This window comes from Halichoerus grypus, chromosome 1, assembly GCF_964656455.1.
Source record: "Halichoerus grypus chromosome 1, mHalGry1.hap1.1, whole genome shotgun sequence".
Lineage (NCBI taxonomy): Eukaryota > Metazoa > Chordata > Mammalia > Carnivora > Phocidae > Halichoerus > Halichoerus grypus.
The window spans coordinates 121,517,868-121,661,261 of NC_135712.1; the positions used below are offsets into that span (position 1 = coordinate 121,517,868).

Below are 143,394 nucleotides of genomic sequence, written 5' to 3' on the forward strand. Positions count from 1 at the left end.
GACCACAGGAAGAGAGGAATTCCCCCAAATCTCCAGGTATTGTAGGTGAGTCTATGGCACGTATTTGGCTTGGCTTCTGGCCTTGAGAGGCTATTAAAAGTTCAATGTGAAATTCCTAGTAAAAAGTTCCAGCAAAAGCAGATTTTTTAAAAAAACCCATATGGTCAATCATTATTCTTGCTGTAAATTAATTAGGCCAAATTTGTTAAAAATGGACTTTTTTTTTTTCAAATGAATTAGTTTTAATTTGGCTATCTTTGACAGAAATGAGGGTGCTTTTAGGGAGAAAAATTAAATTGCAACAGCACACCATTGTAGATGTTAGATTCTAGTTCTGATTAATTGACTTCAAATGTTTGTTGTGTGCCTATAAAATTGGGCCAGATCCTGAGTCCTTCTGGTTTCCTCAAATACCTGGCTATGACTCTCCAAAGAAGGTTTTTAAGTTTCTCCCATTCTCTTGACTTGGAAACCCTGAGAACCAAAAATGTCCGTTTCCCTGAAGCCCTGCAAACTGAAGCTAGACAACCTGGGGCAAACTTCAGAAAACTTTCTACCATAGCTCATGTAGTGATGTTCTCCATGCCTGTTGCTTTCTGGGCCACTCAAAAGGATGAATGATTATTTTCCTGTTTTGAATCGTCCTCAGATTCCTCAGATAAACCCTAGTGAATGCATTTTTCTTTTTACTATTACTGTACTTGATTTGATCCTATTTTTTTTTTTTGAGGATTTAAAAAAATCTAATCTTAGTTCTTTTTACTATTACTGTACTTGATTTGATCCTATTTTTTTTTTTTTTTTGAGGATATCCTCAGGGTGATATTCATGGCTCATTTTCTTGTGTGCCATCTTTATCAGGTGTTGTGAGTGTATTTTTGTAATGAGTTGTGTTGCTTTAAAGGAGCGGGCCAGGAGAGAGACGTAGACATGCTGAAGGAGCTCCAGCATTCCCTGTTGGTCATCCTGTTGCTTGTCTGTGTCTTCTTCTACCAGCTGAATGTGAAGTCCCGCTGTCTCTTCTCCTGCCTTCCTCCCCAAAAGTCCCAGCAGGACCTGGAAACCCTCCTGGGCCATGGGCGCGGCATTGTGTTCATAGAGACCTCAGAGAGAATGGAGCCAACTCCGCTGGTCTCTTGTGCTGTGGAGTCTGCTGCCAAGATTTACCCTGGGCAACCCGTGGCGTTCTTCATGAAGGGTCTCTACAATACCACACAGCTGCCCTCAAACACTACTTACCCAGGCTTTTCCCTCCTCTCAGCAATAGACAATGTTTTCTTCTTCCCTTTGGATATGAAAAGGCTGTTTGAAGACACACCGTTGCTTTCATGGTACACTCGCGTAAGTATTCGGAGAATCTTAGGAGGTCAGCGTTGGGAGGGACCGCAGAAAAGGGGTCCCATCTGCTCATTTTGTGGATAGGTAAACTGAACACAAGGACTCAGTGTCAGAGATGGGACTAGAACCCAGATCCTGGTCTTCTTTCTACAGCGTTGAGTCCTGATTCAAATAAACAGGAGAGACTTAAGTTAGGTTCATCTCGAGCCTTGTGTCTTACGCCTCCAGCTTTATTTCTTAGAATAAGGTTTCTTTTGAGACTATTCTTAACTGAATGAGTTTCTAGATCCTTTCTGGGGGTATAACCACTTATTTTTCATTTATTTAAACCCACCTATGTTAATTTTTTTTGCATCTGAGTGGGAACCTAGGCAATATTTAATTTGAAAATGATATGAATAGAAAATTCGTGAAGGATCAGGAGGAGAGTGCTGCTATATGAGATCGGATTATATTAAGATATGACCAAGAAACTCCTGGAGCTCTTGAGAATTTTGTAATCTTCATCTTAGTAACATAGCATAATAAGGAAATAATATTTCAATTAAATATTTCTCTCACAGAAGACCCACGATTGGATAATTCTTAAGGAAATTACAGTAGAACCACTCAATAACTTCACTATGAAGGCGTTAGCTGTGACATCTTATGAAGACTACAATGCAATATGGAATAAATACACTTACGTTATAATGTTAACTGTAATTGTTTTAGCTATGTACCCCCCCCCAATCTACGTGGAAGAAAACAACCTGAAGAAAATAACACAACACACGGTAATAGTAGGTGTTTTTGTGTGATTGGATTAGGAGTGCATTTAGTGATGAGAATATGTTCATTTTATAAAGAAAATTATTTTAAAAACTCCAAAATAATTTAAAAATCGACATCCAAATAATACCATTTGCTGGCCATGTAAAATCCTTTCTAAGTTCTAAGCGTAGGCTAGACCAAAAGGCAGCAAGCATTTTCTCTGTAAAGAGCCAGATTGTAAATCCTTTAGGCTTTGCAGGCCAAGAGACAATAGTGAGGCCACTGTGCACCTTCTTGTGTTAGTTCCCTGTGGCTCCTGCAACAGAGGACTAACACACCGGGTGACCTAAATGGCAGACATTGGTTCTCTTACGGTTATGGAGGCCACAAGGCCCAAATCCATTTCCCTGGGTGGATGTCACGGTGCTGGCAGGGGCCCAGTTCCCAGGGAGGCGCTAGGGAAGAATCCTTCCTGTGAAGATCTGCACATCCCCTTTTCCTGTGTGTGTGTGTGTGTGTGTGTGTGTGTGTGTGTGAACTTTCCCTCTACATCTGTCTTTAAACGATACTTGTGATAGCATTTAGGGCTCATCAGGACAACCTGGAATAATCTCCCCATCTCAAGATCCTTAATGTAATCACATCTGCAAAGACCCCTTTTCCACATGTGGTGACATTTATACGTTCCAGGCTTTCGGGCCTGAGGTCTTTGAGTGGCCATTACTCCGTCTACGGTCCTGCAGGGAGGACACACTAGCACCTAGGTTCTGCCAGCTAGAGGCATTTCTGGACTAAGTGACAGGCCTGAGGGGGCGGTGGCTAGTTGTACTCTTGGCCCCATGGGACTTCTAGATCCTAGTGTGCCCATCTCTTCTCCTGAAGAGCCTGGAGTTCTCAAATTGAGGCTCATCAGGAGGTAATGGATCAGCTCACCATACTGAGATTTCACCTGCAGCTGCCCGCACAGAGTCCCCAACAAATAGGCAGCGACCAGCACGAGCCCCTGGGAGGCAGTAGGGCAGGCCACGGGCCAGGGATGCAGGCCTGGAGGGGACACGCTGGAGAGGTCCCTGTCACTCTCAGGGCTAGCCTGCTAGAGGGTTCCAGGAGGACTAAACAAGCAGTGTGTTGGCCTGCTTTCCCCACACCTGGGCTAGTGAACATTAGCTTAACTGTGCTTTGCTCCTTGGACAAATAAATCTCTGCTCCGATTGTCTTGGAAGATGCTGCAGATTACACACCACCCCCCCTTTTTTCCCCTCGCAGACTAATCATGTACATGAGGAGATGAAAGTTTCTGTAGTTTTGAACTAAAGAAACGTTAATTTTATTCAACCCAGCATTTTCCAAACTTATTTGAGCATGGACGCCTCTTTCGGTAAGACATAAATGTTTTCTTGGAGCTAATGTCCCATAGGACATAGGTCCTCTGAGCTGTATGTCAATTTTACAGTGTTGAGTTTTAGGAACAAGGTGGGCCCTGGGACACATCTGACCACTTCAACAGCCTTTCCTAACTTGCCTCTGTGCTTCTGCCCTTGCCACCTCCCAAGTGCCGTCCCTGTCGGTTCTCCACATAGCAGCCAGCATGACCTTTTTAAGACTAAGTCAGATCACATCACTCCTTTCTTCCAAACCTTCCAAATAATTTCAGTCTTCACCCCAGCCTATGTGATCTGCCCTCCCTCTCCACCCATCCCTCTCTGTCCTCATCTCCTATCCCTCTCCTTCACTACTCTGCTTTGGCCACACTGCTTCCTTTCTGTTCCTGCACACGGAGAGTGTGCTCGTAGCTCAGGGCCCTTGCACTTGCTGTCCTTCTACCTGGAACCCCCTTCTCTTGAGATATCGGCATGGTTCAGTCATCAACTTCATTCAGGTTTCTATTGGAAGCCAAGATAAGATAGGGCTCCATTCTGCCCCCTTCACAGTCCCCTTATCCAGCTTTTTTTCCTTTGCAGTCCTTATGAACACCCAACATATTATACATTGATGTGTTTATTGTCTATCTCCAACCAGTAGGGATTTTTATCTGTTTACTGCTATCTCCTTAGCAACTATAACAGAGCTTGGCACATAGAAAGTAAGCCTTCCATGAATATTATCAAAGGAATTAACTAGTGAAAGAAGACATACATGCATTTTAAGAGTCTTCTACCAATTTCTCAAAGAGCATACATATTGATCTATTTACAGTTTCCTAGTGTATCTTTTCTTTATCAGTTTTTAGCATTTTTAGGACTCAAGAAATTCTTCACAGTTTCGTATTTATGGTTAATGTACACCCTGCTGAAGATGACTCAAAGGGTTTATTGTGAAATCCCTGCTGGGTTTCTTCTTTACCATTCCACTGCTTCAATTTTTTTTTTAAAAGCAAATTCACAAAATCCTTAAAAGCTGCTAAAATCTTCCTGTTGTCACTGATTGCTATAAACTTTTCACTTGAAGGCAAATTTTTGGGTGGAGGTAAGTTTGGTGAATTTGCAAAATTGGGCTTTTGTGCAGTAGATTTTTGAGAAGCTGGCTTGCTTCCTTCTCCTCAGCCGCCCTGGGCTGGCCTCCCTTTGGGACACCTCGCCCTTTCCTGCTGCTACTGTGGCTGATCTGCTCCTGTTCTTGCAGATCAACGCCAGCATGGAGAGCAACTGGCTTCACGTCAGCTCAGATGCGTCCCGCCTGGCCATCATCTGGAAGTATGGCGGCATCTACATGGATACTGATGTCATCTCCATCAGGCCCATCCCCGAGGAGAACTTTCTGGCTGCACAGTCTTCTCGCTACTCTAGTAACGGGGTGTTTGGGTTCCTCCCCCACCACCCCTTCCTGTGGGAGTGCATGGAAAACTTTGTTGAACACTACAGTTCAGAAATTTGGGGCAATCAGGGTCCTGATTTGATGACGAGGATGTTGAGACTGTGGTGCAAACTTGGAGACTTCCAGGAAGTGAGTGACCTCAGGTGTTTGAACTTGTCCTTCCTACACCCCCAGAGATTTTACCCCATCTCCTACCCGGAGTGGAGGCGCTACTATGAAGTCTGGGACAGAGACCTGGGCTTCAATGACTCCTACGCCCTGCATCTGTGGAACTACATGAACAAGGAAGGAAGGACTGTGGTCAGAGGAAGCAACACGCTGGTGGAGAACCTCTGCCGTAAGCACTGTCCTAGGACTTACAGGGACCTGATTCAAGGCCCAGAGGGCTCGGGGACTGGGCCGCTGGGTCCAGGTAACAAATAGAGCCAGCACTGGGTTGCTGCTGCTGTGTCGTAGGACTGGACGCTTCCTGGAGTGGCAGCTTTCGGTTCATGCCCACGTTGCCTGGAGGGTGGGGGCTTACCCGCATATCAGTAAGGATCAGCTTTCTCTGTCTGTAGTAGAAAAACCCCAAAGACCATCGGTGTGTAAAATAGAGAAGCTTCTTTCTCTCTCATGTAAAAGAAGTCTGAAGGTAGGTGATTCGGCGGTGGTGGGGGTGGGTATGGTCACTGCGGTCATCGGGGACCTAGGTTTCTTGCATCTTTTTGTTTGTCATTTGCCATCCTTAGTGTCCATAGCCCACGGTCTATATGGTTGCTTGATCTCCAGCCCATTATGTCTGCATTTCTGGCAGCAGGAGGAAGGAAGGAGGAAGGTGTACCTCCTTTATTTTATGGAGACTTCCTACAAGGCCCTTATAAGGCTTGCCCCTACATCTCACTGGTCAGAGTGTACCTGCAAGAGAGGCTGAAAAATTTAAGGAGGAAGAGAAAATGGGTGTTAGGAGAGGCAGCTAACAGTTTTGCTACTTGTTAAATTTACTTCTGTAAGATTAATTTTAGGACCTGTTAGAGAATTGACTGGGGAAAAAGAGACTTGATTTCTGGTCCTGATTTTGATGTTCATTAATGCATTCAGTCAGTGAGCATTAACTGAGTGCCTTTGGTGTGCCGAGCACTGATTTAGCTGCTGAAGATACAGCTGGATCAAGCAGACAATGTTCCGTCTTGGTCAATCTGGGCTGCAGTCGCCAAGTATCATAGACTGGGTGGCATATAAACAACAGAAATTTACTTCTCACAGTTCTGGAGGCTGGTAGTCTAAGATTAGGGTGAAGATCCTCTTCCGGTGGCAGAGGGCACTTTTCTTGTTGAATCTTCATATAGTGGAAAGGGTCAAGGGAGAACTCTGGGGTCTCTTTTATAGAGGAACTGATCCCCCTCATGAGGGCTTCACCCTCATGACCTAATTACCTCCCAAAGGCCCCACCTCCTAATATCATCACATTGAGGGGTAGGATTTCAACATATGAATTTTGGGGAGACATGAACATTCAGCCCATTATAGGTCCCTCGTACTTATCCTATGACTGGCCACATCCCCCTCTGATACCCTCTTGCTTTTCCCAGGGTGTTCTGCTGTTCCCTATCCTACCTCAATTGGCTCATAAAAGCAAATCACAAATTCTAATTTTTACAAACCACTTCCCCTTTAACGGTCACATAAAAATTTACCTCCTCTTTCCAGGAAGTGTGAGAATCAATATTTCTTCTACAAATATTCATCAACCAAGATTTTCTAGTACTTTCCTTTTGATAGTTGGCTTTACGGGAAAAATAGTTTCTATTTTTTCCAAATATAAAAATACGATGATTTTTCAAACTACATTCTCCAACCCCCCATCCCCTTTCATTTTGATATTTCCCCCTTTGGGAATCACTGCTCTGACAGTCTTATTAAAAATACTCACAAGTCATGTCTCCTGCCCAGCTTCATTTATGCCTGGCTACTTGCTCTGGATTCTTAGTTATCTGATACCATGGTCAGATTTTGGGGCCTGCTGTTCCTCCTCACAGCTGAACCCCTGCTGGTTTTCAGCTCTCCTGATTGTCCCCACAGGGGAGGATTTTCAGGGCCAGCCCTTTCAGGGAGGAAAGTCACACACATTGGATCTCATTTCTACATCTGGATAATACATGATAGATGGTTCTCCAACTAACATTGCCAAAGGTTTTGAAGGGATAGGAATAGCTTTAATATTTCTTTCCTTTTCTTTTTTTTAGAGAGAGAGAGAGAGAGTGCATGCGTACCCGTGAGAGCAGGATGGGGGTGGGAGGCAGAGGGAGAGGGAGAGGGAGAGAGAATCTTAAGCAGGCTCCATGCCCAGCGCAAGCCAGAGGTGGGGCTCAAACTCACCGCCCTGAGATCATGACCTGAGCTGAAATCAAGAGTCCAATGCTTAACCGACTGAGTCACCCAGGCGCCCCAGGAACAGTTTTAATGTTTCAAAAATATATGAGTTGTTTCATGATGGGACCAAATAGGTCAATCTGAATGTCATATATTTTTATTTTATGTGGGGCTATGATTATATGAATTCATTGTGTTAATGTTGATAATTTGATGTTTATAGGGAGATTTACCTGACAGTAAAATGTCTCTGTTTAATAAAATGTGGGAAATAAATTAATAATGTATTGCTTAAGAAGTACAGTTTGTTTCATAGAAAAGGGTAGTGAGGGGGGTGGAGCAAAGGGTTAAAGCTGTGCGTAGTAAGAAGTGTGGGATTTCTGGGGCTCCAGATGGCGCTGGATTCCTTCTGGCCTTTTCTGTTAGTCTGTGCCACAATTATGTCACGATAGACTTTGGAAATAGGCCATGCTGGTGGCTTCTCTATATTAATTTTTTTTCCTCCAAATTCCACATTCATTCGTAGAATTTCAAACAACAAGATTGTATAGAGCAAAGGGTGAAAATGCCTCTTGTACCATGTCAAGTTTGGTATGTCTCTCTCTCTTTTTCTCTGCGTGTATAGCGTGCTATCGGTAAGAAGCTTTGGTCACAAGCCTTCCAAGTATTTCCAGCTAGCACCTTGTCTGCCCTAGCTCTTCCCTCCAGCACCCCCACAATGCAGTCAGTAAAGGGTTAAGACTGGCCCCAGCAGGCTGTCTAGTTTCCTGCTCTAGGGCTAGTGCCTGTGCAAGTCTAGTAGTTAAATATTTGAATATCACCCCTGAATTTCTCATATGAGTTTTTATTTTTTATTTTCTTTATTTTATTTTTTTAAAGATTTTATTTATTTATTTGACAGAGATAGAGACAGTGAGAGAGGGAACACAAGCAGGGGGAGTGGGAGAGGGAGAAGCAGGCTTCCTGCTGAGCAGGGAGCCCGATGCGGGGCTCGATCCCAGGACCCTGGGATCATGACCTGAACTGAAGGGAGATGCTTAACCCACTGAGTCACCCAGGTGCCCCCTTATATGAGTTTTTAAAAAACATACTATTATGTCAGTTGTTTTTCACTTTAACAATATGTATTTTGGATACCTTTTTTCATTAGCACAACTTATTCTTCATAATGGTTGCAGAATGTTTCATTTTAGGATATATATCATAATCTATTTAATGAATACCCAACTGGTGGACATTTAAGTTGATTCTAATTCTAATAGTGCATGTAAAAGCTCTGATTCCTGCATTTTTGAGGACTTTACATTTTCATATGTGGTGCCAAATTATTTAAAAAAAAAAAGCTGTTTGAAATTGCCCATTTTCCCATCCTTCACCAATGCCAAAAATCTATCTATTTATTTATTTTTATTTTTTTAAATTTTTATTAACATATAATGTATTATTTGTTTCAGGGGTACAAGTCTGTGATTCTTGAGTCTTACACAATTCACAGCATTCACCATTGCACATACCCTCCCCAGTGTCCAACACCCAGCCACCCCATCCCTCCCACCCCTCTCCACTCCAGCAACCCTTAGTTTGTTTCCTGAGATTAAGATCTCTTATGGTCCGTCTCCCTCTCTGGTTTCGTCTTGTTTCATTATTTCCTCTCTTCCCCTATTATCCTCTGTCTTGTTTCTCAAATTCCACATATCAATGAGATCATATGATAATTATCTTTCTCTGATTGACTTATTTTGCTTAGCATAATACCCTCTAGTTCCATCCACGTCATTGCAAATGGCAAGATTTCATTTTTTTGATGGCTGCATAATGTTCCATTGTAAATATATACCACATCTTCTTTATCCATTCATTTGTCGATGGACATCTAGGCTCTTTCCATAGTTTGGCTATTGTGGACATTGCTGCTATAAACATTGGGGTGCACATGCCTCTTCGGATCACTACCTTTGTATCTTTGGAGTAAATACCCAGTAGTGCAATTGCTGGGTCGTAGGGTAGCTCTATTTTCAACTTTTTGAGGAACCTCCATATTGTTTTCCAGAGTGGCTGCACCAGCTTGCATTCCCACCAACAGTGTAAGAGGGTTCCCCTTTCTCCGCATCCTCGCCAACATCTGTCGTTTCCTGACTTGTTAATTTTAGCCATTCTGACTGGTGTGAGGTAGTATCTCATTGTGGTTTTGATTTGTATTTCCCTGATGCCAAGTGATGACAGGCACTTTTTCATATGTCTGTTGGCCATTTGGATGTCTTCTTTGGAGAAACCAGAGACAAAGAATCTGTACTCAAAAAACTATAGAATACTCATGAAAGAAATCAAGGAAGACACAAAGAAATGGAAAAATGTTCCATGCTCATGGATTGGAAGAACAAATATTGTGAAGATGTCAATGCTACCTAGAGCAATCTACACATTTAATGCAATCCCTATCAAAATACCATCCACTTTTTTCAAAGAAATGGAACAAATAATCCTAAAATTTGTATGGAACCAGAAAGGACCCAGAACAGCCAGAGAAATGTTGAAAAAGAAGAACAAAGCTGGTGACATCACAATTCCGGACCTCAAGCTCTATTACAAAGCTGTCATCATCAAGGCAGTATGGTACTGGCACAAAAACAGACACATAGATCAATGGAACAGAATAGAGAGCCCAGAAATGGACTGTCAACTCTGTGGTCAACTCATCTTCGACAAAGCAGGAAAGAATGTCCAATGGAAAAAAGACAATCTCTTCAACAAATGGTGTTGGGAAAATTGGACAGCCACATGCAGAAGAATGAAACTGGACCATTTCCTTACACCACACACAAAAATAGACTCAAAATGGATGAAAGACCTAAATGTGAGGCAGGAATCCATTAAAATCCTTGTGGAAAACACAGGTAGCAACCTCCTCAACTTCAGCCGCAGCAAATTCTTCCTAAAAACATCGCCAAAGGCAAGGGAAGCAAGGGCAAAAATGAACTATTGGGACTTCATCAAGATAAAAAGCTTTTGCACAGCAAAGGAAACAGTCAACAAAACCAAAAGACAGCCAACAGAATGGGAGAAGATATTTGCAAATGACATATCAGATAAAGGGCTAGGATCCAAAATCTGTAAAGAACTTATCAAACTCAACACCCAAAGAACAAATAATCTGATCAAGAAATGGGCAGAAGACAAAAATCTATTTAATTTTAACCAATACAATAGTTTAAAAAATGTATTTAATTGTCACATTAATTTTGGTGAGGCTTAGTGTTGCACATGCTTAATAATATATATTCTCTTAATCTGTGAATTACCTAATATATTTCGTCCTCTTTTCTATTGGGTTGTTTTTCTATTTCTTATTGACTTGTAACCACCCTTTGTATATCAAGGTCACAAACATTTTTAATATTTTAGTTGCAGGTTTTTTTTCAGTTTGTCCCAGTCTGCCATGCCTTGGGTTTATTTCTAGACTCAGAGAGTGGGTCCTGGCTAGGCTGACTGTGCATTTTTCATTTTGCAGAAGAGAAAATCTTTTTCCTGAGAAAGGAGATCTCTTCTTAAGTGCATCAGTGTCCTTCAAAGAGATGTTTTCAGGGAATGGGCTAGAGTGTAGATTGTGCCTAGGGAAGAGGTCCGCCCTCGGCATCAGCCAATTCTTGACATGTGAGAGTGCAGGCCTCTTGTCGCCAGATCCTTAGATTTTTCAAGAGAAATCAGCAAACCAGATTTTTATGTAAAATCTCCCTTTGACTATATACCTGTCTATACATCAGCACTGTGAAAACCCAACAATATACTTTTGACCTAAAATTACCTCATTTACCATGCATGGCCAGCATCTGGGAGATGCTGGGAGATCTGCCCCATACACCTCAGATGTCCTTCCGGAAGCTGGAGCTGGCTTCTGAGCTGTGATGCCAACAGCTGACGGCAGAGAGCACTCCTCTTGTGGGCCGCCTAGGCTCTACAGTCCACCTTCAGTCAGCAGTCTGTCCCACTGTCTCCTGACACATCCCTAAGTGTAGGAAGGAGACACACTGTGATGGTGTGTGTGCTGAGTCAGGGACTGGGTGTCTGTCACTGGCTGAGGAAGGGGTGAGAGGCTACGGGGCCAGATGAAAACCATAGGTATTGAGAACCCACCCTTTTCTCCTCCCATCCAATAGTTATGGCCCAGCTGCTCATGGTGACAGTGATGTTCCCTGGACTAGCCATTTAGGGTCAGTCTCCTTCGGCATGTTCCTGCATCACGGACTATCTCCCTGTCCCCAGCGGTGCTGCCAACCCTTTTGTGTGCTGTGGCAGAGGTGGTACAGGAGAGTGGGACGGCTCCCCAGTGCTAGGTGACCTAGTCCATTATAAACCCGTGGTATCCTTTGGAATCTAGAACAGAGCCTGCACACAGTAGGCACTCGATAACTCTTGGCTGTGCTGAATGTTGAAGTGTGGCCCAGTGAGGGAAGGATGTGGAGGTTCCGTGCGTGGGAAGCCTTGGTCAGCTGAACATGGAATTACTGAACATTTGGAATTACTGACCAGGTAGATGAAGCTGTACGCCAAGTTCACTTTCTCACAACAACCCTGTAAAGGAGGGCACCCCATTTACAGATAGGGAAATTGAGGCTGGTGTAAATGACACATACAAACACACACAGGTCCCATCAGAGCTACTTCCTGCACACTTTGGGGATACAGTGGGGAGAGAGCTGAGAAGCAAATGTTCCAAGCCTCCACAGATTTCACATTTGACTGAACTTGAGAGGACACATCACTGACTGCCAGGCCCCTGGAAATACTTCAGCTAATTTGGTTCTCATAATGACCCTGCTAGATAGAGTTTATTTTTCCCATTTTATAGAAGGGTTAAGTGATTTTTTCCAGGGTTACATAGTTTGGGAATGTGGAAATATAAAACGTATCTTTTTAAAAATTTTAATTCCAGTAGAGTTAACATTCAGTGTTATATTAGTTTCAGGTGTACAATATAGCGATTCAACAATTCTGTACATGACTCCGTGCTCATCACAAGTGCACTCCTTATCCCCTTCACCTATTTCACCTGTCCCCCACCCACCTCCCCTCCGGTAACCATCAGTTTGTTCTCTATAGTTAAGAGTCTGTTTTTTGGTTTGATTCTTTCTCTCTCTCTTTTTTTCCTTTGCTCGTTTGTTTTGTTTCTTAAATTTCACATATGAGTGAAATCATATGGTATTTGTTTTTCTCTGACTGACTTACTTCTCTTGGCTTTGTACTCTCTAGCACCATCCATGTTGTTGCAAATGGCAAGACTTCATTTTTTTTTTTTTTTTTTTACTCTTAAGGCATTTATTTATTAAAACGTTCTCTGCCAAGATTTCACATTAGCTTAAAATTCAAATCAGTCTTTACATTTCTCTACTGAGGTTTCCACCTCAGTGTATCACATGAAAACACCTTCTCCAGCAATCAGTGTTACCAACGTCCACACGGTGAGCCCCACGGTCAGCCTCTTTGTTCCCTAGGTGACCCAACTAGATGTTAATACTGCTCTGCTACAGGGTAAAAGCTCCTAACTCAAACTCATTGGAAAAGGGGTGAAACTTCTGCAAAGTGCACTTTAAGAAGAGGTACTGTTTGCTCATGAAAAGAAACCAGTGAGTCCTCTAAGAATAACAAAAGGGGGTATTTACAGTTAAGCACATGATTTGGAGTGAAGAATTCGGATGTTGCTCTGCTGGTCCAGGCCGTTAATACTCTTCTTGCTGCTCCTGTGGGCCCCCTTCATCAGGTATCACAAAGCCTTCATCTGTGGCATACAGAATGTCCACGATCCTCTGCAATACCAGGTTGTTTTCCCCCTCGTTCTCCTGGCACATCAATTCAATGTTCCTTAGCTTTCCAAAGTAGAAATCTCTTTCTTTCTCCAAGTCTTCGATGGTAAGTTTCAATACGTTGACCTGTTGCATCAATTCAGCTGCTTCGTCATCCCCGTTGCCCACACCAGGATTCTTTCGCACCACACCCGGGCCAGCCTTGGTTGCAGTAGTTCTGTGTGTTGCAATGGACCTCTGTGGAGCTGTGCTGCTAGAGCTGAGAGGTTTCTTCGGTTTGTTCAGAGCTGGAGCAACAAGGGAGGGAGCCACTGCCATTGTCTGGCAGCTACGGGGTCATAGTCTTTTCCATCATAGTTTGCATCAAAAAACTTCTTGAAGCACTGAACAAATTCAAAACTGTCCTGAAACTTTCCTTTTACTAATTTGTCCACAGAATTATTTTGTCAACACCCATTCTTTTAAAACCTGCTTAGTATTTTGAAGTTCTGGATGTATTCATGTTCTAGCTTAGCCTGGAATTTCACTTTCTTCAAGGCAATGGAGCCAGGGAACAGTATGTCCATAAACTGACAGTAGGCAGCCCCTGAGCACAACTGTTTGATCTTCGTCAGATTCAGCTGCAGAGACTCATTGATCCAGGCCAGCATGTCATGTCGACTTAGGTTATCACTGGTGACTGACGTTGAATATGTGTTCACTGCCATCTTCGGCTCTCGGTGGGACCGCGTCCACGGCCTGTGCCCGGCTTCGGTTCTGTCTTCGTCTCGTACAAAACCCAAGACTTCATTCTTTTTTATGGCTGAATAATATTCCATTGTAAGTGTGTACCACCTCTTTATCCATTCATCTATCGATGGACACTTGGGCTGCTTCCATAATTTGGCTATTGTAAATAATGCTGCAATAAACATAGAGATGTGTATGTATCCCTTTGAATTAGTGTTTTTGTATTTTTTAAGTAAATACCCAGTAGTGTAATCATAGGGTAGTTCTATTTTTAACTTTTTGAGGAAGCTGCCTACTGTTATCCACAGTGGCTGCACCAGTTTGCATTCCCACCAAGAGTGCCGGAGGGTTCCTTTCTCTCCACATCCTCAACAATTGTTGTTTCTTGTGTTGTTGACTTTAGCCATTCTGAAAGGTGTGAGGTGATATCTCATTGTGGTTTTGATTTGCATCTCCCTGATGATGAATGATGTTGAGCATCTTTTCATGTGTCTATTAGCCATCTGGATGTCTTCTTTGGAGAAATGTCTGTTCATGTCTTCTGCCTAGTTTTTGATTAGATTATTTGTTTTTAGGATGTTGAGTTGTATCAGTTCTTTATATATTTTGGATACTAACCCTTTATTGACTATGTCACAGGCAAATATCTTCTCCAACTCAGTAGGTTGCCTTTTAGTTTTATTGATTGTTTCCTTCACTGTGAAGAAGCTTTTTATTTTGATGTAATCCCAATAGTTTATTTTTGCTTTTGTTTCCCTTGCCACAGAAGACCTATCTAGAAAAATGTTACTACAGCTGATGTCAGAGAGATTGTTGCCTGTGCTCTCTTCCAGGATGTTAAGGCATCTTTGACTCTAAAGCCTTGACTCTTTGCTCCCCTCTGATAGGCGGCAGGAACTCCTGGAGTGAAAAGAGTGCCCTGGCCAGGAGAGGAGGAATAAGATTCCCCATCAGAGTAGATGGCTTACAGACATCCCTACTTGATCTTGGTCCTGGCCCCCGAGGTCTTTTTTTTCTTTTCCATTCAAAAAATAGGGGTAATATATATATATATATATATACCATAAAATTTACCATTTTAACTATTTTCAAATGTACAATTCAGTGGCATTAAGTACATTCACATTGTTGCACAGCCAACACCACTCTTCTTCTCTAGAACTTTGCCATTGTCCCAGACTGAAACTCTGTACCCATTAAACAATAACTTCCTATTCCCTACAGTCCCCTCACCCTGCCCCAGCCCCTGGTAACCACTATTCCCCTTTCTGGAATATCTCTATGAATTTAACTATTCCAGTTACCTTGAATAAGTGGAATCACAACATTTCTCCTTTTGTATCTGGCTTATTTCACCTAGCATAATATTTCCAAGATTCATTCATATTGTGGCATGTATCAGTATTTCATTATTTTTAAAAATTTTTATTTATTTGAAAGAGAGAGGGAGAGAACGCCCACGAGCGCATGAACGGGGAGGAGCAGAGGCAGAGGGAGAAGCTGACTTCCTGCTGAGCAGGAAGCCCCAGGTAGGTCTCCATCCGGGGACCCTGAGATCAAGACCTGAGCCAAAGGCAGCCACTTAACCGACTGAGCCATCCAGGTGCTCCAGTATTTCATTATGTTTTAAGACTGAATAATAGTTCATTGTATGTATGTAGCACATTGTGTTTATCCATTAATATACTAATGGACAGTTGGGTTGTTTACACCTTTTGACTATCATGAATAGTGCTTTTATGAGCATGCATGTACAAATACCGGTTTTGGTCCCTGTTTTCGTTCTTTTGAGTATATACCTAGAAATGGAATTGCTGGATCATATGGTAATTTTATTGTTAGTTTTTTGAGGAATCACCATTCTCTTTTTGACAGCAGCTGTACCACTTTATATTCCCACCTGCAATGCACAAGGGGTCCAATTTCTCCACATCCTTCCAACACTTGTTCCCACACACTTCAGCTTTGGCCGCCCCAAGACACAGAGTGTGGCAGATTGAGACTGGAGTGGGAGGAAGGCCTTTAAAAAAAAAATCCCAGAAATCTGGGTCTCCGTAAATCTGGCTAGGGCTCAGGGACCAGTATCAGGAGAGAAAGAGTTCTTTGGTCCTGGGTTTCAGAGCTGGATGCACAGGGCAAGCTAGCAGGTTGGGGGTTGTGGGGTTGCTTGCCTTAAGCACCAGCTCTGCAACTGCTCCAGCTTTCCAGGAGGCCAGCCTTTGTTGTTAGCGTGTGTGTGTGTGTGTGTGTGTGTGTGTGCGCGCGCGCGCGCGTGTGTGTAGATGGGAGCGCGTCCAGCTCCCCGGGCTCCATGCGGCTGACCTCTCAGCAAGGCCTGGGAGCCACTCTCTTGGATCCCGGATTTTCCCGACGGATTAAACGTGGCCTTCCCCTCCCTCCCGCCTCCGTAACAGACTTAAAAATAGCTCTTCCCGGGGGCGCTGGGGAGAGTCTCCACCCCTGTCTGGGCGAGGTGGGGCGGCGGTCCCGGGAGCCGGCGGCGCGAGACCCCGGGCCTCCAGCTGCTGGCGCGGAAGGCTCGGTTGCCCGCGGGCGCGGGGTTCGGCCGCACCGGGGTGGGCGCGCCGGCTCTGTCCCCGCCGGGGAGGGCGTCCGGGCTCCCCGCTCCTGGGGGGAGCATCCGCGGCCCGCGTGGCGCCGGGCGTTCCGGGAACGGCCTCCCGGCGGTCGGGGCGGTGGAGCGAGACGGGAGGCGGGGCCGGGGCCACGCTGGGGAGCCCGCGCCCCTGGACCTCTGCCGGCCTCGCGGGCTCCGGCGGCCCCCAGGTGAGCGGGGCCGCGTGGGAAAACTATGGCAGGAATTCGGCCCGGGGAGGGCCGCGGGTGGGGAGCGCCCTTGTAGTCCGAGCCGTGGGTGCGGCGGGACGCGGGAGGTTAAACATTAGCGGCTCGGACGCCCTGTAGGGGTGCAGCTCGGGAGCTGCGGGAGTTGCACTCCGGGGCGGCCTCTAAACCGCCGCTAGACCGCCGGGTTCTGCCCCTCATCTCCAGCTCCCTCGGCCTGCTCTGGACCGGGTAACCCCCCCCCCCCCGCCCCCCGAAGGAACCAGGAGTGACTGCACCCCCCAGGACTGGGCTTCCCTGGGTGGACAGACTTGGATGCTTACTTTTTGAAAAAGTAAGCAATTTACTTTTTGAAAAAAGTAAATATGGTTTTGGAGGGCTTGACGTTTTGAGTTCTGCAGGTAAAGGGGATCTTCTGGTAACGAGATGATTTAAAAACAAACACATTGGCATCTCTGGTTTGTCCCTCTTGCACTCTGGGGCTGGAGTTTAGCAGGAGGCAGCAATGGTATTTTTCTTTCGAGGTGGCTGCAGATAAAAGTCCAGGGGAGACTTGCTTTGTACGGAACAAGGATCTAGAAGGGGGTCTGGAGGGCTTGGGCAGGGCTACCCTTCACCCCGCACTCCTTAGGGCCCAGGGCCTTCCTGCTCCCCCTCCCCATTGTCTCCGAAAATTTGATTTTTAAAAGAACTTTGAAGAGAGGCCTGGAGAGTGTGAGGTGCTCTGTGGCCTCTCACACTTTCATCTGCAGACAGGGTGGGTGGGCTACTGCCTCTGTCAGGGAGGTCCCTCATCACCTTCTCCTGCCTCCCAGAGCTGAGGACTGGCCAGTGAGAACAACCCCTCTTAGAGGCTGGTCCTCCAGTCAAGTAGTTGATAAGCAGTCTTTTTTTCAGTCTCTGTCAGCACTAAGGGTCTAGAGACATCTTCCTCATGTGCAAATAGTTTTGGATATCATCCAACTTAATAAAATGGTCCCATGAAGTTATATGCTTCAGGTTGGGAACAGAAACCTGAATTCCTTTGTGGAATTTAACTGGGTTCTGCCACAAAGCTGGAGTTCGGTCAAAAGGCTTGTGGCTCAATGTACACTGACAGGAGCAGGGAAGGGGGTGACTTGGTGGGCTGTTCTAAACCTCCTTGTGGGCCCTTTTCAGAGAGGGCCAGTCCTGGTGGGGGTGGGGGTTAACTACCTGCAATGACAGCTGTTGCTAGGCCATGCACCTCTAGGGAGGATTTTGGGGGGGGGGTCTGGTGGTTGAAGATAGAGAAAGTCTACCAAAAAGCAATGACTCTTCCATGGGAAAGAAAACAGCAGTATATTCTAAACTCATATCTTTCAGATGTGAAAAGCAGTGCTGATTTTTGACAGTTCTGCACCTGGGAAGACAGGTCACGTCAGTTTGTAGTCTTCCCCTCTGAAATATTCCTAAGCAATGCCAATCAAAGCCCTAGCCCCGATTTTTAGTTTAAAGAAAATTCTTTTGTGGCAAAAACTTAAGAGAGGTTTTTGACCAATCTGTTGGTGCTGTCTTTTTTTTTTTTTTTTTTAAAGATTTTTATTTATTTATTTGACAGAGAGAGACACAGCGAAAGAGGGAACACAAGCAGGGGGAGAGGGAGAGGGAGAAGCAGACTCCCCACTGAGCAGGGAGCCCGATGCGGGGCTCGATCCCAGGACCCTGGGATCGTGACCTGAGCCGAAGGCAGACGCTTAACGACTGAGCCACCCAGGCGCCCCCGTTGGTGCTGTCTTTTAAAAATACCTTCTTAGAAGGAGGTCCAGGCCTCCAGTTCTGGAGGGAGTAGGTCACCGGAATAAAAAGCAGAGCGTAAGGAATGCAGTTAGTGATATTGTAGCAGTGATGTAAGGGGACAGATGGTGGCCACACTTGTGGTGAACATAGCATGAAGTATAAACTTGTCAAATCACTAAGTTGTACATCTGAAACTAACATAACATTGTGTGTTAACTATACTCAAAAACAACAACAACAACAACAACAACAAAAACCCTCCTTAAAGTTACTGGGAATGGAAGCCAGCTGGAGGGGGAGCTGTGTGCCACGTGATGGTTCCGGCAATGGGTGCAAACCCCATGAAGGGCAAGAAGGAGTGGAAAGGGTACACCTTTCTTTAGAAAACAACAGAATCAGAGAATAAATCGAAGATCTGTAATGATGGTGTTTCAGGAGAGTGCCCGAGTCACTCTCCTCTCTTTTGGGATGTGTAGGGCTCCCTTGCCTACGGTGTGTGCATAGCCTGTTTGCAAATTGTGTGAAGGTTTCCTTGGCAGCCACAACAATTAGCGCTAATGACAAGCCTGGGCTCCCCGGGGCAGGTACTGCTGAGGGTAGCTCGGGGAGCCAGGGCAGGCTTGTCCATGATTGCCCGGCAGCTGCCTCGGTAGCTTGGCTCCCCTAACTGCTCCTCTTGGTTGCATTCTTGAGGAAGCAAAAGAGACAGTAAGGTGGCAGCCGTGGTGGTATAGTCTAGCTGTCCATTGATATTAAAAAATCAGAATTTAAAAAGATCAGTTGTTTAGTTGATCATTGCGCAAGTTATCTTCGATGGATTATAGGTGGGCAGGTTTCAGAAGAACCATAAATTCTCCGGGAGCTGTTTCGCCGTGGGATGGCTGCCTTGTGAGGTGGTGAACACCCCATCACTGGGGGTATGCAAAGCAAGGGTGGTAGATGGGCTTGCTTTCTTGGCTGTGGGATTGCCCCAGGTAGAAACCATCTCTTCAACAATGAAGCAAATTTAGAATGCTAGCATAAATATCATTCTTTTGGGTCCTACTAATTCATGACATTGGTCTAAGATTGGGAAGCTTCCTGGGACCCCATCAAAACACGCAGAGATGGTTAACACAGCTTTGGATTTCCTAACGCTGCCTTGTGTTTCTATTCCCAGATGTGGGGAAGGCAGTCTGCTGATGCCTGGAGAAGCACAGTGTGACTGCCCTTTGGGGTGTGTGGTTTCCAGGTAACCTGCCGCACTCTCCCTGGGCTTTGTCTCCTGCCATCCTAACCTGGACTCCAGCTGTGGAGTTGCGTCCTGTTCAGCTAAGCTCTGCGGAGATACAGAGGGAATTTCAGGTCGCCGGCACTGATCCTGTTGTGATTTGCTGTAAAGTTTTAGTTCTTGCAGTTTGGTCAAGAAATCTCAGGTACTGTCATTTCCATGGTGGGAAGTAATTTCTCTGTCATCATCATCATCGTTGGGAGGTAGATGGGCAAAATTCAAAAGCTCTGGAGTCAGGCAGAACCTGACTTGAATCTTGGCTTCATTACCTAGGAGCTGAGTGACCAGGGCCCAGTCCCGTAGGTTCTCTGAGCCTCAGTTTCTACGTTTATCAGATGAGGCAAATCAACTACATACAATGTTGTACGATGGCTAGAAATAGTACTTTTAAAGGCTGGCACACAAAAACTTAATCAGTGATGGCTGCTATCATAATCTTCAAATTCCCCCAGTTCTGCTCACCTTTGGATTCCAGAGCCCTAAGACTTCTGAGAACCTGGGGGTTCTAGTGGAAGACAGGAGTGACGCTTCTGGGGTTCAGGAAGACTACATGAACTCAGATCCCTAATTCAGAATTCTGTATAACTGGGAATGGGGCTACGATCCTCAGTGTTTACAGAGTGTGCTCAGAGTGTAAACGTGAGGGTTTCAGGGCTGCAGCCATACCTTGGTGGTCAATGTGGGCTCTGGGGCTTCTCGCTGATGAGCCTGAGCCTGTCCACAAGGGCTCCTGCACTCTAGGCTTTCATTAGCAACGGTGGGATCAGGCTGTGGACACATATGGTAACAAATCCAGCATTTTAGTAAGTCTGAATGGCATTTCTCTCCAGTGGGTCCAAATTAAGGACTCCCAACTCTGTTCTTACTCTTTATTCTAATTCTTGCTGGTTCATAGGCTCATTTCTCCAAATCCCCAAGAATATAGACTTTTGAGGCAGATATTCTAAGATTTTGATAATTCTGCTCAGGTCAATAGCAATCTGGGCTGCAAGTAATATGCTAGGGGCTGATAATGAAGAAGCCATGGTCTCAGCACTCGCGGAACTTATAGCTGGGGGACGTGGAGGAGAACGGAGACAGGAATGTCCTGGTGTGGTCTCTCCTTGGTACACCCGTTGCACCCTGTCCCAGCTCCCACCCTGGCACGTACCACTCTGCATGGTCGTTTCTGTCTATTTTTCTGTCTTTCTGGAGAAGTCTGGAGCCAGACACCATCATTTACTACTAGTTGTATGATTGTGGGAAGTCATCTGCCCTCTTGGGTCACCTCTAAGTTTCTTCATCTGTACGCTGGGTTGTAATGAGAACTAAGTGGGATAGTGCATGGAAAGCCTTGTAATTGCGTGTGCAGAGCTGGTAACTAGTTTTATTAATGATGGCAGGGACTGTTGCCTGGGTCACCATCAATTCTGAGTGCCGGGCGTGGTGCGTGGCACTTGGTAGGAGCTCAGGAGTCATTTGTTGGTGGGATGAATAAATGAACGTTGCATAGGCACACTGATACAGACCGGAGTGTGGCGAGGCGCTCAGAGGAGCGTACCCTCTGTGCTGCCCTGAGCCCAGGGGAGAGGCGGGGCATTTTGACTGTGGGCCTGGGAGCGATTTATGGTGGCTGTCAAGTGTGAGCAAGGCCTTGAAGCAGGCACTCATTCACCTGCAGTAGGAGCAGGGGGAGGTGGTGGAGGTCCATCTATACCGACAGGCAGCAGGGCCTAGTGGCTAAGAGCTCAGACTCCGTAAGCAGGCTGCGTGGTTTTGGATTTTGCCTCCTGCATCTGGGGCAAGCTTCTTTACTTCTTTGTGGTTTGGATAATATTAGTACCTCCTTGAGGGATTGTTCTGAGGATTACATGAGTTATTCTTTATGAAACACTTAAAAACAGTGCACATAAATAAATAGCCCAGAGATATGAACGTGTGGACAGCAAGTAATATTGTAAGTGGGAGATGCAGCTAGAAAGGTAGTTTGAAAACAGTTCATAAAGGTGTTTGAATATCTTTTTAGTGAATTTGGAATTAGCCAACGAGGAACACAGAAAATCCATTCCCATATGGCTGAAGCCCAGAGGTGGCTGCCCCTTCCTTTGTTTTGTTTTTGTTTTTTAAGATTTATTTATTTATTTTAGAGAAAGGGGGGAGAGCAAGTGCCTGCACACAAGTTGGGGAGAGGGGCAGAGGGAGAGAATCTCAAGCAGGCTCCCGCTGAGCGCGGAGCTGACCCAGGGCTCCATTCCAGGACCCATGAGATCATGGCCTGAGCCAAAACCAAGAGTCAGTCACTCAACCAACTGTGCCCCCCAGGTGCCTCAAGGTGGCTGCCCCTTCTAAACGGGGCATGCACTCCCCCTTTTGCCACAATCCCCAACATTCCCTACCGCAGTGGTTCTGAATCAATAAATCTGGAGACTTGCATTTTTGACAAGTTCCTGCTGATGCTGATGCTCTGACGTTGCTGGTCAGGGACCACACTTTGAGAACTGCTGCCTAATTGTATCTTGGGCACTAAGGTAGGGGATTAATTGCCCTTTATCATCAAGCTTGTACTGTGGTTTTTCTTATACCTGCCACATTTCCTGCATTTAATACTACCTTCCTGGCCCTGGGGGAATTTGGATTTGCAATTTCTGGTATACTCAGTATTGGAAGGCTGGATCTAAAGGTCCCAAGAGAGAGATGGGCCAACAAGAAAGAGATTTGGGAGTGGCTGAGGCTCAGCCTAAAGCAGGCCTTTGGTCGCTGAAGCTGTGGGTATGTGTGTGAGCTCGTCTTCAGGGAGAGTGTGCAGGGAGAGATGGGTCATGAATGAACAGCAGAATATCGCGGGGGCACTGCCCACGCCCCATCTTCCCCCTCCTTACTCCACCCCCCCATGTTAAAGGAAGGGTAAAAGGATAGTAACTGTTCAAGGAAGAGGCTGGAAGGAACTTTCAAAAAGGTGGGAGAAGCTGAGAGAGTAGCTGATGGAGCGTTCTTAGCCTTACTATTAGAGAGAGGACTGTGGGCACACAGCTGAGGCCAAAGCGTAAATAGTTAAACAGTGAGTTCTAGGTGAGCTCCCGGTCTGTGGGGAGGACAGGAAGCAGGTGTCCTGTTACCCTTGCCCACAGCATGCCTGGTAACCTGCTGTTGCTCCAAGGCATAGCTTGTTGTGGCAATTGTCTCTGAGGCCCCAGAGACACAGTTGCAGCTTGGAGCTGAGCATGGTAAGTATCATGTCTCCCATCTCCTTTTTTTGGTCTGTTTAAATAACGTAACACGCGAAGTAGGAATGGGCTGGTCTTGTCTCGGCCATGATGGGGGTGCAGGTGGCTGGCTGGTTTTGGTTTTGGTGTCTGTTTGGGGGAAGAGTATCTGAGAAAGGGGAGCATGGGAGCTGCAATGGAACAGGTGGGTCAGCGGCAGCCTGCGCGCAGCCTTCAAGACCAGGCCAAGGGATTTGGACATGGTGCTGCGGCAACAAGGGGCCACGCTGAGCTCCTGGGTGCAGGGCGGGTGTGGGGTTCATATACCACGGTAGCCCCAATGCCCGGCACAGGGGCTGGCCCGAGTAGGCATGCTGTAAATGGGGGGGCAGTGAGTGAATGAATGAGTGAGTTTGAGGGATAAGGGGTCATGACCTGATCAAAGCCAAGTTTTAGGACAAATAGCTTCGAGAATCAATGTTCAGAGTCCATGAGTTTTGGAGCCAGGTGCACCTCCAACTGTGCTTCAACTCTGGCCTCTCAATCGGGGACAAGACTCTTAACTCCTCCAGATATCCGTTTTCTTGTTTGTAAAATGGGCACAGTGGTAACTGCTTGCAGGTTTGCACGTGGAGTCGGTCTGTGTCTGGCACGGAGGCTGGCGCCCGCGACACTGCGGCCGACGTTACTACTGAGTGCTTGGCCTTGCGCCTCCTCCAACCCTCAGGCACCCTGCGGGCTGGTAGGGCAGGCCGATCGCGGTCTTTCTCAGGTGAGGGCTCGGGGAGGTCAGGGACCTTCCCTGGAGGCCCTGCCCCTCTTTGCAAACCTACGAGGCTTATCCCCTTCGTGAGGTCAGTGACCTCTCTCCCCTCTGACTTTCTCTTGTACTTAAAAGTTTGGATCACATAATCTGGAAAGAATTTGATTAAGTAGGGTCACCTGTCCTTCTTGTTGCCCCGTTCAGATTTGAAGTTCTCCAAGGACAGAAATTGTATTTTTTCTATAAAAATTATAAAAGTAATAGATGATGATGTGAAGGACTTTGGATAGTATAGGAAGGGGGAAAGTGGAAAATCAAAGTCTTCCGACTTCCATTCCCACTCCCAGAGGCAACCATCACTAACAGCTTGTTTATTTTTCTAGAAATACCATAGTCTATGCTTGCAAAATGATGGACAATGAATCATATATAGGAATCGTAAATCAGTGTATTTTATTTCACTATTATTACACATGAGCAACAAATATGAATCATTCATGTGTCTATATAGGTATATATATTATATGCATGTGTCCTTATCATCATCGATCTGTGTAAGGCTTGTCTATCTATCCATCTCCTACCCATGCACCATCCATTCATTTATTTATCCCCGTTTCACACCCCATTTCCCCTCCTTCCTCATAGGCAACCATTCCAATGTGAGATATATCTATAGACCTATGTCTATGTGATATATGTAGATAGACATAGACGGATACATATGTGAGATATACATATCTTTATTTTTGCAAATTATGATTATATGTGATTATATTATCATTTAAACAGATGCGGAAATACCTGTGTATATGTGTATATATATGTGTGTATATATTTGTATCTATGTATATGTATACACAGACACACACTCATTACTCTGTATCAGTGCATGAATAGTTGCCTTATTCTTATCAATAGCTGCATAGTATTTCATTGTATAGAGATACTATTTGTATCCCCTGTTGTACTTTGTACTTCACTTTCTTGTATTTTCTCTTGTACTTTGCTGTTACAAACAGCACTACATGACAGTTTTTGCACAGCACCTTTGCACACTTGTATAAGTTTATCTGTAAGATAAATTATAATTCTTAGTAGTGGCGTGTTCATTTTAAAATCCTATTGCTATTGTCAAATTACTCTTTAAAGAGAGAGAACAATTTCTGTGTCTGCCAAGAGAGTGGAGAGGAGAATCTGAGTCTTTTGAGAACAAATTGGACCTCTTTTCTAAACCAATAGGTTTGAAAAAAAGACCATCACGGACTGAGCAGAGCCTGTGTGCAGAGACATGGCCGCTGTATTAAGCAGCCCCTGGCAGCGGGGGCCATCATCTTACTCACATCCCACCAGAGGAAGCATAGTCCTGTGATCACACTTTACAGCTGGGGCCCCTGGGGAGAGGAGCCCACTCCTGGTCCACTATAATCTTGTAATGACAGGAGGAGAGGATGGGGTGTGGTGGTTGTTAGGAGTTTCTGCCTCCCATGGCGAGTTATTGGACGTTATCCTGAGGTCAGTATAGGGTTGCAGAAGGACCCACTTAGACATTTGACCCCTCCCTCTGACAAAGACCTCTGGCAGGGACTCTCGCCGTGGACTTGGGCGCGGGGCACAGAGGAGGGGGGATTCACTTGCCTCATTCCTAGCAGGAGGACCTCCTATGTGCCAGATACTAGGCTGGGTGCTTCACTTGCCTCATTCCTAAGCACAAGCCTGAAAAGTAGGCTCCGTGATCTCCCAGTATGCACAGAAGGCTGAAGGATGTGAAGGAACTTGCCCGAGGCTGCGATCTGAATCCACACCCGTGCGACTGTAGAGCCCACACCTGGCCTTCTGCAGCTCTCACCGTGTCAGTGCACCCCGTGCGTCCTACGGCTGCTGCACAGCCCCCTCCCCTCACCCCACTGAGGCTCCCGCTGGCCAGGTGTACTGTACGCGCAGCCAGATGTGTCTTGCCCAACTTGGACCCTCTCCTTATTTTCCAGGCCCTCTCTCAGCTCCTGTGCCTGCTGCCGTGGCCTTGGTGGCACTCTCCCTCGACGGTCGGTCCAGGGCTTCCTCAGCCCATGCAGTCCCCGGCTACCCCTGCTGAAGGCCTCAGTGGCTCCCTCTTTGGGGCCTACCCGCTCCCTACCTTCAAGTTCCAGCCTCGCTCTGAGAGCGTGGACTGGAGGCGCATTAGCGCCCTGGACGTGGACCGTGTGGCGCGGGAGCTGGACGTGGCCACCCTGCAGGAGAACATCACTGGGGTCACCTTCTGCAATTTGGACCGGGAGGCGTGCAGCCGCTGTGGGCAGCCCGTGGACCCGGTGCTGCTCAAGGTGCTGCGCTTGGCCCAGCTCATCATCGAGTACCTGCTGCACTGCCAGGATTGCTTGAGCGCCAGCGTCGCCCAGCTGGAGGCCCGGCTGCAGGCCAGCCTGGGCCAGCAGCAGCGTGGCCAGCAAGAGCTGGGTCGCCAGGCTGATGAGCTCAAGGGCGTGAGAGAGGAGAGCCGCCGGCGGCGCAAGATGATCGGCACCCTGCAGCAGCTGCTCCTGCAGACAGGGGCCCACAGCTACCACGCGGTGAGGAGTCTCTGCAGGGTGGGGGAGGGGGAGGGCTGTGGGGCCAGTCACCGGGCTGCCTGGGCGGCACCACCACCGGGATGGGCCGCAGGGTTGCTGTGGGCCATGCTTACTGGGGTGAGGAGCAGATGTTAGAGCTGTCTCAACAAGTTCTCCAGTGTGTGTGTGTGTGTGTGTGGCAAGTGTGTATCTGAAGGATATGTGTGCATATGTGTGTGCATATGTGTGTGTGTGTTTATGGAGAGGGTGCATGTCTAGGGTGTGCAGGTGTGAATGTGTGGAGGATGTGCATGTTTAAGGACAGTGTGGATATGTGTGTCTACCATGTTCCAATGTTTGGAACATACATCCGTGTGTGGTATGTGTATGTATGTATGTAGAGTGTGTGGTGTGTAATGTGTGCTTGTGTGTGAAGTGTGCGCCTGAAGATATATTTACGGTGTGTGTGTGTGTGTGTGAATGAAGGACATATATGTGTGTAAGGGTGTGTGTATTTATGGAGGGCGTGAGTGTATGTTTGAAGGGTTTGTGTGTGCATGCAGCAGTGTGATGTAAAAAGGCGTGTGTAAGAGGTGTGTGTTTGTGTGTGTGTGTGTAGAATCAGTCTGTAGCAAGAGACTGGTACTGCCAGGCCCATTCCCGAAAAGTGATTCCATCATTCAACCAAGTGACAGTTCATTACGCAGAGTGGCATTTGGACATTCGCATCTGCATGGCTAGTGTGGCCTGGGGACCACTGCACTCTCATGAATTGTCGTGGGCCAGGCTCTGAGGAGGCAGGCACAAGTCATGCTGGCTCAGGTGTTCAAGAAAGTCATAGTTTGGTGGTAGGCGGGACAGAAGGAATCATATGATACAATGTAAATGGATCTAATGGTAATCGATACAATGTTAATTACGATAAAAAGGGTCAGAACCCTTTCAGTTGTAAATGCCAGAGCAGCAGTTTAACTTGGCTTAGGCCCATAAGGGATTTATTGGCTACTTGAACTGAAAAATCCAGAACTCTGGTGGGACTCAGGTGTGGCTTGTCCTTGGAATCAGATGATGGGCACCAGAATTTAGTTTGTCTCTGTAGCTGTGGACAACTCTTCTTCAAGCGTGGGTTCCATTCTCAGAAAGATTCTGTCTGTGTGGTAGCAAGGTGGGCTACCAATGCCAGTCTCTGACTTTCCCAGGTTCAAGGCTGGCATGATAGAAGGCCTACTTTGGTCCCAGAAACCTGGCTGGTTTTTCACCGTGTCCTGTATTTGGCTGTGTTTGGGTCTCCTACCCATCTGGGAGCCATTCACAGATCCCCAGGAATTCAAGGTTGTGACTGGTCTAGGCCACGTGTCCCACCGTGGAGCTGGGGATGGACCAAAGCCCATGGATGGAAAGTAAGGGACAGAGTGATTCCCCAGAAGAAAACCGGGGTTCTGTTGTCAGAGGAAGGAGTGGCTACTATACTCTCATCATGACTCTTTAATGACACCTTCTGGAAGTTGCATAAGTCACTTCTGCTTACATGTCATCGGCCAGAATTTAGTCACATGGCCACACCTGGCAAGCGAGGCTGGAACATAAAGTGTTTATTCTCATTAACCTCATGACCAGCTAAAAAACAGGGTTTTGGTTACTGAGGAAAGAGGGAAAATGTGTTTTGGGGGGACAACTGGCAATTTTTGTCACATTTGTGTAAAGATAGCAAATAATCTGCCCTCTTAGTCTGATTGAGTAGGATTAACAGCCTGCAAAGTTGTCTTGGAAAAGTTTTGAGGTTTTACAGTGAAAAGATATGATAGGTTGGCAGCGTCTGAATGCTTGAGGAGAGTGAAGTAGAATTAGAGATACTATTATTTATTCTCCTCTGCTCTGGTGGTTCTCAACCCTGGGGTGAGCCCTGGACATTGGCTTTTTTTTTTTTTTTTTTACTTTGTATCGTGAAAATTTTTAAACATGTACAAAAGAGAGAGTAGTGTAATGAATCTTCATTTGTACAGTACTCAGCCCAATCGTCATCCACTCATGGCCGATGTTTTTGGACATGTTCCCCTGCCTGCTTGCCCCCACGCCTGCATCACTTTGAATGTGTTAGACATATGGTGTTATCTATAACGATTTCGGTATGTATCTCTAAAAGGCAAGGACTCTCACTTTTAAATATAAACGCTACCATCATCACGCCTTGAAAAACCAACAAAAATTCCTTAGTATCCTCAAATCCCTAGGTAGTGCTCACAGCTCCCCAGGGCGCTGGTAGTGTTCAGATCAAATTCTTCATTTCTGAAGCAGCCCCGGGAGCCCATGGAAATGGGAATTTTGATATTGGGAGAACCCCAGGTTGAGCCAGGTGATGTAAGCCTGCACTTACCGCTGTTTCCTTTCTGTGCAGTGCCACCTGTGTGACAAGACATTCATGAATGCCACCTTTCTCCGGGGCCACATCCAGCGCCGGCATGCAGGTGCGGCAGTAGGAGGTGAGTCCAGGTGGCCCTCCTGGGACCGTGGAAGAGTCTGGGCTGGTTTCCAGTGGGTGTGGGGCACGTAGACCATCACAGCTGCCCTCAGACCTCATCATCCAGTAGAGGAGGGGATGATCGCACCGTCCACCACAGGGGGATCCATCCCATGTGGAGCTGGGAGGGTTTCTGACCATGTGTGTAGAGAGAAAGGGAGTCAGCCAGGTAAGTTCAGTGTTAGCTTTATCCCTTCCTATTATGTGACCACAGTCAATGCACCCCCTCTGAGTCTCAGTGGCCTTTGCTGTGAATGGGGCAGTCAGATGGCGTGACTTTGAAGGGTCCTTACCTTCCAGCCTTCTATGAATCTGCTATTCTCTGATGCTAACTATGAATTGGCTTAAATGGGGTTAATGAGCAGTTAGACCAGTTCTTTGACTTTTTGTATGTACATGAGCTAATTATGACTTAATCACTTTAATTTTACCATTTCAAATTCCAAAACTAGTAGCAAGGCTGTATGTTTCCACATAAAGAGATTTGCATATTTTATATCCATATTTGTGGTTCATAAGAAATAGCTGTTAACACGTAAAATAAATATAAATATGAAAATATAAATCATATAAATATAAAAATCCCATTAAATAAAACTTTTTTCTTATTTTTCATTTAAATTTCCTTTTCAAAGAGCAGACTTAGAGTTTTAAAACAGCACCATTTACCTAATTATTATGCATTTATTATGTATCTAATTCTTCTTGGTTCTGCATTGGAGGCTGCTAAAGAAAAACAGATTTTCTACTTCTTAAATGAATTTTTCTGATAAAAAGACATGTCTTTGAAGAGATATTTGTATACTGATGTTCGTAGCAGCATTATTCACAGTAGCTAAGATGTGGAAGCACCCAAATGTCCGTAGACAGATGAATACATAAACAGAATGTGGTATATACATGCAAGGGAATATGATTCAGCCTTAAAAAGAAAGGAAATTCTGTAACATGTTACAACATGAATGAACCTTGAGGATATTATGGTAAGTGAAGTCAGTCAGTCTCCAAAAGACAAATACTGTATGATTCCACTTATATGAGGCACCTAGAGTAGTCAGATTTATAGAAACAGAAAGTAGAGTGATGATTGCTGGGGCCCAGGGGAGGGGGTCCGTGGAGAGTTATTTAAAGCATACAGAGTTTTTGTTTTACAAGAAGAAAAGAGTTATGGAAGTGGATGCTGGTGATGGTTGTACAACATTATGAATTATGAATGTATTTAATACCATCGAACTGTACATTTAAAAATGGTTAAGATGCTAAATTTTATGTTATGTGTATTTTACCACAATAAAAAAATTGGAAAAAATGCCTTTGACATGGAAAATTTATTTTTTTAATTAATTTATTTTAAAAAAAAGTCTGTTGATTTTTTTTTTAAGATTTTTTAATTTATTTATATGCCGGAGAGAGAGAGAGAGAGAGAGCACAAGCTGGGGGAGTGGCAGGCAGAGGGGGGAAGGAGGCTCCCCGCTGAGCAAGGAGCCCGACTCAGGACTTGATCCCAGGACCCTGGGATCATGACCTGAGCCGAAGGCAGACGCTTAACCGACTGAGCCACCCAGGTGTCCCTTGACCTGGAAAAATTTAAATACAGAAGGGTAGAAAAGTGAAAATAAAAACCATGGACAATATCACCTAGTTAATATTTTGGTGTGTTCTCTGTCATTATTTTTCTGTGTACGTATATAGTCCTATACTATGCAGTTTTGACTGTTGCTTATCTTCAATTAAGAATATATCACATTTCCAGTGTCATTCAGTCGTCTTGGAGAACATGATTTTTAATGGCTGAATAGTATCCCATCCTGTGGCTATCATAATTTATTTCACAATTAAATTACTTCATACTTTATATGGGTTACTCATAAATTTCCCTATTATAAATCACATGATGATCTACATTCTTGTATGTAAATCTTTGTGCATATTCCTTATTATTTTCTTAAGGTTAAGTGCTGAAGGAGAAGGAAAATATGTTCTTCAGGCAACTTTTGCTAAATTAATGTTCATGATCTTTTTATTCTCAGGCAGCTGGCTTTTCGGATACCCCTGCTCTCCTTTTTCATATCATCTCAAATCACTTTGTTAACCCAAATTAATTTCTACCGCATCTAAAAATTGCTTAAGCGTTTCCAAAAAGTCCAGTCTGAGGAAAACCATATCTCATTTCGGGTTTTAATAATGGTGCTATCTGTCTAATAGGCACTAAAGGTACTTTAAAAAGTAACAAATGTTCAAGTACAATTGGTGTCTTTTTCATTAACCAGTAACTCTTGGTTTATAAGTATGTGGTTTAGTTAGAATGTTCTCTTATAATTCATTCTCTTTTTAATCTTAGAAAAGTGAAAGTATACACTTAAAACAACCTTGGTTGAAAGTTTCCTTTATAATACATGCTGCTTTTTTTTTTTCATTTGAAACTTAATACTATCCTGTATTTCTGAACAAAGTGAACTTAAAACTACAATTATTTTCACTACGTTAAACTCCTCTCTGATGGCTGTCAGGATCCACTGATAGGTTCTTTGTATCAATAATCACTGTGCATGTGCTGTTTGGTATTCTGCTTCTGTTACTCTACCCATCTCCCTTTTACATTTGTGCGTGTCGGGACTGTCAAAATGGTTATTTTCAATGACAGTAATAGTTCACGCTTAGTGAGCTGTCAGGCCAGGCACTATGCTAAGCATTTTGCACTATCACATTTCACCCTCAAGACAACAGTCTGAGTTGGGTGCTGTTATCTCCATTTTCCAATTGGGGAAACAGGGTCGGGGAGGTTATGTCACTTGCCCGCGGTCAGTGTCCAGTGGAAATGGCTTAGCTGGTCTCAGCCTGAGGTGTGGCTGATTGCATAGGCGAGGAACTACACTTCATTCACGTTTTCACTGAAACTGGCCACCCTGTCTTTGCATGAACCCCACAGGGAAGCAGAAGCAGCAGGAACAGCCAGTGGAGGAGGTGTTAGAAGAGCTGCGGGCCAAGCTAAAATGGACCCAAGGGGAGCTGGAAGCCCAGAGGGAGGCGGAGAGGCAGCGGCAGTTGCAGGTGGGCCTGGAGAGGAAGCTCTGGGGAGACCCCCTCGTGGGCTACCCAGGAGACCCATGAGGCACCTGTCTCCCACAGGACCAGAAGTCTGGCTGGTTTCCTGCAGCTGGGAGTCAGCGCCAGGGTGGCATCTTCCTGGGTGTGGCAAATGATCTTAGGTTGACTGGGAAGGAAAATTCAACTATTTTTCCAGATCTGTGTGGCCAAAAGTAGAGCCGAGAATTGCACTCTCCTGCATTATTCAGCACACTGTGAGGGCATTTGAACCAGAATGTTAACTTCTTACACTACCCTGCTGGTTTGCTTTTTGAGAACAAAGACTGGATAAACTCCAAAGTGCAGTCTCGAGGACGTACTTAGTAGATAATTGTAGAATGAAAGTATGTAAAGTTGCCTCACCCCTTTCTTCATGTAGTCATTCTTCATTCATTTCCTCAGCACCCATTTATCGAGCGCCAACTATGCCAGGAATACAAAGAGGGAGAAAAGACGGGGTCCCTATCCTCAAGGGACTTTACAGTTCGGATAAGACTTGGCCCCCTCTATGTCCAAACAGTGGGGACTGTGGGATGAATGTGCTTTGGGTCTCCACAGTGACTTGCCCAGATAAGGGGCCCCAGCAGTTTCTCAGTCAATATTTGCCAAAATGTGGAATTAATGATTCTATTGTTCTTGCTTTTCTTTCCAGGAAGCAGAGATCACCCGTCAGAAGGAAATAGAAGCTAAGAAAGAATTTGATGAATGGAAAGAAAAAGAGCGGGCCAAGCTATATGAGGAAATAGACAAGCTAAAAAAATTATTTTGGGATGAATTTAAAAGTGTTGCCAACCACAACTCTACGCTAGAAGAGGTACCCAACACAAAAGGGGTTCAAAGTTCTTTTGCTGAAGAACTGTTTATTCTCAATATTTATTTCTTAGTTTGTGCTAGTTTTATTTCATCTGCCATTGGGGGCTAATATACTGTGAGGCCAGATACCAGAGGCCAGTGTCAGGGATCGAATCCCTACTCTATCACATATTGGCTGTGTGACCTTAGGCGAGTTACTTAACCTTCCTGTGCCTCAGTTTCTTTTCTGTAAGATAGGTTGCTGGAAGGGTTAAATTAGCACACAGACAGCACTTAATATTGTCTGGTATATAGTAACAACTCCCTAGACATTATCTTTATTTTTGCAAAGGGCTTTCTTTCATCACTGGACAAGATATGAGGCAAAATTTCAATGAATGCACTTCTCAAGTATGTGCTGAGTGCTGCCTACCTGCCAGGCGCTCTGCTGGGGTCTGTGGAGATCACACGGAATAGTCAGATTTACTGCCTATGTTTACTGGTTTCCAGCCCCTGTGCGGGGCACCTTATTTACAATAACTTTCAATCCTTACAACAACAGAACAACCATAACATTCTCAAAGTAGGTACATTGTTCGTTTACTTATTCTTTTTTAAAGTTCTTTAAAAGAAAACTATTATCATTCCTCCTTTACAGGGGAAGACATTGAGGCCCCAAAACATGCTCAATGTCGCACAGCTACTAAGAGGTAGACCAGGGATTTGAACTTAACTCTTTAAACTTCAAAGCCTCTGCTTTTCTACTGGGTATACTGTCAAGTTTATTCAGGAAAACCTTATTAAAGGTTATTATCCCTGGACTGTATCTTCCCATATAAACCTATATGGCTAAAACCATAGCAGGGAAAATGTTTTGGAGGAGAAATATTTTCAGAAGATATGTAGCTCTTGTTGGTCCTTCTAACATCAAGGAGAATCTTCTCTTGTTTTTGAAAATGAACTGCCTGGTAGCATTTCTCACAATCATTCTACGTTTTGCTAAAGAAACACCTGGAGAACTTTTCCAGAAGGAGATTGTCATGGGATATAAGTGGAGTCTTAGGTGATCCATCATCTCAATCTGAGATGGGAAGCCGGGGATAGGGAAGGCTGTGGGGTTGAGATGAGAGCCATGTGTGTGTGTGTGTGTGGGGGGGTTATCTATAGTGGCCCAAGCCCTCCCATCCTAAATGTTCCTGCAGTGTGGTCAGGGACGATATGTGGGAGACAAGATGCTGCTCCACCACACGGAGCTCATGCTCTTACCAGCTCCATGCTCCTCATTCCTGAGCTCGCCCGCACCCCTGCTGACTCCCATTCCTCCCTAACATGGTGCTAGCTGACTAGATATTTGATAGATAGGTATTGATTTGAATTTGGATTTATTGTTCAGAAACCACCTCAGCAAAGGTTGGAGGCTTACTTTGGTTCAGAAATTCTTTTTTTTTTTTTTTTTTTTTTTTTTTAAAGATTTTATTTATTTATTTGACAGAGAGAGAGTTAGCGAGAGCCGGAACACAAGCAGAGGGAGTGGGAGAGGGAGAAGCAGGCTTCCCGCGGAGCAGGGAGCCCGATGCGGGGCTCGATCCCAGGACTCCGGGATCATGACCTGAGCCGAAGGCAGACGCTTAACGACTGAGCCACCCAGGCGCCCCTGGTTCAGAAATTCTAAGTTTTGGTGAATGAGGACATAATTCTTACCATCCATGGTTTCTTTTTAACTTGGGTCACATTTTCCTACACTGGAACATCACTTTTCTGGTCTTTCCTTTATAGGATTGCTTGTGCTGTGTTTTTGTGTCTGTATGTCTCCCCCATCTCCTCTCAAGTGACATTTTATGATTTTACTTTTATTATAGGAACCAAACTGGATACACACTTCTCAGTGTATTTAGATAATTATTTTGTTAGTTTTTTTTTCTAATTTGGGGGAGAAAAAGATAAGATTTCATTTACAATGAGTGTGAATAACACTGTAAGCCCATCCATCTCATTACGTAAGACAAGATTCCCCTTGCTGTTAGGAGGACCAGTGAGAGGGAAATACTTCTCGAAGATATTTCTCCTCAAAATTTTCCCTTTGATACAAAAGCCTGTGAGCTTACTTTGGCTAAGTTACCTGGCTGCAGAAAGAACCTTAGGAAAGATGTAGGGTAAATCCAGCTGCCAAAGGAGTCCCTAGTTGAATGGAAATTGCCATGAAGGTTTGTAATGCCGAGAGAGCCTGCTCTCTGGTTGTCTGAGCATCGGTGTGAGGACAGAAATGACACACCAGAAGCCGAGGGTTGCGTATCCACTTAAAAAAGCATTTGACTCTACGAAAATACTCAATTAGAAATGGTTAACATTTATACTCAATACTGCTTTAGCAGTTGAGAAGAGTTAAAGCTGAGCAAGAAAGATAACAAGTTAAACTCAGGGACTTGCAGTTCTTTAAAGCTTTAATAGGGGGCTTATGGGTTTTGTGTAGAGATAGAGATGGAGATAATTTACTTTTGTGACTGCAGCAGTGATATGTTTAAAAATATAACCATAGGTGGCAAGGCCCCTCCTCTTGGATCCCCTTTTCTGTGCCCTTTCCTTCAGATGACACACTGCTAGCTCAGGAATCACTAGGTATTGGCGACACAACTCCAAGCCAGGCAAAGCCAGGCCGTCTTGGTGACAGCCAGCATTTTTTGGTGGGAGGAGGGACAGGAGTCCTCAGGGAATGGTCCAGAGTGCATGAGACCCTCCCAAAGCCTCTAAGAGTCTGATTCTCTTCAGCCTATTCGAGACTGAGGAGGAAATGGGGGCAGAAATGTCTGACGAGCTCTGGGTTTGGGGTACAGCCGGATTTCAGTGCAGTTGAAATTCTGCTCTCGAGTTCTGTTCGTCCACGGGGCACCTGCTTCTCCCGAGTAAGCACTGAGCTCTCAGGGGAACCCTCGTGGAGGGGAATGCAGACTTGTGTGAGTATGCACAGGCACGTAGATGTCTGGTGAGGACAAGCGGGAGTTTGGTGGGGTAAGGTGCACCCTTCTGACGTTGCTCAAGGTATAAAAGACAACATCAAGATGAGATCTTCATCTGGGTAAGACCGTGTCCTGGCTTTTCAGAAACTGCAGGCGCTGCAGTCCCACAGTGTGATGGAGTCCAATCTCGGGTCCCTGCGGGATGAGGAGTCTGAGGAGCGACTCAGGCAGACTCAGGAGCTCCGGGCCCTGAGGGAGAAGATGGACATTCAGGTGAGCTGATGGCTCTTGCCCATTTCCCCACAGCCAGCCATGTTGCTTTCAATAAAGTTTCTCAGTTTTGCTCTATGGTTTTACGGAAGTTGGAAGACATCAGGTTTTATCTTTGCAGACCTTCTGCCAATGCACGAAAGCATGGGATCGGATTCTTAGGGTTCTCAGGGGAGGCTGGTGATACACGTGGGTGCAATATCAGGTTTGCCTGGGATCTTTCCAAAACACATACAGTTATGTCCCTTACTGGGTACCTTTACCCTCATTTTGATTCCAACCCAGTTGAAACTCTCAGCAAGTGTGATAGTCTCCTGTTTTGAAGGCATTTGGGGTGGGTCTCGTGGGTGATGGTAAATATCTAACAACCACTCTCTGGGCCTAACAAAGCTTTAATCTGTAGCAGTTGCTGTTTTCCATAGTGTAACATTTCCCACCCTGGCCGATTTCATGCTGCCACTGTGAGGCCCCTGGCTATGGAGTCGGAGAGGCTGGAGCCCAGTCCCTCTCCTGAGCCGGCAGGTGGTGGCTCTGGCCAGCACTGGACGAATCTTACGACGGTCCAGCTACATATGGTCTGCATCACTGATCACTCCGTGACAAGGAAGGGCCTGGTCACTCAGTCAGGCTGTGCTTCTGTTTCTGCTCTGTAAGATTGTTAAGAGAGAGCTTAACATCTAACTGACAGCAGTAAAGTGTTTCCACTGCTTGATGTTTTATAAGTTTCACATTAAGAAAAGCTAATTTTTTTTCTATGACCTCTGTTCTCATCCTTTGCCTCATTTTCTATGGATTTCCTTACCAATTTGAGAGTTTCTATGACATATGGAACTTAACCCAACTCTTTCTTGTTCTTGTGGTTATTTATTTTATTTTTTTAAAGATTTTATTTCTTTATTTGTCAGAGAGAGAGAGAGAGAGAGAGAGCATGAGCAGGGGGGAAGGGCAGAGGGAGAAGCAGGCTCCCCGCTGAGCAGGGAGCCCGATGCAGGGCTCAATCCCAGGGCCCTGAGCGGAAGGCAGACGCTTAACCGACTGAGCCACCCAGGTGCCCCTGTTCTTGTGGTTATTTTCCCCACAACATTGTTCCTTCAATTTTGTTGATCGTGGTTTAGGCCATACGAAATTAATAATGTTTATGTGGTCAAAATGATCAAATTATCAATCTTTTGTTTATGGCCACTCTGAGGTTTAAAAAGAAAATGTTTTTGTGTTTCCTTTTTAGTGCCTTTATGGCCTTATTTATTTATTCCTTCATTCATACATACCTCTTTATTGAGGTATGATTGGTGTGTAAAAAGTTGTACGTATTTGATGTACGCGATTCAGTGAGTTTGGGGATAAGTATTTACCCTTGAAACCATCAGGCCACAGTCATATCCATCACCTCCCAAAGTTTCCTCCCACCCTCTTTATTTTTATTATTATTATTATTATTTTCTTTGTGTGTGTGTGGTGATAACACAACATAAGATCTACCTTCTTAGCAAATTTTAAGTATACAATATATCGTGCATAACAAACCTTGTACCCTTTGACCATAACCTCCCCATCTTAACCCCTGGCAACCACCATTCTCTCTCTGTTTCTATGAGTTTGGCTATTTTAGATCCCACACGTAAGTGAGATCATACCGTGTTTGTCTTTCTTGTCTGGCTTATTTCACGTAACGTTATGTCCTCTAGGTTCATTCATGTTGGGGCAGCGTTTCCTTCTTTTTTAAGGCTGAATAGTATTCCAGTGTATGTATGTACCATGTTTGCTTTATCCACTCATCACTCAATGGATTACTAGGTTTCTCTATTTTGGCTATTGTGAATAATGCTGCAATGAACCTGGGAGGGTGAGTATCTCTTTGAGATCCTGATTTCAGGTTTTTTTTTGATCAATATCAAGAAGTGGGGTTGTTGGATTATATGGTAGTTCTGTTTTTAATTTTTAAAAAAGATTTTACATATTTATTTATTTATTTATTGGAGAGAGAGAGGGCATGGGCAAGAGAGGGAAGGGGCAGAGTGAGAGGAACAAGCAGACTCTATGCTGAGCATAGAGCCCGATGTGGGGCTCATTCCATGACCCTGAGATCATGACCTGAGCTGAAATCAAGAGTCAGATGCTTAACTGACTGAGCCACCCAGGTGCCCCTTAATTTTTTTTAACAACAGAAAAACAAGTTTATTAACAAATATATCTTATGTATACATGGGAGATATCCGGGGGAAATGAGTAAGTCTGTTTTTAATTTTTTGAGGCATTTCCACTCTGTTTTTCATAATAACTACACCAATTTACATTCCCACCAACAGTGTATGAGGATCTCCTTTTCTTCACATCCTCACCAACACTTGTTATATTTTTTTTTTTTTTTTTTTTAAATAATAACCGTCTTGACAGGTATGAGGTGATATCTCATTGTGGTTTGATTTATATTTCTGTGCTGATTAATGATGTTGTAGGCCTTCTTTGGGGAAATGTCTATTCGGATCCTTTGTCCATTAATTTTTTTTTTTTTTTTTTTTTGCTATCGAGGTGTAGAAGTTCCTTATATTTTGGTATATGAACCCCCTATCAGATATGTGGTTTGCAAAATATTTTCTCCCATTCCATAGGTGGTTCTCCTTTTGGATGGAATATTCTGTATACATCTGTCTGATCCATTTGGTCTATAGTGATTTCAAGTCTAGTGTTCCCTTTTGGTTTTCTGTCTGGATGATCTATCTGTTGTTGAAAGTGGGCCATTGAAGCCCCATGCTCTTACTGTATTGCTATTTCTCCCTTCAGTTGTATTAATATTTGCTTTCTATATTTAGGTGCTCTGATTTTGGATGCTTATATATTTACAATTGTTATATTGATGAATTGACCCCTTTATCATTATATAGTGACCTTTTTTGTCTCTTGTAACAGTTTTTTACTTAAAGCCTTTGTGGCCTGTTGGAAGTAGAGCTACCCCTGTTCTCCTGGTTACAGTTTGCATGAAATGTCTTTTCCCATCCCTTCAGTTTCAGCGTATGTATGGCCTTAAAGTGAGTCTCCTGTAGGCACCATGTAGCTGGATCTTGTTTTTCTAACCCGTTCAGCACTCTATGTCTTTTGATTGGAGAACTTAATCCATTTAAATTTAAAGTAATTAATGGTGAGTAAGGACTTACTTATTGCCGTTTTGTTAATTATTTTCAGACCGTTTTGTAGTTACTTTGTTCCTTTCCTCCTCTCTTGCTGCCTTCCTTTTTGATTTGATGATTTTATTTTGTAGTGGTCATTCTTTGATTCCTTCATCTTTTGCATATCCACTATAGGTTTTTCTGTGGTTAGTGTGAGACTTACATAAATCATCTTATATTATAGCAGTCTATTTTAAGCTGATAACAACTTAATATTGGTTGCATATAAATACTTCTCATCTTACACCTCCTGGTGTCCACAAACCAGCCAGTTGGAGCTGTGGCTGGTTGTTGAGATCCCTGTGCCACCAGCACAGGCTGATTTGCTCTGCCCTGTCCCTCAGTTCTGAGAGGGGTGGGACAGAAGTGGGCCTCCTGGGCAGCATCCTATGAGGCCGGGGCAGCGGGTGCTCACTCGCTCTCACTTTCCTCTGTGGGAAAAACTGTGGGCTGAGGGGCGTCTCTCTTGGCACTGAGCTGTGCCACCTTGGAGAGAGCTGATGCGGGTAAAGTGAAACTGCTCTGGAATGCATCTATTCTCGTTTTTTGTTGTTGTTGTTGTTGTTATTGTTGTTTGTTTGTTTTTTTGCTCCTTTGAGGTGCTAGAAACTCTCAGCTGGATTCCTGGGTTCCCGTAAAGGAATCCTCATCTGTGGGTGGTTTGAGAGCTGGAATCTCCAATGGCACCATCTTACTGATGTCACTTCCATTTTTTAAGTTTACATCTTTGACCCACCTGCAACTTATTTTGGTTTAAGATATGAAATAAAGATTCAAGTTCATATATTTTTTTTCTAGGCAGTTAACCACCTGTTTGAACTCCAGTTGTCAATAATCTATTTCCCCCAGACTAAGATTCCATTTCCCACCCCCATCTTTGTCTGGGCTTTTTATTCTTTTCACTACTCTGCCTAATCATGAGCCAGTACTTTTTAATTCCTGTAGCTTTATAACATATTCTGGTATCCAGAGGCCCGTTTGACAACATTTATCTTTTTCAGAAAGCAGAATGGAAGAGAAAAATGAAGGAACTTCAGGGAGAGCATGCAGCTCAGAAGCGAGAGGTAACTCCGCTTCGGTGGTTTGGGGGAGCTGGGTTTCCTGAGACCTCCTCTTATCCCACGGCCTCCCCATCCTCCACCACTACCCCCTTCAAACTGGTTGTCTGGTATTTTGGTGTTGATAGTGTTCCTGGCGGCTGACCCCAGTCAATCCACAGAAGGGGTCAGCTGCGCCGACAGTAGCCTCCCTGGCCAGGAGTAGGGGCCTCTGGGCCTTTTCTTCTGAGCCCAACATCTGCTTTACTGTGTGGTCCCCTAAGCAGGGGCCCCTTCAGGCCCTCCACGGACAGCTGTGCTGGAAACCTCAGATGCATTGCCTTGTCATTTCGTGTTTGGGCCCTTTGACACCCCACCCAGGAGAGAGCCTCAGCCATCGTTCGGGGGGGCCCAAATGGAGGGTCTCCGATACTGAGACCAGGGAACAGAGAGCAGCAGGCCTCAGGATGAGAAACAGCTTCTCTGAAAATGCCCCTGAGGAGGAAGCAAGTTGAGGAGGAAGCTGATTAACAAGAGCCCCGGGTGCTGCTGGCAGAAAGCGCAGAAGATGAAAGTGCTCAGACCAGAGACCGGCGCGTGATAGATGCCCCCATTTCCAGTAATTCCCATCTGACGGTTTTATTTTATTTGAAACGTCTTAAAATAGGAAATACAGTTCAATTTATTCCAAAAGCAGAAGAAAGCTATTAAGGCACACTCAGTACAATGCACTGAAATATATTAGGGTTCACTTCTCCCCCCATCTCCATCCACTCGCCCCCAACACCCACCCCGTGGCTGACAACTTGTACTGCTCTCTTGTGTATTTTCCTAGAGTTTTTTTATGCAAACAGAAAACAGTCTCATTTTCTTTCTACTCTTACAACAGCATGGGACCATAGTTTCTTCACCTTTTGTTTTTACCTAAAAACACCGTTTGATGACTCTTGAATGGCCTCAGGTTATCTGACTGTCCTTCAGTGGGTGGTCACGCTGGACAGAGAGCCTTTTTGCCCTGATCTTAGGGGCCTGCATCCAATTCTTGCTTCCCCTCAAGCACAGCTTGAAAATGTCCCCAAACTGGAAAGTAGTCCATCTTGTTAGAAAGCCACCTGCCCAGGTCTGGAAACCCGCTACCCCGCCTCAGGTAAAACCGCGGTCAGCGGTTTGCCTACAGGTGCAGGCCCTGCAGCTACTGGGCACTCAGGGGTCCCTGCGACATTTGACTGACCGAGTCTCTTGTGCCCACCAGCTGCAGGAGCAGAACGAGAGGCTCCAGGCCTCCCTGTCTCAGGATCAGAGGAAAGCAGCTGCCCAGTCCCAGCGCCAGATCAGTGCTCTCCGCGCCCAGCTCCAGGAACAAGCCAGGCTCATCGCCTCCCAGGAGGAGATGGTAGGTCTGTCCCTCTTCCCAGCCGGACCTCGGGGCCCCTGGACCTCTTCTCTGTGAGGATCTCCTTTGATTCTCTGGGACTCACTGGCAGTGGTCTCATTAGTGAGACTCTCTAAAGAGAGAAAAGAATGATGAGGATGCAGCCTGTCTCTTTCCAGGCTGAAGATGCCCCTGTTGTCCTGAGGGGCAGTGTTACTAGGTTCACACCAACACCAGACACTGTCTAAGGGCTGGCACCTGGTTGATACTTGTCTTATTACTTCATTTAAACATCACTACTGCCCTTCAAGGCAGACATTGTCTTCCCCCCTCTTTATGTGACAGATGATGGAACAGGCTGGAGGAGTCCACAGAGCACACCCTATAAGGGCCGGGGTGGGGGGAGGATTCAGCCCTGGCCAGGCAGTGCAATGCAAAGCTTGTGCTCTTTTCAGTGCGTTCTCAGACATAATTTCCTGGCCAATACACTTTTCCTAAATTAACTGCCTCTGATGAGGTTGTCAGACAAACTAGTATGATGAGAAGTCACCTGCTCACGAAGAACCTCTCTCCTAGAACTGACCCCTTCACTCAGGTAGTATATCTGACCCTCTCCCCTGCTGCTTTTCTTTTTACTGTGCATCCCCCCACTTAGCTCTTCACTGCTCTGGCCACCTCAGGTCCAGTCTGGAGATTTCTTTCTTCTGTTACCCAGAACTCTTGTTGGCAAATATTTCACTAAGGAACCCACTGGCTATACATGGATTTAGAATAGGTTAATAGGGGTTTATTTGTATTGTAACATCAGAAGAGGTGACAGTTGATGGCCTTGGTTTAGCAGCAAAATTATGCCATTGGAAATCCAAGCTAAGTTTTTCTTTTTTGCCATCTTCAGTGGGTTGACTTTTGTTCTCATGCTTGACTCTCATAATTGCAAGATGGCTGTCATACCATCCCAACCATCACAACCATATGCAATAGAAGAAGTTGATGAAAAGGCCCCTTCCTAAGACTTTTGCTTATATTTTATTGGTCAAAGCCGTATGACACGGGCAACCATAGTTGCAAGGAAGGTTAGAAAGCAAATAAGTAGTTTTACAGTCTCTAGAATAGAGGCGGGCAAAGGAGGAAGTAGTTGGAAATCGACATTGGATGTGTCATTCATCAGTCAATAATAGAAAACAACCCAAGCTCAAGCAGAAGAGGGAATTTGTCGTAAGGGTAGACAGGACGTCTCAGAGAGTTCAAGGCAGGAGAACAGCTGAGTCTGGGATTAACTGGAACCAGAGACATGAATGTGGTCAGGAGTTTTGCTTTGTTGTGTGTCTCTGTTCTTTTCTCTAGATCTGCTTCAATTTTTTTCCTTTTATTCTGAAGATCAGCTTTCACGTCATATCTGTCCCATGTGACAAAACAAACAAGCAAACAAATAACAGAAAAACCAAAACCAGTTGGCTGCCCGGCTCTTGACTTCACATGTTTCCAGTTGAGTTCTCCCCAACCTAGACAGTCGGCTACGGCTGTGGTGCGGGGTCAGATTGTCACAGGTGGCTGTCCCGTGTGCAACTGTGTGGAAGGAGGATGAAGAGACACCTTCTGGAAAAGGGGGGCTGAGCAGTTTAGTGACTGCCCGGCTCATGCCTCCTTCTGCCCAGGGGGCCCTCAGCTCAGATGCACATATGGTGGGAGGGAGCCTGCCTCACCCTGGTTGTCCACCAAGTGTACCAGTGGTATTGCTGTGTGCCTGTCTCACTGCACTTGCGTGGGGCTCCTGCCCTTCAAGTCACAGTCCCTCTCTGAAGAGGGGGCATTCTTGCCTCCCCACGGTGGGAAAATGGAGCACGGCGCCATCCCGGCTGCTGCCGTTCAGGCTCGGTGCCATCCCCCCTCACGTAGGGACGGCAGGAGATGCGCTGGAGGGTTGGGGCAGCATACTCCGAGCTCCTTCTAGTTCCCCGGGTGGGGGGGGGCACGGAAACACTGGCTGTCCCTTCTCTGTGGTGCTGGGCAGACCCACTGCGCAGAGCAGAGTCCCCTGCTGCCTGTGACCTGCTCTGTTCCACATTTTTGTAGATCCAGACCATGTCTCTCAGGAAGGAGGAAGGTAAGTTCTCACGGGGTATTTTCTAACAGTCTTGGCCTCTTCTCTCTCCTGTTCCCCACCAGTTAATTTATGGAATGAGGGGGGCAGCGGTGAGAGCAGCTCATGGGTCATGGGGTGTCAGGCTCGCTGGCTGGGTGAGGGAGGGCAAGAAGATACCTGCTTCTGGGGCAGACAGGATGGATTCTTGCCTGGCCTGCTCCTCTCTGTGGGGTGGTGGAGACCCGGGGAAGGGTGAGGATCCTGTGGGCAGTGATTGATGGAGCAGGGTTCATGAAAAGCTTCTCTCTAATTCCTCATGCCTGTGGTTCGAGCCATCAACTTATATCTCGCTCCCAGTGTGTAGCAAGTTGACCCCAAATCTATGTGAATGTGGCCTGTTTGAGAGTACGTGCCGTCTTCCTCTGGGGTACCTTGGTGTGCTGCTGTGTGGTGTTTGTGTGTGTGAGTGTCTAATGGCTGCACGTGCCGGCATCTAAAGGGAGACGGTCCCCCACAGGGGACTGCCCCTGTCTGGAGGACCTTGGCCAGCCCCTTAGGAAACCTGGCCCTTCCGACTCCATCCCACTTCCTCTGTCCTATCTCTTTAGCCACCCTTCTGCCTTTTCTTGCAAACCCCCATGTCTCTCTTTATCCCCTGCCTTGGGGTCAGACGTTTCTTTCCCAGCATTGCAAGCAGGTCAGAGAGGCCCCATCCCTGGGGCCCCGAATGTCCCGAGGGCTGGGGCTGGGATGTGTGCCATGCGCTTCGCCAAGCACTTTAGTTTCATTGTCTCATGACATCGTCCCCACTATTTAATGTGGGCCGGGCATTACCATCCTCATTTTTTAGATGAGGAGACCGGGGCTTGGCGGGGTTCCGAGACCCCCCCACCCCGTGTTGTGCGCGGCCAGCGATGGGCAAGCTGGACCGTGAACTCCGGTCTTTCTGGCTCCCGCTGTCTGCACTTGTGACCACGGCTCCATCCTGCCTCTCCTGGTGCAGAAATGACTGGAAGGCTTGCTCTTTCTGGCTGGCACTCACGTGGTGTCCGGTGCTTTCCTCCAAGTCAGGGATGGGATCCAGGGCATTGGGGCCACTAACTGTTGGGCTCTCCTCAGGGACCTGCAAGGGCCCAAAGGCTGTGGACATAGAAGAGGACTCTTCCGAGGAAGGTGAGGCCTGACTCTTTCCCCGGTGACACAGATTTGTCCTCCTCATCGTTTAGCTTGTTTCACCCTCACTGTCTGGCCACCAGAAGCTGGGAGGAAGGGAAGCAGGGACATGAAACGAATATTTCTCAAGCACCTTTTGTGTTCCGGGGGGTGGGGGTTGCACGCAGGCACTAACATGTGATCTGATGGGTCACTGGTGGGGAAACCCAGAGAGGGTCAATGACTTGCCCGGAGTCACAGAACCAGCAGGCGGGCAGAGGCAGGATTTGGAGCGGCATCTGATGCATAGCCTGGCCCTGTGCCTGTCGCACCGCCTCTCCCCTGGTACTGTCCAGAGCGGCGGGTGAGGACTCCCTGTGCGGGCTTGAAGCGGCCTGCGCGGTTTTATCCTGCATGGCGAGTGTGCGGCACAGAGCACTTAGGCCCGGACTGCCGCTCGGGGGTCTGCCTCGGCTCCCTCTTCACAGCACTGGGCACCTGTTTTTATTCGGTCCATTCAGTGGTGAGTCTGATATGCAGAGAGAGCTCAACCAGATAATTCAAGGGGATGCAAAGGAGAAGTGAAAAAAAAAATAGCAGTGTTCCCTAACTGTGGGGAGCTCCTGGGGGAGCTGCGGAGAAGGAGCTCCCAGGAAAGATCAGGGAGTGCTCACAGCTGACCCGCTGACCAGGGCCTGCCCTCTGGAGCCAGGTTACGATATGACAATTCCAAAGTGACCCAACAGATGCACCCATGAAAGGGTTTTATTGTGTCACCAAAGAGTTCACGATGGGGTATGGTATTTTGTTTTTTAATGTAACATTTTTTCTTTACTTCTGAGATAGTAATCTATGCTCTTGGAAAAAAAGCAAAAAAGCAAGCAAACAAGTGAGCAAGCAAGCAAAAGGGTGTGTGTACAGTGAGAAGTAGGTCTCCCTCCCGCTGGGCTATCCAGTTTCCACCCAGAGATTGCACTGCTATGGTTTCTCATATATCTTTCCAAAGATATTTGGTGCAGATATAAGCACATGTGTTTATGCATTCCCCCCCCCCTTTCCCCAAATGGGATCATACTATACATACTGCTCTGTATGTGGTTATTTATTTTCTTAACAACTTATTTGGGAAATCATTTTATATCCCTTTACATAGAATTGTTTCATTATTTTTTCAGGGCTTTACAGTATTCTATTGGATGGATGAACTAAAATTTATTTAACTAGTCCTCTACTACTCCCCCACCCCCACCCTGGGCATTTAATCTTGGAATTTAGCAGTAAAAATAAGAGTTGCATGTACCTTTTTTAGGGGAAGGTATCTGCTGAGTAACACAACCCGTTACTGGACCTGTTGAGGTCCATAGAGGGCATGAACTGAATTCTCCAACAGGGGCTGCCGAGTCCTAGAGAGGAGGAGGCTGAGGAGGGTGCTTCGGCTGACCCCTACCCGTCCCGTCTTGTCACACCCAGTGGAGGTCTCCCACACTGGTCACATGGTGCTCGGCCTCTTCATGTGCTTGCCTGCCTCTTCTAGTCCCAGATCAGCACGAGCAGTATCACTTGGGAACTTGTTAGAAAGGAAAGTTTTCGAATTCTCAGCCCTATCCCATGTAAACAGACTCAGAAATTTGGGGCGGGGTCCAGCAGCCTATGTTTTCACGCACTGTCCAAGGCATCCCGATTCTTGCTCAAGTTGGAGACCCATTGTCAGACCAGTGGCTGTCTGCAGCTGACTGCACATTAAGAATCACCCAGGTCGCTTGTAACACTCCAAGGACCACACCAGCCCCCTACGGCCTAAATCAGAACGTATAGGCAGGGGTTCCAGGCATCAGTAGTGTTTAAAGCTCCTGTGATTCCAATGTGCGGCCAAGGTTGGGGCTCATGCCCCAGTGTAGACGTGATGGAGGAGAATCAACCTGGTGGGGGGCAGCTTGTTAAAACACAGATTGCTGGGCTCCACATCCATAATGTTTGACTCAGTAGGGTTGGAGTGGGATCTGAAAATCTGCATTTCTAGTCAGTTACCAGATGGTGCTGATGCTGAGGCTCACATTTTGAGGCTCACACATCGCTCTCGAACAATTGGTTCTCAGGCTTGGGTGTTTGTTAGAAGATCTGGGGAGTTTTAAAAATAAATAGTGAGGCCTGGGGCCCACTTTCAGAGATTCTGATGTAATTAGCTTGGGATGGGGCCCAGGAGATTCAAATACGCTGCCACAGTTCACATGACCACTCTTGAATGTGAGCTCCTTGAGGGTCTTCTTCTGTGTCCCCAGCACCCCAGTACTGGCGCGTTCATTCTCCATATTACTTGTCAGAAAATGTCTATTGAGTGAATCAAAGGGCTGGTCCAGCTCTGAGGGCAGTGTGCCCATCCTCCCTCCCACCCTTCACCCCACACTGGACCTGAAAAGCACTTCTGGGAAGAGTTCCTTGACTCACCTTGGAAGGCCCCTTTGCAGCAATGACCACATTTTATTGTGATTGCTTATTTTGTTCTCCTCTGGGTCCATATTTCTTGGTATGGTCTGTGGCTCACCTCCACCATAATCATTTAGGTAAGTTAAAGTACAGATTCCAGGGCCCTTCCCCAGGCCTATGGAATCAGACTCTCTGGAGGGTGGGGCCAGGGAATGTGTGGTTTTTAACTCATGTGGTTCTGATGTATACTACATTGAAGGGTGAATCCCTGATCTCTATAGACAGTAAACTTGAAGGAAGTTTATGGTGTCTATCCCACCAGCATTGGAGCCCTTGGATGAGAGCAGAACGTGGTATGGCAGTAGGTGAGGGCATCAGGTGGGGCCAGGATTACATGGGGCCGGCAGCAGGCAGGGCCTGGAATCTGCTGTTTACAATAGCCGACATATGGAAACAGCCTAATTGTTCACTGATGGATGAATGGATAATGAAGTTGAGGTAGATATATTATTCAGCCATAAAAAGAGGGAAAGCCTGCCATTTGTGACAACATGGATGGGCCTTGAGGGCATTATGTGAAATGAAATAAGTCCGACAGAGAAAGACAAATACTGTATCATCTCCCTTATATGTAGAATCTAAACAAACCAAAAACCAAACTCGTAGAAAAAAGATCATAATTTGTGGTTACCAGAGGAGAGGGGTAGGGGTAGGGGATAGGAGGAAGGTGGTCGAAAGGTACAAGTTTCCAGTGAGAGGAGAAATGAGTGCTGGGGATGTCATGGACATGACGACCGGTGCTAACCCTGCTGGAAGGTGCACAGGAAAGCTGTGAAGAGAGTAGATCCCAAGAGTTTCCATCACAAGGAAAAATGGCTTCATTTTTTCTTTTGTATCGATATGAGAGGGTGGACGTTAACTAAAACTCACTGTGATAATAATCTCACAATAAAGTCAAGCCATTACGCTGTACATTAAACTTATACGCTGCTGTATGGCAACTACGTCTCAGTAAAACTGGGTGGGGGGACGAATGGAGCTCGGGAACAGGCTACTGCCTGGACTCAAGAGCAAGTCAAAAGCCCGAAAGTCTCGAGCTAACCTGGGCAGCCCTGAGCCCAGATCTTGGAGGCCCCGGACCGGCAGGGGAGGAGGATCCTGCAGGCAGGTCGGTGGTCTGAAGCAGTGGTAGCCAGCAGCAGAAACACCCCAGCATCTGGGACGGACTCTCAGGTGGGGCCCATGGCCCTGGGCTCGCCGGCCAGAAACCAGGGTCACGGGCCAGTGAGGGCCAGGCAGGTGCAGTGGGGCTTTGGGAATGGAGGTTTTGGGCGCCCAGGCTGACCTTGGTGATTGTCGTGTGCTGCAGATCTGGAGGACTCCCGAGATGGACAGCAGAAGGTGCTGGCTGCTCTGAGGCGAAACCCCACCCTGCTGAAGCAGTTCAGGCCAATCCTGGAGGACACCCTGGAAGAGAAACTGGAAAGCATGGGGATAGAGAGAGTAAGTGCCAGGGCCACTGTTGCAAGGGCTGCGGCCTACCATTTAGGTACACGGCGTTCTTCACCTGACAAATGCTGGATGGCTTTTAACGGTGTAGGCTTATTCATCTTACTTGTTCCAGTTGGGGTGTCTTTCATATCCGGGAACATAAGCCCACATGGCTTCTCCTCACCCCACGGCAGCAATGTGGTCTCTCTTCTCCACTTCTAATGGTTTCTTGGGGTGTCACCCTATGTCCTGACCTCTCTGTGCTCTCCATTCATTGGCTGCTTTCTTCTGTGTCCATTTCTTTCTTTCTTTTTAAAAAATTTTTATTTATTTATTTGAGAGATGGCGAGAGCAGGAACACAAGCAGGAGGAAAGGGCAGAGGGAGAGGGAGAAGCAGGCTTCCCTCGGAGCAGGGAGCCCGACATGGGGCTCGATCCCAGGACCCTGGGATCATGACCTGAGCTGAAGGCAGACGCTTAACCGACTGAGCCACCCAGGCGCCCCTTCTGTGTCCAATTCTGACAGGAATTTAATTGGCTTAGTCTGCCCTCTGGAAGGGTCCCCTGGGTGAATGTCCGTCCTCAGTGGCCCACGTGGCCACGCCACTCAGCGAGTGGCTGTGGGTGAAGCAGGCACTGAAAGCTACGTCTGGTACAAATAGTAGTTGAATGCCGTTGTTCCCCCATGCCCGTGTTCAACCAGAGCGTGCGTTTTTTCATTAAAGGCACCCATGAAATATATTATTAAATCGAAACGCTAATCTTTGGCCATTTTCAACTACTGTTCCATCTAACTATGGCCCTGTGTCAGACTTGATTAAAACATTTCTTTCTAACCTTGAATGAATCCTCACGGGCTCTGGGTGGATACCAAAAGCCGAAGCAACTTCTAGTAGGTCTCGGCAGGTTACCCAGCTTTTGTTTTTTGCAGTTGATTTTTCAAACATTGTTAGCAACGTGTGTAGCATAATGATAGTGCATGAGGTACAAAAAGGAGGAAGCCGTGGTCTCCATCCTCAGATGCAGGCAGTGGTGGAAAGGCAGTCCCCTCTGAGCCCTGTAAGCTGGGGTGTCGATGGAGTCGTGCGCAGCCCCTTTGCGTGTTTTGACGAGGCTCCCAGACCCTAAACCACCACACTTTCTGCAGCCGCTGCCCACCCTGCTCTGATGCTCACCGCATCCTCTCCCAGAGAGCACCCGGCGCTGGTCACAGTGACTCCCAGGCCAGCAGCAGGTACGACAGGCTTAGGGGAAGGAGAAGGGGGGCTTCTGTCTCCAAAGAGGAACTTCTGTTTTTTTTTTTTTTAGGATGCAAAGGGAATCCCCTTTCAAACCCTCAGACACCTTGAGTCCCTCCTGAGAGCCCAGCGGGAGCAGAAGGCACGGAGGTTTTCTGAATTTCTGAGTCTGAGGGAAAAGCTTGTCAAGGAAGCCACCAGCAGAGTGAAGGAGAGAGAGAGAAACAGGGCCCCGGCGTCCCAGCCAGACACCAAGGCTCCAGGTGAGCTGGTGAGAGGGCTTGCTTGGGGGCCGTGACTGGGAGGATCCAGCTGGTTTGCACACGAGGAGGGTGTACTGCTTGCCCCCAGCAGGGCATTACTTTCAAGGGCGAGTTGATAGCATCCTCACAGATGACTGAGTCCAAAAGTCCTCTGTTGGGGGAACCAGAATCTAGGCGTGGGCCCCAGAGTCACCCAGGGAAGTTGGAGGAGAGCCAGAGTTAGGGTCTGTGATCAGCCTTGAGTTTGCTGCCCCACTCAGAAGCTTAGCTCTGCACTGCTTTACTTGCTTTGACCACAAATTGGACTTTGCTCCAACAGAGAGTAGCCCACTCTGTTTCTGGCTCTGAAGTGGAGCATGTCAGTGCTGGGAGAAGGCCCAAGGCCTAAGAGCATTGGGGCTGCAGGTGGAGGCAAATATGAATCAAATGAAAACTCTGCTCCGGAGCTGCGGGAGGGCGTGAGAAGCTGGGCGAGTTCTGCCTGCTGACACATCCTCAGAGCGAGGACCGTGGTTCCTTGGGCCGGGTCACAGCCCCTGCTTTGCCCCTGGGGGTTGTGACAAGGACAGGCCTAGTGGTTCTTGGGGAGGATTCAAGCGTGTGGGTGAGGACCCTCCAGTCTCTGTCCTCAAGGAACTGAGAAAACAAGGGAACTTGTGTTCCTAGGTTTGAGAGCCCCCCATTTCTGGAGGATTCCCATATCCACTGGGCTGCTGAAATTAGGGGCTCTGGGGAAGGCTTCAGGGGGTCTGAAGCTGTTCGTGCGGGACGATGTTGCAGCTCCTTTCCCTCATATGTGGCCAGAGGGACATCGATTCTCTTATCTCCTCGTGTCCAGGCAGACCCAACCTGAACTCTTCCTGCTGAGGAATTTTCCAGAGTGTGGACCACATTCTCTGGGGGTATGAGAGATGATTTTAGTTGGTATAGGAAACAGTAATTTTAAAATCTGCTGAGGCTCACTGTGCCAAGGCTTGCCACCTCAGCTGGGAAGCCAGCCCGGACTAGGAGGTGTGTGGGGACCAAGCACAGGGGCGGGGTGGGGGGGGGGGCTGTGGGCTCAGAGGAGAGGGGCAGGGAGGCAGGGAAGAGAAACAAAAGCATCTTCTGAGGACAGGCTTCCAAAAGAGGAAAGGTACCTTGCTCCTCCAGGTGCCCCCTCCTGTCCAGCCCTTGTTCCTGTGGTCAGAAAGCCGGGAGTGAGAACCACCCCCTTGCCTAGCTCCCCTTCCCTGGTCCTGGGGCCCTGCCTTCCCCAGGGCATGTCTCGGAGGTGTGAGATGAGCACTGTTTTCACAGCATTTTGTAGACCTCTCTTTCCAGCTCTACGCCCACATGCTCGTTTTCTAGGTCCCATGAGTGCAGTGTGAATGCCCACCTCTGATCTCTGCCTCGATGGTGCCTCTTTTTGTTTTGGGGCAAAGCTGTGGGATGAAGCAAGGCCGTGAGTGGCAAGAGCCCTAGATTTGGGGGGGCCGATGACCTGGGTTTGCACTTACCACTTCCTTCCATGGAATTGTGGGCCCTGCTTGAGTCCCTGGATCTCCCGCAGCCTCTGTAAAGCAGGGAGAACGACACCGTCCTAAGGGCTCGGGGTTCGGTGGGTGCTGTAGGTAGAGGGCTCAGCTTGCTGTCTGTGTGCAGTAACTAGCTGCTGTTGTTACTCTCCCTCAGCCAGTTTGTCTGCCTTCCCCTTCCCTTCAGTCTGCCCTTCCTAGAAGATCCTCTTCTGTATAAAAGCGTTCTCTGAAAGCAGTGTATTTCAGACATTTTCTATCTTGAACTACAGTAAAAAACACAGTTTACACAGTCCACACATGTGAGAGTTTCATGGAACAGTACCTACTCTGATCCCCTGCAATGCACTTCTCTTCTCTTTCCATAAAAATATTGTTGATCCTGGACCCGGCCCCCCCCCCCCCCCAATGGGGCTTGATGCAATCGGAAGAGGGAGGCGCTGGGTCTGCCGGCCTGCCTTTAGCACTCCTGCCATGGAGAGTTCAGGAGGACAGTGGTGGCTGAGGATGGCCCATGTGGTCCTGTGGCGACCTCTGGTGGCAGGAGGGCCTTCCTGCAAGGCTGCCGGCACTCCCGCCGCTGCAGCCTGGGCGGGTAGAGAGGGTAGGTGCCCTTGGTGTGATCAGCCCCTAAAACTGCACCGGGAGGGTGAAGCTGCAGACAAGCTGGGCCCCTCTTCAGACCTGCCGACTGCCATGGGACTCCGGGGACGAGGACATGACCCTGGAACCCCAGCGGCTCTCCTGGTCTCTGGTAGAACTGTGGGGGGTCCCAGCCCCGGGTCTGGCCAGCAGCAGGACACCTGGGGTGGGGGCAAGGACTATACTGGCTGTGGCTGTTACCGTATAGAGTGACAGAGTGGCTTGTCCATGTCTAGTGTGCCGGCACCTCTCTCTACGTCTTCTTCAGGCTCGAGGGCCCAGATGGTCGTGCCCTGGAACTTATTCCTATCTGTGTTTCTAGTCAAAACCCAGCAGAACCCACTGGTCATCAAAGAGGCCCAGCCAAAGGCCAGGACCCTGCATGTGGCGTTGCCATCCAAGCCGGCAGAGCCACCCACGACGACTCTTCAGAGCCGCGGCAGCCATGGCCCTGGCCTGGCTCACGTGCCCACCCCTGCTCCACGTCCCAGAGCACATGGACCCTCTGGCACCCCTGCTGCCCCAGGGCCTGGGCTGAGGTGAGCCCCGGACTCTGCACTCCCACTGGGTCTGAGGCAGTGGCTCCCAGCCTCAGGCAGCCCTCGTGCGGGCCTCCCGCAGGCTTCTGCGGACAAGTGAGGGCCGGGGGCAGAAGTCAACAGACAGAAGCCAACCTCAGGTGGGGTCCCTCCCAAGCCCTCACGAAGAGACCCGGGTCCTTTGCTCCCAGCCAGGACAAACCTACCCTTTCCTTCCCCGTTTCTTCCTTAAGCCTTAGTTGCTGCACCGGAAGGGTTGGGTCCCCATCTTCTAACAGAGTTGCTGGGGTGGCTGCCATGCTCCAGGATGACTCCTGGCTGTCACCTGGGCCCAGGGAAGGAGCAGGGCTGGCTTGGGGCAAACCAAACACACTTGCAGGTGGGGAAGTTTGGCTTTTAAAGTGTTTCTGGTCCATAGAGGCCTCATTTCTTCCCCTCCGTGACAGTACACCCCCGTTCAGTTCTGAAGAGGACTTGGAGGAGGGACATTCGGTGCAGCAGACATCTCTCCAGCCCCCAAAAGGTCCTTCCAGGATGGGGCCCCGGCCAGAGGATGACTGGGACTGGTCTGACACCGAGAGCTCAGAGGGGAGTGCCCGGCCCCCTGACAAAGGCTCAGGTGGGCTGGCTTCCTCAGGTGAGTGATCTGGGACCACTGGGGCAGCCCTTCTCCAGCCCAGATTTCTCTAGTTCTGGAAATACCCTGTGATTTTCTTTGGGTTTTCTGATTTGGCAACTCATTGTGACTCGGAGAGAATGACCCTCCCTCCCATCGGATATTTTCCTGGGATCTCAGAGATATCAGAAGGAAGAATCTGAGGGAGGTTTATTTTGCCCCTTGTTTTGTCACATCAAATTGCTTAACTGTTGGAGGTTGGAGGAGCTCACTCGCTTGTTCTAAGCCTGCCAGTCCATCAGAATCCACCAGAACCAGGTACCGATAGCCGCCAGGTGGGGCGATAGGGTGGAAAGGTGTTGGAAGCAGGAGTCAGGGGTCCTCTGATACAGTTTGGGCTCTGTCACTTGCTACCTGCTTGTGCTTGAGTGAGGGTTTCGGTTCCTTCGCTGTAAAATGAGGTATCAGGACAAGACAATGAGGGGTGAGGAACATGGTGCCTGGTACATAGTGGCCCTTAGCAAACAATTCTTTTTTTTAAAGATTTTATTTATTTACTTATTTATTTGAGAGAGTGCACCCATGTGAACAGGGGGAGGGGCAGAGGGAGAGAGAATCTCCATGCTGAACACGGAGCCTGACTCAGGGCTTGATCTCATAATCCTGAGATCACAACCTGAGCCTAAATCAAGAGTTGGACGCTTAACTGACTGAGCCACCCAGGTGCCCCTTAACAAGCAATTCTTGAATGAATCAATGAACCAAGGGCTGTTGTAACCCCAGACATCTGCTCAGGCCCTCAGACATTTGAATCCTAAGGGGCGGTGGTTAGCTCCCTGCTTCCTGGCCGTTGCTGAGGCCTGGACATCCACCGTGGTTTAGCATGTCACCAGGAGTCTGTTGACAGTCTATGTCCCTGCTTAGCCCCCTACCTGCATGGAGCTTGCAGAAAGCCTGTCTGGCCCTCGGTCCCTCTGTGATAATTTGTATTTATGATATTTCTTCTCAATGAAGATGTTGAAGGAGGCCGTGTTTGCATGTTAGTCTTGCTTTTCATATACCAACTGAGCAGAGGTTCTGCCTCTGCCTCCCATTAAGGGGGAAGAACAGCTTCCTAAGCCTCTGTCCGTAGCCATGTCGTTAAGTGAAGTTATATTTTTAGGATGGTCAAAGGCTCTTTTCACTGGCACACGTTGGCCCGGGCCTTCTCTCTGTCCTTGCTCCTCTTCTTTGCAGCTGCCCTTCCTTCTTCCTCCTGACCCTTCTCCACACTCCCTCTACCCACACCAGAGCCTGGTCATGACCTACAAAGATGAGGCATTCATCCTCTGGAATTTTCCCTCTGGTTGCCTTCCAGGAACACTGGTGCAGTCACTGGTCAAAAACCTTGAGAAGCAGCTAGAGACTCCAGTGAAGAAGCCTGCTGGAGGGGTCAGTCTGTTCTTAATGCCCAGCGCTGGGCTGCAGAGGGCTGCCGTGCCAGGAAGGAAGCCTCAGGTAGGGTGTAAGACTCTTGGAGGTTGCTCCACCATTTTCAGTGGAGCCAACTCCAGGTGTTGGGGCCCTGGGGTGGGGTCTAGTGAGTGTCAGCCTTGGCCCTAGTGGGATACTGTGGGTGACCTCACTGTCTCTTCTGCCCCTGCACAGGGGGACGGATGGCCACTTCTTGTTTGTATCCTTGTTGATGTTAAAAAGCCTTTTGGTTCATCATACAAGCAGCTGCTCAGTAGGTCGTTTTCTCCTGGTCACTCATGCTCCCATTTCCCGCCTCTGACGGAGCCTGGACCTGGTTCTGTGCCTGGCTGCTTGCAGTAGCTACTCTCTTCTGGCTCTGCTTCATCCCACCATGGGCCCCGTCCCCTTCCTTCACTCCGCTCCAGACCCCAACTCCAGGCTGTGTGCACCTGAGGGTGGGGTGTTGGAGTGGCATCCCACAGCACATCAGACTAGGCGACAGCATATAATGGGAATATTTAGATACCTTTGTTCTAAATATTCAGGGCATTCCTCATCACTAAGAATGTCTTGGTGGCCTTGCCTCTCTGAGGCTCTAGCTGCCATCAGACTTAGAGCTCAGAGACTCAGCCTCGGCGACCATTACCAGTAGGACCCCCTTCTCACTGCCTCCGGCCAGGAAACAACTCCCGCATGCCCATTACTTGCTTAGGCAGAAACGTTCGGAGCTCTCGTTACTTCACATTCGTGTCTCACCTTTCTCAGTTGAAAAGGCGCCTCCTGGGATGACCAGGAATATTTTTGGGATGACCAAAAAATAGGCACTTTTTGGTTCTTACGAGAACATACTCTTATTACATAATGTGTTCGGTTTCTTATGCAGCCTGTGTGTGTTTGTGAGTAGTGAGTCCAAATGATTAAAAAAGTGTTTGTCCCTTCTCCTATATTGGGAAAGCGTGCCAGTATCCCAGAAGCAGGTTGAGGCACTGCTTGGAGCCTGCTGCCCTGGGCCCTGGGGTGGTTCTGGCTGCTTGGCCTTGCACTCTGGGAGAAAATGTATAGGATGTTCCTATCAAAGCCCAGATGGCCCTCAGTGCCAGGAGGGCACAGAGCTCTGGAGTGGGGACTGTGGTGCAGGGCTTGCCTGGGCCCTTGGCTCTGGGCTCTCCCGTTGGCTGCAGCCCAGCCACTTTCCAGGCTGAGAGTCCCTGGTGCTCTGGAGCTCCTCTGCCACTCCTCGAGTCAGGGTGTTTACCAGGCCCCAGAGAAGCTGTCTGGGGGGGCGGGAGGTGCTCGTTAGCCCGGGCTGCATTCAGCTCAGGAATGCAGAAAAGTCAACGCTCTGGCCTTTGACTCCAGTTCCTAACGGCTGACTCCAGCTCCATCAGTGTGGGGAAATAAAAATCTGGACAAAGTTTAAATTACAAGAGCAACCTGATTTGCCGTAAGCCTTTTCAAAGAGCTTGCCTTGGTTTGGCCTTTGGGATTTCAGGAGCATTTAAAATCACTCTGACCCTGGGTCTCTGAATCAGGTCTTCAAAGACAGGGAAATGGGAAAAAACAGGAGAAGGAGTGTGTCCCTCCTGCTTCCAAACCTGCATTTCGCCCCCATGTCTGTCCTGCATTTTCATCCTCCCTTGTCAGAATGTATCTTCTTCTCCCCCTTCCCTCCCTGCAGCTTTCTGATGATGAGAGTGACTTGGAGATCTCTTCCTTGGAGGATCTCCCCCAGGACCTGGGCCAGAGAGAAAAACCAAAGCCTCTGTCTCGCTCAAAGCCGCCGGAGAAGTTTGGCACCACTCCGTGGAGCCCTGGCCGATCCAGGGTCACTGGTTGGTGATCCTGCCCCAGAGCCTGGCTGAGGCCAGCTCAGGGCTCCCCGAACAGAGGAGGCTGCTGGGCCTCTTGTCTTGGCCAGTAACCAAGAGATCTTCTCCTTTGGAGAGAAGCAGAGCGGAAGGTGGATATAATTTCTTCTGCCTGTGAGGGGTCCTGCTCCAGAGTGCCAGGAGTGCCTGGCTGGGTGCTCCTGGGTCCCAAGGCTTGAGAAAGGGTTATAATGAGCAGTTTCCGTTTCCACCTCCATGTTCACTCCAGCCTGAAGGAACCCCTTGATCTTTATTCACTGGCATTTTGTAAATCTGTAGGAACAGTGTGTAGACGAGTCTTTACCTTGCATGGTGTCTTTTTGGGGACACATGCCTCAGTCAGTCATTCAGTGATTCTCCAAAGTCATTTACTGAGTGCTTGCTCTGCACCAGGTCCTCCTCTCCTTGCCGAATCGGGGTGCTGGCAGAGGTGACGGGGGCGGAAGTACAGGGTAGTAATCTAGTGACAGAGATTAGGGTGCTATGGGAGCATAGCATGGGCCACCCAGTGCAGTCAGGGGTGATCCTGGAGAGAGTCTCAGAGCTGATGTCTGGTTGTGCTTGCTCAGGGGCAGGAGGGAGGGAGAGCCACCTAGCTGGGGCCTCGTGCTCAAAGGACCACAAATTTAGTTTTTGATATTATCTCCAAAATTAGGTTATATATGCAACCACTGTATTTTTTTTAATATGAAAAGCTTAATTTATTATATGTGAATATTTAAATATAGCACAATGGTTATAACTCGTGTGTATTCATTATTTTTGGAGCGTCAGCAGGGGCACAGTGGGGTGAAGCGAGTGCACCTCTGTTGTGTCAGGTGAGGTCCACTGGGACGCAGTTGCCAAGATGGAGTTAGGAGTGCCAGAGGTTTGTTGGGCTGAAGGCGGAGGAAGCAGGATCGGCAGGGAGAGCCCTCAGAGAGCGGTGCAGGTCCCACCACTGGGAGCGGAGAGGGAGCCCCCAGATTGCCTGGCAGGGCTGACATCTCTGTCAGCCCAGTGGGGGCTGTGGAGCGCAGAGTCCCCCTGTTGGGGAGAAAGGGCCGGGCTCTAGTGCCCCCACCCTGTCAGCCTACTTTATTCCTCAGAGTCGAACAGCAGTTTCTTGCCTGAAAGGAGGCCCAGCCTTGGGCCTCCAAGCTTCACACACAGAGGAACCCAGGTCCATCTGCCCGTTTGTTGTGCAGCAAAGACAATGACTGAGACTTCGAGGATGCAGCAAGGACAGGGCTTAACAGGGAGACAGGAGGGCAAGCCTCAAAGCCCTCTTCGCAGGAGGAGGGTCAGGGAAATGTAAAGGCAAACTGGAAGAGGGCAGGTAAGAAGTTGCCGCTGTACTTACTAGTCTGCTGCTGCAATGGGTCCCCTCTGGTCACAGGTTTCAGGAATACTGTGATAAATGCACGTCCCCAACACCCAGCCTCAGCCATTAGGAACTCAGCTCACCCCCCGTCTTGCTCCAGCTCTCTCCCCCCCACCCGGGGTCTCTTGCCCTCCCCAGCCCTCCGTCCAGGCTTCTTTTGACCTCTGGGTCCTGACACCTTGCCAGGCCCAGTTCTGGTGGGAGGAACCAAGGGAAGCAAGGGAGGAAAGGCACTGCAGAGGGCAAAGGGTATCTGGGGGTGGGGCGAGGGGGGAGGCTTGGGGGACCGTGGTACCAGGCTGTTCAGTGAGGCCAGAGCACAGCTTATGAAGGGTATGATGTGGGACTTGGGGCTGGTGCAGCCCTGGCCGGCTGGGGGGTAAATTCCCTTTGTGTTTCTCACACCTTTGAACAGCTGAGGACCTGTGTAGCGATGATCCCGGTGAGTGTGTGAGGAGGGGAAGGGGCAGTGAGTGGGAAGTGTGGTGGGTTCACCCCCCTCCCAGGATTCTCCCAACAAAGTCCTGGTTTTAGGATTCCCTTTTTCATTTTCATATCAATTATTTATATTTCTCCTTGTACAAATTGCCCGATAATACTTATTCTTAGTATTTTTTTTTTTCCTGTTGATGTGATTAACTTTTCCTTTTTGTTGTATACCACAGAAACTATTTGGGCCGTATTGGGGGTATCTTTTGAATACTTCTAGGTAGAATGTCCCATTCCTCACAACCCTGAGATCAAGACCTCAGTTGAAATCAAGAGTTGGACGCTTAACTGACTGAGACGCCCAGGCGCTCCATAATTAGTTGTATCTTCTGAAGTAACTTCAAAAATGTGTTTAACTTAGAGGCACCTGGCTGGCTCAGTCAGAAGAGCATGTGATTCTTGATCTCAGGGTCATGAGTTTGAGCCCATAGAGCTTACCTAAAAAAATGGGCTTAGAGTTTACTTAAAAAAAAAAAAAAAAAGAGTTTAACTTAGACACATTGGGATGATGTTGATTGGAAGTTAGTAATAAGTTTATGGTTACAACCTGAAACCAACCAAAAATATAAACCCACAATTTAGGGAGTAAAAGATGCTTTGGGCTCATGGCTGGAACTTGGTAGTAGTATATAACCGAGATGAAGATTAAGACCATTTTCAGCTTTGGAAAGTCTAACGTGAAATAACCTAAGTTGATTTACATACTATAATCAAACTCTAAGTTTATAGGGAATTCAAATAAAGCAACCTCTAAAGTTGACAGAACCTCAAGTGGGATTCTGTACTTTTTTTCTCTTCCCTTTGCCCCCCACGCCTGCTGCCAGTTTCTGAGGGGAGTTATAAAGATCCATCAAGTCCTTTCTAGATTTAGGAGGAAAGAACTGGAAGGAATCACCGTATACCTGCATGGCCTGCTCTATGTCTGTTTTCGTGCCTGTTACAAACGGCTACAAGCCTGTCTTCCTGCTGGAGATAATGCTGCAGGCTCCACCTTTAGAATAACAGGCAGAAAATAGAGCTGCTAGGGACTAACACTTGCTAAGTTCTATAGGGAGGAAGATGCGTTGCTGACCCTTGGATCACTTGAATGTGCAGGGAGCAGACACTTGCCATCTGATATGCTGAGCTGGGCCAGTTCCAAGTCCGTTCCTGTGCCATGAGTATCTTTATACGTTGTTCTACCTAATGACAAAAGAAGACAGTGGAAGTAACCTAAGCAAGGAACCAGAGAGAAAAGTATTTCCAAGGGGCACAGGGGACTTAAAATAAAGGTGAGAGGGTGGTGGGTAGAAGGACCCAATCCAGGGCGAGATAATGATCTGAATTGTCCTGTCACTGCCAATAGCTGGTCATTGGTGGGTTCTTGTAGAAGCTGAAGCTGCATTTCATACTCCACAGAGTCCATCAGCGGACTGGATCACATGGGTTGGTCTCAAGGAACAGAGAGCCACCTATTGCTCACTGATTCCACGATTCTGACCACAGCTGACCTTACAGAGGAGATCAGTGAGAACTCGAGCCTAAGACCTGGTCACTAAGGTCTCTTAGCCTCCCTAAGGCTCAACAGCCTTTTCTCTGCATTGATTCAGCAGAGTAGCCACACAAAAAAAGTGCTTCGTGTTCCCTGACCCAAAGTGATATGTTGGCTCAAAGCTTCAGTTATATTTTGTGCAGGATCAGCCAACTGGTGCCTACCACACGGTGGCACTGTGGGCCACAAAGCCATGGCTACGCACAGACTAAATGGTATGGGGACTTCTCTACAAGAGATAACCAGGGTTCTTCCAGCCCACACCACCTCTCCGGGACAGGTGGGCAGGACGTCGCAAACTGTCTCATTCAGCCAGGCAACTCCCCTGTGATTAAAAAAAGCCAAAACCAAAAAGCAAAACCTTTAAAGATAGGATAGAGAACAAGGACTTGTTTCGCTTTCCTGCTTACCTTGGTGTTGGCAAGGCCTACCTGAGAGTCTTGCGTAGAAAGAGCAATCAGCAGTGCTCTCAAGGAGTCTCACTGTTAGGAGGTGTTCCCCATCCTGGGAATAGCCAACATGCATGGCAATCCCGCACTGAGAAATCCTTCTGATCTTGTTGCTTCCTCAGCTGCTGTACTATTTCTCTCATTTTGTTTATAGACACATCTAATTGATTTGTCTATACCTGCTGTTTCCTGTTCCTTGGTCCATCAATTTCTTAGATGTACCCCGTTATAACTGAATCTCAGCTTTGGCTGACATGCCCTTGAGTTGCTCTTGAACTGTCCCATCAGCGCAGATATATACCACCAGCACCACCGGCTCCTGCACCACCACCACCTCCACAACGACCACTTCCATCCACAGCCACCACCACCATGCATCTGTTCATGTAATTCTGGGGGTCGTTGCCCATTTGGGAACGCAGCTTCTCTTGTAGACTGAGCGGAAAGAACCTGAAGAAGGGAGCCCGGAACCCTGATTCGAATCCTGACAGCCGCAAACAGGTTTGGTGGCCTTGGGAAAGTCATGTAACCTTTTGACTTCTCACCTGGAGAGCGAGGAGGTTGGCAGAGGCCATCTCCTAGACGTATGGTATTCTAGAATCCCATGAAAGCCTTAGGCTTTAGAAATTCTCTTTTACCTTTAAAAAGGTTAGTCAATTTACTAATTATAACCTGAAAGTCCTTTTGATATTTAAAAAATCCTCTTGCTTTCTCTTTGTTCTTTGAAAATTTAGAGCTGCCTCATTTCATAATGCCTCAAGCCTATATTTATAATCAGCCTCTATTTCATGGTTCTGAGCTGTTTTTCACATAATTGTCTTTTTTTTTTTTTTTTTTTTGCTTTAGAATTAGTTCTTTTGTGGTTAATGTATAGCAGAAACAAAACGACTTTTGAAAAGCCCTTTAGGGATTACGGGGTCAGGGCTGTATCACTAGGGGCCCACATGGCTGTGGGAGAGAACTGGGTCTCAGGAGGGGAAGGAGGCCCATTCTGGGCAGAGAAGCAGTTAGTTCTGCTTTGGTGAGACAGTCATTTCAGGGTGGCCTGGAGGAAGTCATAAAATGGTAGTCTGGACTCCATAGAGGAGGGGATGAAGCGCATCTGTGGGACAAGTGGGGCGGCAGGGCACAGGGAGGGGGAAGCTGAGGGAGGGTGCAGGCAGAGGTTCTGTTTTTATGTGGAGTCTCCTGGGCACTCCAGGAAGGAGCATGACCCTACTTAAGACCCCCAGATAAACAGATCGAAATACATTTGTGTTTCACATGTGAATTCTGAGAAATCTGAAAAGGTTAGGGAGGGTACTGTGGCAAAAGATGGAATTTCCTATTGGTCAAAGGTAGAGGAGCTTGGAGCCCCAATATTGGAATGTGACTCTATGTAAATGATCACAGAATTTTTACTCATCAGCACCTAGGGCCTAGGTGGCAAATATACTTGGATTTAATCGCCCATAAACTTATATGTTTTCCTCATTCCAGAGTATGGATTCAGGCATTCTCAATACATTCTTTAGTCATATAGGGGGCCGCCAGTTCCCATAATGATGGGGGTTAGGGGTGACAGTCTGATGGGGCGATAAGGCACGAGAAGACCTGTCCTGAAGTTGCATGGGTTTAGGGATGCACTATACTTTTATGCTGTTGCCATTAGAGTAAGTGAAAATGGAAAATAAAAAGATTTCACTCTCATTCTTAAAAGATAGACTATTTAGGTATAGAATACTAGGATGATAATTGCTTTCCGTCATTACATTAAAGACACGATTCCACTGTGTTCTGGAAAAGCCTGTCATCACTCCAAATGCTGTTGCTTTGTAGTCAATCTGTCTTTTTCTTGATTTAAGTTTAAGTTGTTCTTTTAATCTCTGCAGTTCTGTAAAAATCACAGTGTTTGTAGGTATGGATTGGTTTGTTTTTGTCTATCCTTACTGGGATACAGGGTGATTTTAAGTTGGAAGACTCATACCTTTTAAAAACATTTCTAAAAATGGAAGTATGCTAAATATAAAGATAAATGAGATAATTAACTGGATTTTATAGAAGCAGATCTGGGATTTTTTTTCTGTATATGGTGGGCCTATTCCCTCTACAAACAAATAATAGTAGTTTACACTGATTGAGCATTTACTGTACAAATAGTATGTCAATGAGAGGTACTTATACAAATAGCATGTCAGTGAGAGGAACTATTATTCCCCCATTTTACAGAGCAGAGTACTGAGGTTCAGATAGGTTCAAGGTCACATGACTATAAATGATAGAGGTGGGGTTTGAGCCCAGGGTAATTGGCTTTAGAAACTACTGTTCTTAATTACTTAATTAATTACTTACTTAATTTCATTTCCTCCTGACATTAGCCTAAAGTGTTCAAACCTTTAATTTTGCTCCATTTTCTATTTTACAATTTATTTTTATTATATTTGGGGAGGCTTTTGGGGGGCTAATAGTATTTGAAGGGGACAAAAGCCTCCACTCATCACCAGGTTCTCCTGTCTTCAGGTTTGAATGCACTTTCCCAAGCAGGCTTCTGCCCAGCTCTTCCCCACAAACCCCATTCCCCTGCCTCCGAAAGACACATCCCTGACTAGGCAGCCTCCAGGGGGTTCATGGCCTTGGGCAAATATTTTTCATGGGGCTATCTGTATAAACAATTTGATTAAAACAAAGAATTACAAAACTCAGGGTCTCATGTGTGATATAGTGATTTATTGAGGGCAGCATAGACAAATCGGTAGAGAAGAGGTACTTACGGATTTGTTTCTTGTCCAGTCAGTGCGTGTGAAGACCCTTGGTAGTGTCCTGGCACCATCTTTTCCTGTTCTTTCTTGTCAAATGCACCGTTCCTGGCTAACTTCATATCCCTCACCATGAGGAAATGTAGCAACACTGTTATTACTCCCAAAGCTGTGGCTGTGTGTATTCAAACAATACAGATCTACTGGTCTCTGCAATTCCCTGATACCTGTTATTTAATGCTGGTCCCATGATTACTTACAATCATGCCACCTGTGAATACTGCCTTCCAATGACTGTCTCAAATGTTGTTGCAGTGCTTCATTGTTGATGAGCGCAAATATAAATCTTGCCCAGTGTATACAGGAAAATCAGAATGGTAATTTTCTGGTCTTATTAAATTTACTGTTTAGAATTTTATAACACAAATGTAGAATAACACATCTTCTGACCATGTCTTCTCTTGAAGTTGTTAGACCTTAATCACTGCCTTTCTAGAATGTGATCCCTTTCAACGTTGACCACATCCTTACTTTCCACAGACAGTTGCCTGCAGTGAGGATAGGCAAGGGGCCCGTGGGTGGAGGGAGAAGAGCAAGGTGTGTCCGTTATGTAAGGCATGTCCCTGTGTTCTCTACCACGGTGTAAGACTGACCCAGGAGAGCAGGATGTCACCACATCAGCTGGAGGTAAGGGAGGACATCAACTGAAAGAGCCCATTTGTGTTGCTGAGCAACGGTCTTGAAACACCTCAGAGGGTACAGGAGAGAACACCCCCAGAGGACTCCCGGACACAGGGCATGGAGCCTGTGAGCACTTGGAGGACTGTCCTGGGTACCAGCAGTGAGGGACACACAGGATAAATGACAGTCGCTGCTCTCTGAAGTTGTCAGCCTGCGGCAACCCATGGAAGGGTTGACACCTGGGCCCGTTCATGTGGCAATGACTTTTGGTAGCTCGGAACCCTGAACTTCCTCTGTGAAAAATGTGTCACCCCAAATTAACATGTTGGTAGCATTTTCGGAGCCCAATTTTGCATGCTCCCACAGGGAAACACTGCACCAACGAGTAAGAGTTTGTGACTGCCTGGCTGCCACAAGTCCCAGAGCTCCTTTGGACGTCTGATTGACCCCTCATTCAGGGCAGAGAGTCAGTGAGCACTGAGAAGGGGAGAAACAGGGACTGAGTTCTCTGCACCCTCGTCTGGGCTTGAGGAGCTCTTTCAGATGGCACTGCTGCCCCAGCCGTCTGGGCCCTGGGGGGGGACTGAAAATTCCAAGGAAGACATGTAAAAGAGTAGAGCCCCTTGAGGCCTGGGCTGCTTGCCTGCCTGCGTCCAAGTGATGTAACTGCTCCTGCCCTTCTCCTCATTAGATGACCACACTGCCATTCGGAGGGGCAAATGAGAGCCCTAGCCCCTGCACGCTGGGCCCAGGAAGTGAGGCTGTGTGCGGTGCGCTCAGGCTTGATGGGTGATGATGGGTGGGAGTCCTTCAAGTTCAGTCTCCTGTTTTGATATGATCACCTCTTTTACCACTTGATCCATTAAAGTAAGTACTGTTCTGAAGGCATTTTGTTCTTGACCCTGCAGTCTGAACCCATAACGGAGAAAAGACGTTTCTTCCATCTGCAGAAGTCTGTCTTAACTTTGGCCTTAATGGGTCTCTATGACTGGGTGGAGGAACTTCTCTTTCTTGCTTCACTTGGAAATCTTTCATTACATGTTTGTTCTTTTTTGTTTGTTTGTTTGTTCTTTCCTTACCTCAGTTCTCCTGCCTTGGATAAGCTTTTTCAAATCTGGAGATACCCTCTAGTGAGTGTGAAGTCTGTATATGTGGTGTTTGGGGGCTGCTATAGTTGTTTTGTTTTTTGCCAATTATTCCTGTGACATAAAACGTATTTTTGTTTGGGTGTTTTTCATGTTATAGTAGGTACTAGATTCCTGATTTAACAGAGGAGGAAATGGATGTTCTCAGGGACCAGAACGTACCAGGGTCCCACAGCAAGGATTCCCACCCTGGCACTTACAGCCTGGGGTCCACACACTGGGATCACCCCCTGGGGTCGCAACACTGAATCCACACCCTAGGATCCCATACTGAGGCCACACCTTGGGACTCACACCTTGGGATTATACTGAAGGGGTGCAGGATGAGATATCCCAAAATGTGCTACTTTGGCATAAAGATTATTTTGAGTTAAAAGTAATAAAAACCCAGCAGATGCCAGAAATGCGCTCTGCCTCCCTCATAACTGACTAAACTTAATACATTGGAAGGAGAGCCTGCTACTGGAAGAGAAGTATTGACCGAGACCTTCTTTACAGAAGGAGCTCATCTACATGATAGAACAATCCTGTTTTTTCCAAACATCTTCTTTCACCTTCTTGCTAATGAGTTTTTTCCCCTTTGTGTCCTTAGGCCTCTCCTTAGCTCGTATAAGCTTCATGTTCTCTCATTGTCTCGAGAATTTCATGTCTGTGTGGATTTTTCCATATGTGTGCTATTAAATTTGACTTTCTGCTGCCAATATGTCTCATGTCAATTTGATTCTAAGTCCAGCTAGGAGTATAGGGCAGACGAAAGTCTTCCTCCCTGACAATGCTATGGTATCACACCAGGGCATCCACACCCTGGGATCACATCCTGGAATCACACCCTGGGATCTACACCCTGGGGTCATACCCTGGGATCATACCTTGGGATCACACACTAGAATCCACACCTGGGATCATATCCTGGGATCACACCCTAGGATCCACCCCCTGGGATCATGTCCTGGGATCACACTTTGGGATCCACACCCTGGGATCACACCCTGGGTCCACACCCTGAGATCCATACCCTGGGATCATACCCTGGGATCACATCCTGGGATCACATCCTGGTAAGTCTGGTTCTCCTCACATGCTTCTCTAGCCCATAAGTGAGTGGTGCTGCTACAAGGTTCTGAACCCCCCAGGAAACTAAGGTACATCTTCCTGGGGTTTCAATTTTATTTGAAAATGAGGGGCTAAAGGTTGAGCATTTTAACTGGTAAATAACTTTAACCCTGGTTAAAAAGATAAAAAACAAGCCCAAATTGAAATCATTTGCCCGCCACAATAGCAAACCAAGACTTAGTTACAGTTTTGACCTATCCCAGGAATGTGACATACATACATTTATTTATTTATTTATTTATTTAGCACATGAGAGAGTTGGAGTGGGGTTGTGGGAGAGGGGCAGAGGGAGAGGGAGAGAGAGAATCTTAAGCCTACTCCACTGCCAGCGCAGAGCCTGACACAGGGCTAGATCTCATGACCCTGAGATCATGATATGAGCCGAAATCAAGAGTCAGACACTTAACCGACTGAGCCACCTAGGTGCCCCAAGGACTGTGACCTATTAAAAGTCAACCTGAAATGTCCTGATCAGCACTAGTGAGATAATCTATATGATAAAAACCCTGTAGTTCTACCCCCCCCCCACCCAACCCCGAACCACCCCTCCCAAAAAAAGGTCTGGCCTAAAACAATCCTTTCTTTTCTTTTGCTAATAACTTCTTGCCCCACCCTCCTTCCTATAAAAACCTTCCATTTTGTACAGCTCCTAGGAGCGTCTCTCTACTTGCTAGATGGGATGCTGCCCGATTCATGAATTGCTTAGTAAAATCAATTAGATTACAAACTTACTTGGTCGGATTTTGTTTTTTAACCCCCTTCAAAAGCCCCAGCGAGCAGAGGTGTTCTGCGGAGTGGAAGGCAACAAGCACGAGAGAGTCCCTACTTAGAGCCATGCACTTGAGTCCAGGCCCTTCAGGCCTCCCAGGGACAAGTTTCCCAAGGTTGTTTCCCTTGCTTTTGTTTTAATGTGTTTTTTATTATTATGGAGATTTAATTTATATAACATAAACGTGATCACTTTAAAATGCACAATTCTGTAGTTTATGGTATATTCACAGTGTTGTGCAGCTACCCCCACCATTACTCTATTTTTAAGGGGTTCTTTGCTGAAAAAGTTTGGGAAGTGCTGCCTGCCTATGCCACTGCCTCCAAAGTAGAATTTGCAGCATCGGTGACAGGAGATAAGAAAACAATTTTATTGGGGGGGGGTGCTTGGGGTGTCATGGGGATGCGTCTTCAATTTCTCTCAAGTCCTTCTCAGGCAACGATCCTTCGTTACTTGGGAAGGCAGCCCGTTCCTTGAGGGTTCATGCTGCACCATGGATGGATTATCTCTAGAAGAAACAAGGATGGAGTCTTCCTGCCATAGAAATTACTGAGTCACAAAGGACTAAGCAGCTTAGAAGCTGTGGGGACTCCTGAGAGAATAGAAGGGGGTGGACTTGCTTTCGATCAGGTTTCAATGTAAAGACAGGTGTCCTGTCAATTCCCTCATTCAAGGACACATTTGTCGTGGCATTAACAAACAAAGTCAGCTCCCCTGCAGAGACCGTCGAAAGCCTGATCTGGTGTGCATTTGTGCCTTTCTGTAAAGTTGGGCTGTGGGATTCCAGGTGGTTTAGATAATGGCCTTTCTCTCACTGCGCAGATGCTGTGGCGACTCCAGGGAGCCAGACCTGGTGGCTCTATTGCTTATCACTTTTCATGCAAAATTACGAGCAGGCTCAACAATGGTGAGTCCTCTTGTCATTCCTGGCCAAGGAGGACTTGGGAGGAGGAAAGCAAGTCTTCAAACTTGCCTCTGACTTGGGATTTTCTCTTCTTGCAGACTCTCCTGAGATTCTTGAGACAACCGTATACTTTCTCAAAGCCATATAACAAAATCTTGTTAACTTTGATCCTAGATTTCATAATTTGGACCCAACCTAAGCTCTGAGAATTCAGTGTGTTGGAAAATGGCTCCTGCCTCTTTGAGAAATGGTAATTTACATGGATGTGAATAACAATAGCTATTCTTTATAGACTGCCAGGCACAAAGTGCTTTACACATATCATCTTTAATCCTTGCAACAACCCTACGAGGTAGGTATTAGCCTGTGTTGACTGGGCTGCTCAGGCTAAGAGTGGTTAATAACTGGCCCACTTTCACACAGCTTGCTAGGAAGTACTCTGACTCCAAATTTCCCACAACCCCTCCTCCCACTTTCCTATGAACCATACTTCTAATCTGGTCTTATGTCATGGTACATTGAAACACCATGGGCTTTGAGTCAGACAGACAGGATTCAAATCTCAGCTCCAGTAATCATCAGCTGAGTGAGTCTGCAAGTCATGTAACCTCCCTGAGCCTCAGTTTCTTCGGCCGTGTTTGTGATAATGATGCTTTGGGAGGTTGTTATGGAAATGAAATGAGCTGAAACACTTCGACATCCCCAACAAGGTATTGGCACATTGCATAGCACAGCAGGATCTCAACAAATGATACTTTCTCTTTCTTCTTTATTCATCTCTGTACCTGCCATGGCCCCTGGTACAAAGTAGGTACTCAAGAAATATTTGTGGAAGTAAATTCAAAGGATTCTGCATGGCCTTGCTTCCCAGGGACATTATGAAGTTGGACCCTCTCCAAAAGCTCCCTGAAAGAACAAAAGAAGTTTTGAAGCATGTCAAATCTACGCATGGTTAAAATCTTTAGCACGAAGCAGGAAAACAAGAATAATCCTAAAAACAACAATAGTACTAAGATTCTGAAGTGAAATTCACTAGGTGGAGTGCTGTTGCTTTTCAAGAAATAGCAATAGTTGAGGATTGTTAAGTGGTCTGAAGCATAAGGGACAATAAATGTGATGAGCATGGCTCTTGGGTTTGGTGGATTGTTCAACAAGGACTGGATTGGCTGGAGACAGTGCACTTTTATAAGTATACCCTTGCTTAAGAGGAGATAAAAAAATAAATACAAGATTTTTGAATGCATAACACAGGATGTTGAAAGAAGCACATCTCACTGTGATGCAGGGAACAGTTGGCTGAGTTCCATCTCAGAGGGATTCAGGAGGGTGCGTGTGTGGCATGTGTGCTGCCATTTCCCAGCCACTTCCATGACAGACATTGCTCATTGATCATGACATTCTCTCATGCCTGAGTCCTTCTAACCACAGTTCATTGGAATCAGTCTGAGTTGGCATTTAAGATCCGACCATTTATTGTCCTTGGCTCCAAACAAGGAGACTTAATGCCAGCTTAGTACTCAAGATTCAGAGACCACTCCTCCTTCCTGGGAAACTTCAGTCCTGTCTCCTGATACAGCCAGGTCATGGTACCAAAGCTACTAGTAGCTCTCAAAGTATGTCATGGAGATTTAGTGAAGTAGTTGTCACTATTTTTCACTTCTTTTTGTAGTGCACTTGCCCTAGAATTCAGATACAACTCTCTGCACAGTAGATTAGAGGACAATCAAAATGAAACCATCGGACTGCATCCAGAATCATCCCTACTCATCCTTGAGGGAAACTTGTTCTTTCCCACTTTTCTTCCCTTGAGATGGGATGTCCTAGGACATGCTTCGGTTTTCACCCTCCTCATGTTCACCAAACCTATGTGGCACAGTGGATATTTCTGTGGGACCTGTACCACCCATGGTCTTTGATAAAAAAGCCTGGCTTGGGTGTCCATGTGTGTTTTGATTAGGAGGCATTGGCTTTAAGTAATAGTAAATCCCAACTGAAATTAGGTTAAGCAATAAAGAAGGTAATTATCATACGTTACGAAGAGTTCAGAGATGGGATGTCTGCAGGTGAGGAATATAAGTTCAAACTGTTAAAGAACAGACATTCAACTGTGCAAATTTGAAGATCTAATTGGCTTTATTCAATAATTGATAGTGAACTTATCTTTAGTGAAAGAAGTTTTTGTGTGGGAAGCTCGAGTATGTCCTGGAATATGGGTGCACCCCTATGGAGTACCTACCATGAAGCCCTACAGTTTCACTTATTTCAGACAATTTTTTTTCATTCTTTGTTTGATGATTAAAAAGATATTTTGCTACATGATTCATAAATGTTGTATTTTAACAGCAATTTTTTTATGTTGGCGTAAAAAAGACATTAAATACATATTTATTCAATAAGTGAGTACAGTGAATCTTGAAAGTATATTATGTGCATGAAACTCAATTTGGAAAACAATAAATTTGGTGCCAATACTCAGGTTCAGATAAAGGGGAGCTAGGCTCCCTGTAGAAAAGAGGATGTTAAAGGGTTGCACCTAAGTGGAGGAGTCCCATGTTCAGCTTCTTTTTAGAGTTTCCATTCCATGGCAACGTGAATCAAAGCAGGTGAGCAGGAGGGCAGCCAGCTGTGGGGCTCGCAGTAGTGTCTTTACTCCTTGTCTATCCTGCCCTCCTCTGCAAACCACAGCCCTCAGCAGCTATCTGAAACTAAGTTGTCCACTGCAGGAGCCCAGTCATTCCCTTGAGAGAGTCCAGCCTGAGGACTGTCACTTCAGAAAGGCTTTCCTTTCACATCCAGGAGGGAAATATGCTTAAAGGGAGGGGAGAGTTGAACTACTTGCCATTAATGGTGATGACTAATTGACACTCCATAATCCTTTTGTGAAATAGTTTCTTGGTGATTAAAAGCAGAGTGAAATTAGTTTCATTTCTTTTAAAATCCTATCTCCCTACAGCTTTCATATATACACATGATTGTCCCACTATCACACTTGTGTGAAGAAGTTATTTTAGCAGGTATTTTCAGTCAATTCAATGTGCTAGGCATAAAATTACTTTTTTTTTTTTGCTGTTATTCTTCCAGAAGTTGAGATGTCTCCCATTCCTTAACACATTCTGGTTGAGAACCAAAGACTATGGAATTGACTTTGTTCTTACTGATACCTGCTTCATCCATAAACACAAAACAAAGAAAGACATGTGTTACACAAAATATTCAATGTTAACACACAATAAAGATAAAATGTAAGAAGAGATGCTTACAAACTGATAGCTTGGTGAGAAATATGAAATGAAAAAAGATTTTTTTTTTTAAAGCTGACATTATCTCCTAATATGGGACAAGACATGCAGAGAATGAACACTGATTATTTCTTTGTCTTTTGTACTGGCTTTTTTGATCATCTAGAGACTTCTTAGGAGATGCCTTTGAGATATGGGGATCGTGAGGAAATTTGCATCTACTTTTATATCCAATGTCTATAGAATAACATTTTTACAATTGGTTTCCAAAGTTAAGAATTTCCTGGTTTAGGGGCACCTGGGTGGCTCAGTCAGTTAAGCGGCCAACTCTTGATTTTGGTTCAGGTCATGATCTCAGGGTCCTGGGATCACGCCCCATGTTGGGCTCTGTGCTCAGCGGGGAGTGTGCTTGAGGATTCTCTCTTCCTCTCCCTCTGCCCCTCCCCCCACTCATGCTCACTTGCTCGCTCACTCTCTCAAATGAAGAAATAAATCTTTAAACCAACAAACAAAAATAATTTCTTGGTTTAATACGGGGTATAGGGACTGCCAAGATTTGCCCATTACTATTATACATAAATAGATATTTGCTTCTTAATGTGGCTCCATTGATACCCCCAGTTATGTGGGGGAATGTGGAACACTGACAGCTGCCCAGAACTGCTGTGGTGGTTATAGTGGAAGGCCAGATGCAGTGCACTGACCGCTCAAATTCTCAGGCTTTGAACCTGGCATTATACCTAGTGATATACAGTGTCCTATTTAATAAGGTCTGTTTCTGATGCTCTTCATTTTTTCCTGAAGATCCTAGTTTCCATTTGGCATCATTCCCCTTCAGTTTGAAGAACTTTCTTTAGCATTTTTTGTAGTGCGGATCTGCTGGCAATAAATTCTCATGGTTTCCTTTTATTGGAAAACTGTATTTTGCTTTCTTCTGGAAGGATATTTGAGCTGGATATAGAATTTTAGGTTGACAGTTTTTCTTTCAGCACCTTAATAGTATCACACCACTGTCCTCTGGTCTCCCTTGTTTCTTTTTGATATTATATTATAAGTCCCTGAGGTTTTGTTAATGATGTACTATATGTTGGCTAATTGAATTTAAATGAAAAAAAAAAAAAACAACAAAAAAAACCCCCACCTTTTTTATCTCTGTTCCTGGATAATTTCTATTGATCTGTCTTCAAGTTAACTGATGATTTCCTGTCATCTCCATTTTGCTTTTAAATTCACATAATATATTTAAAAACATTTCAGACATTGTATTTTCAGTTCTAGAGTTCCTGTTTTAAAAAAATAATTTCTACTTCTCTGCTGAGATTTCCTATCATACTGAAAATTCATTATGAGCATGTTTTCTTTTGTATGTTTGAACATAGTTACAATAGCTGCTTTAAAATCCTTATCTGCTAATTCCACACTGGAGTTATTTTGAAGTTACTCTCCTTGATTGCATCAAAAATGGGTCATGTCATGTGCATGTCAAATAATTTTTATTCTAGTCTGAATGTTGTGAATGTTATGTTTTAGGAGACTCTGGATTCCATTATGTTCTTCCAAAGAGTGTTGACTTTGTTTATTTGTTAGTGTAAACAGTTAACTTGCTTATACTCTTACCACAAACTCTGTGTCTTGGGGGCATCTCAAATCCCCATTCATTTTTTTATCCTAAGCCAGCTTTTTATAAGTCAGCCCTGTCCTTGTATAGTTCAGAATTTAATCAGAGATTTAGGGGAAAGTTTACATATAAAATTTGGACTTGATCTCTCTGGGTTTGTTTATTCCAACATCCCCTTCTCATTTTATGGTGGCTATGGTTGCCCTGAACGCTGTTCTCTGATTCCTCAGGCCATAAAGAATGCAGGTTTTCTAACAGAGTTTTAGCAGCCCCAGCTCCATGCTGCCTGACTTTGGCCATCATTTGGGCCAGAAGCCACCAAAATGGGAAACCTGTCTTATGCCTTTCCTTTCTTCCAAGTGTCATCTATCCCCCAGAACATGCCTGTCTTTGCTTGCTCTTTGGTGGCTTCAGGTGGTTGTTTTTGTATTTTTTTTAAACAGAGTTTATATTTGTTATATGCAGGAGCGTTAGTCTGGCAGGAACTTTCTAAGTCATACTGGAAGCTAAGCTGCCCCAGACGAGTTTTGATAATAAGTTCTGTGGCATGCAAAACCCCCAGGCCAGGAAAAACTGGGAGAAGCACAGATGGTAGACCATGAAGTCTTATATACAGCATGGAATGTGGGTTCATTTTCCTCACCGGTGATTCCTTTTCCATCCTTGGTGCACAATCCGTGGCACATTCTGTTCAGTATTTGTGGGCTAGTGAAGACAGTAGTTCTATTTCCTTTATGTAGGGAGCTCAGTTCAAATATCTACAGGCATGGCCTCTGATGCTTCCCAAAGGAGCTTACAATACAAACCTCATGATGCGGATTTAGTGGAAACCCCCTATGGGCCATGTGGCATCAGCTCCCAATCATCACTTCAGCTTTGAGTTCTTTCTTCATTTCCAGCACTTGTGGTTGCCATGCTCTAGTTTGGCTGAAGATTTAAAAAAATTTTTTTCAGTTTTATCCAGCGTTCCTATGTCTTTGAACTGGCTGTGGGGTGGGGGTAGGCTTCTCGTATCAGCTCAGCTTGCTGCCTTCACTGGCAGGCAATGCCTGGGACTCCTGATGATCCCGGTGTCAGTTTGCTTAGCTGCTTCTGTCCGAGGTTGCGGGGAGGGGAGGCTCTCATCCAAGAGGAACATCACCCATCCCGTTCCAGGCCCCACCCAAAATCTTGTCATAAGCTCCCAGGGGCTGAGACAAGGGGCAGTTGAGGAATAGCCACCCTGCGTTTGATTTTTAAAATGGTCTATACTGAATATGCTGAACCAGTGTTCCAGGACCACACTGGGGCACTGTGCCTCTCCTGCTTCGGACTGGCTTTCTTCTGTCCAAGTAGAGCCCTTCTCTTTTTAATTTTGGAGACAGACTTTGTCTTTTTGCTAAAGCCTTTTTTTTTTTTTTAAAGATTTTATTTATTTATTTGTCAGAGAGAGCGAGCACAAGCAGGGGGAGTGGCAGGCAGAGAGAGAAGTGGGCTCCCCGCCTAGCAGGGAGCCTGATGCAGATCTCGATCCTAGGACCCTGGGATCGTGACCTGAGCCGAAGGCAGACGCTTAACCAACTGAGCCACCAGGCGTCCCAAGTCTTTTTTTTTTTTTTTTTTAGATTTTATTTATTTGAGAGACAGAGAGAGAGAGAGAGAGAGCACAAGCAGGGAGGGGAGCAGAGGGAGAGGGAGAAGCAGGGTCACGGAGCCTGATGCGGATCTTGATCCCAGGACCCTGGGATCATGACCTGAGCCCAAGGCAGACACTTAATCAACTGAACCACCGGGCGTCCCAAGTCTTTTTTTTTTTTTTTAAGATTTTATTTATTTGAGAGACAGAGAGCGCACAAGCAGGGAGGGGGGCAGAGGGAGAGGGAGAAGCAGACTCCCCACTGAGCAGGGAGCCTGATGTGGGGCTTGAACCCAGGACCCTGGGATCATGACCTGAACTGAAAGCAGACGCTTAACGGACTGAGCCACCCAGGTGCTCCCTCTTATTGCTAAAGCCTAAACCTTGTGTGCCATGATCCAAGCATCAGTTACTGGCACAGACATCTGCAATCTTCCTCCCAGATCTTCCTGCAAACAGATCTCCCTCATGGTGGTATGTTCTATTGTGTGAGAATTCCCGAGGTGGGCATATAGGTTCCACTTCTCCCACCTCCCCTCCCCCCTCCCTGTCCCTTCATTTCTCCTAAGGCCCTATTTTCTTCTCTAGACACAAAATGTGGTAATTAATTTTTTCCCTTCAAAGTTGTCTGAAATTTTACATCCCTAAAGAGTTTGCTGTGGGAACGGCACATTTGCTGTAGCAAAAAGTTAAAAGAAGGAATTTAACTTGCTCCTTTTCCCATTCCTTTTGGCTGGTGGGCAGAGTATTGACCTGGGATGGGCATGCCAATGGGGAGAGAGCTGAGAGGGCGCCAGGTCCCAGTCCCAGCCTGGGGAGGGGAAGGGAGAGAAAGCCCGCTGATTACATAGGCAGGCACGTCCTCCCGGCTGTTCACCACAGCCTTAGTACAACCTTGCCTCTCTCTGCTCAGTCTTCCTCCCTGTCCCCAACTTTTTTTCAACCCCAAAAGAGGAACCAAAAGGCGAATGTGTTAGAGAGGGAACCACTGCTTTAACATAGTTAATTCTAGCTATTTCTGATGGCAGGGTTTCCCAAATTTCAATGAGCATACAAATTACTTGAGGATCTTGTTAAAATGCAGTTTCTGATTCAATAGGTCTGGGATGGCATGGAGATTCTACATTTCTTTTTTTGGTTTTAAGGTTTTTAAAAAATTTTTTTAAAGATTTTATTTATTTATTTGACAGAGGGAGAGAGAGTGAGAGAGAGCGAGAGCACACAAGCAGGGGGGAGCTGCAGAGGGAGAGGGAGAAGCAGGCTCCCGCTCAGCAAGGAGCGGACTCAACCCCAGGACCCTGGGATCATGACCTGAGCCGAAGGCAGACACTTAACCAATTGAGCCACCCAGGCACCCTGAGATTCTGCATTTCTAACAAGCTCCCTGGTAATACCCAACCCACTGGTCCTTGAGGAGCAAGGTCCTATGGTTTAGAGGTATAGCCAGGTACTAACATCAAGCAGAGGGCATCTGGGGCTGGGGATAGAACGCCACGTGAGATTTTTGTGATACTTCATGGTCTCTGCCTCAGTGGGGCAATACCAGCGGACGCATGGAACGAATGAGAGGGCATGAGGGCTTAAGTTTGGGGTCTCTATCTTGGCAAAAAACTGTACTTTTATGTACTTTCATAAATCTGGTCTTTACTTGGGTGTGATTTCAAAGGGGGAAAAGTCTATACTGAGAAACAGAAATATCTATGTGACCAGTATGTGCTATGGAATCTTATCAGTTTTAAACTCATAGATGTACACACTTAGGCCAGTCTTAAGAAACAGTACAATTGCACCAGTTAGGAATACATCCAACTTCCAGGAACAGAAAATCCAGTAACAGTGGGATTGACTGGTTTCACATCATGGGAAGTCTGAATCATTGGGTAGTGTGGTATTACCTCTGACCTCTTTTTCTATATGCCTCCAGAACTGGGTTCTCAACCCTGGCCAAACCAGCTGGGGAACTTTTAGAAATCCTAAAGCTCAGAGCTGCAGGGCGGAGGCTGCGGAGAGGCCGGCGGCAGGGAGCGGCGGGGCCGGGAGCGGGCGCCAGAGCCGAGCCGAGCCGGACTGGGAGGCGCAGGCCCGCGCGGCGAGCAGCCACCGTGTCGGTGTTCGGAAAACTGTTCGGGGCAGGAGGGGGCAAGGCCGGCAAGGGCGGCCCGACCCCTCAGGATGCCATCCAGCGGCTGCGGGACACGGAGGAGATGCTAAGTAAGAAGCAGGAATTCCTGGAGACTAAGATGGAGCAGGAGCTGACCGCCGCCAAGAAGCACGGAACCAAAAACCAGCGCGCGGCCCTCCAGGCCCTGAAGCGCAAGAAGAGGTATGAAAAACAGCTAGTGCAGATCGACGGCACACTGTCAACCATCGAGTTTCAGCGGGAGGCCCTGGAGAACGCCAATACAACACTGAGGTGCTCAAGAACATGGGCTATGCTGCTAAGGCCAGGAAGGCTGCCCACGACAACATGGACATCGATAAAGTTGATGAATTAATGCAGGACATTGCTGACCAGCAAGAACTTGCAGAGGAGATTTCAACAGCTATTTCAAAACCTGTAGGATTTGGAGAAGAGTTTGATGAGGATGAGCTCATGGCAGAATTAGAATAACTAGAACAGGAGGAACTAGACAAGAATTTGCTGGAAATCAGTGGACCCGAAACAGTCCCTCTACCAAATGTTCCCTCTATAACCTTACCATCAAAACCCACCAAGAAGAAGAAAAAGGAAGAGGATGACATGAAGGAATTGGAGAGTTGGGCTGGATCCATGTAACTGGTCCAGTGTGGGCTGGGCCCAGACAGACTCTGGTGGCCTGTGCAGCGGGCAGGCATGTGCGTGTGCGGGGCCCGCAAGATGTGGTGCAGGCAGGTTCCATCGCTCCTGAGTCTCCCTCCAAAGCCTTAGGGCCGCATCACTGCTCACTCTCTGCATAGCATGGTCTGCACCCAGTGGGACAGGGAGGGGGGCGGGCAGGTGGGGTGGGAGGTGCCTGTTGTTTATAATGTTGAATTTCTGTAAAATAAACTGTATTTGCAAATCCAAAAAAAAAAAAAAAAATCCTAACGCCCTGGTGACTGCCTAGACCAATTAAGTAAAAAATATCCAGGAGTAGGACCTGGGCATCAGTATTGACAAAATCTGTCCACATGATGGTCACGGTTGAGAACCTCTGCTCTTGGCCTTGCTGCCACACAGCTTTCTCCAGTACTTTTAATCAGGATCTTAATAACCTCAGCCAGTGGTGTTAGTTCAGGGACTGACAGTGTTACCCCAGCATGTGATTCTCTCGGCCTTTCCGGCTTGGTTCCCAGATGGCTGCTAAAGCCCCACTTGCTCACTGCGTCTGCAGTCTAGGCAGGAAGAAGGAAAAAGGTGCAAAGACAGGGCTCAGACTTCTGCTCACATCTCACGGCTGGAACTGTGCCATGTGGCTTCTGCTAGGACAAAGGTGGTTGGAAAAGTGACTATTTGAGCTTTTCCAGCTGCTACAGCAGAAGCAGGCAAGAGCCAAGAGAGTGAGGAATGCTATGAGGTAAGAGAACACGTGTAGGTCTTTCAAAATGTTTATTGTCATTGCAAACGTAAAAACTACATGCCCCTTATAGAAAATTAAGAAAAACGGAATAGAAGAAAATAAACTTACCCAAGTCTCAGCACTTAAAGACCAGAAGTGTGAATAGATTGATGCATTTCCTTTCAGATTCTTGTCTGTTTCCCCCATGATTCAGATCATAGTGTATTTAAAATGATGAATTTTACTCTTTCTTGTAACGTGAAAGGATGAGAATTTATCCGTTACAATGATTTCTTAAACACAATTTTTATCTTCTGCATTATATTTCATTATGCTAGTGTGCTATAGTTTGACTTTTCTCCTGCTGTTAGGATTGTTTCTTTCCTTTTTCTGGTTTTACAATATTAAAAACAACCCTGCTCTGAACTTCTTTCTGCCTTCAGCCTTTTGTTTCCTTTGTTCTATGTATATCTTTTTTTGTTGTTTTTGGGGGAGGGGAAAGGTAAAAAAAAGTTTGGTGTTTGCTTCAAAGAGCTTTCCCAAACAGTGGTGATTCATTTCAACTACACATCATCGTGGATGAACACTGTACCCCAGGCTTTCATGACAGGTTGAATTCAAGATAATATGTGTAATATGTGTTTTTCTGAAATCCGCTGTATTCATTTGCACCTATGAAGCGTGTTGCTTGTGTTCTTGTTCTCAGATGAAAGGTATTGGCATTTTGGTTTCAAGAACAAATAAAATCACAAATACAACCTGTTTTTGACTTGGGTCTGGACTAATTACTAAGGAAGCATTCAGCAATAATAGTCTAAAATATTTAAATACTTAGTGAAACTGCAATGGATTGAGGGACTGCTGGTTCTAAGAACTAGGCAACCAACAGGAACCGAGGGAAGAATTTTAAGTCTGGACACCAAGTTCAGAGCCAAATATCAATAATCTCCTCCTCATTTTTTTTGCAATAACTATAAATAAAGTAGAGGGAGAGGATAACAAGAATTATCTGAACAATGTTAAGTAGTAAGTACATACAGAACAGGGAAAATTTTTTTTTCCATTAAATTTGCCACTCATTCCATTTCAATAAAATGCTTGTAAGGAGAATAACAATTTAAGGCCGAAGACTATATCACTTCTGTTCAGAACTTCTTGAGAGCAAAAGAATGACTACTGATCAACCTTCCTGGTTTAAACTTAAATTTATTTATTTATTTATTCATTTATTTATTTATTTTAAACATCTTATTTATTTATTTATCAGAGAGAGAGAGAGAGAGAGCATAAGCAGAGGGAGAAGCAGGCTCCCCACTGAGCAAGGAGGCCGATGCGGGGCTCGATCCCAGGACCCTGGAATTATGACCTGAGCCGAAGGCAGACACTTAACCAACTGAGCCACCCGGGTATCCCTAAACTTAACTTTAACTATTTGTTTTAAAACGTGTTATTTTGTGACTCGAACCTCTATACTATGCCTTCAAAATTCCAAGAAGAAAGTAAAATCATGTAGAAAGCCAAAAACTTCACCAATACATCTAGACAGACATTTGTGGTAGTTTTTGGTATCTGAAACCTTCTCCCCCCACATCACACTGATGCCCCTTTTGTAGGCGCAGCCCTGGCAGGAATGGGAACCCAGGTGGTGCACAGAACTTTTACAAATTCTCCAAGTGGGGAACTTATTCTTTCCATGTGGATCGACTCCTGCTTTTTTGAAGTCCAGACTTTATTTTTGTTCGGCTTTCTTCTACCACTTTCTGTGGTATTCCTCGGACATGCAGAGACATGTGTCTGGAGTGATATAGCAGCGTCAAGTTTCTTTTCACATTCTCCGCACCCCAGTCTTCCGCCGACGGCTCCCTCAGCAGCAGGACCACAGTCAGGCTGACTTCCTCTGAGCAGATTCCCGGGAGCGGGACTACTGGGTCCCAGAGAATGAGCCAGGCTGAGTCTTGTGTGTATGTTGCCGGAGAGGCTGTGAGAATCATTCTGACGCCAGTTCTCCATGAGCCTTCATTGGGTTGTCTCTGTTCTCTTGGCTGTGCGCTCTGCAGCTGGATGGGACAGTCTGTCTGCACGAAAGCTACTGGCAGGAGGGCTCTGCCAGTCCTCGTGAGGTGACAGCCATATGCACTGTCATTCAAAATATCTTCACCCCTATCCTGACCTCCCACTCCCACCCCTCAACATGTTTGTTTGCAGCTGGACATTTTTGTTTCTCTCTCTCCAAATTATGACTTAACTCCTAAGACTTGGGCAAACACTCCCAGCGTCATAAGGGGCTGGCTGGCCGGACAGCCTGTGCCCCTTTATGGCATTTTATTCACCCTTCAGCCTCACTCCATCGTCCTTACCAGAGCCATTGCCATGGCAACTGTCCTCCTTCGGCCATTAAGTATGGGTGGCAAAGTCCTACGTGCTTAACTTGTTTGATATTTCATCTTTCAAAAAATTCTTTGGGGAAATTCAAGGTGGCTTGTCGAATAAAACAAATAAGCTTTTGATAGTCAACAAGGACTGAGGGCGGCAGCTTTGATAACAGGGAAAGACTGGACTGGTCAAAAACCTCAGGCCAGTCACATCCAACTCCACTTGAGACACGAAAGGAATGGGAAGTCTCTAGAAGGTTGGGAGAGACTGACTCAGACCCAGTGTTGGGGGCTTCAACCTAAGAGTAGGGCTGAGATGACGTGGGTCTTGGCCCAAACCCAACCTCAAGGACCTTTGGGTGGCTTCAGCTGCCACCACTGGAGGAGTTCACCTGCAGACAGTGCACTTCGGGGGCCCGGGGGTTTCCCTGCCCTTCGCATGGCATCACACCACAGTGCTCTCCAGCCCGGGAGCCCTTAAAAGGGCACACATGTCACATAGCACCCTGAGAGCTTTGCTCAAGTGAATGTGTCAGCTCGGAAGAGACCAGTTAGCCTGATGGTCTCCTCCATTCCCACCATCTGTCCACCATTTTTTTTTTTTTTTTTAAGATTTTATTTATTTGACAGAGAGAGACACAGCAAGAGAGGGAAAACAAGCAGGGGGAATGGGAGAGGGAGAAGCAGGCTTCCCGCTGAGCAGGGAGCCTGATGCAGGGCTCTATCCCAGGACCCTGGGATCATGACCTGAGCCGAAGGCAGACACTTAACGCCATCTGTCCACCACTTACATTTGCTCTTGTCTGACATTTTTTTAAACTTGAGAATTAAAAATTGAATTTACAGTATGTTGTTTTAAGTATTATGCTTTTTGGATTCATAGGCAAATACCTTCTTCTTTAAAGTAGATTTGTTTCTCCCTCCCTCCCTCCATCCTTTCTTCCCTTCCTCCCTCCCTCCCTCCCTTCCTTCCTTCCTATGTATGTATTTTGCTTGTTTAGTGGGATTCACTCTGGCATAGTAGAAAGAGAGTGAGATGTGGAGCCAGAGAGACCCTGGTTGGAATCCATGCTTTTCTATTATCTATGTAGCCTTGGCATAGGGTGACTAGCTGTCCTGGTTTGTTGGGGACTGAGGGGTTTCCTGGAATGCAGGACTTTGAGTCTAAATCTAGGACCATCTTGAATAAACCAGGACAGTTGATGACCTTACTTGGGCAAGACACAACCTCACTGAGCCTTGGTTTCTTTCTTTATCTATGAAACGGGCATAATAGTACCTGTCTCCTGGGTTATTTTGAGGATTGGGGCTAAGTGTACAAAAAGTGCCTGAAGCTATATCTGAGATCTCCTAGATTTAAACAGATGATAATTATAATAATATTAACATTTATAATTATCTGTATTTTTTAGGCTCAAACTGATCTTTCACCGTCATTCAATGCCTTTTCTTAATTTCTAATGTCTGTTCAGGAAAGGGGAGTTTATTCTGGGTATGGGTATAAAATGAAGATATTCTTGGAAAGTACTGAAAAGTATAAAGAAAAAGTATTCTTATTACATCCCCAACCAGAAGCAACCACTTTAAAAATACTTTGGATCCAGGTTTACTATTCTAAACAATTGATATATATCTTTGGGCATAAATATTTATGATTATTTCCTTAGGGGAAATTCTAAAAAGAGGGATTGCCCAATTAAAGGACAAATATTTTTAGCCTTCTTTTATATTAGATATAACATTATTCCTCCAAAAATCTAAGTTGACAGAACAAAATATGATGTTTTCTATGAAGGGAGTTGTGTGTTCCTTGTCTCCAAACAGGACCCAGCTCTCCCTGAAAGGCTCTCTAAGGAAGAAGTCTGATTTCCTTCAGCAACCCCTATGGTAGTGGTGGCTAAAAGATTTCATCTTATTTGGTCATTTGGTAGTAGTTGCTTTTACTATTGAGTATTGTGGTGGTATGCACACTAAAAACCGTCCCTGTTAGAACCTTTTTTTGGTACCTAAATTAAATACTTTAGGAACATTTTGTCTCCATGATACAGTATCTTGCACTCAATATTAAACCAAAAGGAAATTGTTTATCTTCAACTCTTAATACATTTTAATGCTCATTTCATATTAATTTGAGCTATTATAAAGAGAATAATCTCTTTCCTTTCTAACTGTGGATTGGTAGGTATGAAAAATCAGCCCGGCTTCGGCTTGAGGAGTGGAATAGTTCAAAAGCAGTTCTGAGGCACCTGCGAATGCCAACGAGTTGAAAAATCAAAGAAATTATGGTCTTTGCTGAGGATCCAGAGATATTACTGGGTGTTTGAGTGTGTGTATCTGTGAGCGTGCATTTATGTATGTGAGTGTGCATGTGTGTGTGGTTGCTGACCAGTGTCCACAAGTTTCAGGCTGCTCACTTAGACTGGTCGTAGGTTGGAGGTTAGTGGGGTGAGATCAAGATTGTTGGAGGACTAGAGATGAGGTAGGTAAAGCCCTAAATGCAGTACTGGTGATTACAAGGAATCAATACAAAAATAATAAAAACATGTTGGTGAATTATTGTAAGTGATCCTTCAAGTTCACATACCTGGTTGGTAGTGGAGTCAGGACAAGAAGTTCCGGTTTCTGATTCTGAGTCCAGTGTTCTCACCAGCAGAAAGCATCAGTTCTGAGATGCCAGGTGCTTTGGCAAAAACTGGGGCTATTGCAGTGGTTGACCCTATGTAATGTCCTGTGGCGGCAGGGCAGGGCAGGGCTGACTATTACCCTAGACAAAGCTAAAAGAATTGGCCATCCCATAGAGACCTTGATGAAACCTCCTTTCTTTTGGACCTCAAGATGGTGACAGGAATACTCAGTAGCAGCAGCTTGGGATTCCCCAGGGATTATTATGGATAATGGCAGTGAGTCATATTTTGAGCACATATGGTGTGATTTGATTCCTTCATTTATGTCTTTGCATGGGAGTCTTCAAAATGCCCCTAATCTTAGGAAATCTAACTTGAATAGCTCAAAATTATATAACTGAGGACAATTTTCTACTAATCAGTTTTGTCATCCCATTTGTTTAAAATTTAATGTAAAGTTTTGGCCATTTTTAATTATCCATTTTCTGTGAGAACCAGAGTAATCTCTCAGATCCTCCCTCTCTGTACTATAAATACTATGCTGTTTGGTAACTGGTCAGAGAGGTTCAGAGGTTGTGCCTCTGAAGCTTTTCTTGGAGATCAGGTTCAACCACAGGGGTAACAATGAGGCAAAGCAATGAATTTGCCTGATTTCTAAGGACGATGGATCCTTTGTGTCATACAACAAATCTCCATATTATGACTGTGGGACCCAGGTTTGGCTAAGCTGAATACCACGGCTCTGGTTATATGAAGATGTTTAGGGGTGGCTACATGACTCAAATAGTGCAATAAGTTTTATCAGACTTTTTTTCTCCTATAAGTATCGGGAAAGAGATACTTCCTTTGGGCAAGGTACCCAAGCTGAAAGATGGCATATGCCTAGAAATATGAGCAGCCTGTGGGGACATCCTGCCTGAGAAGCAAACTGACAGAGAGGAAAGCAGAACTGAGGTATGGACAGAAAAAAAGTAGAATCTTGGTCATATCCCTTGATCCAGCTATGCCTGAAGCCAATGCTGGCCTCAGATGTCCTAGTTACCTGTCAATGCCCTGTTTGTCTTAAAGTCATGCAAGTTGAGTGTATGTCACTTAAATAGGTCCTTTACTTGCATGATTCCACTATGCTTATTATCCCCATTCTATAGAAACCGAGACTCAGAAAGATTAAGTGCTTTGCTCAGGCTAACACAGCTGGGAAGTGAGGTGGCCTTGCCTTGAGGTTGGGCTGTTCTGACTCTGTAGCTCATGCTTTTTAAAAAAAATTTTATTTATTTATTTGTCAGAGAGAGAGAGCACAAGCCGGTGGTGGGGGGGGAAGCGGCAGGCAGAGGGAGAAGCAGGCTCCCCGCTGAGCAAGGAGCCCGATGCAAGACTCGATCCCAGGACCCCGGGATCATGACCTGAGCCGAAGGCAGACGCTTGACGACTGAGCCACCCAGGATTATGTTGTTTCCATAGCTTGATTCAGCCTCAGTGAGTACAGCTAATTAAGCTGGTAAAGCCAGCCTTCGACAGCATTAAGAGGACAGGTATTGGCTCTCCTGTTTTACTAGCTCTTGGGCAGGCCAATGATATTAGACACTTTAGGCTGGTGCACTGAGGGTCAGACAGGCTAAATGTCGTCCCTGGATCCCATGCCACATGCCTGCCTGCTCTGGAAATTCCTTTTGATTCAGGTTTCTCAACTTGCAGGAACCACTAAGTGCATGGGATCAGACCTCATTGGCCTCCAGGCAGCCAGGCTACTGCTGAGTAGACAGATTCTGCAAGCAGAAACATTCCAGAAGATGCCCTCAGCTTTGAGGTGCTGAGACTCCCCCCCTTCACATCCCGAAGCTTAGGACAAAAGAGCAGGAGCTGTTCAAATGTGAGATAATAGTAATTTTAATATTTAGTTCACAAAACATGCAGGTCAATAGTCAATGCATATACAATAGGACAGAGCAACAACAAAAAAATTACAAAGCCCAATCTAACTACATGGAGGCCTTCAAACAATGAAGTGTGGGATAGAGACTGTGCTGATTAAAAACCCAGCTGAGACACACCTCAGTGCCTCAGACCTGACCAAGGAATTTCTGGTGGTAGGAAAAAGAGCTCACTGTGCCCATGGCCTTCAAGTCAAATCCTGAGAAACTTCACAATCTCCACGCCCTGGACTGCTCAGTTTTGTCTTCCCCCCATCCCTGCATTTTTTCTTTTTTTTTTTTTTTCTCTTCTTGAATTATCTATCCAACCTTTATCCCATCTCAGACAATGAGTTCCATGAATACTCTGATGTAGCCTAGAACCATTGCTGTCTCAGTGAGAAGGGTCTCTGAGTTTGCTTTGGCTGTTGGTGAACAAAATTCCTCTCTGTTTAATGGGCTGGGATCTGGTTTTCCCCAGACATAATCTGTTGAGCCTGAAGACCCCTATGAATAGTCACCCATCTCCCTGGAGGGAGGCCACTTTCATAAGCACTATTGGTACTAAGGACTTTTTTCCCCAATAATAACCCGATGGTGAGATTTCCCCAGTGCCAATGCTGCTCCCTGATTGGGTAGTTTTGAGACACTGCCCTTATTTTAGTTCCCAGGGGACCTATTCTGGCTCTGGTGCTGAGATGGAATTCTGGTGGCCTGGAAGGAGTTTAGGCTTTCTGCAGCAGGGATGTGAACACAGGGAAGGTGTGTGGCTGCCAAGAGCTTTCACTTCTTGAACATCCAATGGTCCAACCACTGTAGGTGAAGTTAGTGAAGGGAAGAGCTCTCCCAGTAACAAAGCTGACCACAGTGCCTAGAAAGTGCTCCTGTCAACTGACAGTGACCTTCTAGTGTGCACAGGCGTCACTTGCCATAACATTACCTCCAGGCTCATCACTTTGTTGTTGCTGTTGTCTTTTGAAAGAACTGGTTTTAACCCCCTCAGTTTCATCGTTTGGTTTTTACAGGGTTACACTGTATCTGTCCTGTGTAGTCACAGTCCCGGAGAGTTCAAAGGGAAACAATTAGGATCAGTGAGCATTTCATGGAACTCAAACTTAAGTGTGATTTTACAAAGTCAATATAGACAATATCAAAGCAATTATATTTTCATTTTCTTCTATTCATGTGCAGGGGTGAGGCTAATTCAGAGACAGTGTATCAGTTCACTAACATATTATTTATTCTAACTATATCGAGAATACCATATATATTCAGATGACCCACAAATATCCTTTTCTCATTCTTCCAGGGACATTTTCTGGCCTATGACAGAAAGAGGACTTGCAGTGGGGAGCCCAAGAGACCCCTGGGGGCGTCTTGCTGGAATTAGCAGATGCCAACAAAAGCAGAAAGCTTTCCTTAAACTGAAATCGCTTTGGTCCAGGTAATGTCAAGATCACAGTGTAAGAAAACTCAGATAATGAGCTGGAGACATTACAAATATCTTTCCCCATCACCTCTTCTTCAATCAGTGTTTATTAGTAGCCAGGTTGGTGGGGGAGGTTAAAATCAAATAGCAGGAAATGATGTCTTTTGATGGACTCTCCTTTTTTCCTTGCAGAATTGTTCTGGGGGACGAGTTGGGAAATAGATCATCGATGCACTATTGTCTGATAGGAATTCAAACCGCAATCTATCATCAGATTAGAAAGGTTAAATTAAAAAAAAAAGAAATAGAAGTTGGAAACTGTGAACTGTTGCCTCGAATTCATATCTGATAACTCAGCTGTTTTTGTGATGGAACATTAGAGACATAGAGACATGTGGCCCAGACCGTCTGGCCTCCTCACGGGTGAAATCAAGGTTTTTCTAACTTCCAACTGTGAGTCAAAAGCAATCAGGAGTCAAGGTAAAATTTCCTTGTTTTTCAAGTGAGCTCTAATTGGGGGGTCTTCTGCCCATGCTGAGGTGTCTTGGAGCGCTACACATAGTCGTACTTGGAAGGATGAGATTGTACCTCGTCCTCTGTGTGGACACCCCCTTCGTATATCTTCCTGTTTTTGCTATTGGGCCCAAAGCCAGTGCTGGCCTTGAAGCCTCCAGGCTTGTAGGCGACATTGTGGCCGGAGGCATGATAGGACACGGCTTTGTAGCTGAGAGAAAAAAGAAACATTCCATGACCACAGATGTATTTGGTAAGAGGGCAACCCACTCCGTTTACCCTGGGATGTTTCAGTTTTAGGACTGAAAGTCCAGCATCCCAGGAAACCCTCAGTCCTGGGCAAACTGAAATGGTTGATTGCCCCAGGCTTTGAGACACTGGTTTTTCTCCCTCTGCACTGGAGCAGAATTTCTTGCCTTGTATTAGAGCCGGTAATTAGCGACTAGTGAGTTCCTTCTGTTAATCAATTAAAATAAAGCTGAACCAGAAACAATGTCCAGGGGAACATGGTTATGCCAGAAAAATCACAGAATTTGTGAGCTGGAAGGCACATACACGAAGCCCATCTCCTCTAATCTGCTCAGTTTATGGATGAGCTAACAGAGAAGGCAAATGATTTACTAGAAGTCACAGGACTAGTTAGCAGTAGATCCGGCCCAGGATCCAGGTCTCCCAGCTCCAGGTCCATGTAGCGGGGTACAGTGGGGTTTCTCTGCAGCGGGACTTTGGCTTGCAATAGATGCCTCTTTGTCGTGAGGGCCTCTCCTGTGCATCATGGAAGGTTTAGCAGCATCCCTGGTCCCCACCCACTAGATTCCAGTATCACCCCCACCCCACCCCAAAGCTGCAACAATCAAGAGTCTTCAGCTGTTGCCAAATATCCCCTGGTGGGCAGAATTGCTTTCAGCTGAGAACCACTGAGTTACAGAATCCTGAAGTCAGAGGGAACCTACCGCGATATTTTTTTTTCTCTCAAACAGGATCATTCCTAAATCGGCTCAGCTGAAATGTTCCTATTCTGTTCTTTAGGTTCCCCATAAAAGAGAAGGTTCAGCATCATTTAGTTAATAAGTTCTTCCATAAACCTACACTGATCATTCTGGCTGCAAATTATACTTTAAAATGGACTCGGATTAAATGTCTGATTGCACTGGGATGGGGAGACTCACTTGGTTTCCTCAGGCGCCAGGCCCCGGCAGGCGATGCACATCATCACACCCCCAATTAGTGTGAGGCCCCCGGCGACCCAGCCCACGAACAGAGCCGAACCAAAGGTGTACCTGAAGGGGAAAATGAGACGATGAATGTGGGCAACTCAACCCTCCAGGCTCCACCTACTGCACTTGGCCACACGCATCCTCTCTGTCAGCTCTTTTGGGTTCCACACCCATCCCCGCCCGTGCCGCTGAACACACTCTCCTTTGGGTCATGGCCAACTGAATGAGGTGCCCTAGAGAACAGAATCGGGACTGAAGCTAGTCAGCAAAACAGCAGTGGGATTCTCGGGCCCCTAGCATCACTCAGGCATGGAATTAATTATAAGTCTCTAATCTCAGAGAAACATCTCTGGAAATCCACCTCCCTCCCTATTGTCATTGGGAGTGTCTCAAAGGTTTGGCAAGAGGAATTTGAGAGATGTGGAATCAGTCTGAAGTTATTATTTCTGAAGGAATTTTGGAGTTCTTCCTGTGGGCCAATAAGCTTTCATCTTACCTATCAAGTACCCTGGTAGCCGTCCATGCAGGTAGGAGCATTATCTTCAGAAAGAACTAATGTGAAGTGACCACTCATTCTTTCATTTATTGTTTACGCATCTGTTCAACAAGTATTTATTGAGCTCCTACTACGTGCCTGACACTGCCCAGGCACTGGGACACAGGGGCGAACAAGATAGACACAGACTCCACTTACCCAGTGGTTCTGTTCTAGCCCACACTGAAGCTTAAACCTGTGGTCATCTGACTCCAAAGTTGATACCCTTCCCCTAGGAGGGATGCCTCCATGGGACTCGTTACCTCTGAGCAGGATTGTCTGAGAACAAAGTGTCCTGAGAATAAAATAATTCTGATTCCAAATGGACCTTTGTGGGTGGTGAACACTGTGACCAAAAAGTGTTAGGAAGTCGGGGCGCCTGGGTGGCTCAGTTGGTTAAGCGACTGCCTTCGGCTCAGGTCATGATCTTGGAGTCCCTGGATCGAGTCCCGCATCAGGCTCCCTGCTTGTCAGGGAGTCTGCTTCTCCCTCTGACCCTCCCCCCTCTCATGTGCTTTCTCTCTCTCTCATTCTCTCTCTCTCAAATAAATAAATAAAATCTTAAAAAAAAAAAAAGTGTTAGGAAGTCAATGGGTATTTTAGTGTTAGCTGGTAACTTTCCCTTCCCTAAGCTGGTGTCTCCTAGAGCCCTGCAGAAAAGGAGAGCTCAGCACAGTGGATACCTGCCCGTGGAGGTTTTCCCCTTGGGCTCATCAAGGAGCATGGGACTGTTTGTGGAACACCATGAATCACTGGTATGTTTAAAAATCACAAACTAAGAACATTATACCAGTAGTTGGAAGACAGAAATATGTGTGCAGACCTCTGCAACCTAAGAAAATAAGATATTTTGGATGTGCTTAAAAAGTACACACATTTTAGCAGGATCAAAGTAAGCCATATAAGCAATATAAGCCTGATGACCAAGTGTAATATAATATAAAAGTTGGTGATTAATTCAGGTTATAAAAGGAAATGTTTAGGCTAATACGAAACACCTCACAAGCTGCATATAGCATGAAGGCAGGCAGTTTGTAGCTCAGGTACACTCAATGCAGCAATAGCAGAAGATGGGATACCAGAAAGCCAAATGGGGTACCAGAAAGCCCCTTCAACTGATTGCCAAGATCTCTCTTGGCAGCTGTGCTGTCTTGTGTGATTTCTGGGTAGAGAGGATGAGAAGACAGAAAGAAGGGAAAAGCTGCACCCATCCATGGAAGAAGGCATTCAGGAGGCCTCTCATAATCCTATAGTCTCGATCTCAGGACTGAATTTGGCTGCCCAAGGGACGGGGCAGGTTCTAGGGAGATGGTGTGGGAGAATGATGGAGGGCATTAGTCTAGGTGCCAGTTGGGTGGGTGACTCCTCTGGGCAGAGGCAGTGACCCTAGGTACCCAAATACTCCAGATAAGGTGGAATCTTCTAAGTAGGCTGACCAACCATCCTGATTTGCCCATGAAAGAAGAGTTTCCCAGGATATGGGACTTTCAGTGCTAAAACTGGTAAAGTCCCAGGAAACCCAAAATGAGCTGGTCAGCATACTTCTCAGTTGTCCTTGTAACCAAGAGATGATGGAAAGATCACAGAGGAGGATGGGGGGAGCTTATGGGGATCATTTCCTCCTCTCCTGAAACAAAGCGGGAACATGGATTGGGACTAGAGTTCCAGGGAGCCAGAGAGTAATGGATTCATCACATCTTCATCCCCTGTTTGTATCCCACGATGGTGTGGCTGGAGAAATACCAAGTGTATCCACTCCAGAGATGATGGGTCACTTAGATATGATATTTATATCACTCTCTCAGAATCAGATCTTTCTTCCTCAAGCATTTGCTGCTGCTTCTTGCTTTGAAATACATCCCTTTGAAGTGGCTAAATGAATATGGGTGTCGGAATTGCTCTTCCATCATTTAAAAGTTCTACCCTCCTTCAGACACCTTCTCCCTCAGCTAGACCATAACCTCCATGAGGATGGGGACCTTGTCTTATCCCCAGCACTCAGAACAGTTGCTGGCCCACAGCAGGTACTCCATACATTTGTAGAATGAATGCATGTGTGAATGAGAGGAAGACGCAGCTGTACAAGGAAGACACATAACATTGCTCTTCTCACCTGTACTGCACCTTGCTCAATTCTACTCAAGCTTTCACCTGTCCCTAGCCAGGTTCCCATCATGACCTGGAGATGCGGGTTGAGGCTCATTTACATGCCTGGGCTAATAGTGCCTGTTTCATTGCCACCACAATGGGGCTTGTGTAAGCATGCTAGATAAATACTGTGAACTGTCACTGTATTTCAATGCAAATGTCAGCTCAGCCTCAAGTCATAGCACCAAGGATATTTCACTGAAATGAAGTTTATGAATTTACAGATCATAGTTGATTTATGATATGGCATGGTTGCCTCTGATAAATTTTTGCTCTTTCAGGCGCTGACAGTCACATTAGGCATATGTGTTTAATAGGATTTTTACAGCAATATTCACCACAGAATACTAAGACTAGATTAGGAGGTTACCTGGTCTGAACGGTCTGCACCATCCCACCCATGCCGGTGTACATGTTAGCTGTAGACATCCAGAAGTTAGTAACCAGCATGTTGGCAAATACAGATACTCCGGCGATTGCACAGAGACCTGCGGGACAAGAACGAGAAAGCTCTAGAGTCAGCTTTAAAGGGATCACAATGTTTCTGAGGCAATGTGTGCTTAAATGAGTTTAGATGAGCAGGCTGGAGAACATTCCATTCCTGTAACAGAATGGCTAATCCAAGCATTGATATTGAATTCCCACTATGTGCTAGACATTGTGTTAGGTGCTTAGACTCTCTTATCTCTCTAATTGTGGAAGGATTTGTATGTGTGCAGAAAGAGATTTTCCATGCATCTTGGGACAAGAGATTAATAATACAAATATTTTGGGCCTGGTCTTTTGATGATGTCAAGTGCTCTTCCTTTAAAATCATTTTTCTAAAGTCTTACCAAAATAATGCCTTTAGGGACTGAGTCACATGACTCCCTTAGGATTGAGAATCTCTTCTAATAAAGTGGGGTGGCAGCTAAGGGGGACCTTAACACTCATGACAATTCTGTAGCACATAATTGGGTCCTAATCTTAGATCTTGAATCCCAGTGTGTAAAGCTCTGATCCATGTTCAAACCATGCTCAGTAGGGAGAAGCCGTGTTTCCTCTGCCAGAATGATTTTGCTTTGACACTCCCAGAAGCCCATTTGAGAGAGGGAACCTCAGCTCCTTGTTCACCTGAGATGATGAACATGATCCCAGAGGTCAGTGTCATGTTGGCTTTGGCGGAGTCCTCCATGCTGCCAATGCGGATGCACTTCAGGGCAAAGATGGACACCAGGAGGCTGATGGCACCCAGGACGATGCCCACGATCATCAGGGCTCGCACTGCCTGCAGCATGGCTGTGGGACAAGGGACAAGACACAAGCTGACAGATAAGACCACCTCCACATGACTGATTAGGCTTTGGTTCAATAAAATAAAGCAATCACAATCAACAAGCACCAAATTCCTGAGAAATAGCAAGTCCATAAACTGTGAACTTTGTCATCGCCAGGGGATGTGGAATTGTGAGAAATGCAAAACTACCATGTACAATCCTCTGATTGTTGAAGGACCTGCACACAGTTGTCTGTAGAATGAGAACATTGTGGAGCTGGGACAGCCAATGGAATTTAGCTATTTCATTTCCTCATTTTAAAGCTTGATAATCTGCAGTCTATGTAGAGGAAATGGCTTGACCAAGGTGCCATGAAAAATTATTGACAAAGCTTACAGTAAAACTGTGTGGCTTTGACTTCTAACCCAAACATTTTTTTCCTCTAGTCTTTTCATATGGGCTCAAAGCTTCATATTGTTGTGTCCACTTTAGGAAAACCCAATATTCACTTATAGCATGTAATGAGCAAGGTTATTAGGTGATATATCAAGGGCACCATATTTTTGTCTCTTTCCAAAGGGACTACTACAGTCAGGATGAGCTGTAGGTTTTAGGTGTATATGTAAAGACTGCTATATCAATCACAGGCCTTTCAACACAACCAGTTTATCAGCAGTCCCTTCTCAGGAAGCAATGGAAACTGTAGGTCCTGCTGGGACTCTCCAGCAGTGACCTCTCTTCCAGATATATCCACAGTGGTTTCTAGTGTGTCCTTAATATGCAGTGACTCATCTCAACAGTTTTTTCTAAGCTCCTATGACTAGGCACAGGGATGACAGTAATTAATAGGTCAGAAATGGTCTCTGCACTCATGGATCTTATGTCAAAGTGGGGAAAGACAGTCATTAAACATGCCCACTATAAGCATAATGCATTTTACAAAAGAAAGACAAATGAGTCCTTGGTGTTCTCCAGAGGGAGAGGCCCCAAACATGGGTATTTCTGGTAGAGCAGAACTGAAGAATTGTGTGAAGCAAAGCAGAAAGCTCTGTCCTACCCTAGTTATCATAGCCAATTGTTACTTTTTGATTGAAAGCTATTAGTGGCTTTTCGGATATTAAAAAATTTAATCCACAGTAAAAAAAAAACAAAACCCTGCAATGCAGATGATACAATTACCTCCATTTTAGAGTTGAAGAAACTGAGAGTCAGAGGTTAAGGAACTTGCCCAAGGACACATATCAAGGGACAAGCAAGAGCCGGGGGTCAAACCCAGAACTATCTCAAAATGGTTACTTTCCCCATCATAGTACATCACTTTGAGGTACCTAATCCTGGAAAAGCAGGCTGCCATCAAGGTAAGGGGCTCTGTAAGCACCTAAGAGAATGTATCCTCCAAACTTGGAGACTCAGCCATGAAATATCATCCCCTCAAATGGATGCTAAAAATGTATAAAGGAATATTCTCTAAAAATCATCTCAGGGAATAACCTGTCCCAGCAGATTATTTCTAAATGTGACTCTCAAGACAAGGAATTTCCTGGGAGGAATTTCTCTCTAATCTCTTCAGGAAGATTTCCATCTCAAATATGGCCAATATCACTGGAGCTGCCAGCTTATTCACTCTAAGGTGTGTATTACAAAGCAACTGGTTATGATGCGAGAATCGACAATCAATGCAGTCTATTGAAAAAGGAGAGGTAGATCATGCAGAACTCAAGAGCCTTCTGCATTCAAGAAGAATGGAGGCCTGGGCAACTTTCTCACCAGGTGTCTCTCTGTGTGGAGATGGTAGTATTCAGCCACTCTAGTTCTACGCCACTTGATTCTGATTCTCTTCTCCCTGAAGAAACTTCTGATTTTAACTTTGCTTCTCTGCTGAGAAGAGAAATCTACACATAGCCATCATCAGTCTTGGTCCTATTGGCAACTATATTAGCAGGGTAAATATGCTGGTTTATGGTGTGGGTCGATTCTGCAGGATCTGACCATTCTTTCCTGGGAGAACTGAACTGATTAACATTGGCATCTTGAGATTACAGTTGAGTTCTCATGCCAGAGCCACAGTGACCCTAGTAGGGCAAAGAGAACTCAGGAGGGCCTTGGAGTGGCCCTTGGATCTACTCCTAATATAGGAGGGCTCTAGAGTGTCACCTGTGTTCTCTAAAGCCTTGCTCAATGGCTTTGCTGGCCCTACGGGATACTGGGAACGAACACCCTACCCGGTTCATTCCCTTATTAACAAATGCAAGTGTGTGTTATCTACTTGTGTACTCATTTACATTTTTGTGTTTGCATCCAGCACATGTTGGTATATGCTCATAGTCATATGTTACATAATCATACAACTCATCCATGAATTCATTCATTCATCAAGTATTTTAAAGCTCAAATTCTCTACAAAACCCTTTGTCAGATGCCGTAGGAGGTATAAAGTTTCATGGAAAATAATCACTGCCTTCAAGCAGTTTAAGACCTGGGAAGATCATATTTTTACTGGAAATCCTGAACCTCAAATTTCTTTCAACTTTGGGGATACCTTGGCTAAGTAATAATAGACCCACTTTCTCATAGTTGCTCATGATATGGTTCTAGTTCTCTTTAACACATATAATTACACCACAAGCCTGGTTCAGGACAGCTATGGTGAGGACATCTCGGCGGCAGCCCCAGACTTCAGGAAATATCCTCCAGGCTATACTGATATGTATGTTACTACCAGAAAACTGGACATATGGGAAGAGAAAGGGACTTGACTTTCTCTTCATCTTATCCCCATGGGCCTCTTGTGGGCTTCAAATCCACCCAGAAACCCATTGGAGGTTTTAAACACTGCTCTCATTCTGACATTTTAAGCCTTAAACTATTCAGAGAACAAAATCACTTATCCCTTTTGAGGACCACCTGGCAAGGCATCTGGTTAAAACAACCAAAAACCAATCAACCAACCCACCAACCAAACAAAAACCAAATAAACAATATTAACGAGGCAAGATAAAGGGTGTCCCTCCTTCTACAAAAACATTACATTTCTCCCGGACTCTTGGTGTGGGTGGAGTCATCGGCTCTTTTGACTGAGTAGTTTTAATGTTTGTTCCTGAAAACATAACACCAGGTGGCCGTGGCTGAGGCACAGGGTCTTGCCTGACATTGTTGGATTAGAAGACGAGACGGGCAAGTGGGAGGTGAAAGCACGGTGGGCTTGCCTCTTGTGGAGAGTTGCTGCTGCTGCGCCATGGGAGCCCTTGGGTACGGGAGCCCTGGCCAGCCTGTCCTGGTCAGCCTTGGCCTCAGGCTCTCAGAGGCCCTCTTGCCTCTGCTGGGTCACGTTTGCCTGACAAGGCCTTATTTCTTTCCTGCTCTCTGGATTTCGGATGAATGCTGGCACCTGCTTTGAACCAACGGTCAACCTTCACCCTGAGCACTTTTTATTTCTTAGACTCTGTTTCTAGCTTACTCCTACCCCTTTCTTTTAGCCTGTGGTCAGAAAAGACACAACATTGTTTTATATCTTGAGGGACCACGTCCAGAGTCCCAACAGTGGGCCTGGATGGATGGACCAAGGTCTGCCTTGCTTTGGAGATTCCTGGAGGGGCTCTTCTGAGAGTGGGAGCTGTGATGGGGGCAGCTTCCAGGAAGTGGGAGGAAATGTTCTCCACCACTCATTGCTAGAAACCCCTTATGTCTAGTAATGACCATGGAGATGCATGCGGGTGACCTCAACTTCCTTTCCCTCTGGAAGATTCTACCATCTGGAGTTCTAATCCTTCATAGATAGGTAACCAGAGAAACTGCTCCCAAAGGAGGTAAGTTTCTCTTTTAGCCACTCTGTCTCTTATTTGCTATTCCAAGCAAGAGGCATATAGGCTTATCAGCTGATAACAGGTGAGTCAACGGCTCTATAGACTGATTCCCTGCACCAAAGGTGTGACTACAGCATTCTTTCCAGTGAACAATGAGGCATTATCGGGCTTGAAGGGTGGACGGGATTCAGGGCTGACAGAAGCAAACAGAAAAAATGGGAACTTGGTGTTCCCTCCCTGTTGCAAAATATCTAATTCCCCCAAACCAGCTATGGACTGACAGGCGAGGTGCCTTTGGGTGTGGTTCCCAACCCTGGTTGTACCTTAGCATCCCCTGGGGGAACTTCTAAAGAAATGTTAAATGTTTTACCTCCACCCCTAGAGATTTTCATTTAATTGTTCAAGAACATAAAATTTCAAGGAATAATCTGGGAAAACAGCCCTCCAGAGGGCTCAGGAGGAGGTGCTTAGAGTGGCTGGCGAGTTGAAACAGTTCCCAATGGCTGACATCCCTGAGCTAGATGGGGATGGGCTTATGAGACAAAGGCCTGATCTGGGGCTTTTGTTAGTGGCAGTTAGAGAGGACCCACGCTTCAGGCACAGAGTGGCTTCAGATTGGAGGCAGGGAGGGCTGATGGAGGATTCCAAAGAAGGGGAGCCCAGAGGAGGGAAGTCTGAGGCCAGACCTCAGAGAATAGGTCCTTCAGAACAAGGTGGGAGGGGCCTAGATTCTCCTGAGATCTCAGGGAACCAATATGGAAGTCCTTTGTATCTTGTGAAATCCTACAGAACAATGTGAGCCAGGTAAGTGTCGTTAGGCAAATCTTTTAATCTCACTGAAGCCGAGTTTCCTCAGCTCTGGAGTGGGACAGAGCTATCTCTTGCATAGAGATGTCATGAGCACCAGATGCTACTTGGCACCAGCATAGAACTAAGCCAGGCTCAGCAAATACCAGAAAAGAGAAAAAAAGAAGAGAAAAGAAGTTCTTTCTCTCTCCCCACATGGCTTTGGTTGGTACTAACTGCATAAACCTGAATCTTCTCACATGGTGATAAAATATGGTTGAGGATCTGAGAAAGCCATGCATGAGGGAATATGAGGGGCCAGAGGGGAAGAAGATTTGACAAGAGTAGGAACAGTAAGGCCTGGACCAAGACAGGCGGGAAGATCAGGAAAAACGGACTCAAGATCTGGCTGGCAATGAAGAGGGGAGCAGGTGAGGGGTGAGGCTGGGGCGGTGGTGTCCGCCTTCATTGCCCTTCCTTTTCAACTCTCAGGTGGGGTCCAACTACGTGACTCTGGCCACGTGTGTCCCTACCAAGAAATGGTGCCCACCACTGACCAGCCCATGCTAGAGCATGATACTCTGTGTGGGGCTGCCCCTGCTATCCAAGTAACAGCCTCCACAATCACAAGCTGGGGAGGCCTTCTGATTCCTGGGTCTGCATCGGGCAAGCAGCCTCATTTCATGCCTCAGACACAGATCCTCTCTGGCTTGTAGATGTGTGCTCAGTTCTCTGTGGGATCTCCTTGAGACACACATTAGTGTGTACACGTTTAGATGTTTGTCCACGTATTTAAAAAGGCATGTTTGGGCTAAAATATGTTTCTTTTGGGAAGAAAAGGAAAGCAGCTTGAGCAAAATCCAAGAGGCTCCCCCAGATTTCATTTCAAGTTTATAACTAACTTGTAATCACTCTCCCTCTTAGGGCCAGTTTCTTCCACCAGACGTTGGGCAACGACAAGCTGGTTTCACAGGATCCTGCACACCGGACTTAATGTGAAACAGTAGCCAATAGTAAGGAGAAATAAAGCAGGTGGCTCCTTTAGAAAAGATGCTGAAAAGCAGTTTCATATTTTTTCCTTTATGGATTTTTGCTTTAGATTTTGTAGAATTATTTCCTGGGTTAAATGTGATATCGTGAAAACCCCCATTCCTGTGCGTGTAAATATGATTGCCAGGTTGATGGGAAACTCCCTAGCTTTCCAGTAGCTGTTGTTTTTTCACACTGCAGTAGAAAGGGGCAAATGTAGCCAGTTGTATGTAAAAAGAGAAAACAAGACCCTCAGTGCCTGCGAAGGGGCTGGAAACCAGTGATGTGCCCAGAACACAGGTGGAATGGGGGATTGAGAGGAGAAAAACAGGACCCTAAATAATCTCTACTTTGGGTATTTGGATTCATAAAAGATGCTGGAGAAGAAAGAAACCCTGGAAGATCAAATGTCCTAACTCTTTGAGAGCTTTGGGTGATGTAGACAAGGCAGTAATGATTTTTTGACACCAAGAGTCAGATCTTGTAAATGGGTTGCAGAGCACTTTCATACAGATGGCTTATTGTGAGGCATTCCACAGATGGGGATAGCAAGGTCAAGAGACGTAGCTGGTCAAGCTATGCTCTTAATCCCAACTCACTTGTCTCTAACTGTGGGGCCCTGCCATGGCACCAAATTCAATCCAAATATTTGCAAACACATTAGAAAAAACATTACTTGGGGCGCCTGGGTGACTCAGTTGGTTGAGCGTTTGGCTCTTGATTTCGGCTCAGGTCATGATCTTGGGGTTGTGGGATCAAGCCCCATGTCGGGCTCTGTGCTCAGTGGGGAGTCTGCTTGAGATTCTCTCTCTCCTTCTCCCTCTGCTCCTCCTCCTGCTCTCTGTCTCTCTCAAGTAAATAAATAAATAAATCTTAAAATAAACCAAAACATTACTTGACCATGACATCATCATGAGACCAGGGACATGGTCTTTGCCTTCTCTCCACCGTGCTCTTTGACTGCCCTCCCCCCCCCACCCCACTGTCTCCAGGGTGGGGGATAGGGAATGACACACAGGTCATCCATTCTTTAAATTTGGTACTCCTAATTGTGCATTTGTGATGATATGACGATAAATGGGTCAAGGTGCTGGTGTACCCTCTGCTCTTATTGTGCTCAAGTGCACACCAATCTGTTCAATGTTAGAGGCGGCCCTTCTAGCTGGAATGTGAAGCAGGGCCTGAGCATGGGCAGGGTAAAAAATGCAGACTTGAAGCTTTACGGCCTCATGTTCATTTCCCACTTCTGCCATCTTCTGTCCATGGGAGCTTGGGCACCTTACTTTGTCTCCCTATCTGAGCCTCAGTTTCTACTTTTGTAAAAACAAAGCTAATACACATTTCCTTGTATTGCTGTGAAGATTAAACTGGAGGGTCTATGTGCAGTCCAATAAATGGTAGCTGTTTTTATTTATGGGCACTGTCCTTGGAGAACTACATACTACATTAACTGTTTGGAATACAATGAGAGGGAATCTTGGGCTATTCATTATACAAAGCTGGTCATATACAGGTAAACAGTCCTGCTACTACCACCACTATGTCACTAATCTGTCTGTAGGTTACATAATACATAACACAGTTGAATGGAATTAAATTATTCTATGGCTATAAGTTCCAACTAAATGTGATACATTTTTATCAGATGAATGAAGGGTTATGTGAGATTTTGGAAGAAAAGAGCTTATCCTTAGGAAGAACTGAGTAATTGGTAGTGATACTATGATTGTTAACTAAAGTATTACAATGGTATCTGCCTCATGCTTTCATAGTACTTTAAAGCTTACTTCTCTGCTCGAGGGTGGTATTCCCCTGAGTTCTAGGTCAAAATTAAACTCTCTGCAACCTTCCATTTCTGTTTTTAGGCATTTCACCCAGGTCCTCTGCTTCAAGTCTCTCTTCCCTATGCCCCTTGTCATGCTCAAGAAAATGTTTTCAGCAGTTGTTCTTAATGGCCAAGTCCCCTATAGGTGCTAGGTCTTGGGTGGTTAATATTACCTCTTTCTGCTTCCTCAAGAGCCCCACAAATGTCCACCAGCCACCCACTGGACTCCTCTCTGGCTGTTCCATCTTCTTATATTTCAGCCTTTAGTTTTGGAGTGTCTTTTAACGTTTTCCTTCTGGCAATCTTCCTGTCCATCCCTTACTTTAGTCAGCCAAATATTTTATTTTATTATATTATATTTTATTTTATTTTATTTTATTTTATTTTTGAGAGAGAGAGTGCATGTGATGGGCAGGGGAGGGGCAGAGGGAGAGGAGACTCTTAAGCAGGCTCCACATCCAGCATGGAGCCCAACGCTGGGTTCTCGATCTCAGGACCTTGAGATCATGACCTGAGCTGAAATCAAGAGTCAGCCAGGGGGCAGAGGAATAGTAAGAGATAAGTCAGGCAAGGTGAGGGATATAGGAGGGCATGGGTATCAGGCTGTCATGTCTGCACCTAATTAAGCTGTGAATGGGGGAACCATGAGAAGGTTTGGGTTTTAAAATATCTAGGGAGATGAGAACTAGGAACTGGAAGCTGGTGATTGGAAGGTTCTACCCCACCATCTGCCACAGTCAAAGGAGTAAACACTCTAAAGAGAGGAAGGATGGAAAGCAGACTGAGAAAGACTAAGAGTGAGAGGGGGTAGTACAATTTATTCTTTTAATTTGGTTGTCAGTGACCCAGGGAGAGACAGAATTTGACAATGATCAGAATCATGAGATTTTCTAGGAAGGAGAATATAAGCCTAAGTGAGGAGGAGAGATGAAAGAGGCAAGAAGGACAGGGGCTGATCAGCGGGGATGACCAGACTGGCTGGTGTGGGGTCCCATGTGTGGAAAGAAACAGAATGAGTGAGAGACTGGTAATGTGTGGTGGGGCCCTGGGCGAACGTTACTGGGTATGAAGTCATGGAATGTCATCCCTTAATTTTGAGTATGAGGTCAATCCTTTTCCTTCACCTAAATAGTTAAAATGAGATAGGGCTAACAGCTCAACCATCCATGTTTGCACCTTCTGCCTTCTGACCTCTCCCCTCACACCAGAGCATAATCCCTCCTCCGAGGCTGTCTTCCCTGCGGCCAGGTCCTACCTGCCGTGTTTCCCTAAGCAGGTCTCAGTCAGTGATCCTGCTGGGCCTGCAATACAAGTGGCTTCCAGGGGCGCCTGAGTGGCTCAGTCGGTTAAGCGTCTGCTTTTGGCTCAGGTCATGATCTCAGGGTCCTGGGATCAAGCCCTGCATCCATCTGGCTCCCTACTCAGCGGCGAGTCTGCTTCTCCCTCTCCCACTCTCCCTGCTTGTACTCTTTCTTTCTCTCTCTGTCAAATAAATAAATAAAATCTTAAAAAAAAAACAACCAAAAAACAAGTGGCTTCCAAAAATGCAGTAATTACCCCGATTCTACTCTGTCACCCATCTTCTACTTCTTTCCAAAAATGAAGATATATTGGTTGAATTGCTTTTCGTAATTCAATTTCAAGGGCTGCACAGGCTCTTACCAGTGTCGTGCAAATTTATTTCCGCCTACCTGCTCACAAGGTGCTTGTTTCAGAGCGGCAAACCTAACACTATTCCCTTCCTCACCAAACTCATATCTTGGCCACTCCTCAGAGCCACTGATTAGACTGGCTTTTTATTTTCTTTTTGCCCACCCTCTTTCTTTAAATACAAGTAGCTCCCAGAATATCTAGAATGCAAAGTTCCTATGTGCATATTTGAAATAATAATTTGTATTAAAAGCAGGGGTTTAACATACTTCATTTTCAGAGGTGAAATTATGTCACATTTATAATTATATTTATATTGTGAGATTATTATAATTATAACTTTATAATATTCTGGCATACATTGTTTTTTAGGAGTGCATACTAGAACTTCTCAATACAAAGCAAGAAAAAGGATATTTATAATTGAATGGCAATATATATTTTCTGGCGCCTACAGAGACTCCAACTTTTCAAAGAAAAATTGAATTGAATTGAAAATGAAAGGAAATGAGCTCTCAATCAACGTTTTTGGCTAGAAAAAAATACTTACCACCCTACTTCCTTCCTCCCATGTACGTGCAGTCACATGCACATACATAACACACGATTTTCTCCTTTGAGGAACATTAGTCTATTCTAGCATCCCGAGCACAGCATGCATGCCCTAACAATAGATCCCCCCCTTTTTTTAATGCCCCCGTACTTCCTTTGATTTGAGTATGAATTCTCCGATTTTCTCCCGTGTGACTATAGCCCTCTTTGTCACGGGGCCAACTTTTCTCATTCACACCTTTTATTCTGAGCCAATGCTGCGAGGGTCACACCCAGAGGTGGGGAGCGCCGCTCAGTCCCCGGTGCTGCAGGCCATCCCCTCCCCAGCCCTCACCTGCTCGGTACCCCCCCCCCCCCCCCCCCCCGCCTACCTGGAAGGCCCAGGATGGTGAAGTAGGGCCGGCACTCCGTGAACCCTGAGCTCTGCCTCACGCAGCTCCGCCAGAGCCCCTCGTACTGGAACACGGAGGTGACGGGGTTGTCATACAGGTCCTGAGTGCTCCACATGTCCATCCCCGTGGCGGCGATGCAGCCCGCCAGGCCCAGGAGGGACAGGAGGAAGCCCACCACTTGGCACGTGGTGGTGGACATGGCCTTAGCCCGCGTGCCCTCCGACCGCGGGCTGAGGACCTACTGCGCCTTCCTCCTGTGCCGGTGTGGGTGGGCGGGCTGTGCTCCTGAGCCCGGCTGCCCTAATCAGATGGTTGCCCTCAGCTCTTGGTGTTTGCTCACAGTGTTTTCCTTAGATAGTTCAGTTTCACTCTTGGTTCAAGGGCATTATTTTTTCATTTGTTAGGGTAGCCGCCCCAAGAGGCACTTGTCCTACCGAGCTGCGCGGGCCCAGCTGGTTTGAGAGCAGAGCGGTCCGAATGGACACTCTGCCCAAAGGCCAAGCAGCCTCTCTCGGGTCCCTGGCTCTGGCTCTGCCCCCTGAGCTCGCCGGCCACCACCTGGGGAGAAAGCTGACCAGTCCAGCACCCCAACAAGCTTTTTCCTTTAGGCTCTGCTCATCACAGGAGGCCCTAGGAGTCTGCGTCTTAAACCAGACTCGGTATTTTCTCCTCACAACTCATAAACTACTTTTCATGTACATCTTTCCATTTTGCCCTTACAGAAATGGGTAGAGTAGGTATCATTATCCCACACCCATATGTATTTTGAGGCAAGTGAGGTAGATTAAGGAACTTGTCCAAAGGGCCTTGAACCACAGATGCATTCAAGTCAGCAAAGATGGAGCTCCAGTCCCCACTTTTGGTCTGGTGCTCTTTCTCTATTTCCATGTGGAGTGGGAGAGGTAGGCAAGGTGTCCCCACTTTTGAGAACGGGAAGTCAAATCCTAGAGATCTGCTTTTGTTTTACAGGTATGGAAAATAGGAGGGGAAGAAGTGAGACATCCTGCTGACCTCCATGTTACCCTTTCACTCACACCATGAGAACCACATGGAGACCACATGGCAGACACAGAAGGTTCTAAAAAGGCCAGAGAAGGGCTCAGGGCTGGCCAGGCCCAAGCCCCTGTTCTGGTTACTGAGAGCCCTGGGATCTGCTCCGGACACAGTCACTAACACGCTGTATGCTAGCTGATTTTGTGCAAACTCATCAGCCCCTGCAGGTCATAGTTTCTTCATCTGTAACATTTGCATGCTAAAGTAGAATACTTCATCGCCCTTTCAGATCTCACACACTGTCTTCCACATTTTGCAGAAAAGTTTTCACTACAGTTGGTCAAAATATCAGGAATTATATAATCACGAAAAAGAGAGACCTGACCAGAAATTAGCCATTGCATTTTGCCTACCCAGTTCGATTTTGTAAGAGAATTGATTGACCTGCTACTTCCTGGGGGTCCTGTGTGTCTTGCCTCCGAATTCAGAACCATCTTTTTTTTTTTAAGGTTGGTTCCATGCCCAGCATGGAGCCTAACATGGGGCTTGAACTCACGACCCTGAGATCAAAACCTGAGCTGAAATCAAGAGTCGGACACTTAACCGACTGAGCCATCCAGGCACCCCCAGAACCATTTTAATTATAGCTTCCCCAACTCTGGATCTCCAGGCCTGGAAACACACCCAACATACCAATCTCTAACCTGTACAGGTTCTCCAGGAAACAAGCCTTTGCATCTGGACATTTCAGTGTTATCTTGAGTGCACCCAGCCACTGCTCCCATTCTTTTTTTTCCCCAGCAAACACAGAAAGCAAATATGGAAGGTCTCCCCCTAGTTTGAATGGACTCCACACTCCCCTGAAGTGCTTATCTTGCTTTAGGTTCTGTGATCAGTGTAGAGAGTGAATCATGAGCCAGAAAACTCAAAAAATGAGAGTAAGCAGGAGTTATATCACTTTCATTGAAACAGCGTAGGTGTCTGCTTTCCCTGAACCGAGTTACAAGGCCAAGTCCAAAAGGTGAGGAGGGAGCAACTAGAAGAAGTGCCTGTGGTCTCTGCTGCTGGATGGGGATTGAGTAATTAGATTGGAAAATATTGGAAGGGTTCAAGAATGATTCTGCCACTGTTTCTGTGGACAGAGTCATTTTGCTCTTGTTTCAACCAAGATTCAGGGTCTTTATTTATAAAGAGTTTGGTTTCCAGTTGTTCATTTTATGACATTCGTCTAACACCCACCCCATACCTATAATACCACTGAAATAATAGATGGAAAATTGAAAAAATAAAAGAAATAGGTTATTACAAGTTATCTATTCTCACTCATGGCAGTTTCCCCTCCTCCTTCCCTATGCAAATGCTTTATGCAAAATTTTAAGACCAGGGAAAAACAGTTATTCAGGTAATAACGAATTAGCTTTCTTTCTTGTTTGAAGTGACAGTGACTTTATTTTTTGGGAGAAGGAAAAGTTAATTTAATTTAATTTAATTTATTTATATTTTAAAGATTTTATTTATTTATTTGACAGAGAGAGACACAGCGAGAGAGGGAACACAAGCAGGGGGAGTGGGAGAGGGAGAAGCAGGCTTCCCGCTGAGCAGGGAGCCCGATGCGGGGCTCGATCCCAGGACCCTGGGATCATGACCTGAGCCGAAGGCAGACACTTAATGACTGAACCACCCAGGCGCCCTGGAAAAGTTAATTTTAAAGGATAAACTAAAGCTACCTCTACCTAGTAGAATACTGAATGAAGAGAGAGAAAATGTAAGTCTACACATTTTTTAAAAAATTTAAGTCTACGTACTTTTTAAATGCGAAATAGATATTGGTAGGTTTTAAAACATCTGGAAGATGGAATCTGTCACTTCCTAGTGGGTTTTCTGTGCTATAAAATGAACGGACCACTGCTTCACGGGTCACTGCTGAAGAGTGAATGGGGGTCCACAGAGGAAAATCTGGCTTCCATGTTCCTGCCAAGAGGGGCACTTGTCCAAACCTGATCAGCCCAAGACAGGTTGGCTGTCAGTTATGGGCCTAGTGAAATGATTTTATCTAGGAAGGTTGACTGCCAGTCCTATGCCTAGAGTTTCTCTGGAAGGTTTGGCTGTGCCTGACTTCTGCCCTCTGAGCTTGAGAGTCTGTTCTTGCATTTTGGGGCGTGTGTATCTTCTCAGTGGAAATTTAAAAATTCTGTACTTTCATCTCAGTGACAATGGAAAGGAAATTAAAACGAGAATGTTCCAGATCCTCAGGCTGGCCCCTTATGGTTCATGTTTGTGTTGGTGTTAATGATTATGTTTATACCAGAGGACAGTTAAGTAGTCTCAACTGGTATGTGAACAAAGGGTTCATTCTTGCTCAAACAGAAAATGCAGTCAGGGGAACTTCTTCCCACTTTGAGGTACTGACACTCCACGCTAGGGCCCCTGTGCCTTGGGGTCAACACCCCGCTAGCTTTACCGGCAAGCGTTGCACTGTCCTGTCTTTGCACATACCTGATTGCAACCATCAGTGGCAGTAAATATACGGCAGAGAACTTTCCCTCCCCAATTCCAGAAATAACTGGGTTGATAATCTTAGAGCCATATTTCAATACAACCTTACTTCAAATGAACAAGACCACTGCAAAGAGCTATCGAGCCGCAGAAACCTCATTACCAGGGGTTGCACGTGAGTGTGAGACGTGAGTACCTCAAACTTATTAACACCATTTTGTAAAACAAACCTATGCAAGTAGAGAATCTGTGCTAATGATAAAGTCAAAACACTGAAACAGGTAAAATGCAAAATTGGCCTTGAGGCTATATCTTTGTTAAACTCTAAATGCAAATGAACACTATCCCTAACACCAAACTAATTTTGAAATTTGGATTGATTAATTTTTCAGTGTTATTTATATTACATTTGCAAATGTGCCTTTTGACTCGTAGAAGACATGCATTAGGAATTTAAATCTAGTGTTATACTTGAATACATTAAAATAACATTAAAATAAGTATAACTTAAGTGAACATTGAGGGTCCGTAAGAATTTTTTTCCTTTAAAAGGGATTCCTATAAAATTCTTTTTAAAAAATAGTTCTCTAAACTATCTAGTGACAGGATTTATACACGCTCGTGCGCACATGGACACGCACAGCACTCGAAGGTTCTGAGAGAAGGCCTAACGGGCAGTTTTGGTCTGGCCCAGTTCTAACTCTGTGAGCTTGGGCAAAGTGCTCTGCCGCTCTCAGGCTCTATCTGTGAAGTATGTATGGGGCACGTTGACAGCTATGGTTAGTCCACGACAGCTGCCCAAGGAGAAGTCTGCGTGGGGCTGGGACGCCAGGCTCTGGCGAGGCGTGAGGCTAGGAAGGCCCCTCCACACTGGGGGCTTTTGCTTTGGGTCAAGAGAGATTTCTGTTTGGAGCCCGAGAGTCTCAGGACTCCATATTAGGGCAACCCACTGAGGCGTAGGTGAAGGCGGAACGGGGTCTGAGCCCCGGCTCCCTCTGTGTATGACCTTGGGCAAGTCACTCAGACTTATTTTCCTTGTTTCTAAAAGGGTGATAATAATAGCACCAAGCTCACAGGGTGGTTTGCAAAGGTTACACAAAATGTTGCAAGCCGGTTGTTTACTCAAGTCCTAGTACATTGTTATCCTCCCTTTGTGGAGCAGTATGAACTCCTGAGATGGGTGCTCTGTGTGGCCAGAGGTCAGCTCCAGGCTGATTGCCTCCACCAAGGCCTCTAGCTCTGCATGGACCCAGGTCCTAGTCTCTGGAGAGATCATGAGCTTTTGCATTTGAGGTGAGGGAGACTCAGAGCTAAGGCTGGGTCAGCAGGATACAGGGATGTGGGAGAGGCTCATCTTTGCTCCCGTCCCTAGTGGAGACAGACCTCACTGAATCCGCAGCTGGTCACCCACTGATCTGACTCATGTCCTTTTGTTTATACCCAGTCCCCACCTCTCTAAGAGGGTATTCACTGCCCTCCATAACTGTGCCCACACAAACCCCCTCCTCCAGCCAAGGTCGCTCTTTGATTTTCTTCTAAGTAAGACCTGGGTGGTAGCACCCTCATGCCTTTGCTCATGTTGCTTTTCCTTCTGTGTCTCTGCCTTTTCCAAACCCTACCTGCCTTTTAAGGCTCACTTGTTGTATTTCCTCCTCAGTGGAGCCTTTCCTGAGCACTTCCATACTCTTCTCATCTCTGCAGCACTAGCCCTCCGGCCTCACTTGGCACCTTGTCATACCCAGCCTGGGGTGCACTTTCATAACTTTGAGGGTGCTAGCCCCAAGAATCCTGAGGTTGCAGTGAGCTCTCCATCAGTAGGTGTGGAGTGTATAAAAGAATGATTCACTGTGTGACTTAAGTCTTTACTTGTTACCTTCTGTGTGTTTCTAAGTCTTGACCTATAGTCAGATGGCAAGTTCCTGGAGGGGAAAGCCCCGTTTTCTATTTCTGGTGCTCCCTCCGATGCCCATCTTGGATCAGTGTCCCTCTCAAGACCTTGATGTATATTTATGGAAGGAAAAAAGAACTAAGAAATAAAAATGACAAGTTTATTCACTGTCTTACTCTGTTACATGAGTGAAAGACACTTTTAACATTTCCCCCCTTTTTTTTTTTTACACTTTTACCACCTACTCTTGAGACCTGAATTTTTCTTCAAGTGAAAATGACCAATCTACAAAGCCAACAAACACACAATCCTTCTGTGTTGAATACCAGTCTGGGAAAGCGGGCATCACAGCCCACACACCTTGCCTGCATGGCAGAGATCCCTTGCTGCCGAAGCCCTCTGAGCAGAGAGAGAGAGCACCCTGAATCTGATTCCATGTGGCCAATATTTTCTGGAGGTCAGGAGCCTCGAGCCCCACAGAAGGGGCTCATCCGGCACACCTCAGAGAAACACAGCACTCAGTTCTTTTTCTGTATGTATCTTTTCCCTCTGCCCCTTTCTATTGCTTCTGCGGGCTTAGGCTTCCCTGGAAGCCGGGCCCAGGCACAAAAGAGTCTGGAGATGAAACTCTGTTCATGAGATCCACAGTCCCCATTTCAGGGAGGCGGAATCTTGGGGCTAAAGGAAAGAGGGGGCTAAAGTTGGGCCTCTTGAGTCCTGTTCCTATGTGTGACTGAGTCTCAATGCCATTGCTCACATAGAAGTTGTTTAAACGATGTACCCCTTGGGAAAAACTGGGCACCATCCAGTGAGGGAAACAGGAGCCCTGGCAGCTCAGAAAGCTCCTCTCCCTAAGGTTCCTGCACTCCTGTTCTGACTCTGGAGGTGGTAGTTACTGCTCCTGATTCCCCACGGTCCCTCTGTGGGGCCCCAGGCAGGGGCCTCTATCCCCCTGCCCGCGTGCTGGCACCAGCCCTTACCTGGCAGCCCCAGCAGGGTGAAGTAGCCCCGGCACTCGGTGAAGCCAGAACTCTCTCGGACACATGAGCGCCACAGCCCTTGGTAGTTGAATACAGCTGTCACCGGGTTGTTGTACAGGTCCTGGGTGCTCCACTGGTCCATGCAGGTGGCGGCAATGATGCCCGCAGTCCCGATCAGTGAAACTATGAACCCCAAGCCCTGGCAGGCGGTCACGGCCATGGTGGGGTGCAGCGTTGACACAGAGCGCCACACGACAGAGGGACGGCCCGGTTCTGAGCGTGCAGGGTGTAGGGACGGCGCTTTCTCGGAGAGGCTGGTGCACACGTCACAAACGGGCCAAGCAATGGAGGAGGGGACTCAAGACTGCCACCTGAGCTTGTCCTCCTCCTTTATCTAGCCAAGCCAGATAATTCCCACAACATGGTACCAAGAGCCATTTGTTTTCTACCATATGTACACTCTACTCACTGTTGACCTTCGGAGGGAGTTTCTTTCCTGATTAGCCAGGTTCCCCTCCGTGGAGGGTAAAGCAGGCGTAGAGGGCGCTGCCTGGAAGGGCCTGCAGGTTGGTCATGCCTCAGAAATACTTGGAGATGAAAGGGCTTCGTCTGTGAGGCCCTCCCAAAGTATCACTGCTGCTCTAGTTCAGTGAATTAAATAGAACCAAAACATAGAACTGAGAAAATGATGCAAAACATAGAAATAAAGGGATAGAACACATGAAACAGCAGTAAGAAGCTTGGAAGATAGAATGAGAAGCTCCAACATATATCTAATAGGAGTTCCAGAACAAGAGAGTAAAGAGACTGAAAGACACTATTTGGTAAGTGACTGCTTATGAATTTTCCAGAACTGATGAAAAGTAGTATTTCCACATTAAGGATGTCCAATAGTTCCACAAAAGGTAAATAAAAATAAATCAACATCTGGGTGCATTGTAGTATTGCAAAGTACAAAAGATAAAGGGAAAAACCTTTAAAAAACCTGAAAGAAAGGAACTATAGTCAGTATATTAATTGCAGCAGTAGAAACCAGAAGATGACAGAATTATATCTCTAAAGATTGAGAATAAAAGTAACTATCAACCTCAAAACAATGAGAAGACAAGCCACAGATAGAAAATATTTGCAAAAGGAAAATATTTTCAAAGAAACATTTTATATCCAAAAAACATACTTGCATAAAGGACTCTTACCCAAAATCTACTAAGACCTTAAAACTCAACAATAAGAAAATGAAGAACCCGATTTAAAAATAAGCAAAATATCTGAACAGTGCCTCATCAAAGAAGATATACAGATGATAAATAAGCATAGGAAAAAATGTCATTAGGGAATCACAAATTAAAACAACAAGATACTAATCCATACCTATTAGAATGACTAAAATCCAAAACACAAACACCAAATTCTGATGAGGATGTGGAGCAACAGGAACTCTCACTCATTGCTGGTGGAAATGCAAAGGTACAGCCACTTTGGAAGACAGTCTGGCAGTTTCTTACAGAAATACATACTCTTAGCATAAGATCCAGCAGTTGTGCTCCTTGGTATTTACCCAAATGAGTTGAAAACTTACATCCACACAAAAACCTGCATCAGATATTTATAAAAGCTTTATTCATAATTGCCCAAACTTGACAGTAACAAGATGTTTTCCAGTAGGTGAATAGATAAATCAACTGGTATATCCGGACAATGGAATATTATCCAGTGCTCAAAGAAATGATCTATCAAGCCATGAAAAGACATTGGGGAACCTTAAGTGCATATTACTAAGTGAAAGAAGCCAATCTGAAAAGGCTTCTGTATGGTTCCAACTCTATGACATTCTGGAAAAGGCAAAACTATGGGGGCAATAAAAAAAGATCAGTGATTGCGAGGAGCTCAGGGCTCTGGGAGGATTAATCAAAGGAGCATAGAAGATTTTTAAGGCAAGCTATTTTGTATGAAACTACAATGGGTGGACACATGTCATTATATACTTACCAAAATCCATAAACCTACAGCACCAAGAGTGTATGCTAATGTAAACTATGAACTTCGGGTGATAATGATGTAGTGTTGGTTCACTGATTGTGACAATGTAGCACTCTGGTGCTGGACATTGATAGTGGGGGAGGCGATGCGTGTGTGGGTGCAGGGAGTATGTGGAACCCTCTGTGCTTTCCATTCAATATTGCTGGGAACTTGAAAACAAACTGAGGGTTGCTGGAGTGGGGGGTGGGGTGGGAGGGATGGGGTGACTGGGTGATAGACACTGGGGAGGGTATGTGCTCTGGTAAGCGCTGTGAATTGTGTAAGACTGTTGAATCTCAGATCTGTACCTCTGAAACAAATAATGCAATATATGTTAAGAAAAAAAAAAAAAGAAGGTAGCAGGAGGGGAAGAATGAAGGGGGGGAAATCGGAGGGGGAGACGAACCATGAGAGACGATGGACTCTGAAAAACAAACTGAGGGTTCTAGAGGGGAGGGGGGTGGGAGGATGGGTTAGCCTGGTGATGGGTATGGAGGAGGGCACGTTCTGCATGGAGCACTGGGTGTTATGCACAAACAATGAATCATGGAACACTACATCTAAAACTAATGATGTAATGTATGGGGATTAACATAACAATAAAAAAAATAAAAAAAAATTGGGGCGCCTGGGTGGCTCAGTTGGTTAAGCCACTGCCTTCGGCTCAGGTCATGATCCTGGAGTCCCCGGATCGAGTCCCGCATTGGGCTCCCTGCTCAGCGAGGAGCCTGCTTCTCCCTCTGACCCTCCCCCCTCTCATGCTCTCTCTCTCTATCTCATTCTCTCTCTCAAATAAATAAATAAAATCTAAAAAAAAAAAAAATTAAAAAAAATATTGCTGTGAACTTGAAATTGCTCTAACAAATAACATCTGAGGTCTGAGCTCTATATCTGGGTGGATACTTGAGTGCAGAGGGAAGAAGAGCTCTGGAAGGGCAGAGAACAAGGCTTCAGTATGGGCAGAGAGTTGGAGTCAGCAGTGGGCGTGAAAATGTAAAATTCTGTGAAATCTTGGGGTGGGCAGTAGACGTCCCCAAAGTGGAATGAGGGCTCAAAACAATCTCCTTTAGATCTTCAGGGAGAGGGGAGCTGCCTAGGAGAAATCTCAGTTACATGACTAGTAGAAAAAGCAGGGCTTCTATTTTGGTGATGTGTTCCATAATTGGGCAATTGTGAGGCCTCAACTGGGAAGAGAGCATTCTGACCCAAAATGCCCTTCAGTTGACTGTGAGGCTTGTTCCTTATAGCTCTGCCCTTCTGGCTGCTGCATGTAAACCTTAGTCCTGCAGTCAAGAGAACACTTCTTATATCTAACCTTCTCTCCAGATGGTCAGTTGTCAAGGATTCTTGGAAACTTGTAGGAATTTTTATTTTTATTTTTATTTTTTTTAACCAAATCTGGGCATCAGAGGCAAAGCTATCTTGGTATGAATGATAACATGTGAAGAAGTTTATGTCTTAACTCTCACACTGTTTTACCATTTCACCAAAACTGGGCCTCTGTTTCCCAGAGAAATAAGGAATGTTTTTTTATCTACTGTATAGGAATATTTTGAAAACACAGGCTGCATACCACTATGTCCAGAGGTCCTTAGCACTGAGTGCGGGCTCCGAAAAAACAAATTAAAATTTCCAGAAGTGAGAGAACCAGCCTGCTCTTTCCAGGTGAAATGTCCATTCCAGAATCTGTAGGAGAAACTCAGCATGTTCTTGTCATGAGTTCATGCTGCCGAGTCAGATATGACTCAGAAAAATGACCACTGAACCCTGAGTTTCAGCCTAATATGGGTGTTCCGAGGACAGGATTCAGCCACTTAGTGACTCATTTCCATTTGGTTTGGTTTGTGGGAGTAACAAGATAAAACGCCCCTGACTGTGAACAGAGGGTATAAATACCCCAAGTGCCCTATGCCACTTCAGTCTTGAGATTTAATTCTAAAGCCTATTATCCGATACTGCCCAGTGTTTGTTGGTTCTCTAGATCTGGCCGTTTTTGAGTCTCAGTTTGAGTGACTAATAGCATATGGATTTTTAATAAAAATATGCCTAGCATTATGCATATGCATCCTCTCAGGCAAGACAAGAATTACGTCCCTATTTGTTTGCTAAACAGTTTCAGTTGGGAAACCCAAACACTGCCCCCTTTGGTGATAAAGCAAGATGCAGCAGGAATATGGACAGGATCCACAATGTCCAGGTTTTTCCTGTTGCCGGCACATGTCAATATCAAGGAGTACCCTGAAATACAGGAGGCCCCTTTAGGGCAAATGTTTTAAGACAGAATCAGCCCTTGGCACTAGTGTGGTGACATCACAGATGAGCCTGACTGCCCTGCCCTCACCTGTCTGTCTTTGAGAGCATCCTTTCCTTGTTGCTGCTCAGTGTTCCAGGCACCTCATGCTCCCCGATCTCCCAGCTCTAAACTCTGCTATTAGGAAAGAGGTGTGCTAAAACCTGATGATTGAATGGCATGGCTTAGTTTGTAACTTGCTTCTGAACTATTTGTATTTCACCCCATGAATCAATTTCCTTTCTCTCCACCTTAAAAACAAGTCAAACAAAACCTTTTCTGTTTGCTGATGGTTTGGTAATCCCCAGAATTTTGAATTGTATGAATGGGAAAATTTTCATATAAAAGATTCCAGGACTCAAAGAGGACACCGGATTTTGATTTTGCCCAGTAAGGCAAAAACTAATTATAACAATCACTCTCATTTACAAGAAAAAGAATATTTTACTAGAAAACCACTATCTGAGAATAAAGCATAGTCATGAATAGCTAGGACATAGATATTTGTATTTATGTTCCACATTATCCTCATCTTCTCCCTTATTTATTTTCAGATGGGAAAACCATTGCCATGGACCAGCACAGGTACAGAAGCCCAGAGCTGGAGGCTAGGAGTTGTCTTATAGCCGGTGAGATGCTGGCCACTAAGATTGTGAAGGGGAGCAATGCCAGGATATAGGGGCAGAGATGTGGCTCTTGAGCTGAAGGTGACAGTGGGAATTTTGGTGATCCTGAGGGGAGGTGCTGACTTTGGGAGGAGATGTAGATGGACAAAGATAGGAGATCTTGAGGACTCAGGATGGTCCCTGTCTTGCGGAGAGGACAGGGACTGAGGTGGGTGGAAGGGGGAGTGGTGTGTTTGGTGAAAAATCATTTACTTCAAACGTGGAAGATAAGGTAAGCAATGAAAAGTCCCTAAAGACAGTGACTATGACCTTACAAAAAACTCATCTAGAATGTTTTGGAGACAGAGACTAAGAAACATCATTGATTGATTGATTTGATTCGTTCACGGATGCATTTGTCTAAAAAGCAATTGTTGAGTCAGGCAGTACACCGAGCACTGGGAATATGGAAATGAATAAGGTACCATCCTGGTCCCCAGATCTGCATAATCATGAATGATCTATATGTGCTACTATGTTTATGTACTGCATTGTAAAACATAGCCTAACATGGAAATGAAAGAAAGATAATACAAAAGTGATTATAAATAGAAGTTCTGAAATTATCTTTCTGTATGCCAGTGGATTGTTTGGTCCATCCCTGGGCTATGTACATTCCCTGTTTGGAAATTATTGGCCAAGGCAGTTGTAAGTAAGTTGAGAGAAACTGGCAAGTATGAGTGATGAGGGAGGAGCATTACTATAAGGCTGAGGAATAGACATGGGCTCAAAGAGAGAGTGGCCCTTGTTCTTTAGGATCAAAGAGAAAAGAGCGAAAAAGTGAAGAGAAGTGAAATGAAGCAAGAGAAGAGAGAGGAATGTGGACATGGACCTGGGGGAAGTACAGTGACCAAGAAACCTAGTGAGTGACCTTCAAGGCAGAGCTTACCAACAGAAAGGGCACTTGAAACTCTGGTTGGAGTGGATCAGGCTCATTTGGATCTAGCTAAGTGAGCAGCATGAGACTGAGTCTGTCTGCAGTTTATCTATCTATCCTTCATTGTAATACAGTGAAGACTGACAGTGTATGCTTAACCACAGAGGACAGGGCAGGAAGGGCTTACATGAGACCTGAAAGAGGGAGAAGCCATACATTTTGTGGGAAAATCTTACACTGCTTCAGATATATAGGTCACAGGGCACCGTGGCTCAGTGTTAGCTTTTTGAATCATTTGATACCAGCATTAGGGTGACCAGACATCCTGGTTTGCTTGAGACCATCCTACTGTTATCACTGAAAGTCATAGGACCTGGGAAACCCCCTCAGTTTTAGGCAAACTGGGATAGTTGTCAGCTAAGTTATAGCACCTTGCCTGCTCTTTTGAGGAACAACCCTGATCCTTCTCAATCCACCAGGTTCCAGTGGATTGGCTTCCTCGCTGGAGGCAGACATGTGACTGGGTGCTGGCCAATCAGCGTCTTTCACCTCCTTTGTTGCCGTGGTTGGATCACAGATGGGCACATGAGGCAAACCAGGTCAGTGAGACTCAATTTTGAATGTTTTGTCGGGACTGTTGGGAAAGAAGAGGGGCTTGTGTGCTGGGACTTCTGGCATTGAGTCTGGTGAATGCTTGGAGATGCTGGAGCCTCCCATTGGAATCTGGAATAAAGCCAATTTTTGGGAAAAATAGGAAGGAGAGATGAAGAGATATTAATTCTTGGTGATGTCTGAGTCCCTCTACTAGACCATGCCTGAAGAGAGCTTTACTCTTAAATTTTTTCAGTTATGTGAGCCAACAAATCTCCTTCCAGCTCCACTGTCCCACTTTACCTTTTGCTCAGGCCAGTTTGAATTGGGTTTTTCTACCTTTAACTGATGGAGTCCTGACAAATGGAGCTTGTGCTGATCAGATAGAGAGAAAGAAATGCATGTTATCCTACCCAGAAGCCATCTTTCATACATGCACCTTTCTGCATCTTGATGCCTGGGGACAGTCTTCCCTAAGATAAAGGAGATAATCAGTAGTTGTATGGAGTTTAATGGTCAGGAATAAAAGTGGAGAACTGATGTCTGATGGGTCTTGGTTATTATTTCAGAAAGTGGTAAGGAGTGGTAATGCAGAACTAATGCTATAAGAGGGTTGGAAAATTTCAGATTTTTGTTACTTCATTGTATTTATTCCTTTATTTTCATTTATTCCCTTGCCTAGAGTGATTAACAGCAAAATTTTGAAAAACTACATTAAAAGTGGGTTTGTGAGTGTCTTTTGGGGAGCACCAAAGCTAGGGGAAGACAAAATCAAGGAACATCCAGGCAGACTAATAATTGAGAGCCCTCTGTCCAACCTAAAATCTTTAAATATTTGTTCACCATTTATTTAGAAGTGGCAAGGACAACTTATTTTTATGAATAATTCACTTCCATTGATTAAAGCTGCCCTAAAAATATTCCATAAAATGTTCTTCACTTTTTTGTAGTTTTCATTCTCCCGCATAATTTTATTATTTTCTGAAGCAGACATTTCCTTGGTAGGCTTATTAAAAGTTTAAAAATTTAAAAATAAATCTCAGGAAATGGCCCTATGCCATGCATGATTCATTTTTGTAATTTCAATTCTCTGTAACTGAGAGCTTCAGCAACCATTAGCAGGCTGGCTCTGGGTTGGAGAAGTTCAGAGAAAAATATAGGTGCTGAAGAGATGTGTTTAAAAATTTTTTACCACAGGGCATATTCTGCTTTGGAGGGAGTGGGTCTATTTAACTTTTCACCAACAAGGCAAGGAGTTGTATAAGGAAACCTCAGTTAACTGACATCATATTTCCAATGTATTCAGTGATGGTTTAATATCCCATATGGACGTCACACTATCAGTTGCCTGGTTGGCCTGGCCCTATCCAGCTCTGGAGAGAAAAAGTGGTAGCACTGAGAATCACTGAACAGGAGAAGAAGCTGAATCTCTGAATCTTCAGGAAAGGATGCTTTGAAAAGTATAGGGAAAACTGGTCTATTATCTTTAGGATGGGCAGTAGAAATGATAGAAATGACAGCCAGGTGGGGAGGTTTCCTATTTTTAGGAATGGTGGGCTAGGTAATTTGATCAAACCTTCTACTAGACCTATTTATTATTATTATTTTTTAATTTTTATTTATTTATTTGACAGAGAAACAGGGAGAGAGAGAACACAAGCAGGGGGAGCAGCAGAGGAAGAAGCAGGCTTCCCGCTGAACAGGGAGCCCAATGTGGGGCTCGATCCCAGGACCCTGGGATCATGACCTGAGCTGAAGGCAGACGCTTAACCAACTGAGCCACCCAGGCACCACCTACGAGGAACTATTTAAAAAGCTGAAAAATATTAAGAAATAGCTTCTTGAAAACATAATAAAGTGACAAGATAACGAAGAATTACCAGACCAAAAGTGAAGGAAAAACAGAACCCTGAGATGTAAATGAGCATGGAAATCACTTTTAACTGAGGACATTTGCTGATGCTTCAAAATTAGGATCTTTGTTTTGACAACTTGGTAGGATATGTGCAGAAGAAAAAATCAAAGTTCCATGAGAACTAGATGTGGACAGACAAGACACTACCCCACATTAAACTGGGACCCCGAAAGTGTAAACGCTCAAGATAAGGATGATTCAGAAGTCCAGAATTGCAGCTTTAAAAAATCCCTAGTATTACAGATAATTTGGTTTAAGGTAGTTTCATACTAGCAATAACCCCGAGCACTTGGCATAAAGGAAATTCAGATTCTCCCTTGAGCACTGTCTCTTTATTGTGAGCTTCAAATTATTCCTTTAAATAATTTTAAAAATGTAATATACAACATATAGCCAAAGATAACCAGACATACACATAAATCAGACTCCATGAGAAAAAGCCAGCAAAAATAAAACCCAACACAATAGCAGCTTAGACGTACTCAAAGAAAGAATTGATGAACTGATAGATCCATCAGAAGAAATTATCCAAAATACAGTATGGGGATAAATGAGAGAGGGGTGGGAGGAAGAAAGGAAGGAAGGAAGGGAGGGAGGGAGGGAGAGAGAAAGAAAGAACAAAAGAAAGAAGAAAAAGAAAGAAAGAAAGAAAGAAAGAAAGAAAGAAAGAAAGAAAAGGAGGTAAGAGTCATAGAAGATACAGTGATAAGATACAAACATATGTTTAATGCAATCCACAAAGGAGGAGTGGGGAAGAACGCAGCAGATGCTATATTTGAAGAGATAATCACTGGGAATTTTTCAGAACCAATGAAAGACACCAATGCACAGATTTAAGAGGACCCAAATTCCCAAGCAAGATAAATCAAAAGAAATATACTCCTAGACACATCATGACATTGCTGAAAATCAAAGATAAGGAGAATTTTTAATAGCGGCCAGTGCAAAAGAGATGACTTTCAAAAGAGCGGCAGCTGGACTGTCAGCAACAGCAGAAGGCAGAAGACAGTGGGATGATATCTTCAAGGTGCAATAAGGAAATAGCTGCCAACCTACAATTTTATATATATTTGGCAAATGCATCTTTCCAGAATAAAAATAAAGAAAAAAAAAACAAAAAAGATGAGTGGGTTCTCCATCAGCAGAAGTGTAACGAAGAAAATTCTAAAGGAATATTTTTGGAAATAAAAATATGACTCCAAATGTCCTAAATCTTATATGGGACATCCATGGAAACCCCACAAATAACAACTATCTAATGGTGAAAGACTGAATGCTTTCACCCTAAGATTAGGAACTAGACAAGGATGTCTACCTACTTTCATCATTCCTTCAACATTTTACTGGAGGTCTACGTAGAGCAATTAGGCAAGAACATGAAATAAAAGGCATCCAGATTGAAAAGGAATAAGTAAAACTATTGCTATTTGCAGATGGCATGATCTTAAATATAGAAAATACTAATAATATTAAATTCATGAAAAAACTAATAGAGCTAATAATGAGTTGAGCAGGTTGCAGAATACGAGGTCAATATACAAAAATTAATTGCATTTCTATATTCTTGCAATGAAAAATCTGAAAATGACATTAAGAAAATAATTCCATCTAAAATAGCATCCAAAAGAACAAAATACTTAGGAATAAATTTAATGAAAGAAATACGAAACTTATATTCTGAAAACCATAAGACATTATTGAAATAAATTAAAGGAGATTGAAATAAATGGAAAAACATCTGCTCATAGATTAGACAATATTGTTAAGATGGCAGTATTCCTCAAATTGATCTTCAGAATCAGTGCAATTATCTATAAAAGTTCTAGCAAACTTCTTTGTAGAAATGATAAGCTTATCCTAAAATTCATATGGAAATTCAAAAGATCCAGACTAGCCAAAACAATCTTGAAAAAGAACAAACAGGAGAGCTCACAGTTTCCAATTTCAAAACTTAACTACAAATCTCAGTACAGCGTGGTAGAGGTAGAAGAACAGACATATAGATCAATAGAATGGAACTGAGAGTCCAGAAATAAATGCTCACATTATGGTCAACTGATTTTTTTTTCTAAAGATTTTATTTATTTATTTGAGAGAGAGAGAGAGTGCGTGCATACGAGCAGGGGGAGTGGCAGGCAGAGGGAGAGGGAGAAGCAGGCTCCCCGCTGAGCAGGGAGCCCAACCAGGGCTCGATCCCAGGATGAGAGCATGACCTGAGCTGTAAGTAGATGCTTAACTGACTGAGCCACCCAGGTGCCCCCAAGAAATCATCTTATTTGAGAATTTGAAAGCAAAATCTCGCTTTGGAGAGTGGAGCTATGCTGAAGGAAAATAGACTGCCAGTCCTCCTGGACTAATAAAAGTGAGTGCAGTGATGCTGTTTTCCTAAAGAGTTTGTGTACATGAACTGGGGAGGATTGTTTTCCTGCTGACTTTCGATTAATGGAAATAAAAAATACTAAAATATAAAATTAAATCACCTTTAGTTAATGTATGCGATAACCCCCTGTATGGGAAGTGGTTGGGGTGAGGATCACTGCGGTTTTCATTTACCGACCAGCACACACCTTATCTGAGCTGCCACTCAGAATCAGGAAGCAGTGGTACTTTGTGTCTCGTGCTCTCAGGAGAGAATGAGGCAAGAGAGCAAACAAGGTGGAGACGGCTGGTTTCTGTTTGACTAGTTGTAAGTCCTCAAGCCTCCCTGCCTCCTCCTGAAACTCAACACACAAACTTTTGGGTGGGTGCTTTTGTTCACTTTTGGGTGGGTGCTTTTGTTCAGGGGAGTTGAACAGACACCCAAAGAGTTTCTGAGTCAAGGGGAAACTGGAAGCTTCAACTCGCATTTACCTTCACAAAAGGGTTTCTTTAAATGACAGTACTTTTTTTCTTATCATAACAGTAATAGAAAATGGTAGAAAATGTTAAAGAATAAAAAAGTTTAGGGGCGTCTGGGTGGCTCAGTCGTTAAGCGTCTGCCTTCGGCTCAGGTCATGATCCCAGGGTCCTGGGATCGAGCCCGGCATCGGGCTTGCTGCTTGGCGGGAAGCCTGCTTCTCCCTCTCCCTCTGCCTGCTGCTTCCCCTGCTTGTGCTCTCTCTCTGTGTGTCAAATAAATAAATAAAATCTTAAAATAAAGAAAAGTTTAAAGACCCAAAGAGGGACAAATAGGTGGAACATAGGATTTTTAGGACAGCGAAACTACTCCATATGATACTATCATGGTGGATACATGTTGCTATGTATTTGTCTAAACCCAGAGAGTGTACAACACCATGTGTCAATGTAGGTTCATCATTTGTAACAAATGCTCCCCTCTGGTGGGTATGTTGATATGGGGGAGGCTGTGCTTGTGTGGGGCAGGAGGTATATGGGAAATCTCTGTACTTTCCCCTCAATTTTGCCGTGAACCTATAACTGCTCTGAAAAAAGTCCAACAAAAATCTTTTTAAAAATAAAATAAAAGGAAAATTTTTTTGAAAACCTGAGAAACAAAAGCATGATTCTACCTCTAAGAAGTACCATGGCTAACATTTTGGCTTTATTTCCTTCTAGTCTTCTTTCTTTGACTACATATCTTTTTTTTACATAGTTGAGAGCATACTAAGCACACAGTTTTTATCATGTTTTTTCATTTAACTTTATACTTATCAAAAAATATTTCTTCATCCAAAATTCACTGCAAGCATAAATTTTAACATTTGATTATATGTGGATGTGTCATGTTTGTTTAACCTTTCCTCCACTGTTGAGTATTTAGGTTATTTGCAAGCTTTACTTTTTATGTGTAATATGATTTTTGAGAAACCAGAACTTCTGATTTTTGAAAACTTGAGGAGAGAAGTTGAACCAACTGGCATTTAAGCTGTAAGCAGTTTTAAATTTCATTAGAGGGAGGGGCTCTACTGCTCCTTCAAGACAGGCCATACCTGGAATTACTTACCCACTTACTATTCTTGGGGAAAATGTGGTGTCACCACCAACCATAATAGAGATGTTTGTAGATTGAGAATCCAAGTATCCTGATGGCTAAGGTACATTGTTTTGGTGTATGTTTGAGTCAGAACTGTGTCTGCAGACTTTTTTTTTTTTGGAAGGAGAAGTGAATGGAGTAAAAAAAAAAAAGTTTTTTCCTCAGTTTGAAGTGAAACTGCTTTTTGCCTAAGGTTTGTTCTCCTGGGTATGGATATGCGTGTCCGTGTATATACCATGGTTACCCAGAACACTCAACCTCTTGAGATCTAAATAAGACTAGTTTTATTCTTCATTCTATAGCTCATGGTCTCCAAAGCCCTGCTCAAAAGTTCCACAATCTTCTGAGGGTCTTATGATCTCATCACTTCTGCCGCTGGGATCCTGTGCCCATGTAGCTATTCCTGTCCCGTACTATCTACACCCAGATGTCAAACTCAGCTGCTTCCTCAATTTCCACAATACTAACACACAGAGCATCCCCAGGTGGAGAAATAATAATAATGACCACTGACATTTATTGAGCACGTACACTGTACCAGGCATTATTATAACAACTTTAGAGGTATTGCCCAATTTAATCTTTGTAACAACTCTATGAGATAGGAACTTCAATATCCAAACTTTACAGATGCAGAAACTGAAGCACTGAGAAATTAGGTACAATTTATGTGCAAGCATGTTTATTAAAGCATTCACTTATTTATTTATTTATTTATTTATTTAAAGATTTTATTTATTTGAGAGAGAGAGAGAGAGAATGAGAGAGAGAGCATGAGGCTGGGAGGGTCAGAGGGAGAAGCAGACTCCCCGCCGAGCAGGGAGCCCGATGTGGGACTCGATCCTGGGACTCCAGGATCATGACCTGAGCCGAAGGCAGTCGCTTAACCAACTGAGCCACCCAGGCGCCCCTAAAGCATTCACTTATTTAAAAAATTAGTAAGCATCCTAATAATTCTGTGAAGTGCTAGGGGGATTCAATGGTGAATAACACAGACATACTCTTGGCCCTTGGAGAGCTCAGTCTAGAGGCAGGAAACAGACAATTAAGAAGTTACCAAAAACACGAAGTAGATGAAGTGCAGAGTGATACTCCAGAGAATTTTTTTTTTTGACCTCTGTAGTTATGGAAACTTCCTGAAAAAAACCGACAACCAATAAAGACCTGCAGGATGATTGGAAGTGAGCCATAAAAGGGTGGGAAGAATCAGGTAAAGAATATTCCAGGTAGAGAGCAGGTTGTGCAAAGCCTGGGAGTGAAGAAAGGACCAGGTGCTAAGGGAGGTTTGGAATGGCTGTAGCACAGGGTGGTGAGAGGGGTTGGGGACTTGGGCAGAAGCCAAGACATGGAGGCCTTATAGGCTATGGGGGCTCTTGAAGGCTCATTAGGAATTTTAGACTCCAACCCAAGGGTAAAGGCAAACCAAGGAAAGGTTTAAGGAGGGAAGGGACATGATCGTATCTGCATCTTAGAGGGTTACTTTGGTTGCATATGGAGAATGTAATTGACTAATGGGTAATAACTAACAGCAGGAAATCCAGCAGGCTCTTGAGTGCGCCATGCGAGAACTCATGGTGGCCTGGACCCAAGGAATGGCAATGCCAGTGGAGAGAAGCAAGTGGATCTGAGATTTACTTAGAAGGTTGCATTAATCTGGGTTCTTAGTTATAGAAAACAGGATCCATTCCAGGTGATGTAAGTAGGAAGGGATTTATTATTGGATATTTAGGATATTATAGTATGTTTATAATGTGAAGGAAAAAATCAAGAAAGAAATTACCATTTTGGAAAAAGAAATAATTAATTAAAACCTGACCTACTTTACAAAATTAAAGGAAATCTAAAACATTTCCTGCAATTTTGGCTGTGCTCTGAGGGGACATGAGTTCAGTCCGTTAGATCAGACCAGGGGGCAGCGGGGGCCCCTGGGTGAGCAAGGAGTTATGTATTTAGGTCCCATAAAAGTTCAAAGTGAGCTGGCTTGGAGAGAGAAGGAAGTGCTCCCCACCCTTCTTAGGCTGCAGATGGTGGGTCTTGAGCCAGGAGGAGTGCATATCCTTTCATGGGATCATCCTGGACCAGGGAAGGGATAGCCCTTTGGGGCACTTTTCTTTCTAAGTCATCTGCCTCTGAAGTCCAGAGTCCATAGTTCACTATGAATTTTGCCATTCAATCATCCTAGTTGCTCTGGAATTTATTCACTATCTCAAACTACACTCACTATTTACCCATTCAACCACTCATTCATTCACTCACTCACTCACTCACTCACTCACATATTCACACTTAACTTGTTTACTCAACAGAACTTTTATGTGTTGCATATTGTGGGGCTAGAGGAGAGAGGTGGGTGGGTTCAGAGTTTGAAATCTAGGACTGTCCGCCTTGGCTGAGGACACTGGGCAGACCCACCTTCCTTTTCCTGTACCCCGCCACTTCACTGATGGCTCTCAAACTCGGTGCTTCTAAAACACTGAGGTCCTCATGAATCACGTGCGATCTAGTTAAATTGGAGATTCTGGTTCAGTAGCTATGGGTGAAGCCTCAGATGCTGCATTTCTGACAAACTCCCAGGTGAGACCAATGCTGCTGGTCCTCAGACCACATTCTGAGTAGCAGGAGTCTAGACTGGTGCTGTCCAGTAGACATACTAAGGGGCCCCATATATATAAGACACCCAGTTTAATCTGAAGTTCAGATAAACAATGAATTTGATTTTTAATATAAATACGTCCCAAATATTGCATGGGACATATTTATACTAAAAATTTACTAAGTATACTAAAAACTTTATTTGTGTTTACCTGAAATTCAAACTTAACTGGGCATCCAGCATTTTCATTTGTTAAATTTGGCAATCTTACATGTGATCTGAGCTACAAACGTGAGCCACATATGTAATTTTACATTTTCTTGTAGCCACATTTTAAAGTAAAAAGAAATAGGTGAATTAATTTAAATAACATACTTGGCCAATATATCCAAATACCTTTTTAACTTACAATTAATTTAAAATTATTAATGGCTATTTCACATTCTCTTTTTTGTTCTAAGTGTGTGAAACCCAGTGTGTATTTTAAACTTTAATCTCAGTTCGAATTAGCCACATTTCAAGTGCTCAGTAGCTGCGTGTGGGTAGCGGCTACTATGTTGGACAGGGTAGATGTAGGTCTCCCCGGATATTCTTACTTCATTGGCCTGGGTCATGGGTATGTTCTAACTGCTTCCATTCCCAGTGATTCCAATACGCAGCGAGGTCGCCACGGGCGCTCTACCAGGTTGCCTGGACCCAGATCATTCAGTGATGGGCGGCAGCTGCCACAAGAGGGAGCCAGCTTCTTGGAATAAAGGTTTCTCCAAGCCACCTGGTCTTCACTAGGCAGGGACTCCGGAGATGCTGGGTGAATCCACAGGCAGAGCACCTGGACCTGTTCTTCAGTTTCTGTCCCACTTGCTTTCCCAGTCAAGGTGTCCCCCAGTCTGGGTCACTACGGCAGATCTCTCTGTTAAACTGCTCTGTAATTATCCCTTTCATCTGCAGTATCTCTCCTCCCTCCTCCCACCGACATAAGGTCTTCCCCACCATAGCAGGGTGGAAAGGTACAAAGACTGGGAACCAGGGCTCCACAGACTGAGCTCTGAGTCCCAGCTCTGCTAGTTACTGGTTAAGGGCTCTTTCAACATGTCACATAACCGCTCTCAGCCTCCTCACTGGTGTGAGGTCGTATCAGGCTCATCACCATGTCAAGGAAGGACAACACGTGATCATATGCTTAAAGCAGTGCCCAGGAGATGTCTTAACAAGGTGAAGAAGCAGGTGCTCAGGAAATCATGGTTCATCTCCCCCTTGCCCTACAGATATATATATTGGAGGTAATGCGATACACCTAATATGTTAGTTCCCCAACTTGGCAGCACCACTGGGTCACCTAAGGAGCTTATGAATATATCCTATTTCTTGATTCTCTCTCCCAGAGATTCTGATTCTGTAGGTCTGAGATGAGGCCAGGGATTATGGATTATGCATTTTAAAAAAGTTCTTCATGTGATTCTGAGCAGCCAGTCTGATACTGGTTGTTTGGGAACCACTGACATGTGGAAGGAACAGGGGATTTGGAATCAGGAGTCCTGAACTTAACTTCTTGCTTTGTTGTTGACTCAACTTCTCTGAGCCTCAGTGATGCCATTTGTTATAGGACAAATAAGACAGCCTGCTTAGGAGGTGGTGATATACATAAGGCAGAGTAAGGGCTGGGTGGTTGTGGTCTTTCCCTTCCTCACCCTCTCTCTATGTTCCCTCTTTCCTAACTCCCGGAGCTACCTACTGTTTCTAGCACAGGTCATTCCTTCACATCTCCCTACCGCTGTCCATTCCTTTCCTGCCACTTGGGCTTTCCTCTGTTCCTTTTCCCCTCTGTCCCTCCTCTATCAGAGCTGGGCCAGCTAAACCAACAGCCCCACACTTCCCATGGACTTCAGATTAGATTCTCTTTGGTGTCCCATTGCTCTATTGTTTCTGATTCAATGTCTTTGACTGAGCAAGGAGTTTACCATTGGACTAGTTCAAATAAGGCCCTTCCCTATCCCCTCACCACTCCTCCTGTCCTACCCCCAGGAGCCAGACTTAGCTGACAGCTCTTCCTGAGGGAGGATGGGGGCTGGAAGGATGGGGAGAGGAGAAGTGCTATGTGGGGAAGAGCAAAGAAGACAACCCCATCCTCCTGTGCAATCCTAGGCTTCTGACCTGAAACAAATTTACTTTATAGTAAAACACCAAGAGAAAAGCTAACAGACCAATGACTAATATCTTAATAGATATCACACATAAATGACATTAAATCAAGTTTGGAGTTTTGATTCATATCATGGACCAACCATTGGATTGAGACAGTAATTATAACTTAAAGTGGTTGTAGATTTGTCTAACCAAGAGCGAACAGAAAAATCAGGGGCCTGCTGGTGTTGTCATCTAGTCGCAGAGAAAATTTACACCCACTGACCAAATTTTAAAGTGGTAAGAAAAGACCCAAGAAAAGAATTGGATTATTATTATATCCACAGTGGTGTCTATTCAATGTACTGGTCACCTCCTGTATTCTGTAACCTTTTAATTTTTATTTTAATATATCGTGGAATAATTTTTTATGCCATTACATAAAAATTTTCCTCAATCTTTTAAAAGACTGCATATATAATTTATATATATTATATATATAATATATATTATTATATTATAATTTATTTAATCAATTCCATATCAATATATGTTCAGTTGCCAATGTTTTTTATTATAAAGAACAATGATATTGTAGAACATTAATCTTTTCCCACTTGTTTCATTATTTCCTTAGGACAAACTCCCTGAAGTGAAGTATGTAGTATAAACATAAAAAAAATGCACATTTAAAATTTTGATCATATTGTTCTCTCAAAAATTTAGATCAGCTTATACATTTGCTAAAAAACATAATGTTTAACGACAATTTTCCATATCCTTGAAAACTAAGGATTATTAATATTCTTATTACTTTCAAGAAAGAATAGATGGACGGGATGTCCCATTTTAACCTGCAATTATTGTCCCCCAGTGAGTACCTTTTCCTATATTTGTGGACATTTTTATTTCTTCTCCTTCGATTTGCTTGTTCATGGTGGTGAGTAAAATTTTTATCAGATTAATAATTCCATTATCTTCTTTTAGTGAAATTAATGTCAGATTGGTGGGCAGAGGTCTTTACCCTCCAATTATATATAAGATTAATGCCTCCAATTACCGTTTTGGATTAGAGTACTTCTCAGATTTTTATCTTCTGTGCAACTCGAGGTTTTACGGTGTTTCTGTTTTTTGTTTTTTAAGAAGAGTTTAAGTGTAGCATGAAGCTCATTCAGAAATAAGTTTGTGAGTGTGGCCTTTAGTGGGGGCAGGTGCTGCTTACTTTGTTCACCCCTCCGCAGGACCCGCTCATTGATTCTGGAAGTCAGACTGTTCAGATCTGTTTGAAACAATCTTGAGAGATGTTTAGAAAGACTGAAAGGGTGTTGTTAATGAGACTGAACTCAATTTTTTACTGGACTGTTAAATGTAAATGTTATTAAGCATATACAGATGGATTCTATGATCAATTTCGATTTACTCTTCACCAAGGAGCTTGTTGAAAGTCTGCACCTGGGATGATGACTAGAACAGCGGTTTCTGGCCTGTTGGCAGCAACCAGGTTTCTGGGGACCAGCTCTGTGTGTCTCTGCAATTATTGCTGTGTCCAGGCACATCCTTACATGAGGGGTAATGGTGGCACCTGTTGTTGGCAGACATTTCCAGCTCTTTCCATCATGTTTCAGTTCCGTGTAGGTGCCCAGTATAATCACGAGGGTAAAGCTCAGGCTTTTCTTTCCCTCCGGTATGTTTTGCAAAGTACAGTGTAGGAGCTGAATCCATAGGTGCTTTCTGAAGTTACCTTTGAGGTAGAAAATGTTTACTGAAAGTGAAGTAATGAAAATGTGCTAATTTGAAGCCTATGTTTATATTATTAATACTCAAGAGTAACCACAGTGATTGTTTAAGCATTAAACCAACAAAAAATATTTTTGGAGGAGAATTTTTTCATTGGCATAAATTCTATAGAATTCTATAGAATTGCTACAGATAATACTAAAAAATCTGATTTTGAGTAGATTTTGGTATTGCTTTTAAATTCTCTACAGACGGGGCATCTCTGATGCCTTGGTGCCATACAAGCTCCCAAGTTTGGCTTCAACCTTCAGGAAAACATAGGAATGAAGATCCACATTTCTGTCATTGAGTGAAATGTGGCTTGAAGTAGAAATTATGCTCAGTTATTAAAGAATGGACAAACTTGCTTTCTTAAACATCTGAGTTTGTGACTGGAAATTTGTACTCAGGAACCTGTTATTCCAGAAACTGCTTCTTGGTGCGATGGTGTTCCTCTCGCTCATCTCCGAAGAACCCTGGATCTTCTTCCCATATGGTGCACTTTCTGTTGCATGGATAGAAGAACTTTTAAACTTTTATTTTGGAGAGAAGGATCACTTTGTGAATGGGATCCAAACTGAACACGGATGTTCCCCCCAGGGCAGAAGCAAAGCTGTGTATACTCAGTACGCAATCTGCACAGAATTTAAGGGATGTCCATGCTCGATGGCAGGTGGGTCATAGGTCCCTTTCATCCTCACTTCCCTCCCCCCATTCAGGGCATTCCACACTCTCATCTGCTTCGGCACTTGCTGGCCTTAGGCTATTCTAGTAAGCTAAAATGGGCAGGTAGGCCACTGCCTGCCAGATTCTCCTCTCTGAAAAGCACTGATCTGAGTATCTGTGACAGGGGGGAGGGCCTGCAGCTGTAGAGAAGGGGCTCTCTTGTAGGGCAGGGAAATTTTTCTGAATAGTGAAATCCAATGTGGCTTTGCAAATGACCACTGGTGAATGAGTCTTCAATCAGGATGCCTCTTTGGTGGTGTTTCAACTTGCAATTATCTTCAATGTCCTCAGGGGGAGGCACAATTAGTGTGGTCCCTCACATCGGGCCTGATAACTCTCTGGAGCCTCCCTGGGGATGGGGTGCCCATGCCAAGAAGACGCTGCAGCAATTAAAGAAGGTTTTCTCCCTGAGCTCTGGGGTATATTTATCTCCAAGCTCATGGTATGGTTGGTGCTTTCTTTTGCCAAGCTTCCTAACAACTGTGCCTTCTATTCCTTCGCAGCCTCACGGTGAGAGGACTGTTCAAAACAGCAAACCACCTTCCTTCTGGTGAGCGGGGCAGAGTGCTCGTTGACTATCCATTAGCTTCAGTGAGCCAGCCTCATTTCAAAGGCATCTTGCTGACCCATCTCTGGTCCTGCCGAAGCTGTGACCCAGAAGAGGCGCTGGGCTTTTTGTCCCCAAGGGCCGGCGGGAGGGAGTCCGGGCAGCCCGGAGGATACCCTGCCGGACAATGGGGAGCATTGACGAAGTGCTCGCATTGATTGGTTGAGCGGCCATATCAGTCATTCATTCACAGGCGCAAGGTCTAAATTGCAGAACCAATTAACAGCACTAATAGCCCTTGCCTGAATTAATCTTTGAGACAAAAGGGAGGAGAAGTGGAAGTGCTATTAAGCAAATCAAGCTGTACCATCCCTGCTTTATTGCGGAAATCTCAATGTCTGTATGTGGCTATTGTGTGCTGACTGCAATTACAGCCCTCATTTAAAAATGAGTAAGTGGTTATAATTATTTTTCAATTAAAACTTGTATCTTCCATTTATACAACATTTCAGACTTCGATTAAACTTCTTTTTAAAAGTGCCACCGAACCAAAAGATTCCTGTTTACCCTTTTACCAGAAAAATCCTAAACTCAACCCAGACAGGATTTTGATTTCCAGCCCTCAGGAATGGTTTCATGAAATTTAGACATCGTGTTGAGGGTTACCAAGCGACACGAAAATGTGCGGGGGCCTGCTGGTGGTGACCAGCATGACCACGGGTGTAGGCGGAGAGAGAAGGCTCCTGGAAATTTGGGACTGCTAGGAAGAGAAGTTTTCTTGCTAGTGGAAGGTAGCGTCACTACAAGAGCTGACACCTGAGGCTCTATATTTAGATCAGCCCTCACCTTTGCTCTTAGGACAGTCACGATTACTGTAAGAAAAGTGCCAAGTTTTGAGCAATTTAATGCATTTAAAAATTAGAGCAGTGTCAGGGTTTTCCCTTTAAAACCGATCTTATTTGCTTTGAGTGTGCTTTTTTTGAGGGCGGAGAGGAAGGAACTGCTAGGAGTTACACATAAACACCAGCCTATTTTGCTGCTGCTTCTTATTATGGAATCAGAGCATATTCTTGGAGTATGACCCTCGTGTGTGTGGTGGTGGAAAAAAGGATTCAGGACCTCTGGGGTCTAGAGGTTCCAACCTGGATGGTTTCATAGAGCCCTGCTTACCACCTTTAGTGAGAACCAGAGCTATAAAAAGCAATTTTTGGCCTCAGAGAGGCAGTTGGAAAGGTTACTTGTTGCCCAAATACTGGCTGATGTTGGCCTCCAATTTTAACTGGATATTCTGAGTTAATAACCTCAGTTTTATTCTGTGCTCTTGAAGGCACGCATGCCCCATGCAAGAAGTTTTCAACTCACACAATTAAAAGAAATCATTTATAATTCTTGTTCCTTAGTAACAAAGTCCTGGTTTCTCTGACCTAATTCTGACTCTGGTGAGGAGGAAAATTATGCCTCAAGAAATGGAAGGCAATGGCAGTAATGAAATCTGGGGCCTGGGCTGTGGACCAGACCCTGCCCGTGAAACTCAGACAAAACTAATGGTCCCTTCCTGCAAGGAAGAGATGTACTATTGCAATATAGTTTTTCCCTTTAAAAAAATACTATCTGATATTGTTGATACCTCCAAAGTATCTTAGGTTTTTATGCTTATAAAATAATATGTTAATTGTAAAAAATAGAAGATTTGGGAAACACATGCAGGCAAAAAAAAAAAAAAAATCAAATCAAATTACCTCTAACCACTGTTAAGAGTTTCATGCAATACTTTCTAGTGTTATAAAAGTTATTTCTAGTTAAAGTTAGATAGCGATATCCCTATGACCCTGAACATTTTATTGGCCCATAGCTGCAGGGAAGATGGGCTGTGTGATCCCCCTCTGTGAAGGCTTTATTTCTGGGGTCCAGGGATAGGACCAAGGATTTTACTGAGCCCTCTGTTTTTGTGCCCAGGACAAAGAAACCTCTGAGAACTTCTTGATTCAGAGGATAATGAGGAGCTGTGGCTGGTGCAGACCAGCATCAGAAACAAAATGGTGGTCAAGACCTTGTAGCAAGTGAGTAGCTGGCTCAGGAACTTCTAGATTTTTTTTCCCCTTAAACACAGGTTAACAGTAGAGCGAAGAGGGACCACAAAGACTAGATGAAGCCAGAACATTTGGAAGTATAATTTTCCCAGTTAATGTTTTGTTACAGCTGAATCACTATTTTTGGCTTTGGGATGTTTATCTAAATACCCTTTAATATGTCCCTACTATTTCCTACTGAACTGACCACTTCACATCAGTTATTTTACATAGTTTATATATATGGGACGCCTGAGTGGCTCAGTCGGTTAAGTGTCTGCCTTCTGCTCAGGTCATGATCCCAGGGTCCTCAGATCGAGTTCTGCAACCAGCTCCTTGCTCTGCGGGGAGCCTGCTTCTCCCTCTGCCTGCCACTCCCCCTGCTTGTGCACTCTCTCTCCCTCTCTCTGACAAATAAATAAATAAAATCTTTAAAAATATATGTATAGTTTGTATAACATACCTATGATGTAGATGTTATAAAATTAAGTTTCCAGATGGGATTAATGAAGTTGTTCAGAGAGGCTAAGAATTTTGCTCCTGGTCACATAGCTAATAAGTGGCAGAGTTGGATTTACTTGTCCATCTTGGCACCAGTACCACTCTTTCTTAGTTAAAATGGCTTTATGGAAAATCTGATATCTGGTAGGGCAAGGACCTGCCTCTTTTGCTCCTCTGTCATCCCACAGTCCCACCCTCTCCCCGCCCACCCACCTTGTTCCTCTTCTTCAAAAGAGTCATTGATTTTCTTGGCCCTTTACTCTTCCAAGTGAATTTAAGGATGAGCTTGTCACATTCCATAAATAAAGCCCCTGTTGGGATATTGATTGGAATTACATTAAATTTATAGGTTACTTTGGGGAAGACTTGACATCTTTATGAGATTAAGTCTTCCTATCTATGAACGTGGAGTATCCCTCTTTATTCGGGTCTCCTTTCATGTACTTCAATAATATTTTATAATTGTTTTTTCATAAAGCACATCTATTTATTCCAAGATTCCTTACAGAGTTTAATATTTTGGTATCATGAATGGAATCTTTTCCTATTATCTTTTCTATTTGATTACTACAATTGTATGGAATGTCAATTGATTTTTGTATATAAATCTTGTCTCTAGCAAGCTTGCTGAATTCTCTTACTTGCAAATAAAGACAGCTTAATTTCTTTTCTTTTTTTAAAAAAGATTTTATTTATTTATTTGTCAGAGAGAAAGCACAAGTAGGCAGAGCGGCAGGGAGAGGGAGAAGCAGGCCCCTGCTGAGCAGGGAGCCTGATGCGGGACTCAATCCCAGGACCCTGGGACCATGACCTTAAGGTAGACACTTAACCAACTGAGCCACCCAGGCATCCCAAGACAGCTTTGTTTCTTCTTCTCAATTCTTATGCTTGTATTAGAATTGATTTGCTTATATTCAATACAGTGTGGATATGTGCAATGATGTAACTGTTCATGCCTTGTTCTTGATTTTCAAGAGATAACCTCTAATATTTTGCTGTTAAGAATATCATTTGTTTTAGGCTTTGATAAATGCTCTGTCTCAGATTAAAGAAATTATTTTCTGTTTCTATTTTATCAGAAGTTATTTTTAACACTGAATAAGTACTGAATGCCATCAAATCTTTTTTGCATTTACTGAGATGATTGCATCGCTTTTCATGAACCTGGTATTGTGGTATGTATATCGTATTAACAGATTTCCTTGCATTCCTGGTGTATACCCTATCTTATCATAATATATTGTTGTATTCAATTCAATGCTATTTTGCCTAAGAATTTTCCATCTGGTTTTATAAACGAGATTGATCTATAATCTCCTCCCTTTCTTCATACTGAGAGTATTCTTACTCTACTCCGTAATTTAACCTCCATCATTCTATGTTTTTTCCATTCTCTGAGACAGTTTATGTCTGAGGAAGATTGTTTACATAGTACATATTTTTGAATACTCACTATATGCCAGGCCCTCTTCAAGTCCTAGGGACATGGTGACAGACAAGTTAAAGTCTCGCTTCACACATTCCTTAACGTTTGGACCACGTGCCTCTGGCTCTGGGTTTTGGGAGTAGGGAGGAGACTTTCAACTTCCAATTCGATTTCTTTTATGGGTTTTGGTTTATTCTTGCTTCCTATTCTTCAATTTTTTTTAGATTTTTCCTAGGAACTTTTCTTTTCTTTTTCTTTTTTTTTTTTAAAAAGATTTTATTTATTTATTTGACAGAGAGAGAGAGACAGCGAGAGAGGGAACACAAGCAGGGGGGAGTGGGAGAGGGAGAAGCAGTCTTCCTGCGGAACTGGGAGCCTGATGTGGGGCTCGATCCCAGGACCCTGGAATCATGAACTGAGCCAAAGGCAGACGCTTAACGACTGAGCCACCCAGGCGCCCCGGAACTTTTCTAATATATCTGTTTGCCAATATATTGAGTTGAATTATTTATAATATTAAATTATAATTTTTAGCTGATTGTAGATGTAAATTTGTCTCCCCCCCTCCATAATATAGCTTATTTCTGCCTTTTCATTCTTGCTCAGTCTGATTAAGGTTCTGGTTAAAAGTGTGTCTATTTTATTATTATTAAGCTGATTTGATAAGTTTTTGCAAGGAGCCATCTTTTAGTTCCTAATTTCTGCGCTTAACTTTACTATATTCTTCCATTTCTTTCTAAAGCAATTTTTGCTTCTAGCTTCTTGAAATAACCACATAACTAATATATTTCCAATCCATCCATTAAAAAATGCATTTCTCTAAATATCATTCCCTCTGAAAGGAATCAGGACTTCTTGAAGAATGGCTGAGTCCAGATCTGGGGCAGAAAATGTACAAAATTAGCCTGGAACATCTGTCACAATAGATAACAAAGAAGCTATCAAAGACTACCAGGGTCATAACAATAGGACCCTGAAGCCTAATTAAAGGGGTTCATTCCTACTGGCCAAAGATGGGACAATATGCCATCAAAAAGAAAAATATCTGCAGTGGATTGAAATACATCATGTATATTAAAATCCATGAACTCATAATGATGCTAAAAATATCCTTCATGGTAATCTTTGATGTTAAGATATCAACTCATTATTCCGAAAACCCTTTAAAAAGGGAAGGTATCAGTATTTATCCTGCCTTTCCTATACGAACTATTCCCCAGGGTAACTAAATAGTTGATGAGGGAAAGTTCTTTTTACGGTAATTTTAGTTAATAAATAAAGAGTTATATAATCTCAAAGGAGATCACCACTTTGCAGACCTTAACGATCAAATAGAGGTGGGCAGTGATCCTCAGTAGCTTCCAGAGTCTCCTGAATGGAAGTGCTGGGAGTACACATCTCTACCTATGAGGTATTTTTGCCCCAAATCCAAACCTTGATAGAATTAGATCTCAACATGTAACTAATAGTTTATAAGCAGTACAGGGAACCAAGGAACATGGTAAATGACCCCATGGAGAGAGAATCAAAATCCAGACTGTGGGAAATTCTGCATAAAAAACACCAGGCTTCATTGAAAAATGATTAGCAAAAAGAAGAGAGAGAGAGTTGAATTTATAGATTAAGATAGCTAAGAGACACATAAATGTAATATAAAATATGGAAAAAATATAAAGACCTTGCTTAGAATTATGTTTCAAACTAGCTAACTAACTAGTTATATAATATATAATAATATAAAAGATTATTAAGGAATTATTATTAGTTTTCAGTGTGATGATGGAATTGTGGTTTGCTTAAACGAGAGAGAGGCTTATCTTTTAGAGATACAGACTGAAGGATTTATGGATGGAATGAGATGATATATTTTGCTCCAAAGTAATCAAGATGGTCAAATGTGCATAATGGTTAAAGTTGGATAATGGGCACATAGAGGTTCATTATACTTATCTCTACCTGTGTTTGAATTTTTCCATAATTAAAAAGAATGCATCTCAAATTTTAAATTTGCTGTCAAGTAGTACTTCAGCTTCTTCCTACTAGTTTTCCCGATAGCACTTTCATTGCTTTTAGTTCTAAACATTTCCCAGTTTCCATTGTGATTTCCTCTTTAAACAATGAATTACTTACAGATGTATTTCTATACATATATACATACATATGAATTTTATAGATATAATATTTTATATTTTATCAATTGTTATTATTTATCCCTAATTTAATAGTGTTATATCAAGAAATGTTGCCTTTTATATTGGTTTTATTCTTTGAGATTATTTGAGACTTCTCTTGTAACCTAATACAAGGTCAAGGTCAAGTTTTAAAAAATAATTTAAAAATAAATGTTACATTTGGATTTGTAAAGAGAATGTATTATTTCTTTTGTGGATTCAGAATTTTTCTTTTATCTATTAGATCAACTTGCTAATTAGGTTGTTTTTTATTTTTACAATTTTTAAAATTTGCTTGATCTATCATTTTTTGATAGAGCCATGTTAACATTTCCTACTGTGATTATAAATTCTTTAGTTTTCTTTGTAATTTTGTAACTTTTTACTTTATACATATTGAGCCTATGTTCATTTTTACTTGATTTTATTCTTTGAGCTTATTCTGGTTATCAAAACAGAGCATGCTTAGTGGCATGACATAACACCCATTTTTATTATGCTCATGGATTCTGTGTCAGGACTCTGAGCAGGGAACATTAGGATGGCTTATCTCTGTTCCACAACATGTGGAGCCCCAGTAGTGAGGATGCAGTGGCTGAGTGCTGGAATCACCTGGAGACTTCTTCACTTGAATGTCTAGGGTCTGAGCAGTGGTGACTCAAAGGCTGTCGGTAATGTCTGGGGCACCTACACATGGCCCCCCTGTGAGTGTGGCCTTCTCTCAGCATGGTCTTCAGTTGGGTCCTGAAGGGAGTTCCCCAAGGGAGAGTTTTTGGAGAACAAACATTCCAAGAGACCAAGGTGAAAGCTGCAAGGCTTCTTCTGACCTTGACCCTCAAAAGTCTCATAGAGTCACTTCTGTTGAGTCTTACTGGTTTCAACCCAGTGACTAAAGCCAACTCAGATTTAAGTGTGGGGAAATCAGCCTCTACCTCTTGATAAGGAGTGCCAGGGTCACGCTGCAGAAGAGCGGGTGGGATGGGAGGTATTTTCGCAGCCAGCTTTGGAAAATACAATCTGCCTCAGAGCCCATATTATTAGGTACATATTTGCTGCCTTTATTATCACATATTTTTTGTTTGAATGTTCCTTTTATTATTATATTGCTCCTCCTTCTGTTAATCTTAAAATCTTTTTTGATGCAATTAAAATTGCTTGCCTTGTTTTTTTTTTGGTAATATTTTCATGCTATATCTTTTTCGATTCCTTTATTTTCCATCTTTCTTGTGGTTTTACTTTATTTTGGTCTTTTAAAAAATTTTATAATCTACATCAGTTAATTGGTAAATGTAATGATATAATTTGTTTACATGTGTTGTGATTCCCAATATACTAGAGTTAATTTCACTATCTTAGGAGAATGCCTGGCATATAGGAGGTCCTCAGTGTTAATTCCTACTACCTACTTCTGTGACTATTATTTCTGAGTTCCATACCAGAGCTCTCAGTCATTAAACTAGAGAGAAACACTTCTTCATCTTCTACTTACTCATTTCCCAAACTTCTCTACTGAAAAGTGCTCTGTCTGCATCTCTGTAAGGTAAGGATGTTCTTCCGAGACTTTCAGGCGTCTTCTGGGGAAAGACAATTTCTTTTCTGGACCCATAACTAGGGAGAATTTTCAGCACAGGCTCAATTTCAGAAACTATGATTAAGGACATCAGTTTAGAATCACTTTCCCACTCACTAGCTGTTTGACTTTGGACAAGTTACTTAACCTTTCAGAAGCTCCGTTTTTACACCTGGAAGATGACCATGGCAAGTGTAGTGAGAATTAAATGAAGTGAAGCAAAATGCTTAGCATAGTGTTTTTAAGGGAAGATATGGTTATTAGTCTCATTTCCAGGGATACTCTCTGAAGGCCAACTCCAAGTCAGGCCCTAAGCTGAGCTCTGGGTACTGCATCCAAGCATCCTCTAATAGGCAGGGGGGCAAGCCTACGGTCCCATCTCCCACATGGGGACGTACACCTTGGCAGGGTTCCTCCTCATCTGGCCTGGAAGTAGACATTACCATCTTAGTTTCATGGCGTGAAGTTGATCCAAACAGCTTTTCCCAGCAGTGGATTCATTTAGGGTGTGAGCTGCTCAGTGTGGGGTCTCTAATCACCTTCTTTGAAGATGGGGATGGTGGCTCAGCTGCATGTAAGAACCTCTATAGGTAATAGAAGAGCCAATATATTGCTTTAAAATTGCCACTTTGTTTTTTCTGCCTTCAGATGCTAGTGAGTTTCTTGTCCTGGGCTGGGCACTGAGTTACCACCTCCGAGGGCTCCTCCTTAATGGAGGGAGGCCCTATTAAATGCTGGGTATACGTATTGCAAGTGGTTAGAAATTCTTTGTCGGATGAACGAATGAATGAATAAATAAATAAAAATCCTCCCCCAGACACACATGTTCCATACTCTTTGGGCTTTGCCCTGCCTGATTTTATCTGCTGCTCCATTTCAACTTGAACCTTATGCTCTAGCCAGCCTGGTCTTTTTCCCTACCAGAATGCTCTTTTTCCTGCCATTATCCATGTTTTTTATGCCGTTAGCTCTGCCTGAGATACCCTTTTCATGTTCCACAAACATAAATATATTTTCCCCCCAATGCTGATTGCCCCTCCAGCCCTCCCATACTAATCTTCTTTGAATATTCAGGACATCACAGACGACCAGCTTTCCTTTTTTATGGCTATTTATCTTTATTTGCCTTTCCAAGTAAAATGGCAACCTCCTTGATTAAGAACATGTAGTATTAGTGTTGTGCATTCCTCTCCAACCCATGCAGTGAATGGCTAATAACAGGCACGCCATAAATGATGATTGAATGTACTTTGCACGTTCTACCACTCAGCAGCTGGGGGAATAGGTCAGGCTGTGCAGTGTCTCCAAGGCTACATGCCCAACTATAAACCAGAGATAATATCTACCTTGCAATATTTTGACAATTAAATGAGATGAACTATGTAAAGAACTTAGCACCTTGATTGCATCTGTTACATTGGTTACTCAGGGACCAGGCTGACAGATGTTTATCTTGATATGTGCTTCCTTGATCACCTTGGAAGGGGGAAAATAATGTAGTAAATTATGCATTGATTCTTAGAGCTTATGCCCAAAGTGACGTATCACTTCCACTCATATTTCATTGGGCCAAGCAAGTCACGTGGTCATTCCTAACTTCAGGAGTAGGTGCGATCCTACCTGAAGCCTGCACAGGTTCCCTTATCCGTAAAAAGGTAATGATAATGATTGTACCTATGTCATAGAATTGTCATGAAAACTGAATAAGGAATGCATGTTAAGTGCTTACAAATGTGTCCAGCACACAGCTAAGTGCTTGTTGAATATTAGCGGTTAATATTCTGCCTATCGGATGAGCCATTTGATATACGCAATTATGTGGACTCATTTATCCATTTCAAAAACCTTGACTGTGTGTCTCCTAAATATTAGACCATGTGCTACATGGTGGGGATTGTGGAAATGGGTGACATAGTGCTGCTATAAAGTAAGGATACTTTGAAAACTATTTTAGTTCTGATTCAAATCTTGACTTACGCTAAGATGTACCAAACAGGATCCTAAAATATTACAAGGAACATAGGGTCTATCTACCAATTGGACTTATTTTATGTCACTAACATATTTGAGGTATTATCAAGTTTTGATGGCAGTTGTGAGATTTACTTGTTGTGTTTTAAATTAGCCAGATATTTGTCTCACATTTTACCCACTGTCTGCACTTTTCTTGTGGCATCCTAACAGTATGTGACAATAAAGCTTTCTCGTTATGTGGTTGAGAGACCTGAAGACTGTATTGCTATGTCCCCACAAAGTAATCAGTCCAAGGGCTACTCTTTTTTTGGGGGGGGGGGAACTAATCATCTTATAACCACTAGAGGGCAGTAGCAGCTCATTGATGCAACAGGACAACCCTATACCATGCTCAAGTGGGATTTATCCCTGAGATGCAAGAAGAGTTTACATTTGCAAATCAATATACATGATACACCACATTACCAGAATGGAAGATAAAATCATGTGATCATCTCAGATGCAGAAAATGCATTTGACAAAATTTAACATCCTTTCATAATAGAAACTCTCAAAAAATTAGGTATAGAAGGAATTACCTCAACATAATAAAGACCATACTTGATAAGGCCACAGCTAACATTATACTCAATGGTGAAAAGCTAAAAGGTTTTCCTCTAAGATCAGGAATAAGACAAAGATGCCCACTCTCACCACTTCTACTCATTGTAGTACTGGAAGTCCTAGCCAGAGCAATCAGGCAAGAAAAAGAAATAAGTCACCCAAATCATAAAGGAGGAAGTAAAATTTCTCTTGCTAGAGAGTGATGTTGTCTCAGGTCAAAATTTTATGGGACAGCCTGCCCCTGATTACTGAGTAAAGCTGGGGCATACAACTTAGCCACTTTGACCTGACATGGACAATAATGACCAGCATTATTTGTTCTAGATCTCTTCATTGGGTTGACAAAGGTTTTTTTTTTTTTAAAGATTTTATTTATTTATTTGACAGAGAGAGAGAGCACGTGCAGGGGGAGCAGCAGCAGAGGCAGAGGGAGAAGCAGGCTGAGAGCAGAGAGCCCAATGTGGAGCTCAATCCCAGGACTCCGGGATCACGACCTGAGCCGAAGGCAGATGCTTAACCAACTGAGACACCCAGGTGCCCCTGGGTTGGCTGAGGTTTTATTAGAGCTGCATATCAGGTTGGCTTCTCCTTCTGTTGAATCCTACTTCCACCCTTTGAATCCCTTTAGTTGGATTAAAAAATATATTGTACCTCAACTCATCTCAGGTGTCTGTTTCTGGACAATCCAACTAGTAACATTTTGTTTCTCATCTTTAAATATACTAGTTGTATTATAATTCCAGGCCTTACCGCTATTTCAAGAAAAATTATTTTAGCATATATCAAAATAATTGAAGACTTATAGAGAGTTAAAGTAAGTATAGTGACCTTCTTGGCTTATTGCTTCTGCCCTTCTTTAAGCCTGCCAACTAGTGCCATTAACTTGGCCCCAGTTAGGAGTCTGGGCCCAGTCCTTGTACTCCAGATCTAAGTAACTAGATTTTCATATTCATGTATGACTAAACCCCCACTTTGTATCTTATTTCCAGTAACTGCTCAGTTTTGTGCTCTACATGGGTTGTTTACCCCAAGTGGTCTGGGCTGCTGTGTTAAATCACAAAGCACAGAGAAGAATCCACCTGCTTCATATAGGTTTGCTTGTTTGCTGTCCCTATTCTCTTACTGCCTACATTGGCATGTAATTTTTCATAATGTGATACTCCATTTTCATATAACCTAAAAGTGGTTCTGTTTTTTCTTTGTATCGCCTCTTCTTTCCTTTTCCTCCTCCTCTCCCACCTCCTCCTCCTCTTCCTTTGATCTTCTTCCTCCTCCTCTTTTCTCTTCCTGCAGTTATTGACTCCTTCTCCATGTCAGGAGCTCAGGCTTAGGCAAAGAGATAAAAGACATGGTCCTTTTTTTTTTTTTTTTTTCCAGAGAGCTCCCAGTCCACCAGGGGGAATCCAGGAAAATAAGCATGTGATCTCCAAGTGAATCAGTGTTCAGCACCTGTTAGCATGGGCCAGTGGCTCTCTGGGAGCAGGGTGTATAGCTTCTTGGAAGAGGCGAGGCTTGGTCTGGGTGCTGGAGGATGGGAGTATGGTCGTGTTCACTTCTGGATTCTTGGCTACATTTGTACTTGAAGTTTTGGGGAGTTTAACCTTCAGGTAAGTGACAAGCAAACTTAATTAGCTTATAATTTATTTTATATAAATTACTGCTTCTGATGTGTTTGAAGAGTATTTTTTAAATAGTTACTCAAAAAATACATAAAATAGTTACTCAGTATGAAATTTTCATCTGAAATCCTATCTCTGCATTGTTAATTTGCCTTACAAACCATTTCATTCCAGGTGACAGAAAAACTAACTTCATCCTAAGTTTGACCATATCATCTGAAAAATCCCCAGAAGAGCTATGGCAATCAAAGAAGTTTAGTAGTACATTGAGTGTCTCCATATTTCCTTCTGGCTTTTGAGTACATACATGCAGATTTACTCATCACACATGAAACTCTAGATTTTAAAAGAGTACTGATATTTCTCAGTCAGAGCACAGTTCATTAAAAAGGGGTCATTTTTCAAACCCAGGATCTCATGGCTTGGGGTATATTCTGAGGACGCCTAAGTGCACCAGCATTCTTTCCTCTCTCTAAATATTTGTGTGTTTTCCACCCTCTAGGCTGTGGTTTCTGGATGCTACCATGCCATTCCCAGAAAACTCTGGATCATGGTAATGTCAGACCTTTGCCATGTATCAGATATTTAGCTTAATTTCCCCATTTTTCAGGGGAAATAAGAAAAAAACAGTATGCTGATTACTAACCTGTCCCAAGTGATTTACAAATGTCTGATATAGTAACACTTGAATGATTGATTCCTTGATAATGTATGTTTAAATCACTTTTAAGGCTATATTATTACTGATTTATTTTTTAATCAATAATTTTGTTGACACAAACTAACCTTTACTGTTTAGAGTTAAGTAGAATTTATAAGTAGAAATAACATAAATTTTATCACCGTGTAATGTCCTAGAATTAACTAGCATTCATACTCAACATCATCAATGGAAAAAAATCTAAACAATAGACAGCATCTGAAAAACTAGTTCTAGCTGACTTAAAATAGGCCATGAATAATTTAGATTACATCCCCCACTCCTCACTTACATTAAAACCAAACCAAATTGATGTTAGCTTTTGAAAAATAACACATCATCTAAAGGAAAATCGGCCAGTCCCTCAGAAATTATGGAGAGTTGAATACTTGTCTTGATTAGTTCTAAGTCCCTCCCCTTGGTTATTGGCATTACCCACAAGTGAGAACCTTTGCCATCCTGAATCTTATGTGGAGAAATAGATGGAGCTTGGTCAGCTCCTGGCCAGTGCATGGGTCACTTCTCAGTCTGCAACAGAATGATGTTCTGAAGGAAGCTTCTTGTTAAGTCATCAGCTAAAGTGCTCTTCATAGCCAGACTGTCAGACCACAGTCCTGCCTGCCTTGCAGACACATTGGTGTTAAAGCTTCAGCCCAAGGGGTTGGCATGGATTGTCCAATTGCTGTCCACACATTTAGGGAAAACCTGAAGGATGAAGAGATGTCTTCAAAAGCAGCACATGCCTAATGGCCTCTTGATCTACAGTGCCTCAGACAAGAGAGCCCCCAGGTGTGTCCACAGAGAAACCTATCTTTCAGAAATGCATGAAGACCCCATAAACGACCGTCCTGATGAGCACTCCCACTTACGAGTTTTTCCTCATCACAAACACATATCCAAAACCTTGAGAAATTATGCTATTTCCCCACAAAGCCAAAACAAATCAAATACTCATCACATCCTCTGTTAATGTATTTGACATAAATTGCATTTAAGCGGAACTAGGGTGTGATCATATAGCTTTTGATAGCAGCCGTTTGTGCACACTGCTCACTTATGCTCTGGGTTTATTACTGATATTATGCTGCACACACAAAAAATGAATCTTCCCATGTTGAGAAATTAACTTGGTCTTAACGGAGAAAGTCTAGAGGTCACAAAAATGGTACAATTAATTCAGCGTTTCTGTCTCCAAGTGACTGTATTGCAACAAATTATGAAGTGTAATTATAGTTATAGAACATCAGAACATTTGGCAAATTCAGTTAATTCTGTCAAGTCATTGAGAATTGGCTTTGGCTTTAGATTGAATTATTTGCACCTTCATTTGGTGCTTTGCCATCACATATACACATGTGAGGAGGCTTCAGGGGCAGGGTTTTGGTGGGAGTGCCAAATCCGAGAAGGAAAGGAGAATGGCCATGGATATATAGGCTGTTTCTTGAACTCACTTGAGAAATCACTACTTTGGAGATAACTCTGCTGAAACCCAGTATATTGCATCTTTGCTTCAGTTTATAGCTCAGATTAGCACATGCAGTTGCTTCAAGGATTGGGAAGGAACAAAATGAAACACAGATGCACAAGGGACCAAGTGCTGGGTAAAGAACAGGAGTCTAAGAGGACCTATCTTGCTCCTTGCATCTCTGGCTAAAAGTTAACTTGTTTTCTTTCTGTGTCATTTTCTAAAGGGTAGAGCTGACCATAGAAATCACAGAAAGAATTGACTAGACCAGATAAAATACTTTGGGGAAGAACACTCAGTACTTACTGGAAGTATGTCAACCAACTGACCTGCTTCTTTTCTGTAGGGAGGAAAACCACAAAGCACCTGCTGGGAGGGATTAGATAACCCAGGGGGAACTCCTTATTTCCTTTTCTCTTTCTTTCTTCCATCTTCTCTCACTCTCTACCACTTTCGTCCTCTGTCTCTCCCTTTGTCCTCCATCCTTCCTTCCTTTCTTTCCTGTCCAAATGGGGGGACAGTCTAATCTAAGATAAAGAGGAGGAAAGAAGCATTTTTGGAGCAGGGATGAGTCAGGCAACAGGTTTGGCTGAAACAAAATATGAGGTTGGGAATAAAAAATAATTTGTACATGTACACATGGAGATGGCATTGAAACTTGGATTACTTTAGTCCCAAAGGACAGAAGTGAGTCTGGTAAATTCTTGAGCAGGAAATTGATATAAAAATAGTATTGAGAAGGATATCTCAATAGTGAGTGGAGCTAACTGTGGCATAAACTATTTCTTTATCAAGGGATAGAGCCATCCACCTGTCCCCGTGCTAGTTCATAGAATCAGCAGGAATTCACTCTGGAAGACTTGAAGTTGCTTCTAAAGATAGATGTGGCCATTTCCTGTCCATATTTGGGCTTAAGGTATCCTGCAGAAGACCCAGGCTTTCCTTCCGGGCTCAGCTGGAGCATCTCCTCCTTGAGGAAGTCCTCGCTGTCCGGCTCCATCCAGGTGCTCTCTTCTGCCGTTGTTTGCATCACACCACCCTTT

General features: G+C 44.6%; 3 protein-coding genes and 2 pseudogenes across 6 annotated transcripts; 3 read left to right on the forward strand and 2 right to left on the reverse strand.

The window, feature by feature from the left end:
• The first annotated feature begins 930 nt into the window (after nucleotides 1-930).
• Nucleotides 931-5,328, forward strand: A4GNT (alpha-1,4-N-acetylglucosaminyltransferase). Its single transcript, XM_036080942.2, has 2 exons — nucleotides 931-1,341; nucleotides 4,714-5,328. Exons 1-2 carry the CDS (start codon nucleotides 931-933, stop codon nucleotides 5,326-5,328), a joined length of 1,026 nt encoding a protein of 341 aa, XP_035936835.2.
• Nucleotides 5,329-12,971: 7,643 nt separating this feature from the next.
• LOC118528526 (microtubule-associated protein RP/EB family member 1 pseudogene) lies at nucleotides 12,972-13,825 on the reverse strand (annotated as a pseudogene).
• A 2,287-nt stretch (nucleotides 13,826-16,112) lies between these two features.
• DZIP1L (DAZ interacting zinc finger protein 1 like) lies at nucleotides 16,113-57,335 on the forward strand. 3 transcript variants are annotated; one of them, XM_078071458.1, is made up of 18 exons: nucleotides 16,113-16,571; nucleotides 19,507-19,762; nucleotides 23,946-24,061; nucleotides 25,551-26,132; nucleotides 28,507-28,591; nucleotides 31,559-31,680; nucleotides 32,369-32,530; nucleotides 35,607-35,735; nucleotides 39,898-39,960; nucleotides 41,186-41,326; nucleotides 43,379-43,409; nucleotides 44,508-44,561; nucleotides 48,334-48,467; nucleotides 49,764-49,956; nucleotides 52,438-52,654; nucleotides 53,101-53,291; nucleotides 54,628-54,767; nucleotides 56,404-57,335. In XM_078071458.1, exons 4-18 carry the CDS (start codon nucleotides 25,632-25,634, stop codon nucleotides 56,563-56,565), a joined length of 2,325 nt encoding a protein of 774 aa, XP_077927584.1. In that variant the 5' UTR covers nucleotides 16,113-16,571; nucleotides 19,507-19,762; nucleotides 23,946-24,061; nucleotides 25,551-25,631; the 3' UTR covers nucleotides 56,566-57,335. The 3 variants fall into 3 exon arrangements, with proteins under 3 accessions (XP_077927584.1, XP_077927592.1, XP_077927596.1); XM_078071466.1 differs by lacking the exon at nucleotides 23,946-24,061; XM_078071470.1 differs by lacking the exons at nucleotides 19,507-19,762; nucleotides 23,946-24,061.
• An 18,656-nt stretch (nucleotides 57,336-75,991) lies between these two features.
• On the forward strand, nucleotides 75,992-77,035 carry LOC118528514 (charged multivesicular body protein 4b pseudogene; annotated as a pseudogene).
• A 9,614-nt stretch (nucleotides 77,036-86,649) lies between these two features.
• On the reverse strand, nucleotides 86,650-108,380 carry CLDN18 (claudin 18). 2 transcript variants are annotated; one of them, XM_036080944.2, is made up of 5 exons: nucleotides 108,161-108,380; nucleotides 91,624-91,788; nucleotides 90,881-90,998; nucleotides 87,780-87,890; nucleotides 86,650-86,821 (listed from the first exon to the last, which is right to left on the reverse strand). In XM_036080944.2, exons 1-5 carry the CDS (start codon nucleotides 108,378-108,380, stop codon nucleotides 86,650-86,652), a joined length of 786 nt encoding a protein of 261 aa, XP_035936837.1. The 2 variants fall into 2 exon arrangements, with proteins under 2 accessions (XP_035936837.1, XP_035936836.1); XM_036080943.2 differs by lacking the exon at nucleotides 108,161-108,380 and adding an exon at nucleotides 101,783-102,002.
• Between the last annotated feature and the right edge of the window lie 35,014 nt (nucleotides 108,381-143,394).

Bases quoted from the DNA above. Each gene is read 5' to 3' on its own strand.
- A4GNT (XM_036080942.2), top strand. From the start codon at position 931: ATGCTGAAGGAGCTCCAGCATTCCCTGTTGGTCATCCTGTTGCTTGTC. The intron at 1,342-4,713 runs GTAAGTATTCGG...CTGTTCTTGCAG, and splicing joins TGCTTTCATGGTACACTCGC to ATCAACGCCAGCATGGAGAG.
- DZIP1L (XM_078071458.1), top strand. From the start codon at position 25,632: ATGCAGTCCCCGGCTACCCCTGCTGAAGGCCTCAGTGGCTCCCTCTTT. The intron at 31,681-32,368 runs GTGGGCCTGGAG...TTTTCTTTCCAG, and splicing joins AGAGGCAGCGGCAGTTGCAG to GAAGCAGAGATCACCCGTCA. The intron at 43,410-44,507 runs GTAAGTTCTCAC...GGCTCTCCTCAG, and splicing joins GTCTCTCAGGAAGGAGGAAG to GGACCTGCAAGGGCCCAAAG.
- CLDN18 (XM_036080944.2), bottom strand. From the start codon at position 108,380: ATGGCCGTGACCGCCTGCCAGGGCTTGGGGTTCATAGTTTCACTGATC. The intron at 91,789-108,160 runs GTAAGGGCTGGT...CTTGTCCCACAG, and splicing joins CACCCTGCTGGGGCTGCCAG to CCATGCTGCAGGCAGTGCGA. The intron at 90,999-91,623 runs GTGAACAAGGAG...CTTGTCCCGCAG, and splicing joins GATCATGTTCATCATCTCAG to GTCTCTGTGCAATCGCCGGA.